Genomic DNA, 121,986 nt, shown 5'->3' with positions numbered 1-121,986 from the left:
GTCTCTATTTCTCTAGTGGCCCCGCTCTATCGTTTTTGGAGGACTGAAATGCTCTCAAACTGGGTTGTGGTGAAGGGTATACTGAATAAATTTGCTAGAAATTGTCAAATTAAAACTTCAGCAATAACACTAATCAGAGCTGACATGTTTGACATGCCTTGAACTGGTCGGGGAAAACTGTAGGAGGAAAATTGAAGTAAAAGACAAGCAAGTGAATCCCCCTTTCCCCCACGCAGGTGAAGACTGACAAACAGGTGCTGCACAGTCCTTTGAAGATCCCAAACGAGCCTGAACTGAGAGTTCAGTGTAACCAATATTTTCCAAATGTATTGACCCACGAAGAACTCCCTCCCAGGACATGAAGACTCTGAGGCTTTAGGTTTGAACCAAGGCAAGCCCACACAGGAGAGAGCCCCTCTGCACTTCCTAAGAAGGCACCAACAGTAACATTCCAGCCAAGTACAGTCAAGCAGCAGGCTTGACCCAGACTGTCCCTGGAATGGGGACTGCTGGGAGGAGGGGAACAAGGCAAGTCCAAGTTAATGCAGGGTGTGTGTGTGTGTGTGTGTGTGTGATGTGTGTGTGTGTATGTGAGCATGCTCGTGTGTCAGAAAAATCTCCCACTCCAAGGCACCTTTAAAGCAGGAAAAACTATTAAATCAGACAGATGTGAATCAGAACAAAAGATGCTATTCTACAGCAAACATACTCAAGAATACAGTAATTGTGGCAAAGCCTCCCCTGTTAATTCACACCAAGGGAGAGCCCAGTAAGATTATACATTTTAGCACAGTTTTATAGATATGTAAAATGCATTCATCTAAAGTGATGATTTTGGTGAATTCCACCAAATATAATCATGCCACAATGAAGACATGGACCTCCCCTCCCCCCAAGAAAAGAAATCCCCCTGTTCCTGGCAAAGAAAACCCCTCCTGAATTCCAGTTCCAGGCAGCCACAGATTGGCTGTTGGTATGAAAGTGTCACGTAAATAGTGAAATGTACTTTTTGCTGTGCCGTTTCCTTTGCTCACCACTGTTCTCTGGGGACCCGCTGCTGCAGGCCAGTCATTTTCCTCTTTGGCAGAGCTCTGGGCCTGGAACTCTGCACAGGCCTTCGGCCCTGTCCTCCGTGTCTTTGATGCCATGCTTTGCTTGCATTCCCAGTCTCACGTTTGTTGTTTGTCTTATTTGCATTTTTACTCCTGTTCCTTTACCTTTCCTCTTCACGCTTGTTTTCTCTTGTGCAGAATGAGGGTTAGGTATAAGTGAAAAAGTTGTGCAGGATAAATGTAATGCACCGATCCTCCAGAACTGTACTGTCTTTGACGACTATAGCCCTGACTAGAAACCCCTTCCCCATCCTCCAAGAAATCTCTTGCTCTCAAGACCTCACTGAGATCGCTGAAGCCCTTTGTTGCTTAGCTGTCAAGGGCACACTTGTTCAACCTGTTCTGCCTAGACTCTCTGCACTTGCCCTTGGCTGGAGGAGGCAGGGGAGAGTTTTTTCTTGCTTCTGGCTTCATTCAGAAGCTCCAAGCCCTTTAGGAGACCACACCTTCTGACGTTTCCTAGTCTGGGCCCCAACTATCAGGTCCGACTTCTCCAGCTCTGGCTCTCTAGGGTTCTGGGACAGCCACCAGTCTGAGAGATTGTGGACAACCTACTCTCCCTTTGTCCTTCCAGGCACCACCCCGGCCACTTCCTTCCTATACTCGGCAGCCACCTCTCCCCAGACAGCTCTGAGTCCTTGGCTGAAACAGACTCTTCCACCTTTCCTTGGAGTGAACCAGGGGTCCCAGGTTTCTAGGGACTTGGGCTGCCTTTGTTCCTCCCCTCTGGGGCAGAGACTGGGTGGAGGCAGGATGGGGGGAGGAGGAGGGAGGGAGGGTACCTGTAGGACATGCCCGGTGAGAGGAGGGGGGACCCGAACAGTGAAGCCAAGTCACAGCTGAGCAATTTCACTTTCTGTTTCCTTGGGTTTGGAGGCCCTCAAGGAGTTCTTGCTGAGCTTCCCCTGCTCAGAGGTGGGTGCACTCTGCTCTGAGCCAAGTTGAAGGGCACCCTCGGTGCTGTGTAGGGGATGACAGGAGAGACCGATGAATCTAGAAGCAAGTAAGTCCTTTCTCCTCTCCTCTTCCTGTGCCCCTGCTAAGATCAATGTTTATATGTGCTACCAGGGTCGCCCAAGCCGGGTTCACAGTCCACAGGTATGCAAGACAATGAGATCACAGGGAATTAAGAACCTGGAAAAGCAGTTTTCACTGTCGTAGGCTAACTGTTGCAGTCCTATGGTCACCCCAACTCACCCCACTTCGTTTCCTTGCTCCTGTCACATAGCTGGGCTTCCTGGGAGCTCCTGTAGGAGTGACTGGTTCATGGGATTCTGACCTCTCATCTCTCCTTAATTATCATTTTAAAACACAACTCTGTCCAAAAATCATCATTTAGAAAAAGTTCAAACCTGATTGTGTCTGTCATCAACCTTTTCTCAGTCTGCAGTTGGGAACAGTTGAGCTGTGAGCCCACCTGTGTGGCTTAGGTCAGCTCAGGAGTTTGATCACTCCAAGGAAGGAAGGGAGAGGCAAATGAAGACCAATGACTAATGGAAGCAGGCGGCCAGTGGGTGCTGCCTTTGACCTTCCTCCTTCCTCCCTCCCTCCCTTCCTCCCTCCCTTCCTTCCTTCCTCCCTTCCTTCCTTCCTCCTTCCTTCCTTCCTTCCTCCCTTCCTCCCTTCCTTCCTTCCTCCCTCCCTTCCTCCCTTCCTTCCTTCTTCCCTCCCTTCCTCCCTTCCTTCCTTCCATCCTTCCTTCCTCCTCCCTCCCTCCCTTCCTTCCTTCCTCCTCCCTCCCTTCCTTCCTCCCTCCCTTCCTTCCTTCCTCCTTCTTTCCTTCCTTCCTTCCTCCCTCCCTCCCTCCCTTCCTTCCTCCCTTCCTCCCTTCCTTCCTCCTCCCTCCCTTCCTTCCTCCCTTCCTTCCTTCCTCCTCCCTCCCTTCCTTCCTCCCTCCCTTCCTTCCTTCCTTCCTTCCTTCCTTCCTTCCTTCCTTCCTCCTCCCTTCCTTCCTTTTCCCTCCCTTCCTCCCTTCCTTCCTTCCTCCTCCCTCCCTTCCTTCCTCCCTCCCTTCCTTCCTTCCTCCTTCTTTCCTTCCTTCCTCCCTTCCTTCTTTTCTTTCTTTATCTGTGCTGGTTACATAGCTGATTAGAAATGGTTTGAAATTTTCTTACACACACACACACTCAGCGGGAGGGACTGGAGAGATGGCCCAATGGTTAAGAGTTCACAATACTCTACTAGTGAGCTTGGGTTGGGTCCCCAGCACCCATCGTGGGGCTACCAACTCTAGGAGATCAGACATCCCCTGATCTCCTCAGTCAAGGCTACTTCTGGTCCAGCAGAAGTCCTAAGAAAGCATCATTTCTCTGGTGAAATTCGGTCAAATCCGCTAGAGATACCAACAACCTGCTGTCTCTTTTGGGAGTGGGGTGGCATTAATTAGAAGCTCAATTTTTTTAATACAAGTCTGTTCAGTTAATCTGTCTCTCAGAGCGTGAGTTTTGGTAGCTTCTGTTTTTTTTTTTAAAACATTTGGTCATTTTTGTTACTGTTATCAAATCTGCAGATCTAGGGATGGCTGCTCTATTTGGTCTTTGCTGTCCTTTCAATGTTGGAGGAATTCATAGCTCATGTTTTTTTTGTTTATTTTTCCTTGTTAGCCTGACTAGAGGTATAATAATAAAAAAGATAAAGATAGTAACTTTATTGCTCTTTCCAAAAGAGTAGTTTTTGGTATGAGATATAATCACACCTCTTTGGTCTAAGTATAATGCCAACTTAATTTTATGGATTTCTACTTAAATTTTTATTGCATCATTTGTTTTCATTGGAATAAAATTGCTTTTCTTATTTTTCCTGATTCCAGAAGATTTTCATATAGACCTCTCTCAGCTTCTTATATATATATATATATATATATATATATATATATATATATATATATATTAACGCTATTAGCGCTATACATTTCCCCCTAACCACTGCCTTTGTTGTATCTCAGCTTTATATACATATATATTAACTTCAGGGCTTTATAGTGCAGGAGAAAGGGCCACATTTTTACCTGTCTTTACCCATAGTTATTTTTTTATTTTTAAAATTACGTTTATTTATTGTATGTGTGCGAGTGCCACAGTGAGTATGTTGAGGTCAGAGAAGAACTTTTCTGGAGTTGGTTCTCTCCTTCCACTATGTAGGTCTTGGGGACCAAACATAGATCCTCCGTCAGACTTGTTTGCATGGCCACTATAATATTTTCTAAAATAAAAATAAAGGAGAGGATGTAATCTTGCTTTATCTTCTTGCAAATGCCTTTACTCTGCTGCTTAGGCAAAGTCACCAGACTCCCCTGTTTACCTCTCTGCTGTGATGCCACAGCCCAGGGAACCTCTGAGAATCCTATTGAACACTTTTGGGAGGAGGAAAGAGATAAAGGGCAAACGGCATCTCAGCATTAGCCTGAAAATAGTTTGTCCTCAGTGACAACTGGAAAAGTCTTGAACAGTGCCAGGGTTCCTCAGACTACATCCTGAGAGCCACCATTGTCAATCATTTAGCATTTAGGTGACATTTTAAGTGCCTAAAAAAAAAGTGGCAGTAACAGTTGATGTGCTGGTGTGGATGGGGGAGATCTCTTAAGCCCCACCCCTAGATGAAGAGCTATAGGCAATTAGTGGCTGTTGAGAAGGGGAGACTCAGCCAGTATTCTAATTCTGTTAGGTTATCCAGTCCCTAGTGGTCAGCCCTAAACATGTATGCATAGGAGCAACTCTAAATGAACTCAGCAGATTCTATCTATCTATCTATCTATCTATCTATCTATCTATCTATCTATCATCTACATCATCATCTATCTCTATATATGTAGAGAGATATATGTATATATTACATAAATATATATGTAATAATAATTAAAGAAGCTATTTGAGGGGGGATGGGAAAAGAAAGCATGGGGGAACTTTAGGGGAAAAGTGAGGAGTGGAAATGATGTAAATACAGTATTCATGTATGAAATTTTCAAAAACACAAAATTCTAAAGTAAGCAATAGGTAAAAAGAAAAATGTGCCCCATTCTAAGTTTTTTTTAGTTTTATTTTTAACTAATTATTTAGGTTAGCGTACAAAATAATGTGTCTCAAGTCATCTTCATACATACGTATCCTATTTTTGCTTGTCCGCTCCCGCACTTGCGGGAGTTGGTTCTCTGCTTCTACCCGGTGGGTCCCAGGATTGAACTCAGGTCATTAAACCAGAGGGCAAGCACTTTTATGCACTGAACCATCTCACCAGCCCTACTGCCATTTACTTTGTAGTAGAAATTTGCTGGTACTGATTTCTTGTTTTTCAATTATTTGAGACAGGGGCTTGCTATATAGCTCAGGCCAGCCTTGAAGTCACTAGGTAAGGGCTAACAAAATGCCTCAGTGGGTAAAGGTGCTTCCTGGGCAAGCCAGGCAACCTGAGTTTGATGCCTAGAACTCAGCGAAGGGTGGAAGGAGAGAACCAACTCCACAAAGTTGTCCTCTCACCTCTACGTGTGCTAATACTCTAACAGTACGAATACTAAGTAAAATTAAAAAGAAAGTAAATCACTATGTAAGCCACGATGGCCCTTCTGCTTCAGCTTCCAGGATGCCATGACTCCAGACAGTTGTGCTATGCCCAGCTTTCTTGCTTCTGTCATTGTGCTATATATCATAATTTGTTTCTATTTGTCTGCCAGAATGGAGTCAGTAACATGAACAAACAACTCCCATGTCTCTTTGGGGTTCTGAGCCTTTCTTCCGTAAAGGATGCTCTTCCTGGACTCTGTCTCTGGGTAGAGAGCAGTGGCTACCTGAGATGTCAGGCCTGGCAGCGGAGGACAGCATGGTTAGAAAGTGCTGGTTCTGAGCTGCTAAAGAGACCCATCCCTGTAAGGAGGTGGGGATCGGGAGAGAAGAAAGTATGGGGAGCAATGGAGGAAGAGATGTGCAGTGTGTGTGTGTGTGTGTGTGTGTGTGTGTGTGTGTGTGTGTGTGTGTGTGCAGGTGTGTAGGTGTGTAGAATGTTTTCTGAGTCCTGAATCAAGTACTTACCAATTTTGCCTTCACACATGAATTGGAAGAAGAGGGTGGTTTTTTGTTTGTTTGTTTGTTATTGTTGTTTTGTTATTCCGTTTACCCAATAGTCTATAGATTGTGTTCCAGTTTCATTCCTTTTGCTGTGATAACACACTGTGACATAAAGTGACGGGAGAGAAAGAACTTGTTAGATCACGGGTCCAGGTTACAGTCACCAAAGGGAAGTCTAGCAGGAACTTGAGCAGCTGGTCATATCCAGTCAAGAGCAGGGAGACGTGAACGCAAGAGTGCCTGTCAGTGCTCAACTTGTTCCCTGCACTTAATGCTGCCCAGGATCCCCTACCTAGGAACTGGTGCTGCCCACAGTAGGCTGGATATCACCATATCAATTAGCATAATGAAGACACCCGTAGACAGATGTACCCATAGACCACCTTAATCTAGACAGTCCTATAAGACTCACACAATCCCAGATGATTTTAGAGTACACCAGGTTAACAATTAAAACTGATCATCACGTTGGTCATGGTAGAGCATGATTTGAATCCCAGCACTCAAGAGAGGCAGGTGAATCTCTGAGGTTAGCCTGATCTACATAGCAAGCTCTAGACAAGCCAGACTTACAGGCTGTCTCAAACAAACAAAACCCAAAGCATCACAACTTGCACCACTATTTTAGATGTTTAAAGTTTCAATTTTACTTTAAAAATCTCCTTTTAGTGGACCATCCTTCATGCCAGCAATTACCCAGCCATTGGTAGCCTCTTGTAAGCTGGTTTATGCTTCTACATGGAATCTATCCCTTAGTTCAACCACTGAGGACAGTGTGTGTGAAGAGGAGTTGGCAGACTATCGGCTCATGTTCAAGTGCTTCAAAGAAAATAAGGTAGAAATCGCAAGCGCCATCACAAAGTCCTTTCCTTTCCTTATGAGTCTCCGAGACCTCGACTTCATCTCTGAGCAGAAGTTCCAGGTGAGTGAGGAGAATGAACTCAGCCCTGGCAGTAAGCCTGGCCCATGCCATATTACGCTGAACCTCTGGATGCAGCCAACAGGCTGAAGGGCCTCCAGGGAGGAGGGACCTTCCCTTCTTGGAAGTCAGAGGTGACAGGAGAAGCGGGGATCACAGGGAACATTCGTATCCATCTCTGCTGTAACCGAGGCTGAGGTACATGGTGACAGAGGATGGATAGGGAGTGGGAAAGATCAAAGGGCAGAGCAGCCCAGGTTAACTTGTGCAGTAAACATCAGAAGCTAGAATGTGAGTGGACACGTCCAAGCAGGGCTTCCTTACAAAGCCTACTTATTCCAAATCCTGGAGCCTGAGGAAGCCGGGCCGTGGTGGAGCAGGCCTTCAATCCCAGCACTAAGGGAGACAGAGGCAGGTGGATCTCTGTGAGTTCAAGACCAGACTGGTTTACAGAGTGAATTCCAGGACAGCCAGGGCTATGCAGAGAAACTCTGTCTGAAAAAAAAAACAAAAACAAAAACAAAAAGGAAGGAAGGGAGGAAGGGAGGGAAGGAGAGAGGGAGGGAGGGAGGGAGGGAGGGAGGGAGGGAAGGAGGAAGGGAAGGAGGAAGGAGAAAAGAAAGCCACAGGCAGTTGGGTCACGTGAGGCTGGAACCGGAAGTCGTGCTTGCTTCTCTCCTAATCGTTCCTTGTTTCTTGGGCACAGCTGTGGCCCTAGAATGTAGTGCAGGTCGGTGATGGGGTCCCCTGGGAATGATGGAGACAAATCTCCTCTTCTCTGTGCATTTTCTCTGCCCTGTGGCCAGGATGCTCACTTGGTTGCCTTGAGCCCTGCTGACCTGGTCAGTCTCTGGGGAGTTACTGTCTGGTCCCCAGACAGCATCTCATGGCCTGTCAGGGCCACCGTGGAGCATCTTGGCTTAGAGACACATCATTTGATCATTCTTTAGAATACTCTTTCCTGTCAACTGTGTGTCAGCATCAGAGATGCTCTCGGACAAGCATGGGTCTGTCATTATAGAGAGGACATGTGAGATGTCACCTGATATGTGCAAAACTCAGACACTTCACAAGCAATCATATGGTGCTTGAACTGCTCTAAGCCTCTCTTAAAACCCATAAATCCATTGTGACATAATTCTTCACTCAATATTTTTAAGGAATCTCAAGGAAGTTGTGGGAGCCTGATCCCAGTGGACAGAGTGGTGTATGACATCCTCTGTGACCTGCAGAAAAACTTTAGCCTGTGGCTTCTAGAACTGATCTTCAGCCCAAGGCATCTAAAGGCCTACCCAGACTTAAAGGAGATTCTAAGTATCTTCCTAGATGGTAACTATAGCTCTGACCTGCTTCCGGGAATTCAAGACTATTTCATTCATCCATTTAATCACTCACTCTCTTTTACAGTGATACCTGGCATATAATTTATTGAGGGACTGTGACATGCTAAGCATAGGGGTAATGTAGGAAATTGGGAGCTCAGGAAATTGGGAGCTCACATGTAGGCCAAGTAACACAGAAGTAAGTAAGTGTTTAGCCCAGACCCGAGTCTCATGCTATGAATCACACTGCGAATGGTGAGTTTTCTTAAGAGGAGCAGGCTCTCTGATACTTGCAGACATGGCCAACAATCAAAATATGTTCCTTGTATCAGAAAATGCATCATTCAGTAGAGTCCTACATCAACTTTCTTCTCTGAGAACAGAGAAATCACAAGGGAAGCCCAGCATGGACCCAGGCACCAGAGAGGGCAGCATGTGTCAACTTATCGTATGAAAAGAGGGTGGGCTGTTACAACCAAGGGCTGGCATGCAGCAGGAACGTGAAGTCAGCAGGTCCTGGGTAGAGAACAATCTCTGCAGCTCCTGCTGGTCCCCTGTGGCCTCGTCCTTGCAGCTCCACTACCTCTAAAGCCTTTCCCTTCCAGAAGGTGCACCCTCCTCAGACTTCTTGTGAAGAACGTGTCTACATTTCTGGGGTGTCTCTTCCTTTTCCCTCAGGTCCTCTGGATCTTGTCTCTCCATTTGTATCACTTTATCACTTGGTCACCTTGATGTGCAGCTCTGAAGGTCAGAGTCAGTGTTTCACGCCTCTCTTGCCACCTGAGGGTCCTTGGTAGCCACTTCCTGGATTGCCTTTCAGAAGGCAGTTTTCCATTTAACCCCACCCATCCTGCCTGGGGGAGCACTGCTTCCTCTTCAGGACTGTATTTCTCTGTAACCAGAAAGTCCTCCATTCCCTCCCTCCCTCTTGTGTCTCTCCAAAACTTTCTCCTACAGAAGTCCCTTGTGTAGGCTTCAAAGGACGCTGTAACGATAATCGGCACTTACTGGAAGTAAAACTAAGTATTTATTGTAGAAATTACTCACAAGATACCAAACAAGTAACCCAGATGAGACAAGCAGTTTTCCGCTCGAACCGGAAGCCAAACTCCGGGAAAAGAGACCGAGACTTCCTGTGTGCTGTCTTTTATACCTTCCCCCCCCCCCCCCCCCGTATCGCCCCCTAGCCATGCCCGAAAGTCCAGCTGTATACGTCTTAAGTCCTGCCTAAAGTGGGTGTGGTTAGCGGTGTGGTAAACTGCCCTTTTATTACCTCATCTGTATGCGCCTCTAATAAGTCACATGTTTAATGGCGGCATCAGACTTCCTCCTACACCCTTGACTTTCCTGTCAGAGCCGTGCTGCTTATAAACGTTTTCTACCTTTGCTTTAATCGACCTTGGCTTTCACCGTCCTCTGACAGTTTTGAGGAGCTACCCCCCCCCCCAACTGCCTGTCTGTCTCTAACTTTCCAGGGTACCAGAAGCGATAGAAGGTTGCACAGAAACACCATGTGCACCTGGATGTGTAATTGTGAGACACAGTTTAGTTCACAGTTGACATCCCTAATTGCTTTTTTCCCTTTCTCACTGGTTCATGTCTACTTCTATTACGGGCTCTGCAAGGAAACAGCAGCCCAGCTGAGGTTCAGCACCCTCTCAAGCCTGTTGAGCAGGCGAGTTACAGCTTGCCAAACCTTGTTTTCCCATTGAGTGGTTACTCAAGTAGTTTCTGCAAATTGATTCATTTATCTCCACAAGCTTGCAAATTGAGAGGGACAAATTCTGCTTCATTCCATTTTATATGTTAAGGAAGTGCATAGACATGTGTGACTTCGTCAGGCCAAAGTCAAGCAGGAGCAAAAGCTGGCCTTCCTCAGGACACACTGTGGTGATGTTATCTGAGGCTGGCAGAAGGCCAGGGTGACCAGGAGCACTGAACAGGTTCTCACGAGAGCCCTCAGGGGCACGAGGAGTGTGGTGAGCCTGATACAAAGGAAAACAAGAGAGAGGTAATAGAATTGGAGCCTGTTCCATGGAGGTAAGAGCTCTAGAGTCAAAGGAAACTCAGAGACACAAGTAGGATGAGCTAAAGAGCATTGAGATCAACAAGGAACACAAGGACTAAGGCATGTGAGATGCTTTCTGTTGCAGAAGAACAACATTGGGGATCAAAAGATGAGAAGAAAATGATAGGGGTGAGCAGAGAGAAAAGGGACAGAGCTCAGCTCTGGGTGAATGGGAATGAGTACCTCAGATGAGGTGAAGTGATTCACCTGTGTGCTGAGGACCAGAACTCGTTAAAAGTGCTTGGAGGTCTCTGCCTCTCATCACTGTCTGATTCGGTCGTTGTCATGTTTCTTTTCAGTTTCCAACAATCACAGACTCTTCAGAGGATAAATGGAAGATATACTGAAGAGAGGCCCATATTGCCAACAGTTGTTAGGGAAGGTGATTATGTTCTTAGATTACAAATTACCTCACTGATACTGTTTTCCTCTCTTTACCCTTCTCTCCTCATCATTCACACACACACACACACACACACACACACACACACTTTTGTTCAGCTTGTGGATGCTGTCCCCAGTGGGAGAGAGAAAAAGGTACCGAGTCACTAGCCAAAACCAACTTCTGGCTTAAGGTGAATGCATTAACTGTGAGTTTTCAGATTGGGACGTCCCAACTTTTAAAGTGATTTTGGAAACATGCAAGGGTGATCAGTCTCTCCCAGGCATTCTTATCTGCTCCAGTCTGTGAGTTAATGATACCCAAACATGAACCCTCAGACTTGCCTGTCAGCCTCCTCAACTGCAGGCCTGAATGTCTTCATGTAGCTGTCTCAGAGACTCCTATCCAGAGGTTTTTCAAGAACTTCAGTGTGAGATGCTTGCAAAGTTGCATGTGATATCTGTCTGGACAGCAGACCTGCCTCCTCTGCTGGTGTCTCTGTCTCAGCATGGGCCACTATTTCTCCATTCTCAAGCAGGGTTGTTACTGACTGCCCCTTCCTGGTGTAAATCACCCCTGTCCGTTTTCTCATTTTCCAGCAGAAACACCAAATCAGATCTCTTGTTCCTCTTGTTCTTATTTTATGTGTATGAGTGCTTTACCGGCATCTATGTATCTATCTATCTATCTATCTATCTATCTATCTATCTATCTATCTATCTATGTATCTATCTATGTATCTATCTATATCATCTACCTACCTATCTGTCTACCTACGTATCTATATGTACCACATATTTGATTTATGTCCAAATAGGTCAGAAGAAGGTGTCAAATCCCTTGAACTTGAAATTGCAGACAGTCGTGAGCTTCTGTGTGGCACTGGGAATCGATCCTGAGTCTCCCGGAAGAGCAGCAGGCCCTCTTAACCACTGAACCATCTTTCCAGACACTCCCCACCACCACCACATCAGATCTCTTGTTTCACCTTACCACTACAGAAACAGCCGTTAATCTCAGCTGCCATTGCTCATTCAGTTCCATCAAATTCATTCTCTCCAACTCAATGAGACAACCAGACATGCATTGGACACACCTTGCTCTCCCTTTTAGTTCAACAGCGTCCTGCCATCATAAGGACTGAGTCCATTTTCCTCCCTAGAGTTTCCAACTTCCTGACTGCCTTTATTGCTCTCTTCAAGAGAATAGTTTGTATATAACTTTCTTAATTATTTTGATTCCCTGGTTCTTCTTGGATCCTTTGTCTTTTGTGTGAGACAGGGAGAAGTACTTGTGACTCCAGTTTGGAATAACCTGATTCTTATGGGTAGAATATGTGGATTCTTTATTTTTTATTTTTAAATTATTTTTTATTTAAATTGAAAACAGTCTTATTTTACATACCAATCACAGTTCCCTCTCCCTCCTGTCCTCACATTCCCCCCATCCCCCATCCCACCCCCTTCCACTCCTCAGGGTGTGTATGTGGATTCTTTATTCATATTGAAGCAGTAATTAGTGGGGAAAGACAGTGTCTTGCTCTTCTCGCTATCTGTGTTACACGGTCCATGTTGTCATTTTTATCCCTTGCACTCATTTTCTTACATTCCCCGAGCTTCCTGATTCTGCCTGAGCAAACTGAATCCCCTCTGCATGGTTTGTTGCATCTTTGTTTCTCTTCAGCATCCTGTCGTCCCAGAGATTCTCCAATGAATGGTGAACTGGCAGAGGAGGTGCCTAGCCTACCACTTGCAATGGAGGAGGTGGGTAAGCCTTCATTTGCCAGTCAGCTAGTGAATCTGCAAGAGAGGACGTCCTCCCACTTAACCTGTTCTCTATATTCTCCGAGAGAAGAAATCATAGAGGCAGCAACAAGGATCAGAAATAAAGGGGACTAAGATGGGCAGAGAGGGAACAGATGGGTGGCCAATGTTCTGACTCTGGTGACAGAGAAGGAGTGATGTCAGCCTCCCCTTCAGAGTCCCAGAACAGAAACACTCATTCCAGGAGACACTCAGACACTTCCTGAGGCCACTGGGTCCATTGTTCTTTTCTACAGAGGGAAGTGGTTCTCATGAACAAATGTCTGATGGACAAGAGCCCCAGGATGACTTATCCTCATCACCACTGAGATGCGAAACAGGTGAGTGAGGGGAGTGCTGTGGGGTCTGCAGGGTTCCGGGGGCTGAGTTCTGAACCTGTCGTGCTTGCCCCGCGCACGTGATGATGTTCACGCCCTGGCTACTGTTCTTCATATTCTCTCATGGTATTCTGGGGAAATTCAGGGAGGGAAAAGTCTTGAGAAACATCATGAAGGAATATTACTTGCAGTTAACTGCTCAAAGCCACTTAAGCCATCATATGTTGAACCCAGAGGACAATTTCTTGCTCTCATTTCTCAGTCTCCATGGAAATCAGGAAGCTTATAATTTACATGCAGGTTGATTGTTTTTGTTGTGTTTTTCACAAACTTGCTAAAATGCTCAAAGAGGGCTGGAGAGATGGCTCAGCTGTTAAGGGCTAGGCTCACTAAAAAATATAAAGTACTCAATGAGGAAGTATTGTATCATCTGACTGATGTAATTTGATGAAACCCAAAGCTATATGATCAATATATTTCATGTTATTTGGACTATACACTCTTCCTACATTCTTTGATACATGTGTTACTCCTTTATTCTTAAAACTCTTAAGACTTACCAAGGGGGAATAGTTACAGTTTTAATTCTTTAGAAACACACAAGTGAATAAGTTGCTGGTAGGTTTCAGGACTTGACAAGGACAAGGATATCAGAGGTCAAGTTTCTGGATGGTTCCACCTGGGCTCTAGGTTCAGTGAGGCTGGTGGTTAGGTACCCAAGATCTGAATCCAAAGTGTAAGTTCAAGGTTCTTTGGCTACTCAGGTGAACCTGCAGGGGTCAAGTGGAAAGACGTTCTATTTGGTGAACAGGTACGCTTAGGGAGAGCGGAAGGAAAACCACAGCAGAGGATTAGAAAGTGTGTGAATGTGTTACATGAGATAGGGGAGCCCCAGACGAATCAAGCTAGAAAATATGAACACACAGGCAATGCAAATGCAGTGCATACCGCAGAGATGAAGGCAGATGATGAAGAGTACAGTAAAGGACAGGGAGAGAAAGCCCAGAGCGCTAGTAAGAGGCACAGAGATTTTCCCAAGCAGCACTGAAAGTGGAGCTGTTAGGAGAAGTAGCTAGCACCTGATATCAACCAAGTTCTTTAACCAAGGAACAGCTATGCTTGTGAGTCCTATTCTCTCAGAGTGAACACTTGTATTGTAGAGCATATGTGCAAGCATTGAACTTAGCAACTGATAAATGTTCATAAGTGGCTGGTGGGGGACTAATTTATTTCTAGTGGGCGAGTAGAGTGTGGCTGTATAGACTGATGCCTGCCAGGAGCATGGCAATAGGACTGGTTGGTTGGCTTGTACAAGCCCATTTGCTGGATTCACAATTAGGATTATTCTGGTTGCCTCCTTTTTAAATGGTCAAAGAATAATGCATCTCCCTAGGAGTATAGGAACCTTTAAAAAGTTCTTCTCCTTTTAAAAAATTACATGTGTGCATGTGTGTCTAAGTGTGCTTTTGTGCGTGTGCATGTGAGGAACTCCCAGAGACCAGAAGAGCGTGTCATACCCAGAGCTAGAGCTACAGGTGGTTGTAATCCACCTGCTATTGGTCCTGGGAACCAAACTACTGTCCTCAGGAAAAGCACCATGAGCTCTTCACTGCTGAGCTATCACTCTAGCTCCGGTACAGGAACTTTCAATTCCTAGTTTCTCCCTTATCAAGTCCATCATTTGAAGCTTGCAAGAGAGTATGTATTGTCCATATTGAAAATATCTTCTCTGTAAGCAGACAATGAGTACAAGATCCTGAGTCCACTTCACTGAGTAAGAGTTGTAGATCAGTGGTTTGAAAGAATTGTGTCTGTGGATGGAGATAGAAAGGAGAAGTTAAGTTTTTTAGCTGGATGTTGGTGGCACACGCCTTTAATCCCAGCACTTGGGAAGCAGAGACAGGCAGATCTCTGTGAGTTTGAGGCCAACCTGGTCTACAGTGTGAGTTCCAGGACAGCCTCGAAAACAATACAGAGAAACCTTGTCTTAAAACCCTCCCCAAAAAGATTTTTTAAAATTTATTGCCTTAAAATACTTTTTTCATAAAGTATCTTTTGATATTATTCTTTCCTCTTTCCCAACCCATCCTAAATCTTCTCTATATCCTACACTTCGTGTTCTTTCCTCCTCCCTCCCTCCCTCCCTTCCTCCCTCCTTCCTCTCTTCTCTGTGTATGTATATGTGTGCATGCCTTGTTTAAAAAACAAACAAACAAGACAAAAAAATCCCAAAGGAAACAAAAGAAGCACACACACAAACCGTGAAGTTTCTGTTAGTCAACTATTACTGAGCATGGGGCCTGGCCTGGATTATGGTTGGTTTATCCAGTGGTGCTGTGTTGGAGAAAACAACATTGCTGCTGTGTATGCCATACTTTATGACTTGATGGGTCTAATAGCATATAGCTCATGATGGGCAGTTCAGGTCTCATGGTTACTTGGTGGCCTATTGTCAAATGTTCAGTTTCCATGAAGGTCCAATAGCAGGCCAAGAGCTATCTCTCAAAAGGAGAATAGTTGTCTGCAAATAATGGTAGAGCCTTACTCCACAATCCCAAAGGTCTCTTCTGTGATCTATCTGTAGAGGCTGCCAAAGACCCCAAATGGCATCCCTATCTGCCACTGACACATCAAGTACCATAAAATCTGCTCCATCATAGAACCCAAGTGGTAGAGCACCCTGCACAGCAGCTAGGACCTGTTGAAGACCCTTCTCCTGTTTCTGGCCCCACACAAAGCTAGTGTCATTCCAAGTCACTGGGCCTGTGAGAGAGAGTAACACACCTAAGTGAGGAATGTGCTGTCTCAAGAATCCAAATAGACTCATTAAACATTGGGCTTCTCTCTTGGTGGTGGGAGGGACCAGGTGCAATAACTTACACTTCACCTTAGAAGGAGTATCTCTGCATTGCCCACACCTCTAGCTTCCTAAGGATTTCACTGAGAGAGAATGTCCTTGAAATTCGGCTGGATTTATTTCCCATCCTCTGACACTCATATGATACCAGTGAGTTCAAAGTAGTTGCTACCTCCTCCTCACTTGGTCCAGTCACCATATGTTGTTAACATCACTCCTTACAGGGAACCAATGTGATAACTCTGCCAACTTCTATCCCAATTATACATCTGGAACCTGAGAACTAACCACAGCATATGTTCGGGGACCTACTGTGAGTCAGACACCAGCCAAAACTCCATTAATCACCTGGCCTCCTTAAGCCCCTACTTTAACTTTAACAATGTTTCTTGTGGTCTCCCAGAATTAGTATCAATTCAGAACCAGTATCCAATGGACCCAGGAAAGTCTGATTGTCCTTCCCCCTCAGCGTACAGTTGCCCTTGTAAAAGGCCATAGGTCCCTCTGAGGAAGAACAGGACAAAGGTTAACTGTAAACTTTTAGGTGTCTTATCAGGATTCTTCCTCGAGGGAACCTGGCTACTCTTTCATTCAAGGGATTCTGGGAGTACAAACTGGATCATCTGGAGACTGATTCACTAGCCAGGATTACCTTTTGACATGATCCAATGTAGCCTCTCTTTTATTTGTTTGAGAATTTTTCCACTTAAAGAGGTCAAAGAGAAAAGCAGTAGGTTTCTTATCTACTTCATATCTGGAAATACCATGATTGATTAGCCAAAGGCCCATAGGAATCATGTCACTATAACATTCATGTTGTCTGTGCTGACCATTACAGGTTATGCCATTACAAATATTGTTTGGTCTACACTTCCCGTTAAGATAGCCATGGTCACCTGGTGATAGTCTCCGTTGAGTCAATGCTGTGAACTGGTCCAATTAAACCCATTGCATTTATTTCCTCCAATTAAGCAGCAGCGTCTCCAACCCTAAGATCTGGCACAAGCTAAAGGGCAACAACAAAACTCTTCAAATGTGCTGGAGCCCCTCTCATGAATTTGCATGTTATAGGACTCATGAGAGGCATGCCTTCTGGGCCTTCGCATTGTGGAGGATCACGTTTTTCACAGAGCACTCACTCTAGTTTACAGTCTTCCTGAGCCTTCTTTTAATAAACGCTTCAGCCAATCATTCAAACAAACTTTTCACACCATTTTTTTAAACTGTGTGAGCTTCCATATTAAACCTAGAATCTCCACTCAGAGAACTCATATCAGTAAAACTCAGTCAGATCTACCTTTATGTTCCTTCCACCATCATCCCACACCCTTATTTCCATTCCCACATGTATTCCCGGGACCTCTGCTTGAATGAATTAGCAAACTCATTAAGCTCCTTTGTAGTGTAGTGACTTCCTCATGGACTACACTCTCTACCTTCCCTCTAGGAGCCCGATTTGCCTTGAGTCTGATTCTGGGTCTAGAGGGAACCATTGGTGGGCCTTGAGGGACGTCAGCATTGTCTTGTCTGGCATTTCCTTCAGAGAAAGTCACTGCTGGTTTACCAGACACTGAAGGATTCGTTTCTGCAGGGAAAGGTGAAAGGGCATGTGGAAGGGGTGGGGCTGAGGGCTCTACTTCCTCAGGTGAGACAAACCCTTGAGAATCTAGGGCTCAAAGTTCTCAGCCTCAATAGGGTCCCACACACCCCCACCCCATGTTATAAGATCCCATTCTGTAGCAATTAACACCCTTACTTTACCTGCTGACGGCCTGAGGCTGAGACTTGAACTTTCCCTGTAATGTAGGCTACTTTATAATGAGGTCTTCAGTTTGATCGTCCACAACTCTGTGGCTGAAGAGAAAAGACTCTCTTCCAGGGCACACTTAGAAACCTTCACACTGTTTATTCACAGCTGGAGCCGGTCCGTTTTAAGTTCAGTGTTGTCCTTCCCCGTATTGTGAAGTTGGTTAATTTTACCACGCAGCTCCTTCCTATCCTTGGATTAGTTTAGCGAGTGATAAGAGCAATCACCCAGCAGCCTGCTTTTCCTTATCTTCCCTCAAACTGTCAAAAGTTTCATACATAGGGTCACCAAGTCCTTTGCTATTCACAGTTGATTAATAAAGATAATCGAAGGCATTTATATTTTTAAGTCTGTAATAGAGTTCACACCATGGACTTTCAGTGCTCTCTGACCTCCCAGGAAACAGAGTGCCTGGAGAGGCTTCAGTACCTGAAGGTGCTGGTGAATTTAAAAGTCTATTCCAGATACTTAAAAGCTTCATCCTTATACTTCTGTTTCTCTAGAACCATGCTGGGATCAAAATCTGTATGAGTCAGGGTTCTCCAGAGTCACAGAACTTATTGAAGAAATCTATTTATCTATCTTCTACAAATCATCTACCTACCTATCTATCTATCTACCTACCTATCTATCTTCTACAAATCATCTCTACAAATCATCTATCTATCTTCTACAAATCATCTATCTATCTATGTATCTTCTACAAATCATCTCTACAAATTATCTATCTATGTATCTATCATCTACCTACACAAAAAAAGATTTTATTGGAATGACTTACAGACTGCAGTCTAACTAATCCAACAAGGGCTAGCTGTGAATGGAAAGTCCACGAGTCTAGTTGTTTCTCAGTTCCATGAGATTGGGTGTCTCATCTTGTCTTCTGTATATAGTAGAATCCAGAGCCAGCGAAGGAATAGATGTGCTGGCAAGGCAAGAGCCAGCAGGCAAAGAAGAAAGAACGAACCCTTCCTTCTTCCATTGCCGTCTTATAGGGTTCCAGAAGAAGGTGTGGCCCAGATGAAAGATGTGTCTTCCTGCCTCAAGATCTGGATTAAAGGCCTGTGTCACTCCGGATCAAAATCCTGATCAAAGGCATGATGTCTTCCTGCCTCAAGATCAGAATCATTCATTTGCTTCTTTTCCAGAGTGTGGAAAGTCTACAATGCCGAGAAAGGCTTTAGCCTGCCAGTTGATTTGAAATACTTCCCCTGTGCAGGGCTGTGTACATCCTGCCGAGCTGCATTATATTCTGTACTATGTACAATAAAGAAGTTTTCTTTCCTTAAAAAAATAAAAATAAAAAAGGTCCAGATCACAGAAGTGCCCTCCAATTTTGGGGTGTAGCTCATCCCAGACAGTTGAGTTAACAACCAATAACAGCCACATCAGCATCCTAATGCTTCCTGTCCTGTCAACGTTCTGTGCTCACCAGCATCCTTGTATTTTGTAGACCTTGCTAAACAAAGCAAAATTTTAAATAAACTTAAAATTAGTGTTCAAAGGACGAGGCATTGAATGTATTTGGGAAGTGAGAGAGAACATAGAAGCAGGATGGACTCCTAGGTTAGGGGTGCATGGAGCCCGTTATATAAAAGGGGAGAGCAAAGGAAAGCAGGGTGCAGCAGGACTACGGCTACGGTCAACAGCACGAGTTTGGGGTGTGTCTAGGGGGCCCTAGAGGAGACATTGCTGAGCATTGGGATGTGTAGGGGTGCAGAGAAGTGACAAGACACCCTGAGCTGAGGACATACCCTATATGGGTATAGGGTCATCACAGCTGCATGTCATTGAGTGTTGAAAATTGAATTTGGGTCCTCTGCAAGAGCAGTATATGCTCTTAATAACCAAACAATTTCTCTAGATCCTAGTTGTCTTAGGTAAGGTTTGTATTCCTGAAAATAGACGCCATGAGCACAGCATTTTTTGATATATTCTTTTTTATTTAAATTGGAAACAAGCTTACTTCACATGTCAACCGCAGCTCCCTCTCCCTCCCCAACTGACCGTACCAACCCCCAGGTCCCCATGTGCCCCCCTCACACCCAGTCCCCATTCTGTTCCTCAAGGGGGTGAGACCCTCCATAGGAGATCTCCAGAGTCTGTCATTTCATTCAGGGCAGAGCCTAGACCCCCGCCCCCAAGAGTCCAGGCTGAGAGCACATCCCTCATTGTGTGATGGGTACCCAAAGTCCATTTGTGTGCCAGGGATAAATACTGATCTACTACCCAAGGCCCCATAGATTGCCTAGGAGTCCTCACTGACTCCCATATTCAGGGTGTCTGGATCAGTCCCATGCTGGCCTCGCAGCTATCAATCTGGGGTCCAAGAGCTCCCCCTTGTTCAGGGCAGCTGTTTCTGCGGGTGAAACCAGCCCAGTCTTGATCTCCCTCAGAATGGATATATTCTTAAGGAGGGAGCACAGCAATTTTTATAAATGAAAACTTTTATTAGGGGCTAGCTTACAGTTACAGAGATTTAGTCCACCAACATCATGGTGTACAATGTGAAGGCAGGCATGGTGTTAGAGAAGGAGCTGAGAGTTTTGCATGTTAATCCACAGGCAGCAGAAGGGATCCTTGTCTACACTTGGTATAGCTTTAGCATAAGAGACCTCAAAGCCCAACCCCACAGTGACACACTTCCTCCAACAAGGCCACCTTATGTCAACCATTTTTTCAAAACCACCACAGTAGTTTAAATCTCCCTCCCTCCCTCCCTCCCTCCCTCCCTCCCTCCCTCTCTCTCTCTCTCTCTCTCTCTCTCTCTCTCTCTCTCTCTCTCTCTCTCTCTCTCTCTCTCTCTCTCTCTCTCTCCCCCCCTCTCTCTCTGTATGATATGTATGTATACATGAGTGTGTATATGTTCATGTGCGAATGCAGATGCCTGTGTGTCATAGTATACACCAGGATTAAGTTAGAGGACAGCCTTGGGTAGTGTTCTTCATACTTCATTTTGTTTGACACAAGGCAGCCTGTTGACCACCACTGTCAAGTGCTGGCATTATAGATGTGTCCTGCAACATGCAGCTTTCCTAGGTTTGGGGATCTAAAATCAGGTCCCCACACTTGTGTGACAAACATTGACCCACTGAGTCATATCCCCATTCAGGGAGTTTTCTGTTTCTTACATTTTCCTAGGCACAATTCTCAGAAATAGCAAAGTCTAAGTTTCCTTACACATGGTTGGACCATGAAGTTGACAGATACTGCCAGGGGTTAGAAGTGCCAAGAAGGAGGAGATGTTTCTCTCACTGAAAATGAGCCCTATCATTCTTGTCTTTGTTATTGTTTCCTAGGAACCCATGTTTGGCCAAATGGGACTTAGACTGGAATCTGAGTTTGAGAAGAATTTCAAGGAAGTGTTCTGTTCAGGACACAAATGGAAACCATTAACTGATGTCACAGATGTTGCTGGTGTCCTGACACCATTCCTTTTCTGGCCATATCTTCCCACTTGAAGGAGCAGTGAGAGTCTTCTACTGACTCCATCTTCCCCAGAGAATTGCTCTGGGTCACATGGACACAGTTGCAACTGGGAGTCACACCTCCTGGTCTTGTGGTCCATCCCCCTGCCTCCAGCTACAACCAAGGGTCTATGCTGGAGCCTGTCTCCATCTGGCTTAGTCCCCCTTCCCTTGAGACATATATGTTGCTGCCCTTGTCCCTCCTCCTGAGAGCACTTCATAATTAACCATAATTCCAAGACTTCAATTTCTGTGGTGACACACTCCTGTATTTCCAGCCCTTGGAAGGCTGAGGCAGGAGGATACCTGCAAGTGTGATGCCATCCAGGGCTGCATTGTGAGTTTCAGTTACTCTGGGTTATAAAGTAAGATCCTGGTTCCAGCAAACAGTTCACCACATAAGACAAAAAGGCCTCAACTCTGGGTCTTTCTCTAGGAGCCTCATTCTAAGACGACAGTTCTAGAAGCAAAGCCTCAGGGTGGAATTCTAGAGTTGGGTCACTGTGAACAGGCCCTCATGTGTTTAGCCAGCACAGGGACCAAATGTTAGCCTGAAGAAAGGCACTAATGATTGTATGAGCCTCAAGCATATTGGATAGTGGGTGGAGATGATGGCATTTGGTGGCTCTGGGCACTTGGTGCTAATCGATTGACAGCGGTTATTGACGGGATTGGATGCAGAATCCTAAATTTATGGAAAGAGACACCCAGTCCTGCAGCTGTGTTTTCAGACAGCAGCAAAGGCTTGCTCCAGGCTGTTACACTCAGAAAGACAGAACTCCAGGGAAGACTGGATTCTAAGCTAGGAAGTCTCTTGTGCCAAAGTCAGGGTCCTGAAACTCAGACTGGGGAACTGAAATAGTTATTTGGGGAGAACTGTGAACCAGTTTCCCCTGAACCTACTTGCCTATGAAAGAATTCCTTCACTCTTTTTTGGAAGAAAGAGCCACCTTGTTACAAGAATTATTATAGACACAGAGGCCGATATTGGGGTTCAAACTGATCATCAGAAAAGCATAGCAGCTGCCCCAGTAGCTTCTAACCTCTACCTCATGCTCAATGGGCTGATCCATGAGCTCTTCACCAAGCCTCTCACTGTAACCTCTCCTCAGCTTGACTGGAGAATGAATGCCTCCTACTGAATACTAAAGACCCTGCTTCTATCTTTTATACCCCCCTAGTGCTGAAATTAAAGATGTGTAAACTCTTTTAGACTGATTCAATCTCGAGTATCCGTGGGTTGCCTTGAACTCAGTGAGATCCATCTACCTGTTAATCCTGAGACCTAGGATCAAATGTGTGTACCACCACCTCCTAGCTTCTGGCTGCTGGGATTAAAGGTGTGTGCCTGCCTTCTGTGACTTCTGGATGACTTTGCGTTCTGAATCCTCAGGCAGGCTTTAATAAGTTACAAATAATAGCCACTTCACCTCTGTCCCCGTCTTGCTTGAATGAAGACTGTGTGACCTTCCAGCAAGGCTCAAGTGGACAAACCCTGGATGGGCCTGGAAGCTGTGTGAGAGAGAGGCTACACACCAAAGGAATAGCAATCTCAGCAGACAGGAGGGGCAAGGATGCTTTGTTTTGGGGGTGGACAATGAGTAAAGAAAGCTGAAATACTAAACTAGCTAATGGAGTTATCATATCAATACTGATGTGTCCTTTTTTAAATTAAATGCTTTCTTCATTTTATATACCAACCACAATTCCCTCTCCCTCCCGTCCTCCTGCTCCCTTGCCAACTTCCCACCTCATCCCACCCCTATCCACTCCTCAGTAAGGGTAGTGTCTCCCATGGAGAGTCAACAAAGCCTGGCACATTCAAGTTGAGGCAGGACCAAGCCTGAGCAAGGCATCACACCATAGGGAATGGGTTCCAAAAAGCCAGTTCATGGACCAGGGATAGGTCCCTGTCCCACTGCTAGAGGTCTCTCAAATAGATCAAGCTACACAAGTGTCACCCACATGCAGAGGACCTAGCTTCCATGCAGGCTCCCCTGCTGCTAATATGTTCTGTGCCATAGAATCATATCCATCTGGTATTGGCCGAGGGTAATGATGTTCCCTGGTGGCTGCTGCAGGTTCAGCATAGCTTCAGGACATATTCATGAAATGGAAGGAGAGTTGCTGGATAGATGATAGCAGAGTAAGGGGACAGACAGAATTGAAACGGTGAGATGGCTCACTCTGTAGTACTGGAAATGACTGTCATACTCAGGGCCACTCAGAGGCATGGCCTTGATGAGGGGACAAGGAACACACTGCTGAGGCCATGAGCATCCTGGAGCAGCTCAGTGGCTGCTGTCTGTAGGATGGAATAATGGTAGGACTGTTTCACAGTCCTGACCTCCACAGTAGCGGTGGAAGCCTGAGGTTCCAGAATAACAGAGACCAGGTGGAAGCACACAGCTGCTGGAGCCAGATAAAGTGATTTCCTTAGAGAGACAGCTGGGGACCTTGTCTGTAGGAGTCTGCGGATAACAGCTAATGGGATAAATGTTCCTACAGTCAGGCCAGTCGGAAAGCCTGTAGGCTACTGTTCAGATATCATCCAAAGAGTTTTGGAAACAGATGGGCCAAGCACTTATTCAATTATTTTTTATCAATTAAAAACTCAGGAGCCAGGCCGGGCGTTGGTGGCGCACGCCTTTAATCCCAGCACTCGGGAGGCAGAGGCAGGCGGATCTCTGTGAGTTCGAGACCAGCCTGGACTACCAAGCGAGTTCCAGGACAACCTCCAAAGCCACAGAGAAACCCTGTCTCAAAAACAAAAAAAAAAAACAAAACAAAACAAAACAAAAAAAACCTCAGGAGCCAGATATCGGCGTAGGAACCTGAATGATCAGAGAAGCAGCCGAGAAGCAACTAGTGTCCTGTCTCTCATTCCTCTATCCAAAAAGGGCGGAGCCTTTCTCTCAGTCTCTCCCTACTTCTTCCTGTGTCTCTCTATATATCCTCGGTCCTCCAAAAACTCTATTGCTAATTTTGGTCAGCTAGTAGCTAGCTAGCTAGCTAAGCCCCCTGTGTTTCAATGTAAACTTAGTGTCAGTCTTCGGAGTGTCAGAGTGTGACCAAAATATTCCACAACAGATGGTGGAAGTCAGCTATCCCAATAAAAAGTTCAGATCCTTCTCATTATTTCCAATTTGAGCCAGTTGTAAATGGAACTCAGAACCCATCAAAGGAATGAGGCTCATTTCTCAGTAGAAAAAACCTTGTAAATGTATATACAGTGCTTCCCAGTTCTTCTCCCAAAGGGATCTCAGAACATCTATTCACATTGTCTCCTGTCAGGGAAAGGATTGTATGGCTTTTTCAGGGGATGCTGGGCACAGCATCTGAGCTGATGCTGAATTTTGGAAACCCAAGGTTCCTTCATTGTCTTCTGAGAGAGGAAGCTGTGAGGAAGTAAGTTAGTGTCCCTGTCACAATAGTCTACTGGATCTCCAGAGATACCCAGCCACCATTTGCCCTGTTCTTAGATGTATAATCGGGGTAGATCCAGCAGTTAGTTGAGATGTCATCTGTGAAATGACAAAGACTGTCTCAGAAAGACCAAGAAGAGGGCATGGTGGACACTGAAATTTCCCATGGGACAAATAGTGGAAAGCAGTATCCCAGCACAGTCCAGGGAATGACAGGATGCAAGGTTTGTTATCCCCATTGCACCTCCATTCAGTTCATTTCATTCCATCCATTCTTGATTCTGTTTAATCTTCTTAAGTGTTTCAAATCACAATCCAGTAAAAACTACATGTGATTGAGGAGACTCCAGGTCACCCCACGAGACTTCAGGGTGAGGGACGCAATGATTTGACTTCCAGTGAGATAGGATCTCCTTGGTGCTCACAAGCAGAGTGTAGGTCTTCAGGAAGAAAAATGGGCTTTTCCAGGAGGTGTAGATGAGCCAGATTCACAGTACCTACCTGACAATTTGAACCATGCATCTCCGTATAGGCCAAGAGCTCGTTTATGCTCATGGATTTTTATATATTAAGATTATATCATAACCCAGACTTCTCCTGGCAGTCCGAAGTGTTTCACAGTTCTTGAAAAGGATTTTTGGTTCCCATAAAAGGCAGTAAAATCCAGGTCTAAGGTCTACTACTTTCAAAAGCCACTTGGGGAGGGATGTTGTATTTGTTGTGCCCAAGTTGCAAAATCCCCAGAGACCACCAGGAAGACCCACCAAATTGCAAAAGCAAGGTTTTAATGATTGTTCATTCAACCATGACAGGGACCCTGTCTAGCTAGCTGTTGCCGCATCCTCCAGAGTGTGTGAAGTTCCCTGTCTACTGCTAGGTTTTATAGACATAAGTTACAGGATTACATCAGTAGGTATGGGTTGGTTTCTGATTGGTTGACATTTGGGAACAATTAAGAGAATTTCTCAAAGTTATATTTTGGCAAGAAATACTTGTGTATCAATTATTTTCATTGGTCAGTGCTGAGAGGGAACATTCTGTGGTTTCTATGGCATTGTCTTGTTACTTGCAGGTGACCTGTTGTTCATAGATTCCAATAGTTTTCAGAACTATATCCTGGAGACTACAGGGGAGATTTTGGTCTCCCCTGGAGTTTCTTTTGTGACCAAACAGTTCCCAGGAACCAAGTGTTTAGGAGGTTGGGGGCGGGGATCTGGAGTTTCTTTGTGTACAGTTTTGGTCCTAGGCTCTGGGAGGCCAGAGGATCTGGAGTTTCTTTGTGTCAGAGGCCTATGTGCCTTTTCTGTAGCCTGTCATGGCTGCTAAAGCAGGGGCTGAGTGAGTGTCTGGTCCCTTTATTTCTACATTGTTAGAAGTCTTTGAGTTTAGTTTACCCCTTTCAGTATTTTTAGCTAGAGCCCACTCTGGTCAGAAAGCTGTTACTGCTCTCTGACAGTAAGAGCACTGGGCACTCTATCAGAGGACTCAGGGTCCATTCCCAGCACTGGTTTACAACTGTCTGCAAGCCCAGTTCCAGGGCATCTGATACCTTCATAAAGACATAAATGCAGGCAAAACACCAATGCACAGAAAAGACAAAGAAAAAAATCACTGTTTAAAATGGAAAAGAAAAGCTGGGCAGTGGTGGCTCATGCATTTACTCCCAGCAGCCTTTAATCCCAGCACTTGGGAGACAGAGGCTCCATGAGTTCCAGGACAGCTAGGAGTACCCAGAGCAATCCTGTCTCGAAAAACAAAAACAAAAACAAAAAAGAAAGGAAAAAGAAAATAAGAGAATCTCTCAGTCAGGGTTTCTATTGCTGCAATAAAACTCCATGCCTTCTTATAGAACCCATGACCAACAGCCCAGGGATGGGATCAACCACAATGTTCTGGGCCCTCCTGAATTAATCACTAATTAAGAAAGTCTTGAGCTGGGCGTTGGTGGCGCACGCCTTTAATCCCAGCACTCGGGAGGCAGAGGCAGGTGGATCTCTGTGAGTTCGAGGCCAGCCTGGTCTACAGATCGAGTTCCAGGACAGCCTCCAAAGCTACAGAGAAACCCTGTCTCGAAAAACCAAAAAAAGAAAAAAAAAAAAAAAGAAAATCCTGAATCTCATGGAGGCATTTTCTCAATTGGAATTCCTCCTTTCTGATGACTCCTTTATGTTTCAAGTTGACATGAAACCAGCCAGCACAGACTGGGTGGTGGTGGTACATGCCTTTAATCCCATCACTTAGGTGGGAGAGGCTGGTATACCTATGAGTTCAAGGCCAGCCTGAACGCAGTGAGTTCAAGGACAGTCAGAACTACACAGAGAAACCCTGTTTTGTAAAACAAACAAGCCAATAGACTAGCAAACGTGGAAAGGTAAGTCAACAGTTCTTTCCTTGCTGTGTGGTGTCCACATGGCCATCTCAGTGGTGGGAGACTGTGGAGGAAAGGCATGTGTGACGTCAACGAGCCGCAGACTCTCAGGATCTCCCACCTAGACCCAGGACACAGGGACTCTCTGTCCTTGTCCACTTGACGACACAAAAGCTAAACTGAAGGGCTATGGCGATGCTGCAGACTAGAGGAAGGGACTCCCCGGACATGAGGCCCTGGACCAGCATCCTGCCTTCTCTGGGCTTCTTCAAAGGTGTTTCTCAGGGATAGTCCTCAGATTTCAGGAGATGGCCAGGTGGACCTCCTGTGTGCCCTTATCCATGACCTCTTCCTTGTCTGCCTTGGAATCTCTTCTGGTTCACACTCCCAGTAGAAACATTCACGTTCCCTCCTCCATCTCCCCAGCATCTCACAAACTTCCTGTGACATCCAATCTCCACAAACCCTTAGCTTACTCATGAGGGTCTAGGCAGGGATCTGATTGTTAGAGGTGTTTAATGATCATTCCTGGTGTCAACATCTTGAACTAAAACTTCTGAAAGGAGGGCATTTCTGTGAAGGATCCCTTGTTTGGTTTGATTTGGGTGGGCCGGATTCTCTTCTAGACTTTTAAGATAGGAAGACACAGGCCTTTGTTAGGGATCTTGAGCTGGAAAGACACACCTTTAATCTGGGCTACGCCCTTTGCTGGAAGCACCCGGAAGAGGGAAGCTTTTGGTTTTCACCTGCTTGCTGGTCACGCTAGCACATCCATTTCTTTATTGGCATTACAACATGCTTCTTCTGCATTCCAGTGTATACTAAAGACCAGCAGAGACATCCTGCCTTGTGGACTGAACAACTACTGGATTCTTGGACTTTCCATTCTTGGCCGGTCATTGTTGCATTAGTGGACTGCAGCCTGTAAGTCATTCTAGTAAAGCCCTTTGTATATAGAGTGACTAATCTGTAAGCTCTGTTACTCTAGGGAACCCTAACTAATATGGGGGTGTTAGCCTCAGTCTCAGCACAGTCTCTAAGAGTACAAATGTTGCTACCCAAACTCCACCAGGCCTGGGGGTAATTGCACCATGATCATGGAATTGCAAGGGCTTCCTGCCTCTGCACTCACCTGGTTCACAGGTAGAAGGAACATGAAAAAAAGACAGGTTTAGGCTTAAACAGGGTTAGGGACTCAGAGCCCCAACTCAATCAAGCCTTGGTTCTAAACCATCTGACAGACAGGAGAAATGAAGAGACGGGATGGGGATCCAAATACCATCTGGGGCTAGGGATGGCTCAGCAGTTGAGTGCATTCTGCTCTTACAGAGGACCTGGGTCTGCTTCCCAGCACCCACATCTGGCAACTCACAACTGCCTCCAACTCCAGCTCCAGGGATCCCGCACTGTCTTCTGGTATCATCAGCCACTGCACTCATGTGCACATACCCATACAGAAACATACACATCCTTTAAAACATAAAATCATGTCAGAATGCTCTATTCCTGGTAGAAGTAGAATTGGCTAAGACGTGAGTCTATGAAAGGCGCCCTGAACTCTAAACCCTGGCCTGGCCTCAGGCTCTGCTGCCAGCCATGCCCACTCCAGCCCCACGCCAGCCTGTCCCTGTGCATTTAAGCCAATCGATGAGAATAGAGCCATGGTCTGTGCAGGCAAGAAGCCCGCTGGGAGACCTGACAGGGTGCAGCCTCACCCCAGTCCTCCAAGCTCCTGAGAGAAAGTCTTCCCAGAAGGAGGAGAGAGAGGGAGCTCATGTGTCCTCATGACCCTGGGGGCTTCCTAGAAGGACTCCCTGCAGGTGTCTGCCCATCTCTCTCAGGCCCACATCTCAGGAGGTGGATAAGTTCTTCCTCCCTGGTGGCCACTGTGGCAGCTTCCTCCACCCTCAGAGGAGTTCTAGGCTGGGATGGGAACTCCTCAGAGACAATGCTCTCCCCAGGTGTCTTTCAAGCTGGGGCGTCTCCCTCACAACTGCACTTCTCTTCAGGTCTGAGGGAAAGCTTCTCTTGGTCAGGGTCCAGCTCTGGGTTCTCCTGCTAGCCTGAGAGATAACCTGGAATTGTTTGCCCCTCCCTCCCCATCTATATCACAGGGAAACCACTTCAACAGGGACGAGACAACAAATTGGGATTACTGCTAACCCCAGGCAAACTCCTCCTCTAGACATGGGAGTAGTTGAAAACAGTTTGGGTTTGAGTTTTGTTTTTGTTTTTTGTTTTTTTGTCTTTGCCTAAATAAGGCACTCCCAGGAACTGGCTCTTCTTGTTACTAGTGTGCCCTTAGCAAACCACTAAGTCCCCTTTCTCTGCCTTTTTTGCAAGCACATTTGGGGTGTGTGGGGGGAGGGGAGGACAGTATCTCACAATAGCACATTTGAGATTAGAGAAATACTTTCGTTTTTTCTTTTCCCTGTCAGGGCGGAGCCCTCCCTGCTGAGTTGGACAGAGTCCTCCCTTGAGTCAGTGCTCAGGCTGACTTCCTGCTCTCAGCTGTGGGCCACAATACACAGTCTGGAAGCCTGTGAGGAGACCCAGGATCAGAGCTCTCCCTCCCAGGCCCCTGGCAGGAGTTGCAAGATGAAAAATAGCAGCTACAGGTTATCACCAGGTGGGTCTCTCTCCCTCTGTAACTTTGCCCTCTGACAACATGGGTGATTTCATGTCTTGAGTTCAGTGGCTGCAGCTTCAGTCAGGCAAACCCCTGGACATGAGGGAGCTCTGAACTGTAGTTAGAGAGGACAGACAAGAGAGAGGGAAGAGAGAGAGAGAGAGAGAGAGAGAGAGAGAGAGAGAGACAGAGACAGAGACAGAGACAGAGACAGAGACAGAGACAGAGACAGACAGAGAGAGAGACAGAGAGAGAGACAGAGAGAGACAGAGAGAGAGACAGAGAGAGAGAGACAGAGAGAGACAGAGAAAGACAGAGAGAGAGAGAGTCAAAGAGTGACAGAGAGAGACAGAGACAGACACACAGAGAGAGACAGAGAGGCAGAGAACACAGACAGACAGACAGAGAACATCTGTCATTTTTAAATCTCAGTAAGATACCTGCGGGCAAGGCCAGCTTGCCATTATACACACAGTCACAACTTCCTTGCTTGTCACCACTGTCAGCTGTCAGAAGGAGACTCTGGTCACAGCTGTCAGGGATTCCTGGGGACCTCTTTGATTTGGTTCTGTTGTTTCCTCATGAACCCTGGGTATTGTCAGCCCCTCTGCTCTCTCTGCTTTCACTAAGTCACCTCAGGGAAGAAGATCAAACAGCAGAGGCTCAGGGTAAACAGCTGCCCCTGCCCGATCATGGTCTCCTACCTGTCAGGCAGGACTTGTCACCTAGGAAGCTGTGCCCAGGCTCACTCCTGCTCTGAGCTCCCACTCTCATTTCCTGATCCGAGGGAGGAATGGCCCTTGGTAGCAAAGGTCAGGGCAAGCTGCAGGATTTTATTTTCACTTTAGTGTCCTGTTCTAGGCCCATGTCAGCTCTGACAAGGAGATAGTAGTGTCTCTGCAAAGGAAGTCAGATGTTATTTCCCAGGACTGCAGTTGAACCCAGGGCCTTGAATATGCTTGACTATATATCTCTATGTATTTTAAAATCAAGGTTTGCTAAGTGTCTCAGACTGACCTTGAACTTGTGATCCTGTTTTGGTCTTCTGAGTGACTGGGTTATAGTCCTGCACAACAGAATGTGGTTTAGAAGTTTTAAACCTTGTGGATAGAGAAAGGATGGAACCACTTTAACTGTCTGCCATGCACATTCTCCACAGCTCCTGGTCTTGAGTTCAAGCTTCCTTCCTTTTTTCCCCAGTTTTTCAAGACAGGGTTTCTCAGTAGCTTTGGAGGCTGTCCTGGAACTTACCCTGTAGACCAGGCTGGCCTTGAACTCACAGAGATCCTCCTGTCTCTGCCTCCTGAGTGCTGGGATTAAATGCGTGTGCCACCAATGCCCGGCCTCTCTCTCTCTCTCTCTCTCTCTCTCTCTCTCTCTCTCTCTCTCTCTCTCTCTCTCTCTCTCTCTCTCTCTCTCCTTCCTTCCTTCCTTCCTTCCTTCCTTCCTTCTTTCTTTCTTTCTTTCTTTCTTTCTTTCTTTCTTTCTTTCTTTCTTTCTTTCTTTCTTTTAATACAGGCTCTCTTGGTCTTTATTATATAGTCTAGGCTGTTCTGAAACTTGTTATATAGATCAGGCTGACTGGGACTCACAACAGAGTTCTACCTGCTTCTGCCTCCCCAGTACTGGATTAAAGATATGCACCACCATGCCTGGATCGTCTTCATCTTCCAAAACATATTAATCTGTGTGTGTGTGTGTGTGTGTGTGTGTGTGTGTGTGTGTGTTTGTGTGTGTGAGAGAGAGAGGGATTGAGGGGGGAGGGAGGGAGGGAGGGAGGAAGGAGGGAGGGAGGAAGGGAGGGAGGGAGGAGGGGTGTCAGAGAGACTGAGCAGGAGAGAAAAGGAAGGTGCCTTTGGAGGCCAAAAGAGGGTGTCAGATCCCCTGTAGTTGAGTTACAGATGGTTCTAAGCTGCCAGACAATTGAACTACTGTCATTTTGATTTGGATGAGCAGCCAGTACTCTTTAACTGCTGACCCATCTCTCCAGCCTCTTTATCTTTTCTGACGTTTTTCTGTGCATAACTTGTTTTCATAAATACATAGCGTGTATTTCCATCTTTTAATATTGTTCCGTGTTTTGAGCAGCAGACTGACTATTTTAAAGTAGAAGCCTTCTTTAGTGAAGTCCTCACCATAATACCTGTACATTTATATTATTCTTTTTAATAGTTACCCTCTATTCAGAGGACTGTTATATGAACCGAGAGATTGATCAAACTAGCTCTTGTAGACCAGGCTGGTCTCAAACTCACAGAGATCTGCCTGTCTCTGCCTCTCGAGTGCTGGGATTAAAGGTGTGTGCCACCACCGCCTGGGCGAGATTGGCGATTTTTTATATTTTATTCCTGTGTGTGTCAGCTGTGTGTACCATGGATTTAGGTACAATGTAGAGGGTTGGTTCTTCCCTTCTACCTTGTGGTTTCTGGGGTTGCTGGATCCTTTAACAGCTGTGCCACCTTGCCAGTCCTTACCATAGGCTTTAAACCAGTCTCTTCTGATGGACTTTTACTGTCACCAACATGCTGTAAGAACAGTGACCGTGTAATTCATTTTGTTTAATTTCACTATGCTTCATTAGTCTTGTGCCTGAAACAAATGAAATGGAGTGACTGAGTCAAAGGGAATTAGTAATCATTTGCTCATAGATGTTGCTAAATGGCCTGCGAGGAGGCAGATCAAGGCACTTCTCAACAGCAAATGAGATAGGAGTCTTCCCTCTCTCAGTCAAAGAATGCAGAGGCCACAGAGATGTGTGTTCATTTGCTTTCTCCCTCTTCAGTGGGGAATGGGCTGCTTTTCCTGTGCACTGGCTGGTAAATTCTCTCTCCTACCACTGGTTTAGTCTTCACTAACCTTAATCAGGTGTTATCCCTTCTTCCGCGCATTTGCTAAATATCCCGGGGAACTGTGGGATATGCTGCTTCCTGTGTGGATACATTGCACTGTGTGTTTGCTGAATTTTGTCCTCCACAAAGCTAAAATTAGAATTTTAGTATTGATCTTGTAAGAAAGAAACATCTGCAAATAAAGCGGTATCAGAAGGCACTGACTGACTGAAGCCACAGTCTATTTGCATGGCAACTTTGGGGCTTGTGTTTCTTCTTCTCAGTACCTAGTACCTGTTATGAGTGAGAAATGGAACAGAGAGGACAAAAAGAGGAAGTAGAGATGATCCCACTCAACTCGGTTAGGTTGCCCATCATCTCCTCTCCCTATTTGCCCAAATGCTCAAAGCGGGAGACAAGAGGACCATCTCTGGCTGACATCTTTAGTAAAATAGAGCAGATAGACAGGTCCTGTTCCATGGTCATGTAGCACACAGTGGTGGTCACTAGAGTGAGAATCAGCACTGTTTTATCAAAGCCAAACTTATCTGCCAAAGCCTTCTGGTTTTGCTTTGTTTTTTATAAATTAGAGGTAAAATATTTGTCATTATGTACCCAACATTCCACCTGCAAGAAAGACTTAAAATCTGAGGAGTAAAATGTCCCTAGTGTTAAAGGAATGACCCCCAGAGAGAGGAGGGGGCATGCGTACCTGCAAAGGGAGACAGAAGTAATCCTCTTTTTCAGTTCCGAGAAATTGCAGAGAGCACGATGCAGATTTCAGTGCTGCCTTGCTTCCTGTGACATGTGGTGACGCGAAGGGAATGCTGCACAAGGATAAATTCAAACAAGGTGGGTTTCATGCTTTTTAATTTGCAACTGCTAAATAAAAAAAATCACAAGCAATAATGGGTTACTTAAGGAATTGGAGGTGTGTGCCTTGAAGACAGGAAGGGATCCTAATATGCTATTTCCAAACCTGGAGAAACCATACCTAATAGAAGCTCACAACATGAATGCAGCCATGAGATGCCCAGGGGACCAGAGAGAAGCCCATGAACTTCCATCCAGAGATGGAAACGACTGCATGTTTTCCGTCCTGTCAGCCTCTGTCTTGTCTTCATATCCCTGGGTCATTAGCACCCTGGGAGGGCACTTGTAGCGGTGAAACCATCACAGGATTGAGAATCAGAGAACCCGAGTCCCAGACTCAGCTTTGCCAAGCCAGGTGTCTCATTCTGGTGGGGGAAGGGCTTTCTGAGCATGAAATTTCTCATTTTTAAGTAGAGGACAAGAAGACAGAGCCTGACCCATGGCATATCCATGAGGATTAATTTATACTGTTGAGAGGACAGAGTCTGCAATGATATGCCAAAACAACTGTGATATGATGGACTTCATCTCAGATCTCTCTCATTATGAACCTGTGATTGACAGTTGACAGAAATACATTGTCACTATTTGTAACAGCTTTACTGAATTATAATTCATATACCATATAATTTAACATGTAGTCTACGATCAACGAAGTTTTCTTCTTTGATGCATCATAAAAAATTACCATGAGAACATATTTGTCTATTGCCCTACTGAGCATTCACCCACCTCATTCCTGATCTATAAATCTGCCTACTTTGCACATTTCATACATATGATGTCGTATGATATGTGCCATTTATGACTGCTTGCTTTCACTCAACATGATGATTTCATACCTGTCTGTGTAGTTTATACAATATTATTTTTAATTGCCAAATAAAATGATATTTCATTTTATGGCCCTATCACATTTTCTTTATTAATTCATCTTGGTTTTTTTTGTTTTTTGTTTTTTTTTTTGTTTTTTGAGACAGGATTTCTCTGTGTAACAGCTCTGGCTGTCCTGGAAATCATTCTGTAGACCAGGCTATCCTTGAACTCACAGAGATCTACCTGTCTCTGCCTCCCGAGTGCTGGGATTAAAGTCATGTGCTACCACCAACTATCCAGTTTGTATTGTTTCTACGTTTGGCTATAATGAATAATGCTGCTTTGAGAATTCGAGGACAACATGTGTAGCAATATCAACACTCAGTTTGCAGCACAACCACAGTAGTGGATTGCTAGGTCATGGTGGTTATGTGTTGAACTCTGTAAAGAATCGCTCAAATGGTATTGATAGTGGCTACACTGTTTTACATTCGCATCAGCAATGCAGGAGACCTCCAACTTTCCTATATCAATGGCTGTTATTCCTTGTTGTTTTATTATTATGGTCATCCTGGTGGGATATGAAAGGGTATTGTTGTGATTTTGTTTGTATTTTCGTAATAATGAAGATGCCAAACATAGGACTAGGTTTGTTTGTTTGTTTGTTTTAAAAAACATAATCTAGCTGGGTAGTGGTGGTGTATGCCTTTAATCCCAACACTTGGGAGGCAGAGGCAGGTGGATCTCTATGAGTTCAAGGCCAGACTCCAATGTCACTGAGAAACGCTGTCTCAAACTCCCCATCCAACCTCCCCCCAAAAATCCCATAATCTGAATTTCTGCTGAGTAATATGTCATTTCTGTTTAAATGGTAGGGATGGGCAAGCTTCTGTTCAACAGTCTCATTCACTTGGGTAGACAATGACATCACAGGACTCCCCAGCTGCAGACACCAGCTGTAGCCTCAGGTCTAAGCTCAGGACCCCATCTCCACCTTGCCTGGGGCCTCCTGACACTCTGGTTGTTCTCCAGCCCGAGAGTCAACATCTGGTTGAAATCCACTCACTCTGTGCAGTCACTACTAGCTGGCCCTTTTCTAGGTGACCCTGAAGTAGTTTTGAAACGTTTCTGTGGGTGGTGATTGCCATGTTCTTCATGCATGAAGATCAAATAGACATGCATGGCATCAGCAAAGCGCTTTAGGGAACTCCGGGGCTGAACTGGGGCTCCTGAAGCCAGAAAGGAGACCCGACTCTTCTGCTGTTGACTCTGAGCACTGTTTGGGTGTCTCCAGCTCCAGTGTGGAGAGAGGTCATGAATCTGAGCTCTAGGGACAAAGCAGGCTTACAAGCAGCCTACTGTGGTCTTACAGGGACATATGTGGTCTTACAGGGATATCTGTGAAGTCTATACAGAGTGAAGATGGGAACTGGTTCTCACCCCCTGAATTTGAAATCCTGGGAGGCCTCGGAAGATCAAAGAGATGGAAATCAAGTCTGCGTTGCTACAATTGCCCCCTGAAATTACTCATCCAGGTATTGTAGTGTTGGGGAGGGGGGTGTTAGTGCTTCTTGCACTGTTTACAAATCAAATAGGTAGCCGGGCCTTGGTGGCACACGCCTTTAATCCCAGCACTCGGGAGGCAGAGGCAGGCGGATCTCTGTGAGTTTGAGGCCAGCCTGGTCTACAAGAGCTAGTTCCAGGACAGCCTCCAAAGCCACAGAGAAACCCTGTCTCGAAAAAACAAAAAAAAAAACAAAAAACAAAAACAAAAACAAAAAAAACAAAAAAAAAAAAACAAATCAAATAGGTATGGAATTTGGGAAAGCCCTGATGCCAAATGACATTTTCCTGTCACTTAGGAGAGAAGCAGCCCACATTCATAATCTCATTGCTGGGAGGTGGTGGTATTGGCAAATGATAGATAGTGAATCTCTGAGGAGGGAATGCCATTCAGGATTGGTGTTCTTGCAGAGAAATTTCTGCATTGAGCCGAAGGAAGAGTTGACTGTCAGACAAGTGGAAGAGAATCTAGGGAAAGCACATGCAAGCAGCTGCTGCAAAGGCAGTTGTGTGCATATGGGGGATGAGTTGTGTGTATGGCATAAACCATCAATTTATGTTGTTCATGCAGGAATTTAATGCCACCAAAATCACCTCAAATTCATAATGTGAACAAGGACTCAGTGATGTCCTTGAGGGTAGAAACGGCAGTTGAAATACATAGTCATCATCATTGTCATCATTATTTGGTGTGCAATGTTTGAACCCAGCGTTTCTAAGCTAAAGAAGACATCAACCCTATACTAACTCCACCCTATGGTTATACTGTGATTGCTGTGTTACTGTGGTAAATACTATGATCAAAAGCAACTTGGTGAAGGAAAGGGTTTATTTGGCTTACAGGCTGCACTGCATTATGGAGGGAAGCCAAGACAAAAAACACAAGTCACAAACTTGGAGGCAGGGACTGAAGCAGAAACCACAGAAGATCAGTGCCCGCTGGCTTGCACCTTGGCTCATGTTAAACTGCCTTTCTTACTCAGCTTAGGCCAACCTTAACTGGGATGGTACTACCCACAGTGGGCTTGGACTTTCTATATCAATCCACAATCAATAAAATGCCCCCATATACATGCCTATAGATTATCTGAGACAGACATTTCTTCAACTGACATTCACTCTTCTTTGGTATGTCAAGCTGACAACCAAACTAACCAGGACACATCTGTAATGTTATTAGAAACAGACTGTCCTAGACCTGATTTCATCATCTCCCGATCCAGAAAGCCAGCCTTTCTCCTATTAGTCTTAGCTCAGGTATCTCACCCCTTCCTGACCCTTCTTAAACTGTTTGAGATTGGTTCGCTGTGCTTGCTGGTGGTGGTGGTGCATACCTTTAATCCAAGCAATCCTGAAGCAGAGGCAGGTGTGTCTCTGAGTTCAAGGCCAGCCTGCTCTACACTGCAAGTAGGATAGTCAGGGTTACACAGAGGAAACCCTGTTTTGAGAGAGAGAGAGAGAGAGAGAGAGAGAGAGAGAGAGAGAGAGAGAGAGAGAGGGAGGGAGGGAGGGAGGGAGGGAGGGAGGGAGGGAGATGCTTTCCCCATGAGCTTTCTCCTCTATCCCCCCACAGTCGGGTTTTCTGTCTTTGTGTTCTCCAAATTCATCAGAGTATGTGACACCCTAGATGCATGCAGCAAGTGTGTGTTGACTAGCTAGACCTGGTATGGAAAGTCGAGCTGAACTGTGTCAGGTGCCAACAGAGAACATGTGGTGGTTGAATCAGTGACAGTGAGAGAAATTTCTCAGGACTTAAGGAAGAGGGATATAAGGAGGTCTTTCCGGCTTCCACGCTCCGGAGTCTCTAAGTTGTGGGTGCTGAGAGGGAATTGTAGTCACACGACGTGGATCTAGGCAGAACTTCTGGGAGGAGCTGGGCAATGCCAGACTCACACCACTGAAGTACAGATAACTACATACTTGGGTCCTTCTATCTTGCAGAGAAAGTTTCTACCCAATTCTCCAAGAATATATGGCAAGAGAAAAAAGGTAAGTTCTCAACATGTGATTTTACACACCAAGCCTCTTATTTCATGGTGTCTCGTTTGGGCTGTCAACTTCAGCCTTCCTCCACTTCCCATTGCTTCCTCCACTTTTTTGTTTTCTTGTTTCATCGTATGTCCTCATTCATGCTACTGCATTGTGTGTAAGGCTAGGTCTTTCTTCAGCTTTGACTCCTTTGAGTTGAAGATGATAGAGAACCACCAATACAGACTTCATAGACTAAAAGATATGTCAGAAGCTGTGTTTGTGGGGCTGTGATTGAAGCCAGCCGAGCAACCCCGTATTCATGCTTGAGAGGGGGTGTGTGGATGAGGAAAGCCTAGTTAAAACGGGTTAAGAACAGAGACCGGACAGCTCTCAGGAGGGCAGATTCAATCCATACTGAATGTGCCCTAGTTTATCCTTTCCTGATCTTACTTATACAACCTACAGTGAGGACAAAATGGTAGAAGACTTCTGTTATCATGTATAAGGGGCAAAGGTTTATTTCCCTTAATCCTCCAGGTATTTTGTAGCCACACCTGCCATCTGGCCTTCAGGGTTGACAGTAAATGCACCTGGGCCCAGGTCTATTGTTATTTAGATAAGAGACATCTACTGCCATGACCAAGACATCCTATAACCACCAAGCTACAGACTTAAGGACATTTTTAAACTCTCTGACCATTAGTCAAAATGTAATGGACTCCTTTTCATGGGTCTTAACTAAGTTATCACTCCAAACTAGGGTTTATAGTTCACTGAGAATTTGAACTTCAGGCTTACATATTATTTGTCATTTGCATTATTGTCTGGCTGATTTGAACTCTAAACCACTTGGATGTTTCATCCACTCAGTTTTCTAGAAGGAAACTACCTCATAACCTGTTCAATGAATACTTAAAGCTCATTGCCTCTACCTTCCCCTAAATGCTAAGAGTATCTTGTACTGGATCACTCAAATGAGGTAGAAATGTCCAACCCACACAACCATCCTTATTCTGGGGTGCAGTGCTTCATAGCACAAGGGACTCTTCTTGCCTCTTATTTTGAGTCTCTGTTTCTAAGAACAGAATTCCCAGAAAAACAGAAGCCAAGTTCCATTTCCACTTTCATAAGTCTCTCAGGGCCTCTTCATCTGCTCAGAGCCATGGATTCTGGGAACTTCCATGTCACTGTCAGCATCACACGACAACTTCCCAGCTCATGCAGGACCATGATGGTGATGACTGATGTGTGTCAGACAGTCTGGTATGGTCACCAGAACCATCATTTCTGTATGCTGACATCTGCATTGAGATACCTGGATTCTCTTTCCAATCGAAGTAATATTTACTCATCTGTGTAATGCACAATTAACAAGTGCACACTGAACATCCAAGGACTGTAGAGAAGCTAGAAACAGTAGCCCCGAGGGACATCAAGGACTGTGTCAAAGTCATTGTCCCATTAAAGGAAAACAAATAGTGTGAAGTGGATTCCAGGACAGTGGACAGTGGCAGAACCCTCTCTTAGGTGATTGTACCCCAGGTCATCCTTTTTTTGTTGTTTTGGTTTTTGTTTTCGAAACAGGGTTTCTCTGTATTGTTTTGAAGGCTGTCCTGAAACTCGCTCTGTAGACCAGGCTGGCCTCGAACTCACAGAGATCCGCCTGCCTCTGCCTCTGCCTCCTGATAAAGGCATGCGCCACCAACACCCGGCTCCCAGATCATTCTTGCTCTAGCACATGTCCCTGGACTGGAGTTAAGAGCTGAGACTACCTGGGTCACAGAAAGGAAGGGTGACAAGTCATTCCAGTGCATGTGTTAAAGGCAATGTGATTTTCAGTGTTGATCTTAACATTGCACTCTGTTTGGCATCTCTTTGAGTTTTGAAGAGAGAGGAGAGATTCGTCAAGAGGAAGAGCTGCAGCCCTGGGTTCGTAGTTGTGTTCATTTGATTTTCAGGGGGAGCTTCAGAAGGTCATGAATTTCCTCTCTGGGATCACTTGGACTCCAGGACTCTGAGCCTTATAGGTTCCAGAATAGGATTGTCTTGTCTAATGGCAGCTCCTCTGCAGCAGGGGTACTGGTGGTCACAGCTGATACATCGTGGGTGGCCAAATTTAAAGAAAATGGCTGAGAGCCTTAAATGTTCTAGGACTGGTAGTCTTTAGAAAATAGATCGCGCCTCCTTGTATGAGTCCACCAGGGTTCTTTGGGTGAGCAGGTCCAGTAAGGAGAACTTGCTTTGGTACAAAAAAACAAAACAAACAAACAAACAAACAAAAAACACCTCTTTTTCTCCTAGTAGATGCATAGGTCCATAAAAATAGGTTGGTGGGGGCGGGGTGGGGGGCAGGTATTCTAAGAGAAACACTTTAGACAGAATGACCTAAACCAATATTTTCAATCAAAGTATGCAAGAGTAAGAGTCCTCTGTCAGCAAATTCTGGGTTCACAAGGCTGAATTGAAAATGAGACTGAGAAGCACATTTAATTGATCAGGATGCAAAGTCCTTAGTGAGAGACTACACCTAAAATGTCTCCTTTAATTTTGCCTTGCATTAGCCTCTAACTTGTTTGGGTGTGAATGTCAAGCACTTGAGCTGTTCCTACCCACAAGCCTCTAAATAATTAAATTTTATCTAGGCAAGATGGCACATGACTGGAATCCCAGTATATAGAATGTGGAAGCATAAGGATAGGGAGTTCAAGTCAAGCCTTGGCTATATAGTCATTCCAAGGCCAGCCTGGGCTAAAGCAAGACATACCTCAAAAATAAGATTACTGCTGGTGATGATGAAAACCAATTTAAACAACTATCATTTGACTCCTTGAATGAATAACAAATTCAAATTTGATATTTAACATTGTTACTCAAATTTCCTCTTTCAGCAAAGAACACAAAATATATACAGTTCCCCAGCTGACCCTCGTATAAGTACCAACTACTAACTACAACTCCAGAAAAGCCTGGTCCTTATCCTTGCCAGTGTCATAGTTCCCTGTCCCCTGAAGGGGCTCAATGCCAGTGGGTATTACCAGAACTGTCAATAACCCTGGCAGGGGGGGCCAGACGGAGTGTTAGGGCCAGAAGCATCCTACCAAGTGTTTCTCCATGTGTTCTCATGCCCTCATTTACCTAAAGGTGAGGGTGGGAGACAAAGCTCTAGATCTCTGGGGTCCCCGGGACAGAGGCCAGAGTGGCAGTGGGAATGGCTGTCTGTGGATGAAGGGTGAGGAGCAAATACGGGGAGGGGGACAGTTTTGTTCCTGCAGTTTACATTCCATGCTGTTTCTAAATATCCCAGGAATAGGCATCCATGCCCTTGCAGACTCATGCAAAGGCCACGCCTTGAGGATTGCCACAGTGGTGGCTCTGTGAGGTCTCTTCTCCCAGTGATGTAAATCTTCTACTCTACATGCAGAACTCAGATGAATGTGAGGTGTGCCGGAATGGGGGAACACTCTTCTGCTGTGATACTTGCTCCAGAGCCTTCCATGAGGAGTGTCACATCCCAATGGTGGAGGCTGAGATGTGAGTGAGATGTCCCTGCTCTGTCTCTTCCTTTCCTTGTCAGACACGTTACCCTTGGAGATTGTTGGCTGGTTCAAGATGTTGTCAGCAAGAGGTTGATGTTCTGTGTTAGGGGAAGCTTCTCTTCTGATACAAAGTCTGGGCCCTTTCCCTATACTCTACTGCTGTCTTTTCCTCAAAGTTGTTCACCGGAGCCTCTTGTCCAAAGCATTGAGAGTGGCATATGCCAAGTTCTTCTCTTATGTACTTCTTCATGAAAGAAGGAAACATGAGTGCTTTGTGCAGTTCACCAGGTTATAGTGGACCAATTGAGGTCCAAGGTTCCCAGAATTTGTGGAAGACCATTTTCTGTGTACAGACCTGATACCCTGGTCTCTCTGTGCTACGAGAAATCTCTGTTGGGAAATGTGGATCCCACCGCTCACCATAAATCCTTTTTCCAAGGACTGGCTCTTGTCATGACCCTGATGGGAGTACCAGTAGCTTCAGATCCTACATGGGCTCCCTCAGAGCCTGGGGACCTCTTCCCCAGATGAGACTGTCAGCCATTCCTTAAAGCACAGAGGCAGGCACAAAACTGTGGCTGTTTTCAACTCTTGGCCCTGCTCATCCCATGTCCAACCTTTCAGAACACCGTGGAGTTGCATCTTCTGTAGGATACAGTCCTTAGGAAGCCAACAGAGTCTTCAAGAATCTGAGATACTGCAGAGGCAGATGGTGCCCCAGGAACAGTTGGTGAGTTCCTATGAACCCCAATCTTTCTCCTTTCCCCTGGATGAGCATAAACAGTTTTGGAGCCTGAAGAAAGTGCCCAAAGGGAGCCTGCTCCTCCAAGTGACACTCCATCATGCTGCTGTCACAGCATAACCCATTGACACAAAAACTAAAGTCTGTAACCAAGAGACACTCAAGTTGGTGAAACTTCCAGATGGGTTTGAGTGGTTCCTTTCTCCTGGGCATGCGTATGGACTCTGCCTTTCTAAGTCACCTTGACTAAGTCTCCTTCTTCTTGCAGAAGTGTGAGTTTGTCCTGTTGAGCGTCTATTGCTGTTCTGAGAGCTCCTTTTTTTCCAAGATTCCTTATTACTATTATGTGAGTATTGGCTGCCATGATGTCATGTGACTATGAGAGGCACTTGTGGGATTGTGATCAAATCCCCCAGGGCCACAGGCTCTGTTTTTTTCTGCTGGACTTTCTCAGGTCTTGGGGAAGGTAAATGCTGAATCTTACCAGTCACTGTCTCAGAATTGCTATTTCTGTTACTAGTTTAGAGAGACATCTATGATTGTAAAGAAACCTATGTGGTTGGACTTGATCAAGAAAAAGCTGAGAGAGAGAGGCTACTCCCTTGTGGAAGAGTTTGTGCAAGACATGAGACTCATCTTCCACAATCACAGGACCACATTCAAGGTCAGCATCCCTCCCTGCCTGCATCTCATCCTCTTTCCACTGGGTCACTCTTCCCTCAATTTCTGATGCCTGGAAAGTCTAGTTTCGCACATCTTCCTGTAATAATGTTTCATAAGCAAGAAGACTGAGATGCCAGATACAGTGGTGTATGCCTGTGATCACAGCCTTCAAAGGGCAGAGGTAGGAGGATTGTCTTGTGTTCAAAGCCTGCCTTGTTTACAGTATAAGACCCTATCTCAAACAAACAAGCAAACCCAACAATGCAGGAACCTGTAAAGTGAGGTGTTTTGTCTTGTGTTTCAGTTTATGATCTACCAGGTGCCTTGACACAATAGAGTTCCCCACCATGAAACGGCTCATAGCTCATGTGTTCCCCTGTCTACCGGCTCTAGGAGCATGCAGAGTTAAGGCATCCTTCCCTCATATACATGAGAATGTATTTCTATTAATTAAATTTTAGAAATATGTATATGTTTCATCTGGGTGTGGTAGCACATTATTTTACTCCTAGCATATGGGAGGCAGAGTCAGGCAGATCTCTGATTCTGAGGCCGTCCTGGTCTACTGAACAAGTTCTAGGACAGCCAGTGCTATACGGAGAAATCCTATGTAGAATAAAGTGTGTGTGTGTGTGTGTGTGTGTGTGTGTGTGTGTGTGTGTGATATGTATGTATACATGAGTGTGTGTGTGTGTATGAAGTCATAGTGCATGTACCTGCGACTATAGGGACTGTATGGGCCTGTGTGTGTGTGTAAGAGAGATATGTATGTATACATGAGTGTGTATATGTTCATGTGCGAATGCAGATGCCTGTGTGTCATAGTATACACCAGGATCAAGTTAGAGAACATTCTTGGGTAGTGTTCTTCATACTTCATTTTGTTTGACACAAGGCAGCCTGTTGACCACCACTGTGGAGGGCAGGGATTACAGATGTGTCCTGCCACATGCAGCTTTCCATAAATTTGGGGATCTGAACTCCGGTACCCACACTTGTGTGACAAACATTGACCCACCGAGTCATCTCCCCAGTCTGAGAGTTTTCTGTTTCTTACATTCTCCTAGGCACAATTCTCAGAAAGAGCAAAGTGTACATTTCCTTACACATGGTTGGACCATGAAGTTGACAATTCCCTCAGAGGATAGAATGCCGAGAAGGAGGAAATGTTTCTTTCACAGATAACGAGCTCTATCATTCTTTGTTATTTTTTTCTAGGACCCCAAGTTTGGCCAAATGGGACTTAGACTGGAGTCTGAGTTTGAGAAGAATTTCAAGGAAGTGTTTGCTGTTCAGGACACAAATGAAAACAGTTAACTGATTTCACAGATGCTGCTGGTGTCCTGGTACCATGCCCTTTTCTGACTAGGTTTTTGCACCTGAAGGAAGACCTCACTAGACTGACTCCATCATCCCCAGAGGATTACTCTGGGTCACATGGACACAGTTGCAACTGGGAGTCACACCTCCTGGCCTTGTGGTCCATCCCCCTGCCTCCAGCTACAACCAAGGGTCTATGCTGGAGCCTGTCTCCATCTGGCTTAGTCCCCCTTCCCTTGAGACATATATGTTGCTGCCCTTGTCCCTCCTTCTGAGAGCACTTCATAATTAACCATAAGCTCCCAAGACTTCAATTTCTGTGGTGACACACTCCTGTATTTCCAGCCCTTGGAAGGCTGAGGCAGGAGGATACCTGGAAGTGTGATGCCATCCAGGGCTGCATTGTGAGTTTCAGTTACTCTGGGTTATAAAGTAAGATCCTGGTTCCAGCAAACAATTCACCACATAAGACAAAAAGGCCTCAACTCTGGGTCTTTCTCTAGGAGCCTCATTCTAAGATGACAGTTCTAGAAGCAAAGCCTCAGGGTGGGATTCTAGAGTTGGGTCACTGTGAATAGGCCCTCAGGTTGTTAAGCTAGCACAGGGACCAAATGTTAGCCTGAAGAAAGGTACTAATGATTGTATGAGCCTCAAGCATATTCGATAGTGCCATATTCCATAGTGGGTCGAGAAAAGTAATTCTAAGAATGATGGGATTCAGTGGCTGTGGGGAATTGGTACTAATAGATTTATAACAGTTATTGACAGGCTTAGATGTAGAATTCCAAGTTCATGATTCTGCAGCTGTGTTTTCAGACAGCAGCAAAGGCTTGCTCCAGGCTGTTACACTCAGAAAGACAGAACTCCAGGGAAGACTGGATTCTAAGCTAGGAAGTCTCTTGTGCCAAAGTCAGAGTCCTGAAACTCAGGCTGGAGAACTGAAATAGTTATTCGGGAGAACTGTGAACTTGTTTCCCATGAACTTACTTACCTATGAAGGAATCCCTTCACTCTTTCTTGGAAGAAAGATCCACCTTGCTGCACGAATTATAAGAGACACAGATGCTGATATTGGGGTTCAAACTTCAAGCTGAATATCAGAAAAAGCAAAGCAGCTGACCCAGTAGCTTCTTTCCTCTACCTCAGGCTCAATGGGCTGATCCACGAGCTCTTCACCAAGCCTCTGACAGTAACCTCTCCTCAGCTTGGCTGGAGAATGAATGCCTCCTACTGACTAGGTCCTGTGATCTGTTAACCTTTTAGATTGATTCAATGTTGTGTATCCCTGGGTGACTTTGGACTCGGAGAGATCTGTCTACCTCTTAATCCTGAATCCTAGGATTAAAGGTGTGTACCACCACTTCCTACCTTCTGGCTACTGGGATTAAATGTGCGTGCCTATATTCCATGGCTTGTGGCTGACTTTGCTTTCTGAATCATCAGGCAGGCTTTAATAAATCATAAATAATATAATACCACATCACCTCTGTCCCCTGTCTTGCTTGAATGAAGACTGTGTGACCTTCCAGCAAGGCTCAAGTGGACAAGCCCTGGATGGGACTGGAAGGTGTGAGAGAGAGAGGCTACACACCAAAGGAATATCAATCTCAGCAGACAGGAGGGGCAAGGATGCTTTGTTTTGGGGAGAACACTGAGTAAAGAAAGCTTAAATACTAAACTAGCTAACAGAGTTATCAATACTTAAAAACATTCTTCTGTGCCATAGAATCATATCCATCTGGTATTGGCCGAGGGTAATGATGTTCCCTGGTGGCTGCTGCAGGTTCAGCATAGCTTCAGGACGTATTCATGAAATAGAAGGAGAGTTGCTGGATAGATGATAGCAGAGTAAGGGGACAGACAGAATTGAAACGGTGAGATGGCTCACTCTGTAGTACTGGAAATGACTGTCATACTCAGGGCCACTCAGAGGCATGGCCTTGATGAGGGGACAAGGAACACACTGCTGAGGCCATGAGCATCCTGGAGCAGCTCAGTGGCTGCTGTCTGTAGGATGGAATAATGGTAGGACCGTTTCACAGTCCTGACCTCCACAGTAGCGGTGGAAGCCTGAGGTTCCAGAATAACAGAGACCAGGTGGAAGCACACAGCTGCTGGAGCCAGATAAAATGATTTCCTTAGAGAGACAGCTGGGGACCTTGTCTGTAGGAGTCTGCGGATAACAGCTAATGGGATAAATGTTCCTACAGTCAGGCCAGTCGGAAAGCCTGTAGGCTACTGTTCAGATATCATCAAAAGAGTGGAGTTAGATGGGTTCATGGTGGAAGTCAGCTCTCCCAATAAAAATCTAGATCCTTATTATTTCCAACTTGAGCCAGTTGTAAATGGGAATCAGAACCCATCAAAGGACTGAGGCTCGTTTCTCAGTAGAAGAAACTTTGCAAATGTATATACAGTGGTTCACAGTTCTTCCCCCAGAAGGGATCTCAGAACATCTATTCACATTGTCTTCTGCCAGGAAAAGGAATGTATGACTCTTTCAGGGTATGTTGGGCACAGCATCTGAGCTGATGCTGATATTTGGAAAACCAAGGCTTTATCACTGTCTCCTGAGAAAGGACGCTATGAAGAGGTAATGTAATGTCCCTGTCACAATGAGTTCACTGGATCTCCAGAGATACCAAGGAATATCATTTCCCCTGTTCCTAGATGTATAAGCAGGCTAGATCCAGCAGTTAGTTTAGATGGCACGTATAAAATGACAATGACTGTCTCAGAAAGACCAAGCAGAAGGCATGGTGGACACTGAAATTTTCCATGGGACAAATAGTGGAAAGCAGTATCCCAGCACAGTCCAGGGAATGACAGGACTGCAGGGATGCAAGGTTTGTTATCCCCATTGCTCATCAATCTCTTCATCTGTCCACAGTCTGCAAAAGCTACATAAGGTGAAGCCTCAACTGTAGTAGTGTCAGATGTAGTGTTTATTTGCTGTGTGTGTGTATGTGTTGCCTTCATATATGCCTGTGCCTGGTGCCCAAGGAAAACAGATGAGGGTGGTGGATTCTAGTACTGGAGTTAGAGATGGTTTTGAGCTGCCTAGTCGGTGCTGAGACTCAAACTTGGTCCCTTGAGAGCAGTCAGTGCTCTCAACCTTTAAATCATCTCTCCCACCTGGTGTCTTTATTATAGCCCCTTGGAAGGGATGTGCAGCTATTAATATGGAAAATCTAGCAGAAGTCATAGGTTAAAGAGAATTGACCGCTACATGGATTAGAGAACAGTATACATGTGCAGTACACTGTTATATGTATAGTACACTGTTGTATGTATAGTGCACCTTAGCGGAAAGTAACATCTCCTGATTTCTGTTCAGACATAGCCTGTCTCCTAGGACTGCTGGTGCATGCCTTTCTTTCTAGCACCCAGGAGGAAGAGACAGGCAAGTTCAAAGCCAGATTGGTCTTCATAGCAATTCTGGCATATTCAGAGCTACATAATAGGGCAAGCCTGTCTCACACACACACACACACACACACACACACACACACACACACACACACACACACACACAGAGTCTGCCTGTATTCTGCCAGACATTATTGCAATCCTCTATATTGGTAACTATATGTTCTTTCAGTCTGATGAGCAAAACTCTTGTGTATTTTGAGTACCTGGATAAGTCACAGGCAGTTCAGGTGTTAAGAGATAAACCTTGGCCGGGCAGTGGTGGCACATGCCTTTAATCCCAGCACTCGGGAGGCAGAGGCAGGCGGATCTCTGTGAGTTCGAGACCAGGCTGGACCGACAGCCTCCAAAACAATACAGAGAAACCCTGTCTCGTAAAAACCAAAAAAAAAAAAAAAAAAAAAAAAAGAGATAAACCTTACAAAGAGTCAGTGTATGGTATATAGGTGAGCATCCAGGGGTGCAGGCCTTGGGAGCTCTCAGGATCTCCCCTTCTCCCCTGTACAGTTCCCAGCCCTTTTGCTGTGCATCTCCTACGACTAAGAAGCGCAAGCTTTAGAAGACAGCTCCTGCCCAGCAGAGGGAAAGGGCAGCTCCAGCCAGTCAGAAGGTCAAGTGCCGGGAGCTCAGCTCCTTGAGTCTGCTGGAGGAGAAGGGAAAACGACTATGGTTGGCAATCTGGTGATAACCATTCAGGCGCTGTGAGCCATGTGTGTTTGGGTGGGAGTGGGGGTAAAAGACACCCTGTCTTAAGAAAATGTTTTCTACCTAGTAATGGTCAATGGATACAATCAGCAGTAAACAGAGCAACATTATGAATGTCTGGACATTTGCCTTTTATTGTCTTGTTTACAGTTGGATCTTTTCAGTTATTTTTGGAGATGTGAGCAAGAGTTGCTTATACTGACAGGCCAAGACTTAAGCAAAGACTCTGAAGTCTGCCCATGTAGATGGAAACAGAGGTTCTCCAGGGCTGGCTGTGTGTCCTTGGGTAAGTTTCTCGCCCTTGTTTCATCTGTATCATGAAGATGCTAGATGTATGTAGGTCATGAGATGGTTGGCTTTATATTAATCATGCATTTATAAAGTGATTGGCCCTGTATGTAATCTACAAAAATAATCAACACAAATTTGTAAAATGTGCACAAACATCCTTTGATGAGCAAAGATTCATTACCACCCAGAGAGACTTCATTTTTATAGATTAGACAAAGGGGACATCACTGTTGTAATTCATGGTGGTGCAGAAAATGGGCAGGAAGCCTGAGATGCTGAGATGGCAAACAGCCCAGGAACCAGGAATGACTGGGCATTGACACCAGAAACACCTGGGATTTCGTGTTAAAGGGCCTGATGGTCAGCTACATGCTGAAAAAAAAAGACAACAAAACAAAGAAACAACAACAACAACAAGCCCTCTCCATAATTCTTCCCTGCAGTATCTAGGAACTACCCCCTCCCCAACACACAAACACAACACAGTAGAATTAGCTGGGATTACAGAAATGTGTCAGTCAATGATCCCTCTACACATATACCAAAGGGAGGAGAGGTTGTTCACCCAAAGGTACCACTAGAATATGGGTACATAGGGGGCTGGATAGCTGAGGAAAACAAGGCTGAGGGATAGAATCAATCTGAGGAACATCCAGGGTGGACCAATGCTGCCCAGTGGGGGATGGGGCAACTTCAAGCCAGTCTGAAGGATGAAGAGCCAGCAGCTAAGCTCTGAGTCTGCTGGAACAGAAATCACTGTTTCATTGCTTGTGCTGTGGAGGCAGAGGCTAAATTGGTCATTGTTCTAAAATGGAAGATGTCTGCTCCACCCTACTGGACAGTCAACAGCAATGAAGGAGACTAAAGCTGTCAGTCATCCTTCCTTTATTCAGGGGTTCAAGTGTGTACTACAAGGTTGCAGAGCCCAGCTTACACTTACTCTGCTGATTGTGAGCTCCTTGGAGCTACTGGAGGACCTGCTTGTTTTAAGCTGAGAGGTCAAAGACCCTTGGGAATGACCCTTAGCCTGAATTTCCCACTCCTTAGTTTCAGCTGTACTGGGGATAAGCACTTTACATCAGAAGCAGAGGAGAGGGGATGCTGTAATTCAATGGTTCTCAACCTGTGGGTCATGACTCCTTTGTATGTGTGTGTTGGGGGGTGTCAAGTGATCCTTTCACAAGGGGCACATAGCAGATATCCTGCACATCAGATATTTTACATTATAATTTCATATCAGTAGCAAAATTACATCTATGAAGCAATAATGAAATAATTTTATGAAGTGTGTCACCACAACATGAGGAACTGTATTACAGGGTCACAGCATTAGGAAGGTTGAGAACCACTCCTCTAGTTGTTCCCATGGAATACAGCTGTGGGGATGGCCCTGTGAGGCTTCCCAATGCCCTGGCACCCAAAAACTATTAATTCAAACTCTCTAGTCTGCTTGGTAGGCTATGATTTTTATCTAGCTATGTGCTCAGGGATAGACAGCAGGAGACATAGAGTGAAGGCTATGTTGGGTTTGGGAATCATCAAATATTGAGAATGAGGGCAATGATACATGAGCAAAGGCACCTTTATTCCATAGACACAGGGCACCAGAACTTCTAACTTAGGGACATGGGTAGATGGGGCTCATGGGTAAGTCGGGTTCAAACACTGTGACTCTGAACATAGGGAGTAGTGTCCTTTTTAAGGAAAACAGTTCCAAGTACAGGGGTCAAGTGTGAAACAAGAAGGGACTTTCACAATTAGAGGTTAAGCCTTGGGTGATGGTACATTCCAGGAACTTACAACTCAGTGATAACATTTTACAATTAGTAATACAACTTGTCATAACAAGGTATTTGTACAAGCTTAAAGGGGAGTTTTCTGGTTATCTCAACATAACTCTTGACACAGCTAGGGTCTTGTCTTAGTTTTTAATCAACTGAACCAGCAGAGAATATGGGAGAAGGTCCAAGCAATAGAAGAGTCTGGGTAGATAGGCTAATGTTCAGACTTACTCTGGGCCTTTCAGCTGTGGCCTGAATCCCCTGGAAAGTGAAGACTAAGTAGTGTCTGAAACATGGACCAGATCTGATGCCGTCACTCCACATCCTTCAGCAAAGAACTCTCAGTTTTCACAGAACATCTACATCAGTTCTGTCAGGACAGCCTGTACTACCTCCAACTGAAAGTCTACAACAACCCATGACTTTTCCACAGGCGTGTTATTTACGTTGCTGAACCTGGTTCATTCCTGGGAGCATGTAAGCACAGGGCCTGTGATTCTTAGCTGTGCCTCTCCTCTCAAAGGCAGGCTTCCCGTCTGATGCTGCTTGGCAGGGGCACATCTGTCCCCTGAGTGGGTAAAGAAGCTCAGAGGACTTTGTCTGAATCTTCTCATGCTCCCAGATCCAGGCTGGGTACAGAAATGGCCAGGATTCCCATGCTGCTGTTTGGTGAGGAATGAGGGAGCTTGGCTTAGAGACACTGAAAAGACACTCGATGACTAGGCTGTTACTCAGATATCGATTCTGGATTCTATGCAAAAACTCAAACAGCCTGAGGCTTCTGCAGAGGGATTTGGAGAGAGGTCAGAACTTGTGAGGCAGCTGGCCCAGAATCAACTTCCTGCTTCCTATTGCCTGACCTTTAGATCAGCCACAATCTTGTTCAGGGCAGACTGAACTTTGGTAGGAGGCTTTCTGGTGGGCAGAGTTATGGGGAAAAAAGCAAAGCAAGCAAACAAATACACGGACAAACAAAACCCAGAACAACCAGGGTTCCTTGGGAGTGAAGGGGAAATTTCAGAAAAGGGAAAGCCAAGGACCTGGTGATGTCCAGGTAGACAGAGCTCCATCTGAACTGAGAGCTAAGCCTTGTCCTTTGTAAGCACATTGCTTGTAATCAGAGCCATTGTATTATAACTGTATGCTCCCTCTGTGGTAACAAAGTCTCCCAGTTCTGGCTTAAGTAGGAGTTGGTAGGTAACTGCCAACCCAACCAGTCTTGACCCAGAATAGGTCCCCAGACTGCAGAACCCTTTTACCCACACAGTGCCTGCCAGATCTTTCCATGGAGTGTCTGTTCAGACTTCCTGATGTGCAGTCTATTATCTGACATGCACCCTCTTCCAGGACTGCCTTAAACTGGAGTTTCCTCTCCTGAAATCTTCATCCCAGCTTCTCTCTAAGCCCAACTGTGTGTTGAAGAAGTATTGGCTGGTTTGGGCAAGTATGACAGCCAAAATTATGTTTTCAGCTTTAATTAATGTGCCAAAGAGATCCAAGAAACTCAAATGTCTCTAACCCTTGCCCAAGGCCAGACATTTCCTGAAATACAAGAGGCTATTTTTTATGGAACATAACAAGCCACAAGTTTTAATCCCCTAAACCAATTTGTTTGCCCCAACTGCACCAGATGTGCTTGATCTCATGTGGACTGGCGTATGTAGGCATGAAATATGTCAGAATGTATGTTTGCCCCTGATTGGATGTGATGGGAAATATGGTGATTTATGGAGTTGCCTTTTAAAACCTCTGCAAAATAAGATTCACTGCCATTTTCTGGGAACACAAAAATGGACCTGGACAGAACACATCATTCTGGCCCATATTAAATTAAAGCTTGCTTCAAACTGGGTTCAAAATTATGGTAGTGGTCTTATTCTCCCCTGGGTGGATTAACACAAGGCCAGAGTATTCTAGATTCCTGTGTCAACAATCCTGTTGATAGTGTAGACACATACTAGAGTGTGAGATGTTCAGGGAAGATGCTGACTATTGTAAAAAGGTGAGGAGTTAGAAAGGGGTAGCAGGTGAGATGGGGATGAGGACTCTGTTTTATTGAAACTGCTTCCTGCTGGCCTAGAGACATTGCAATCTTTGGGGGACCAGAGAAAGCTGGGGTTCTGGCCAAGTCCAAGAATACCCGGCCATTTCACTTTGCTTTCCAGGCTCTGTGGGCTGTCCCATGCCTCTCGGACCTGGCAAGATGTTGTTTGAGGTGGACCCAAATCATGTCCCTGGAGCTTACAATAATTCTTTGAAATTATGAAAAGATAAGTTTTAGACACATTAGCATTCCTACTGTTTATAATCTGTACAGAAATCCTCATTACAGAAAAGGTAGTATACTACCTAGTGGCAGTGCTCTTCTAGATTAATAGCTTACCAGAATTCCAGCAATTAATGTTAAGCCTACGAACTTTTTGAGTCTCTTCTTAAAATTAATTTTAATTAAATTAGAAACAATCTTATTTTGCCGGGGATTCCCAATCCAGTAGAGTTGAGTGCAGCTGTGTGCTGAACCCTCATTCTTCTGGAGTTGGGGACAAAGCAGTTGATCTCCGTGCTCTCTGAAGGTCAAGGGAACAGGGTCCTATTCGAGGTGAAGGTCCTGTGACATTTTAACATGGGTGTTTTTTAAGCCGCATTTAGTTATAGATATCTTTCCTGAGGACTGTCCCCATCTTTGACTCTCACATTGTAGTAAACCTAGACAGAACATTCAGAAAGGGAACAGCAGACAGACGCAAGCAGGTTTTAGAGCAATGAAAAAGAAAGTGAAGAAATCTCTCTTGGTTTCCTGACAGTCTGGTCCAAGAAATACTGAGGCCAGATTTGACTTAAATGGTGTGGTTACTGGTTACTGGGTCTCCAAAGACGTCCCAATCTGACATAGTTCCGAAGGTTGAGGCAGAGGAAGAAAATCCAAAGCCTGGATGTTCTCTAGTCCCAGGGATTCAGGGAGGATAGGATTGAGTGGGCACAAGCTGTTCAGTAAGTTTTCACTCAAGAACAGGGGCCAAGTGCTCTGAGCTGAAGAGAGACACAGTCACCTGGTACCAGGGCTTTGAGAGAAGCCAGAAGGTGAGGAAATGACTCTAGAAAGAGGCTGCACATTCAGGGGAATGGCCAGAGGCAGGCAGCCCCGCCAGACACCCAATTGCCAGTATTGGATGGAAGGCTTCATAGTAAAGGATAAGCAGGCTTCAGATGTAACTTCCCACTTAAGGTGTGTAAAGGTGGTGTTCTAAGTATAGACTTAAAGGTATGTTTCATTGGGCCCTAGGAAAAATGTTTTAACCCAAAGACAATAGCTTTGCTGTGATACCAAGGTATAAATCTGTTCCAGCTGTTTTACAGGTCCTCCAGGTTCCTGGAGAAAGAGTTCTGCTACTGTATCAAGAAATCTGGTCTGGTGAAAACTAATATCAGTCTCTAGAGCCCCTCTTTGACCCACCCCACCCATCTGCCAGCCTGTATTTTACAGGTCCGCTCTTCCTGTCATACCTGTGCTGAGGCCAGCCCGAGGTGGGGGAGGGGAGGGTAGTGGGGCTCCAGACATGCCTATCCCTGCACCACCTCCGAGGACAGCAACTGGGCAGGTACTGTCAGGTTGTCTTCACCCACGTGTCCACTCACAAAAAGCTCTGTTATCTCTTAACTCCTCCCGACACCTTTACAGGATGGGTGGAGAGACCCCCACCTCCAGGAACAGCAGACATGATGACTCAGGTACTCCTGGATCACAGCATCCCCTGACTTGACACGCCATTCCCCAAGCTCCTGGGACATCAATATGGTACCTACCACCTCCCCAGGCTCAGGCGGGCACCCATGCAGGATAGATGTCTGTGCAGCAACTGGGACCCTCCACCCTCTGGTTTTCCAAACTGTCCCGATGAAGGGCCTATCTGCTCTTCTGCGTTGCTCATTCGTCTTTGTCCGTACAACCCGGGCACATCTCCACTCTCTCATGCTTGTCCTGTTCCTAGGGCTGGTGACAGCAACCATTTTCTTCTCCTAGCAACGTGCCTTCTCCACTTCCTCAAGAAACAGATGCCTGAGGCCTTCAGGATGGCAGTTAGCTGAATGCTTCTCTCCTCCCCCACCGAGCATTAGCCCACTCATTACCGACTCCCCATGCCCACATCATCCTATGCCAGCAGGAAGCAGCCATACTTTAACCAGCACACATACAACCCAAGAAGGATGGAGTGTTCCCTTGAAAGTCCCATCTCAGCCCCCTCATCCCTCTTCAAACTCTGCCCCTCAGAAAGCCTGCCAAGCAATGGCTCCTCCCCCAGAGCCGCTCAAGACATGGAATACAGTGTTTGTAAGCTCCAGTCCATAGACCTGTCATGTCTGCTCCTCCCTCCCCCGCCTCACTTCTGGGGGCTCGAGAGTCACCTGAGAGTGCTTTGCTCATCAGACCTGGACTTTTAATTCGGCTTCATCTGGCTTTTTGTGTCGGGGGAGAAACCTACTTCCAGGGACACAGAAATGTTTATCTAGCTACAATGTCACGTATTGACTGTTGCTGATGACATATCCTGCCAGGTCCCCGAGAGCAGGCCAGTGTCAATGCCTGAATGCTAACACTGACAGCACCTGGAGTGCTCAGCTCCTGATATTCTCACCTGTAAACCACAGTTTTAGACACAGAAGACATTTGCTCCGTATTCTAGCAGTCTGAGCAGAGGCCAGGTGTCTGCAGGGTGAATTGTCACTCCATCCGTTGTGTGACCTTCCTCCCTCTTCCTGGTTTTATAGGACTCACTAATTTAAAAGAGAAATAGCATCTTGTAGAGAGTGTTGGCCCACTAGATTATGTTCTGCACAGTCCTGAGAATCAGCAATGATTGTCATGCTTTCAGTTTTGAATGAGTGAGTTTATTAAGTATGTAGCAAGCCAAAGCAAAAGAGTAAATGTAAAAACAACAAAATATCATTAATAGTGTGCTTGAAATATCCAGGGGGAACTGACGGGGAAGTCATGTAGAGGTGGAGGGAGGGGGTGGCAGAGCTCCCATTGGAATCCAGGGCAGAGCAGAGTTAGTGTCTGGTGAGGCTTCCAGGTTGAGGAGTAAACAGCAAGAGAGAGGTAACATCATCAAATTGGATGCTCACAGCAGCCAGCAGAAGCTGTCTGTGGAAGCTGAGCAGTCAGGGTAAACAGGTGTAATGTCTGTTAGAAATGGTTCAACTTCTAGCTGTTCACAAGACAGTGTTTCCACTCTTGGCCTGTTTTGCTGGTTTCTCTGTCCAGCCACTGAGTTAGAGAGGCCAGGCCATCTTTAGAAAAGATGCTTTGGAGGACATTTGGAGACAAACATACTAGGGTTTAAAATGGGGGAGTAGTATGATCTTGCTTCCAGAGTCATCATGTCCTCAGTGGGCTCCCTCAGCACCTGACAGTTCACTACTGTGATGTACATTGCAAGTGTTAAGTTTTATTTAGGAGTCTAACTGAACAGGAAGGACAATATAGAAAGTCAAAAACAGAAGCGTGGCAGGGTGTATGCATGGAAGGCAGAGTGGACAGTGGACTCTCTGAGCACTGTGCTGTTGACTGCTGGAGGGATGGGTAGTGGAGAGAATAGAAAGGGCTAAGTTAACAAAACAATGTGGTTGTTACTCGATTGAGGTTCCCCTGTGTTGTTGATTGATAAAGTTCTTTCAAAAGTCTTCTCAAACTGGCTTCCTACAGTGACTCCAAGATTGTCAAACTTCTGGCTCTGTAAGGGAAGTAGAAAATCAGTAATCAATGATAGCTATCCCTTGTTAGGTTTGGACAGTCAGTCCTTGCTTAGACTATTCAAAGAGGGGAGGTTTAGTCCAGTTAAGAGAAGGTTGGGGGTGGGAGGGTACAAATTGACTCAGTGGGTAAAGGCACCTGCTCCTAAGCAGACTGAGTTCAATCCCTGGGACCCACATGGTGGAGTGAGAACTGACTCCAGCAGGCTATCCCCTGGCCTCCATGCACACACCTGCACCACGGCATGCACTGATAAGTTGTCTCCCCACAAAGTATGGCAGGCTGAGTATCCCTTGCTCTAGATGCCTGAGATCAACAGTGGTTTGGGTTTTAGATATTGGGATATTTGCTTATACTTAATGAGATACCACAGGAATGGGATCAAAGTCAAAATCGAAAAATTCATTTGGTTTATATAAATATTTCACAGATAACTTTATATAGCATATTTCATATATTTTTCATGAAACAAACCTTTCTTGGTATGAGAGTTTCCACTTCTACCATGTTAGTGCTAGGTGAGGTATAATACCCTGTTTATCATATATATAGGAGAGCTATTGATGTTTTCAGTTAATCTGGTATTCATCCATACTACTGGAGGCACTTATCAGTTGTTGGAGTTCCCTGGTAGAATTATTGGAGTCATTTATGTATACTATCATATCATCAGTAAATAGCTAAAGTTTGACTTCTTCGTTTCCGATTTGTATCCCCTTGATCTCCTTTTGTTGTCTGTCTTATTGGTCTAGCTAGAACTTCAAGTATTTTTATGATTGTCAATTTCTATGGGGGATATAGGTCTACTTAATTTGTTTATCTGGTCTCGATTTAATTTTTGTCTGTGGTACTTATCCATAAAATTGTCTATTTTCTTTAAATTTTCCGGTTTTGGGGAGTAAAGGTTTTTGAAGTATGACCTGATGATTCTTTGGATTTCTTCAGTGTCTGTTGTTATATCTTTTCATTTCTGATTTTGTTAATTTGGAAATTCTCTCACTGTCTTTAGTTTGTTTGGATAAAGGTTTGTCTATTTTGTTGATATTCTTGAAAGCCAACTCTTTTTCTTTCATTGATTCTTTATATTCTTTTCTTTGTTTCTATTTTATAGATTTCAGCTCTCAGTTTTATTATTTCAAGTCAACTAGTTCTCCTGGGTAAGTTTGCTTCTTTTTGTGCTGGATCTTTCACTTTGTCTGCTAATTTGCTAGTGTGGCATTTCTCCAGCTTCTTTATGTAGGCATTTAGTGCTATGAACCTCTCTCTTAACAATGCTTTCATTGTGTCCCACAAGATTGGGTATGTTGTGTGGTCATTTTCATTGAATTTTAGGAAGTCTTTAATTTCTTTTTTTAAATTTTTTTCCTTGACCTAGTGGTGATTCAGTTGAGCATTGTTCAATTTCCATGAGTTTCTAGGCTTTCTCCAATTAGTGTTGTTGAATTCTAATTTTAAGCCACAGTGATCTGATAAAATACAGTGGGTTATTCCATTTGTGTGTGTGTCTATTAAGCTTTACTTTGTTGCTGAGTATATGGCCAATTTTAGAGAAGGTTCCATAGGGAGCTGAGAAGAAGATATATTTTGTGTTTGTGTGAAATGTTATATAGATGTCTACTAGGGTCATTTGAATCATAATATTTGCTAGTTATTTTACTTTTCTGTTACGTTTCTGTCTGGTAGACCTGTCCAGTGGTGAGAGTGGGATGTTGAAGTCACCCACTATTAGTGTGTGGGGCTTGATGTACAATTTAAGCTTTAGTTATGTTCCTTTTACAAATGTGGTTGACCTTGTATTTGGGGCATAGATGTTCAGAATCTGATAGATTTTTTCCTGTGATGAATATGAAATGTCCTTCTTAATTTCTTTTGATTACTTTTAGTTTGAAGGTTTTTTTGTTAGATATTAGGAAACCTACACCAGCTTGTTTCTTAGGACCATTTTATTGGAAAATCATTTTTCAACCCTTTACTCTGAGGTAATGCCTGTCTTTGAAAATGAGGTGTGTTTCTTGCATGCAGTAGCAGGATGGATTCTGTCTTCATATTCATTCTGTTAGCCTGTGTCTTTTTATAGAAGAATTGTGTCCATTGATATTAAGGGATACTAATGACCAGTGATTGTTAGATCTTGTTATTTTTTTGTTGGTGGTGGTTGTGGTATTGTATGTGCATTTCCCTTCTTTGGGATTTGCTGGTGTGGGATTTTCTATTGCCTGTGATTTTTTGGGTACAGCTAACTTCCTTAAATTGGAGTTTTCTTTCTAGTAGTTTCTGTAGGACTGTATTTGTGGATTGGTACTGTTTAAATATGGTTTTGTCATGAACTGTCTTGTTTTTTCCATCTATGGTGTTAAATGCTCTGATGGGTATAGTTGTCTGGGCTGGCATCTGTGGTCTCTTAGTGTCTGCATAATGCCTGTCTGTGACCTTCTGGCTTTCATTGTTTACATTGAGAAGTTAGGTGTAATTCTGATAGGTCTGCCTTTATATGTCACTTGTTCTTTTTCCTTTGCATCTCTTAATATTCTTTCTATATGCTGTATGTTTAGTGTTTTGACTCTTATGTGGCAAAGGGATTTTTTTTGGGGGGGGGCCCAGTCTATTTGGTGTTCTGTAAGCTTTTTATACAGTCAGAGGAATGTCCTTTTTCAGGTTGGGAAATTTCTCTTCTATGATTTTGTTGGATATATTTTCTATGCCTTTGAACCAGACTTACTCTTCTTCTTCTATTTCCATTATTCTTAGGTTTGGGCTTTTCATTGTTTCCCAGATTTCCTGGATAGTTTGTGTTAAGAATTTGTTGGACTTAACATTTTCTTTGACCAAGAATTTCTAGTATGTCGGGTGGTGATGGGCATGCCTTTAATCCCAGAACTCAGAAGGTAGAGGCAGGTGGATCTCTGCATTCATGGTCTACAGAACAAGTTCCAGGACAACCAGGGCTAAAAAGAGGAACTCTTTCTTGAAAAAAAATCTACTAATGTTCAGACCAAAGGTGGGATCCACTGAACTTGAGACTGATCCCAACTGCACTGTTCCTCAGACTCTGGGTTTCCTTCTGAAGGACAAAAGAGATCACTCATGTGATGACTCCCAAGGTTTGTTCCTATCTCTGTCTCAAACATTTTGATGCTCAAAGCTGCCTTGGCCTTTTACGCTGTTTAAAATAACAACTACATGAGCAACAAAAAATAAATTCAAATTTGGTCAAATCCAAATTGGTTAATTTTGAAATGTAGAAGGGCACAGAGATGGAAAACAAACAATTTGTAGACAAAAACTTCAGATATCATGGCAGGAGATCTTGGGATAATTACCTTTCTTCTTTTCCCAGGTAGGTCTGGTAGATGTCCATCCTGAAAGACAGAGAGTTAGTGATGGAGAGGTCTCTGTTTTCAGTTTGTGAGTTAGGTATTTCTAACTTCCTTCTAGATATTTCTGTCTGAATGTATCATTGTTACTTGTAAGGTGTCTTCATGGAAATTACTCTCCATGTGCACCCCCCTCCCCCACAATGAGTCAAGGAAATATCTAGATCCCTGTGGTGATATCTTTATTGCACAAATAAAGCCTGTCTGGGGGTCAGAGAATGGAACTTGCCACAAGCTAAGCTAACCATAGATGTCTGGGGGTCTATACAGACAGACAGGAAGTAATATAGCTGGGCAGAAACAGGATGTGAGCAGGAAGAAACAGGAGATGGTTAGGAGGTAAGGTATGCTGTGGTTTATTCCTTCTCTCTAATCTTTCAGCATTTCCCTCTTTATCTGACTTCAGTTTTTATTACCTAGACCAGTTAATAACTCTATTTACAGACCCAGTTTTTCTGACCCAGTGATTTTCACAGTGAGCTCGATGCCACTCGATGGGCTTCCTGCCACACTAACAGCTGGTTTCTCATGCTCTCTTTCCCCATGCAGAAAGTCCCTCTCTACACTTTGTCAGAAATGTCCTCTGTGACCCCCAGCTCAGTGAAGATTGTCCCATGACATGGTTTTTAATCTGAAACCCAGAAATAGCCATCCCGCCCCTCAGCTACAGCATTGTTTCCTGCAGACACCTCTCCTCACAGAAGTGACTAGAGGTACGGTATGAAGGGGCAGCCTTGCCCTGGCCAGGGGCTCACACGTATATTCCCCATGACTTTGGATGCAGCGCAGTCGATATTGGATGAGCAAACATTTTTGCTAGTTTTGTGAGAATGACACAGGGAAAGGCCATCTGAGATGTGTGACAGAAAGATCAGTGTACCCTAAGTCAAAAGAAATGTTTCAGCTCCCAAGGAAACCAACTTATTTTCCCAGTTCAGGGGGTTAATATAAATGAAGAAAAAAGAACTTATTTCAAAAGTATTTTGCTTTTACTTAACTCCTATTTTTTGGGTAGATGGAGTTGAGGAAAATCTCAGTCTATAACTGAAGCTGTTCTGGAATTCACTACAGAGTCTGGACCAGCCTCGAGCTCTGAGCAATCTCCCTGTCGCAGTCTCACAAGTGCTGGGATTAGAGGTTTGGCCCACCACACTCAGCTACTCAAGAGCAAGTGTGAGGCGACTACAGGAAGAAGTCCTGCTGCAACATTCCATAACTCGGGCATCCACATGGGTGGTTATTTTCAGATATGGAATCATGTAACATTTTCATCACTGGTACTCTAAGTTTAAATTATAGTTAAATTTAATTTAAATTATATCCATGCTACCAAATTTTATGCAGCATGTCAATGGTAAAGGTCACAGTCTTTTCTCCTCTACCCAAAGGTTGTAAGTTAGCATGTTTTAGAGGACTGAGCTGTAATACAAACCAGCCAAGATAATACCTGAGTGGCATGCTGGCAGCCACCCGTGCCATAGAAGAACCATGGAGGTATTGTGGACACAGACCTTCTGCAAACAGCTGGTACCAGTGAGTTATGACAGTTGAAGCTACATGTCACACTGAAAGAGCTTCTAATCTGTTGTCTTACCCCAGAATAATTGAAGCTGCCTCTCATAGAGAAGCTTTTAATCCACCATCTTACCCAGGAACCATGGAAGCTATCTGCCTCCAGAATACCTCTATCAGTTCTTTCAGGGGCCATCCATAGCAACGTATGCTTTGCTTCCACTTTTTGGAATTTCCACGGTTTCCTTTGATTTCAAACTCCCTGAGAGTTAGCCATTCTCCAGTCTCACTCAGTATACTCTTTTCACCAGTGCCTGTAAGACCAAGACAAACTGAAGAACCTGCTCTTGAGCCATCCTCATCTGGGATCTGGGGCTCAGGTTTAGTCTCAGGAGGGTGTGCATTTCCCTCTCAGTCATCAGGGGTCTCACATGCATCCTCACAGGCAAGGGCAGAGAGGGACGCCCTCTGACATTACCCTCAGACTTTCTAAAAGGAATTCATTTATTTTCTGTGTAATGGCACTTTTTCTGCAAGTGTGTGTGTTCACAACATCTGTTCTTACTGCCCACAGAAGCCAGAAAAGGGTATTTGGTCTCCTGGAACTGTAGTTATAGATGGTTGTGGGCCACTGTGTAGGTGCTGCCAATTGAACCTGGATCTTCTGGAAAAGCAGCCAGTGTACTATACAGCAAACCCATCTCTCCAGCCTTTGACGTCACCATTAAGGGAATTCTACTGTCACGCTAAAAGACAAAATGGGGGGGGTGTCTCTAGAACATGATCAGGATTGTCTTCCTTTTACTTCCAGTATAGGGCTGGCTTGCATTTCAGAAAGGTGTGTGAGGGCAGAAAACTCCCTGCTGGGCTCCTGTGAATCCAGCCATGAGGAAGCTGTCACCATAGCTACTTCTATGACATTTCCTCTTCCCACTCATGACAGGTGGTTATTTCTCATACTCTAGACTCATGCTATTTGATGTTAAAAATGATGTTGGAAATGTTATTTACAGGGAGTAGCCTCTTTAGGTGTAGGCAGTAGAACCATAGGGGAAACATTTGTTGATAACAAAAGAACTATATTGGTTCTATGGAGATGATTGCTGCTTTTGCAGAAGACCCAGGTTCAGTTCTCAGAGACCCCATGGAGGCTCACAGTCATCTGTAACTCCAGCTCTGATGTCCTCTTCTGGTCTCCATGGCCGCCAGGCTCACTCAGAGCATAGACACATATGCAGCCAAACACTCACAGTCAGAAAATAAAAATGAATCTTAAAGAACTGTGCTGTGGAAAGGAGGGACACTCATGATAGATGATCAGTGGTCCTGTACTGTAACAATTGTCATTTTTACAATACTTAATGTCTATTATCTTTTTACTAATAGCAACATGGTAAGAGAGGTTTTACTCTCATTTCATAAGAGGACATTCAGCATTAGAGAGACTGCTGTGCATGACAGAGAAACTGACTTGTGGTTGAGCTATGCTTTGAGTGCCTCGCCTCCAGGGTTTGTATACTGAAAACCTTGGCCTTGACATGGTGGCATATGAGGTATCATTACAACATTGAGGGTGCTGCCTTGGGGGATTAAGATAGTTCTCATGGGACCCCAATCACTGTCTAGCTTCCTGTCTTATGATGTGATCTCTCCTCCTCCATGTTGTGCCCCTGCCATGATGCCACCTGTCGTCAGTCTCTCACCAAAGGCCAACATATGAGGCAGCCTGATCTTAGCCTTTTAGCCTCTAAATCTACAAGCTTATGGAGTAGCCTGACTTGAATGTTCAATAGAGCAAAGAACACTGGACCAATACAACAAGAAAGCTGAAGTTTGAGTGTATTCAAATTCCAATTCAAAATCCTGTTTTTTCTTACTCAGCCTAAAGTTTGCCAGAGGTTACAGCTAATGGACACACAAGGCTTAATGCTGACTTTCTCAGGCATATCATTTCCCTTCCAGGGGTGTTGGTGCTTACTCCGGTACGAGATGCTAAGTGGGCATCTTATCAGCCTTTTTCACAACGGGAAGGGGTGGCTGCATATGGATGTACGATACTTAAACACACACAACTGCAGCTTTGTGTACAGCTCAGTGATAGAGTGTTTGCCTCACATGCACAAGGCCATGGGCTTAATCCAAGGGCTTAAAGAAAGAGTAAGAGAAAGAAAAATATGGAAAATACCCTCATTCCTGCTGTCTCTCTGGGGTTTGATGCAGAAAAGTATGAATACAGCAGACCCGAGACTTTCCCGAAAAATATCATCTGGCACAGCCGGCCTTTGGCTGGGGTCTGCCAATGTGCCTTTAGATCGAGTTTTTCTTTTTAATTTTATTTATTTATTTATTATGTATACAGTATTTTACCTGCATGTATGCTTGCATACCAGAAGAAGGTACCAGATCTCTTTTTAGGTGGTTGTGAGCCACCATGTGGTTGCTGGGAACTGAACTCAGGACCTCTGGAAGAGCAGCCAGTGCTCTTAACCTCTGAGCCATCTCTCCAGCCCTAGGGAGAGCTTCTGTCACTCCCAGAAACACAAGAGTAACTTATCCATGCCAAAATTTATTTACAAACAGTTCATGTCACACACAAAAACCACTCTCCTGGTGGGTATCAGGATTTGGTATGTGCTCTGTACCTGCATAACTTATTGCTGATAGAAGCCCAGGTCCTAGGCTGGTGCAACCCCTTGGAAGAAAACCTTTCACTCTTTTGTTGCTGGTGTAATTAGTTGCACTCTGTGTGTCCCCACTAGGAGTGTAAGACCAAGGGTTTCTGGGTCCTCTGAACCTGTCCTCATGCCCCCTTGTCATCGTTAACCTGGACTCACAACCTGTCACTTAAGTAACGGGCATAACATTCCCTGTATCCTGAGTCCTGAAAACTAGATCTGGGATGAGGCACCCCAACACAGGTGCCCGCTCCCCATGTGGTGCCATTGTCCACGTGAAGAGCACAGAAGATCTGGAAACTCACCTTGCTCAAATTTCTCCTTATACAGAGTCCCCTTAGCAGTACCACAGGTCACCGGAAGCTCAGGACAGACAAAATTCACATTGAATTGTCTGCGAATTCTTGGACCTGCAGAGACACATTTCACTTTATTCTAGAACAGTGTACCGCCTTTCCTCCACCCCTTTAGTCTCTTGTTTCTGCAACTAAAAATGCATTGGGTTTTCCCATGGATCAGTTACACTTGAAGGTCTTTCCTTTATGAATGATTGGATGCTTAGAGATAATAACACGCTCTGCTCCCAACTTCTGAACTCCTGCTTAGCAACTGGAGCCTTGTGGGGCAGAATCCCAGCTCTCAAACTTGTTGGCCACAGCAGCCACTGTTTAGTGACTTTCCTAGGAATATTTTGAAGAGATAGTTCTCATTATATAATGGCTTTGGAATTTTGTAGATGGGAAAAATAACTCAAATTTTGTTCTGTTGTTGGATGCATCTATGGTAGACAAGGATGGACGGGGACACCCAATGAGGTGTCATTGTTCACCTTTCACCTGATTTGCTGTCTTTCTCCTATCCTGAGCTTGCCTGAGGGCTCACCCAGTAGCTCTTGAAGATCCTGCAGATGCTACAGCCCTGCATACCACTTGAGGGGTGTTTGAGTCAGAAACAGAAAGCCATGAGGGCGTTCATATTTAAACATCATGGTGCTAACACGGATATCTGATATAAGTCAGATAAAGCATAGATGGCACTGGACATGGTGGGAAGCAGGGGTTGATAGGGGTGACAATGAGTTAGCACAGAATGCCTGACACCAGGTATCTGGAGACCCCAAGGTAAATAGTGATGTTATCTCTTAGATAATGAGTTCCGGCCACTTTTGTGTGGTTCTGTATCAATATGGCCTTGAGGTCTCCTTTACCAGCTTGCCTGCCTGTGTTTGTCTATCTTCAGGCCTGTACACCTTCCTCCACTCATCCTGCCTGGGTGCCAGCTCATTCCTGGGTGTCTGCTCGTGACTGCCTGTCTAGCAGCCTGGGTGCTGGTGCATAGAGTGTGTCTCATTTGCCTGTAGCGTGTCAAAACCTCTCCAGCCTCCCAGCCTTCCAAGACTATCCTCATCTCCTGGCATCAGAGCACAACTCTCAGAATATGTGGATCCAATTCCATTGAACCAGATGCGAAAAGTCTTAAAATGAACTTCCAAAGTAGTGGCTCTGCCTTTCCAGTCAGTTAAGGGATCTATAAAAGACACAGGGGCTGGGATGTGGTATGTGGAGCATCCTACAGTTGCTTCAGAGCAGTCTATCAAAGCAATATTGTCCATGGCTGGCCACTCAGCTTATCTCACCTGAAACCCTTTGTCACATTTTTTATGTGTATTGGCATTTTGCCTACATGTATTTCTGCGTGAGGGTATCAGATATTGGACTTACAGGAAGTAATGGACTGCCATGTAAATGCTGGGAATTGAACCTGGCTCCTCTGGAAGAGCAGTCAGTGCTCTTAATTGCTGAGCCCTCTCTCTATCCCCTCCTATGTCACATCTCTACAGATAGATAAATTGAGTTACAAAAGGACAAATGACAGGAGAAAGACACACAGGACTTTAGGAATTAGAACACAGGTTTTGTATTGCTGTCAAGATCTTTGTGTTTCTGTGGCTTTCCATGTGGGCAAGAAAAGGCATGCTAAACATCATGTGGGTCACACACTTTATTTCCTTCCTCAAGAATGGTTATCACATGAAGACACTTGCAGTCTGGGCCCCTCGCAAATCAACTAATTAACCAGTGGAATGGGAGTTATTAGTAATCTGTTGTGCTGGGAAAACTGACCAATACTGACAATGATCTTAAGATTTGGTACTAATTTCAACATCAGAGAATTTAACAGCTGATATAGGAACAGCTAAATGTTCAACATATTAAGGAATCAACCAGCCCTTGGAATTCTTCCTGTATTTGTTATTAAAATAAATCTGGAAAAGGAGAACTCGGACAGATTTTAGTGCCATAAATAAAGTAATTCAGGCAATGGGTTCTTTACAACCTGGAATTCTCTTGCCCTCTCTGTTACCTAAAGGATGTGCTATTTAATTATTGATGTAAAAGACTATTTCTTCACTATACCTCTACAAGAAAAGGATAGGGAAAAATTTGCTTTCTAAATCCCTTTTAATAATTCTCAGACTGCTAAGGGATATCAATAGAAAGCTCTCCCACAAGGGATGTTAAATATCCCCACCATGTGCCAATATTTTGTACAGCAGCTATTGGAAAAATCCATGCACACTTTCCTTAGTCTATTATATGTATGATATTTTATTAGCTGATTCAAACATAGATACTTTAGAAAAAAATGTGTCAAGTAAAGAAAGTTTTGCCTTGCTGGGGATTACAAATTGCTCATGAAAAAAATACAGAGGAGATTCTATTAATTACTTAGGACATGAGATAAGTCTAAAAGAATTCAACCTCAAAAGGTACAAACAAGGAGAGATCAATTTTGGACTCTTAATGACTTTTAAGAATTTCTGGGAGACATTACCCATCTATGGCCATTGGAGTAACAACTGAAGAACTCAGTAGTTTGTTTCAAACTTTAGAAGATGACAAAGACTTAAATAGTCCCAGAGAAGTATAAGGTGAAGCTGAGCGAGAATTGGCTTTTGTTGGAGAAGAAATTACAGGATGCACATGTGGGTTGTCTGGTTTCAGATCTTGATTTCATTCTGGTTATTTTACACTCTACACATTCCCCTACAGAGATTTTAATGCAGAGGAAAGATATTATCTCATCCTGGATGTTTTACATCACAAGCAAGTAAAAAATTAAAGACATACGTGGAAAAGGTTTCTGAGTTGATTCTAAAAGGAAAATTAAGACTTTGTCAACTAAGTAGGAATGGACCCAATAGAGACTGTAGCACCTTTTACTGATGCTGTAATCTCTTCTTTATGGGCCAAAATGAGCACTGGCAAGGAGCTTGCAGTATTTTTTGGGGAGGGGGGATTAACAATAGATATCCCCAAAGCAAGAGACTTCAATTAATAAAAAGAACCAATTGGGCCCTCCCTTACATTGTATGCGGAACACACTATCTGGCTCCCCTTCATTCTATACTGATGCAAATAAAACAGGAAAGACAGGTTACAAATCAGGAAACTCAAGTCAAGTGGCTCAAAGCCCTTATGATTTTGTCCAAAAGTCAGAATTATATTGTATTCTCATGATGTTAATATAGTTACTGACTCTCAATAAGCAGAAAGAGTTGTTTTACACATTGAAATCATTGAACATATTCCTGATGAATCAGAACTAACTTTGTTGTTTATATGATTATAGGAAATAGTCAGGAATAGGAATCATCTCACATTTATAACAAGTATCAGATCCCAGCCAGGTCTACCTGGCCCTCTAGCACAAAGTAATGATGAAATTGATCAGTTATTAGTAGGAAATGTGCTGGAGGCCTCAAAATTTCATGAAAACACCAAATCAAGTAAGGGGTTGAAAAAGGATTTTTCCATCACTTAGCAACAAGCCAAGGAAATTATAAGAAAATGTCCTACTTGTTCCTTGTATAATCAAACTCCACTACCTGCAAGAAGTAACCATAAGGGTACTCACAGAAATGAGATTTGGCAAATGTGTGTGTTTCATTTTGCAGATTTTGAAAAATGAAAATATGTATACTATTCCATAGATATATACTAAGGATTTCAATGAGCGGCTACTTTGAATTCTGAAAAGGCTGATTCTGTAATTACACACCTATTAAGTCATGACCATCATGGGAATACCTGTAAAAATTAAAACTGACAATGCTCCAGCATATGTCTCTAGTAAAATAAAACAGTTTTGGCATATTACAATATAAAGCATATAACAGGTATACCACACTATCCAACAGGACAAGCATTTACAGAAAGATCTAACCTCACTTTAAAAGAAATGCTAAATAATCAGAAAGAGGTACTAAAGAACCCCAGAGATAGACTGCATTATGCCTTATTTACTTTAAAATTTTAAAATGCTAATGAGAAATAAATGACAGCTACAGAGAGACATTAGATACATTAGATAATAAAAATACTACTAAATTAAATCAGCCTGTATACTTTAGAGATGTGTTAACCTCAGAAGGAAGCCAGGATATGCGTTAAGTTGGTGAAGGGGTTTGCTTTTGTTACCACAAGAGAAGCAAAGCTATGGGATGCCATCAAAATTAATAAACTTGATTCAAACGTGAGAGACCTTTTGATTAGGAGAAGTGATTATTCATCAACTGATGTGGAGACTCAACATGTGGGAAGAAAAAAGTCACCAAATTAGGGTTGGGACAGGGTTCTGTTTTTGCCTTTACAAATGAATAACACTATTCATCTTAAGTACTTCAAGGATCTTTGGACAGATATACAACTAAAGAAGAAGGGAGAACTGTCCTTAAAACGTTACCAAGACAGAAGAAACAATGTGCATGATGGAATGACTACTTCTCCAGGGTAAAATCGCTTTGCCCCTTGAAATATTTGTTGTCCTGACCCAATCAAAAACTAAAGCTGGCTTTGGAGTTGGAGTGTGACTCTCTCCTTCTCTAAACCCAAGCATGTTGTTAAAAGAAAATTCAGAGTCTCTGTCTCATATCAGAAGGGCTATCTGGTATGGGACAGAAGAAAACCAAAATCTAGGGACTAGTGTCACAAATCTCTTTCCCCTCAATTTTTTTTTGACTCTTTAAAACTTTTCTTCACGTATAATACTATCTTAAAATGTAAATATTAATAATGTCTAAATTTTCCACAGTGAACAACAAATTTTCCTAACAGCGAACTCTGAAAAGAAAGTCTCCAAAAAGATGATTGGGTCGCACAACAACGATTCTACCTGAATTGTATTAATGCCATTGAGGGAAAAAACATTACCCAAAGATAGGGTTTTAGACTACAAACTGTTTAAGACAGTTCCAAGGTGGAAAGTTAAGATGACCCATCTCCTTGTACCTCTCCAGCCAGAACTTCAGATAAGCTTTACCCCTTACTCAGAGACTGGCTACAAATGTTACCGCTTGCCCTCCTAAGACTTAGCTAATGTGTTAGTTTTTACTGTGTTCCCTAGAGATACCTTTGCCACCCAGACAGCAGGAAGTAATTCTAAGAACATGATGCCCAGTTTCCCAAAAGGTGGGGTAGATGGTATTTGGTTTTTCTCAGAGTTATGAATAATTGTGATCTGTAGGGGCTGATAATAAGTTGATATAAGGCTGGGGGCAGAACATTAGCGATTACCTCAGGGATATCCTTGTTTGGAATAGAAAAAAGACGACTAGATATGATAGGATTAAAAGATAGATGATCAGTTTTAAGTAGTTTACACTGGTACTGGTTCTTGTATATTGATACAAATTCAAAGTTATTTTCTTTTAGACAGTTATTACTGTCTAAAATATTTTTGCATATTGATACAAATGTAAAATTATTTTGTTATATTGTATATATATTCCTACTTCTGCTTAAGATATTTTTGTATATTGATACAAGCATAAAATTATTTTTGCTAGTCTGCACTTCCACTGACAGAGAGGCTGAGAAACAGGAAAGAACCTAAGAGAGATATGCATGGTACCCCAGAGAAGAGGAATGAGGCAAGATCTTCTGAACAGATTGGGAACATGGCAAGCGGGGGGGGGGGAGTGGGAGCTGGGAAGAAGAGAGGGGGAGAAGAGGAAAAGAGAGTCGGTCATGGGGGAAGTGGAAGATTGAGTGGGGGGGTAAAATAGGGGAAAAGGGAGTCATAGGTTAGAAGACAGATCAGGCACCAGTGTGACCTCTAGTGCTCTGAAGGGATGACACCAACTGTCAAGCTAAGCAATAGTGGAGAGACCACCTCGAATGCCCATTCCTGATAATGAACTTGATGTCTGTAGCCATCCTAGAACCTTCATCCAGTGACTGATGGAAGCAGAGGCAAACACCCACAGTTAGACACTGAACCCTTGGAACCCAGTGACAGAGAGAGAGGAGCGATGAGCAAATTGTCAAAGAATGGGCTGGCAAAACCAGCAGAGACAGCTGATCTGAACAGGGGAGAGCTCTTGGACCCCAGACCAACAGCTGGGAGGCCAGCATGAGACTGATCCAGACTCCCTGAGTGTGAGAGTCAGTGAGGAGGCCTGGGCAACCTATGGGACTCTGGGCAGTGGATCAGTGTTTATCCCTGGCATATAAATGGACTTCGTGTGTCTATGGCACAAGGAGGGATGCTCTCTCAGCCTGGAATCCTGCGGGAGTGCCTGGACCCTGCCCTGAGTGAAATGACAGACTCTAGATATCCCCTGTATGGAGGGAAGTGGGGATGGGGTGGGAGGCTGGGGGGAATTGTGGGGGGTGCAGGAGGAGGGGAGGGAGAGGGAACTGGGATTGACATGTGGAGCGAGCTATTTAAAATTAAATTACTAAAATAAAAAATAGTTTTGCTATACTGTATATATGTTTCTACTTCTGTTTAGGATATTTTTGCATGTTGATGCAAATTAAAGTTTTTTGTCATATTCCACTCTTAGGCATATACCCAAAAGATGCACATTCATACAACAAGGATGTCTGTTCCACTACACTCAAAACAGCATTATTTGTAATAGCCAGAACCTGGAAGCAACCTAAATGCCCCTCAACTGAAGAGTGGATAGAGAAAATGTGGTACATTTACACAATGGAGTACTACTCAGCAGAAAAAAATTTAAAAAATTGGATTTTTGAAATTCACAGGCAAATGGATGGCACTAGAAGAAATCATCCTGAGTGAGGTAACCCAGTCACAAAAAGAAAAACATGGTATGTACTCACTCATATATGGATTTTAGACATGGAGCAGGGGAGTGCCAGACTACAATCCACACCATCAGAGAGGCTGGTTATCAGTGAAGACCCTAAGAGAGACATACATGGTTTCCCTGAGGATGGGAAGGGGACAGGATCTCCTGAGCGGACTGGCAGCGTGGGGAGAGGAGAGGGAGAGAAGAGGAGGAAATGGGAGAGCAGGAAGTTTGAGTCAGGGGAAGAATAGAGGAGAGCAAGATGAGAGATACCATAATATAGGGAGCTGTTATAGGTTTGAGGAGAGATCTGGCACTAGTGAGATTTCCAGAGATCTATAAGAATGACACCAACCAACAATCTAAGCAGTAGAGGAGAGGCTACCTTAAATGTCCTTTCCTTATAATAGATTGATAACTACCTTACATACCATCCTAGAGCCTGAAGGAAATAGAGGCAGGCACCCACAGCTAAACACTGAACTGAACTCCTGGAACTCAGTTGCAGATCTGGAGTAGTGATGGGGAAGGGGTCAAGACCAGGCTGGTGGAGCCTACAGAAGCAGCTGACCTGAACAAGGGGGAGCTCATGGACCCCAGATGGATGGCTGAGAGGCCAGCACGAGACTGATCCAGATCCCTGGAATGTGGATGTTAGTGAGAAGGCCTTAGCAATCTATGGGGCCTCTGGTAGTGGATCCTTATTTATTCTTGGCATACAATGGATTTTGGGAGTCCATTCCATGTGGAGGGATATGCTCTCAGCCTGGACACATAGGGGAGGGCCTGGGCCTTGCCCTGGATGATATGACAGACTTTGGGGACCCCCATGGAGTGGAGGGAGGATGGGATGGAGGGCTGGTGGAGGACAGGGAAGGAGGGGAGGGAAAGGGAGTTGGGATTGACATATGAAACAGGCTTGTTTCTAAGTTAAATAAAAAATAATAAAAGAAAATGAAAGAAAACAGGCTATGAATTTGAGTGGCAGCAGAAGGGACAAAGTATTTGTTAGAGTAGGGAGAGGAAGGGCAGGAAGTAATATAAATACAGTACTCATTCATGAAATTCTCCATCAAAGGTAGCTCCTGTGTGACTAGAATAAAAGGTGGGAAATTAGAGAAAGTACCATAAAAGAATGGAAGGGGGAGTTCAGTTTAATAGGAAATAGCAGGTAAGTGTAGACAAAGAAACACAGTGTGGAACAGGTGAGTCCCAATGAAATACTCACAAAGACATTATATGGAAATGGATGATATAGAACACTAATTAAAATACAAAGATATGCCTTTTCAAAATATCTCTTGTGCAGACAAAGATAAACCACCATCGTTCTGCAAACCAGAAGAACATCATACAGAGAGAAGTGAGTGCCAAGGCCGATGGTCAGAGGTCCAGTAGCAGACCATGCCCAAATCATAACAAAGTGGCACAGCACATCCTTATATTTTTGCAAATGTTTATATTTTCAGGGATTCATGTTTGAATTAAAAGCCGTGCCCTAGGGTGGTTTGATGTCTTTAGAAGGATGCTATGTAGTATAGAGTAGAATTAGATTGCTGTATTCAGCATAGCATATATGAACTAACTGGTCAGATAAAAATGGCCAAATTTAAAAGAAAAATAGTAAATTATAAGGAGTAGATAAGTATATATTTAATCAAGCAAATAAAGAGAAATGTGCAATATGGGGATGTAAATGGACTTGGTTTTCAGAAGCTGGTCCTGTCCAGATTCATGCATTGTAGATTTTAGAATCTCTAGGAAAAGGAATATAGTGAAGTAAATATATTTCTCTTGAGAGAATTTTGACATTCATGGGAACCTAGTTTCTCTGGACTTCATATTGCAAAGTGCCAATCAATGTGGTGGGAAAGTAATTAGCTCACTGAATTTTTACATTTTATTATAATTACATAATTACCCCTTCCTCATCCTTCTGCCAAACTTTCAACATACTGATCCTTGCTTCCATTCAAATTCATGGCCTCATTAAATCATTAATTCTTGTTACATGACTGTGTGTGTGTTTTAAGGTACTTGTAATCATTAAATTTATCACACTGGAAAGGGGAAAATATCTATTACAATTGCATGGTTCATTATACAGGGAATTGTTTTGACAATTCCTAAATAAATGCCAATAAAACAATACAATATGTAAATAGCATGAATTATTCTCTGTGGACTTTCTTTTTTATTATTATTATTTTTTTATTTTCCATTTTAAATTTAGATAAGAAACAAGGTTGCTTCACAAGTCAGTTCGAGATACCTCTCCCTTTCCCTCCCCTCCTCCCGTGTCCTCCCCCCATCCCCCCCCTCTCTGTGGACTTTCTAAGCTAATGATGAATAACAGTTTTATCAATGGAGACTTTCTAAGCTAATGATGAATAACAGTTTTATCAATGGAGACTTTCTAAGCTAATGATGAATAACAGTTTTATCAATGGAGACTTTCTAAGCTAATGATGGGTAACAGTTTTATCAATGGACTGAGGAATCCTATCCTTGTATTCTCTGTAAACTATAAAGCCAAGGAAGAAACTAAATGTACTGTTTAAACTCTTTAGTATTAATAGATACAATGTCATGGAATAAAAATAGTTTCATTTTACTCGTATATTTTTTGCTATATTTAATCTTATCTCTCAGTTGGGTTTGTCCAGATAAACCATTCTGTGGTGACTTTTGATTTTTCAGGCCAGAGTTAAGTACAAAAAAATGGTACCCTAGAGGTGCTGAATCAAGGTTTGTAGAGAATGCTGGGATTACAGTTCAAGACTTTACAGTTCAATTTGGACATTCCATAGTCCAGAAGGTGCAATTCTAACCATTTTAACTGGTAACCCAGTGTCTTGAGCACGTGGCTGCTAAGACTCCCTTTCCTCCATTTGATTCTAACATGCCAAGGATATTGATCACTGTACAAAATAGTAGGGTTCTTTGGAATCCCCTGGTTGTGAGCAGGAAACTAACTCAGCAGGAAATTTCCTTATAAGAAAATTTAGAAATACCCTGAAACCTCTTAAAAACCTGGGCCCCCATCCAGATCACATGGGTCCACCTTTCTAAATTACCAAAACAGTAGGTTAGTAAAACTCCAGTGTGATTCTCTTGGCAGATGCAATTCACCAGAAAGGGGCTGTCTGACATCACCTGGCTTTTTTTTTTCTGAGACAGGGTTTCTCTGTGTAGCTTTGGAGCTTATCCTGTCACTTGCTCTGTAGACCAGGCTAGCCTTGAACTCACAGAGATCCTCTTGCCTCTGCTTCCTGAATGCTGGGATTAAAGGCTTTTTTCTTCCTAAAAGTTGACGTCTTGCACCTCCCACTCATCTTTCTGAACTCCCATTACGTTTGCCTTTCTGTTTCTTTCAGGGAAACCTTGACATCCTTCTGTTGAAGAGCCTGAGGAGACAGTTCAGTTGCTACAGCTCCTGAGACAAAAGCATGAGGACCCGGGTTGGATCTCTACAACCCATGGCTCACACCTGCAATACCAGAGCTAGAGAGAGGGGGCATCAATGAGACTCACTGGTCAGACAGTGCAGCCTAATGGATGAGATCTAGCCTCCCCCCAACACACACACACACACACACACACACACACACACACACACACACACACACACACACAGAGAGAGCTTGAAAATCTTGTGTTGAACATTTGCTATTGATCTGATACTTTTCACATTTCTATGAAAAGTAATATTTTCCTTTTAGTCACAGACATATCTGAGAACTTAGTGAGGTAAGGCTGTTTGCTCACACAGAGTTCGTTCATAGTCTAAAACCTGAAACACGTTACTACTCCTTTTAAAGGATGCACGAGCAACTAGAACGAAGGCATTGCTTCAAAGTTTGCTTCTTGTAACTTTAAGACCAATAAGCATTTTCAGTTGATCTCAGGTCTTGTCCTAATGTATTTTTTCTGAGGAAACACTTTCCTAAAATCTCCTTAATCTAGGAAAGGAATTAACAAGGGGCACCCTGTAGAATCTTAAATCTTCCAAGAAACTAGATAGGGCATTCTTTTTCTTCTCTCTCTCTCTCTCTCTCTCTCTCTCTCTCTCTCTCTCTCTCTCTCTCTCTCTCTCTCTCTCTCTCTCTCTCTCTCTCTCTCTGTGTGTGTCTGTGTGTATGTATGTGTTTCTGTTTGTTTTGATAGAGAGGCATGTGCAGCCAAGTATGACATTCAGCTCCTGAACCACCTGGCTCCATCCCCTGACTGCTGGGATTACAGGCTCATGACATCACACTCAGAAATCTTCCTATCTCACAATCTATGAAAAGAACGACACAGAATCCAGGATGCCAGTCTAATACTCCATTAGACTTTGGAGAAGACATAGACACATGTTGTCCTTGATTTTTTTTATTTTCAATTAGGTAAAAGGATGTTGATGTCTGTTATATTTGTTCTTTAAGGATGGTGTAAATAAAGAAGTGCACATTATTGTAAAGTCTTTCAAATAATTGCTCCACAAACCATGACTCCATGAAGAACTTTGTTAGAAAAGTACTTTGGGTTTTGGGATGCTCTATCATAAGCCTCTATTTCTTACTACATAACACAGCAGGACAAGTTGTCCTTGGACTCTAGCCTAGGTTTCTGCTTAGATGACATTATGATCTCCAAATATAGGAGTGGAAAGTTTTCTGCTCTCTATAGAAATAATTGGATGAGTATAACAGTAATAAACACAATAATTAATTTCAAAAATAAACTCATTAAGACTGGCTGGATGACTCAGTAGTTAAAAGTGCTTTTTGTGCAAGTAAAAAGACCTGATTCCAGAGCCCGAGAACCCAGGTTGTAAAGACAGACACTGCAGAATGGGTCTGTAATCCCAGGGTTCATACTACAGGACAGGAGGCGGAGACAGAATCCCTGGAAGCCTGCAGTCCAGCTAGCCAGGCATAGGCATCAGTGAACAAGAGGCTAGGTCTCAAACAAAGTGGAAGGTAAGAACCAGCACCTGGGATTGCCTTCTGACCTCCATGAACATGCACACCAGTATTTGTACACATTAACACATGCCTGGGTACACTTTACACACACACATACACACACACACACCCCTCCCTGTTTCTTTCTTTCTTTTTTTCTTTTTTGGTTTTTTGAGACAGGGTTTCTCTGTATTGTTTTGGAGGCTGTCCTGGAACTCACTCTGTAGACCAGTCTGGCCTCGAGCTCACAGAAATCCACCTGCCTCTGCCTCCCAAGTGCTGGGATTAAAGGTGTGCACCACCAATGCCTGGCACCCCTCCCTGTTTCTATCATGTTAACAATGGATGACTATATCTACTAATAGAATCCATTGGTTGACAAGCCTAATCCCCAAACTGTATACAACAATTTCCCAAAAGATCAAGTAAAATTGAATGCACAGGACAGGGCCCAGGGATCTTTCACACAGAACAGACATAGAACAAAACTAATCCTAAAGCAGTGGCTTGAGATTCAGATGCCCACAGCCTGTCTTGCTCTGGGCTTCCTTACTTGACTGGCAGATGTCAGAGGTGGATTCTTCTAAGTAGTTGATTCCATCATCAGAATCCTCAATGCTGAGGTCTACACAAAGGAAAGAAAGTTCTTAAGTGCCTTAGTGTACTCAGACTTTCTTTGAACCACCAGCTCCCAAAAAATGACATAGAGTCTTATTATTAATTATGAACATTTGGTCTTAGCATAGCTCTGAAAATTTAAATTAACATGTTTATGTTTATGTTTATCTGCATTCTGTTATGTGACGGTTTACCTCTCCTCAGTACAGTACACCCAACTTCCTCCGCATCTGACTGGTGAATCCCTACCACTCAGATTCTTCCCAGAGTGCCTAGCAGTGCCAGGAAGTCCCACCTATCCTCTCCTAACTAGCTATTGGCCATTCAGCTCTTTATTAAACCAATCAGAAGCTGCCTTCCATAGGTGAAGTAAAACAGTGACACATTTTCTCACAGTGTGATCAAACATTCCACAGCATCTTAGGGGTGATAGCAGTGACACCCTGCAGGGAACACCTGAGTGTGAACACTAGGAACAGTTAACTCAAGGCTGTACATCGTTCCTTGCAAGGCTGTGAGCCAACAACCTACACAACTCCATGGAGGTGGTCCCTCAGCCACTGACGGGCACCTTGTCTGCACCCTCACTCTGGTTCTCACTTCCCCACACCCTCACCTGTCCCTGTCCTTCACTCCTATCTTACCCCTGAGCTCTCTTCTCGTCTCTGCCCATCACTCCTCTTCCTCATCTGTATCTGGTGATGGACCTCTTGCTCCTTGGAATGCTTCCCTGTCAATCTCTTCTCATACATAACTTTGGTTCCCTGATTTTTTTTCACTCTTCTTAACTCTTACTGCCCCCCTCTCCTCTGCCATCCTGCCACATTCAACTGTTTTCTCTTACTTTAAAAAAAAAACAAACCTGGCCTCAACATTTATCAACCTCCATTTCTCATTTCTGTCTCAATTTTCCCAGTTTCTTCTGCTAAGCTGGAGGTTGGCTTTGGTGGGCCTCTTTCCCTTCCTGACTCCCCCTGGCTATCCAGCTGCCCTGAATGTTGGGAAAAGGGGCCAGCCAAAGAAACATACTCTGAGCAGAGCCAAAGAAACACACTTTGTTCCTGGAATCAGAGCCAGTGAAAGAAATACACCTGCCGGGCAGTGGTGGCGAATCCCTTTAATCCCAGCACTCAGGAGGCAGAGGCAGGCAGATCGCTGTGAGTTCGAGGCCGGGCTAGACCGACAGCCTCCAAAACAATACAGAGGAAACCCTGTCTCGTAAAACCAAAAAAAAAAAAAAAAAAAAAAAAAAAGAAATACACCCTGGCCCTAAAATTAGAGCCAAAAGGCTAAAAAGGACCAGAGAAAGAAACATACTTTGGCCCTGAAACCAGAGCCAAATCTGACCCTAACCTTGTGCAGAAAACTAACCAATCCTCAAGCAGAGCTCTAGCCAATCTGAGCTCAACATTGAAATCTCACCAATCCCCACCTTGAAAGCCCTATATAAACCCTGTGTCTGTTCACCTTGTGTCTGTTCATGCTACCGGCTGTTCTCTGCCAAAATGGAAGAGGGCAGCCACTCTCCTGGATTCTTCCTTCCCAATAAATCCCTTCGATGAGCTTTGGGTGAACATCTTCTTTTGCAACAGAACAGAGACAACCCTGTGCATAGCAGAGCAAGCAGGGCTGTAACACTTTTGCTGGGGGAACCTTCTCCTGGCAGAGGGGAGTTGTTACACTCAGCTCTCCACTCCCAGGAGCAGAGCTGAACTGCAGCAACTTCGCCCCGGAAACCTTCTGCCGAAGCAAAACTGCTACACTGGGCAAATATCCCAACTGGAAGACCCTGTCCTGCTGGAGTAGAGCTGATACACTGGGGAAGCCTTTCCCTGAGGCAGGGCTGTAAGCTGCTATGCTTACTGTGGCCTGTGGTAGTCCTTGGCTCCCGAGCTCCAGGATACCTTTCCATCTGAGCTGTGTAACACTCAGTATTCTGTGACTCCCGAGTGCCAGAATACCTGTTCCACCTGATCCTCCCAAAATGGCCTACACCAAAGGAACCTGATGACATGTCTAAGCCCCTTGCCTGGGAACCTGGAATGATGCTTTCAGTCATCCTTACCTATGGTCTCAGATGCCTGATCGTAGCTGGTCCTTGATTCGGTCTCTTCACCGTCCGAGACAAATGATGAATTTTCCTGCATTATGTCTACCAGATGCATAGAACAGGGATTAATTTGTGTTCCCTGGCTGAGAGTCTCTGATCCATGCCCAAATTACAATGAATGAATTATTTCCAGGAACTGAAGAGACTGTTCAGGCTATAAAGTTTTTACTGTGCAAGCATGAGGACGTGAGTTTGATTACTAGGATCTATGTCAAAAAGACAGACAAGGTGGCATTCATTTGCAAGCACTCAGGAGACAGAGACAGGTGGATCTCAGGGCATTTCTGGCCAGATACCCTGTGTAGACTAGTCACCGAGGTCCAAGATAATTGCAAAGCACAAGACAACCAGAAGCTGACCTCTGGCCCCTGCACACATGTACATGCAGTCCAGTACACATGTGTATACACACACACATACAGAATTCTCATTTAACTCTCTAGAAGATCTGTTTGAATGCCATGATTGGCCCCCTCCCTCAATTTCACTCCCACCCTGTTCTTCCCTTCCTTCCACCCACAGAATCCTTGGAGAGATTGTTGGTTTTGATATTTCAAAGACCCAAAGTGACCAGGCAAGGCAGGACACACCTGCACTTGGAAGGCTGAGATAGGAGGAATGTTAAGCTCAAGGGTAGCCTAGGCTACATAACATGACCCTGTTTCCAAAATAATCAATGAAGAAAAAAATTAAAATTTACCTGCAGTATAACACTCATATATGAAAGTAGGGTTTAAATGGTTGCAAAGACAAACTATCATTTGCTTCACAGAAAACAGATGACCAACACACCAGAGGCCTCTGGGTGACACATTCTACTGTCAAGGACATTCTCAAACTCAACCTGCATCTCCAGTTTCAGGATCTAGATTAATTTTTCTACTACATAATCAATATAAAAGAAATTCTGACCATGTTATCTTTTCTCTCTTTCCAACTATGCCAAACACTCTCACATTTATATACATACATATGTGTGTATATACCTAACATGTACATATTATTATGTTTGTGAGACAATTCTGTATTATTATTTTTGTTGTTATAGAAATATGCTCACTAAGCCAGGCATTACGGGTCCATGCCTTCAATCCCAGTGCTTGGTTCTCTGAGTTCAAAGTCATCCTGGCCTACAGAGCAAGTTCCAGGACAGCCAAGGATACACAGAGAAACCCTTTCTCAAAAAACCAAAAGGGGGGGGTATGCTGAATTGCTCTGTTTCAATTCATTTTTAAAAGAAAAACAGAGCTAGAATCATTCTTTCTTATGTGTGCTTTGAATCATTAGTTTTGAGACAGGGTTGAGTGTAGCCCAGACTGCCTCAGTATGTAGCTGAGGATGACCTACAATTCCTTTATCCCACTTCCTCATCCTGAGTGCTGGGACTGAGGCCTGGGTATTTTGCCCTGCCTTTCCTATGTCTTTTGATTAACGCACATTTCTCCTCTTCTCTGCTGAGGAATGTAATTGTTGAGCTCTGAGATAAGTATGTTTTCAAACTTAAGAGATTATATCCAGCTGCTTCCTCAAATCACATGTTTTCTAGAACCAGCAGAAAAGAGGCAGAGCATAGCAAAAGCAAGAACCTAAAGACAGAAGGTGTGGTGGGATGTGCTGTCAGGATAAAGACAAGGGATGGGGACAGGAGCAGGGCCACCAACCTTCGGTGTCACAGTGACAGTGCAGACAAGTGCCCAGGGCTCCAGAAGGCATTGGGACTAAAAGCCAGACAAAATGGTTTGCACATACTTTTACTTTATGTAGGTGATTGATTTCCCTGCGTGGTAGTTTGTGTATGCAGCATCCAAGGAGGTCAAAAAGGGTGTCAGATTCCCTGGGTCTGGGTTAGAGATGGCTGTGGGTGGTAGGAACCAATCCTGGTTCCTCTGCTAGAGCAGCTAGATTTCATAGTCACCGAGTCACCTCTCCAGTCTAATTCTTTTTTTGGAATTTGGTTTTTTTTGGGGGGGGGCAGAAGACAAGAGATTTGAAGGGAAAACATGGGAGGGCAAAGCCAAACAAAAACCTTTCTGGTTTAAGGGAGGGGGACTTGGTCCTACATGGGTGGCTGGGCACAGAGGGCAGGCTCAACACAGGGCAGGCTGGAGATGGTGAAACTTGTAATTAAAGCAAATAAGGGGAGCGAAGCTGTGAAGCACTAAGCTGGTGGGTGTGTGTTACATTACTGAGCAGAAGATGCCAAAACAGCTTAGGTCTCTGGACCTTGGAAAAATGAGCCAAGAGGACAGGCCTGGGCCGGAGATGTGTGCTTAGGAAGCTGCAGATGTTATTCAGCTTTCAATGCCTCTTGTAATCTGAGGGCATTACAATGTCATTATGCTCAGGGGACATCTTATCCTTATCAATGGAAGTGACATGTTAGTTTCTCCCCTTTTCCACAACCCATTTGGCTAATTTTCCACTCTCAGTCACTTTATGCCTGGCCCATTTTACTCTATTTCTTTATATTTGTTTACTTCTCTATATTTCTCTGCTTATACTATTTCTCTGTCAATGTTTTTTTACACTGGTTAATGGATTGATTGATTATGTTTCCTTATAAGGCATGTGTGCACGTACCACAGCAAGTATATGAAGTCACAAAACAAAAGTGGGGGTGGTTTCTCTCCTTTCACCAAGTAGACTTAGAGGTCAAATTCAGGCCATCATCACTGGCTAATACCTCTCCAGGTCCCCCAGTATTTTCAAAATCATTTTATTCAAGAGCCTGGACTCTGGTGAGGCAGAGGCAGTGCTTTGAGCATATGACTAATGAGGTGAAGAATAGAGAGAGAGAGAGAGAGTGAAAGAGATATGCAGCCAAAAATGACCTCGAGCTCCTGAACCTCCTGGCTCCATTCCCTGACTGCTTGGATTAGAGACTTATGACATCACACTCAGAAATCTTCCTGTCTCACCATTTATGAAAGGAATGACTAAGAACCCAGGATGCTAGTCTAATACCTCATTAGACTTTGGAGAAGACTTAGACACATGTTGTCTGCGATTGGGTTTCTTCAATTAAGAAAAAGGATGTTGATGTCTGTTCTACTTGTTCGTTAAGTGTGATGTAAAGAAAGAAGTGCATGTTATTTGTAAGGTCTTTCAAATAATCACTCATTGAACCATAACTCCATGAAGAACTTTGTTAGAAAAGTACTTTGGGATTCAGGATGTTCTATCTCAAGAATTTATTTCTGCCTATATAAGGTAGCTGGATGAGTTGTACTTGGAATCTAGGCTAAGTTTCTGCTCAGAGGACATTATGATCTCCCAATACAGGAGTGGAAACCTTTCTGCACTCCATAGAAATCATTGGATGAGTCTAACAATAATAAACTCAATAACTAGTTTAAAAAAGAAACTCATTAAGACTGGCTGGCTGGCTCACTAGTTAAAGTGCTTTTTGTGCAAGCAAAAGGACCTGATTGCAAAGCCCCAGAACACAGGATATAAAGTCAGACACTGAAGAATGGGTCTGTAACCCTGGGGTTCATACTGCAGGACAGGAGGCTGAGACAGAATCCCTGGAAGCCTGCAGTCCAGCTAGCCTGGCATAGGCATCAGTGAACAAGAGGCTAGGTCTCAAACAAAGTGGAAGGTAAGGACCAGCACCTGGGATTGTCTTCTGACCTCCATGAACATGGACACTGGTACTTGTACACGTTAACACATGCCTGGGTACACTTTACGCACACACACACACACACACACACACACACACACACACACACACACACACCTCCCTGTTTCTATCATGTTAACAATGGATGACTATATCTACTAATAGAATCCATTGATTGACAAGCTTAATCCCCAAACTGTCTGCAACAATTTCCCTGCATTTCCCAAAAGATCAAGTAAAATTGAATGCACAGGACAGGCCCCAGGGATCTTTCACACAGAACAGACACAGAACAAAACTAATCCTAAAACAGTGGCTTGAGATTCAGATGCCCACAGCCTATCTTGCTCTGGGTTTCCTTACCTGACTGGCAGGTGCCAGAGGTGGATTCTTCTAAGTAGTTGATTCCATCATCAGAATCCTCAATGCTGAGGTCTACACAAAGGAAAGTAAGTTCTTAAGTGTCTTAGTGTAGTCAGACTTTCTTTGAACCACCAGCTCCCAAACAATGACATAGATACTTATTAATTATGAAAGCTTGGCCTTAGCTTAGGCTTATCTCCAACTAGCTCTGAAAACTTAAATTAACCTGTTTATGTTAATCTGCATTTTGCCCTGTGGCTCATTATCTGTCCTCAGTACAGTACACCCAACTTCCTCTGCATCTGACTGGTGAATCCCCACCACTCAGATTCTTCCCAGAGTGCCTAGCAGTGCCAGGAAGTCCCACCTATCCTCTCCTAACTAGCTATTGGCCAGTCAGCTCTTTATTAAACCAATCAGAAGCTGCCTTCCATAGGTGAAGTAAAACAGTGACACATTTTCACACAATATGATCAAACATTCCACAGCATCTTAGGGGTGATAGCAGTGACACCTGGCAGGGAACACCTGAGTGTGAACACTAGGAACAGTTAACTCAAGGCTGTACATCGTTCCTTGCAAGGCTGTGAGCCAACAACCTACACAACTCCATGGAGGTGGTCCCTCAGCCACTGACGGGCACCTTGTCTGCACCCTCACTCTGGTTCTCACTTCCCCACACCCTCACCTGTCCCTGTCCTTCACTCCTATCTGACCCCTGAGCTCTCTTCTCGTCTCTGCCCATCACTCCTCTTCCTCATCTGTATCTGGTGATGGATCTCTTGCTCCTTGGAATGTTTCCCTGTCAATCTCTTCTCATACATAACTTTGGTTCCCTGATTTTTTTCACTCTTCTTAACTCTTACTGCCCCCCTCTCCTCTGCCATCCTGCCACATTCAACTGTTTTCTCTTTCTTTAAAAAAAAAAACAAACCTGGCCTCAACATTTATCAACCTCCATTTCTCATTTCTGTCTCAATTTTCCCAGTTTCTTCTGCTAAGCTGGAGGTTGGCTTTGGTGGGCCTCTTTCCCTTCCTGACTCCCCCTGGCTATCCAGTTGCTCTGAAGGACCATGAGGACACATCTAAGCCCCTTGCCTGGGAACCTGGGATGATGCTTTCAGTCATCCTTACCTATGATCTCAGATGCCTGATCGTAGCTGGTCCTTGATTCGGTCTCTTCACCGTCCGGGGCAAATGATGAATTTCCCTGCATTATATCTACCAGACGCACAGAACAGGGTGTAATTTGGGTTCCGTGGCTGAGTACCCCTGCTTCAGGGCCAAATTACAATGAATGAATTATTTTCAGGGACTGAGGAGACGGTTCAGGCTGCAAAGTGTTTGCTGTGCAACCCTGAGGACCTGAGTTGATTCCCAGGATCCATGTCAAAATGTCACATAAGGTGGCATCTATTTGCTGTCCCTACACTCAGGAGCTCAGGAGACAGAGACAGGTGGATCCCAGGGTATCACTGGCCAGATAGCCGGTCTAGACTAGTCATCGAGGTTCAGGCCAAAAAAACAAGCAAGTGAAAGATAACTGCAAAGCAACACAGCCTTTGGTTGACCTCTGTCCTCTGCACACATGTACATGCAGACCAGCACACACAGGTACACACACACACACACACACACACACACACACACACACACACACAGAATTCTCATTTAACTCTCTAGAAGATCATGACTCCATGAAGAATTTTGTTAGAAACAGCACTTTGGGATTCGGGATGTTCTATCTTAAGAATCTATTTCTGCCTACATAATGTAGTTGGATGAGTTGTACTTGGATGCTAGGCTAAGTTTCTTCTCAGAGGACATTATGATCTCCTAATACAGGAATGGAAACCTTTCTGCTCTCCATAGAAATCATTGGATGAATCTAACACTTAATAAACACAATAATTAGTTTAAAAGACAAACTCACTGAGGCTGGATAGATGGCTCAGTAGTTAAAGTGCTTGTTGTACAAGCATAAAGGCCTGATTCCAGAGCCCCAGAACCCAGTATGTAAAGTCAGACACTGCAGAATGGGTCCTAGAGTTCATACTGCAGGACAGAAGGCTGAGGCAGAATCCCTGGAAGCCTGTGGTACAGCTAGTCTGGCATAAGCATAAGTGAACAAGAGGCTAAGTCTCAAACAAAGTGGAAGGTAAGGACCAGCACCTGTGATTATCTTCTGACCTCCATTGATGTGCATACCAGTATTTGTACACATTAACACATGCCTGGGTACACTTTACACACACACACACACACACACACACACACACACACACCTCCCTGTTTCTATCATGTTAACAATGGATGACTATATCTACTAAGAGAATCCATTGATTGACAAGCTTAATCCCCAAACTGTCTGCAACAATTTCCCTGCATTTCCCAAAAGATCAAGTAAAATTGAATGCACAGAACAGGGCCCAGAGATCCTTCACACAGAACAGACACAGAACAAAACTAATCCTAAAACAGTGGCTTGAGATTCAGATGCCCACAGCCTGTCTTGCTCTGGGCTTCCTTACCTGACTGGCAGATGCCAGAGGTGGATTCTTCCGAGCAGTTGATTCCACCATCAGAATCCTCAATGCTGAGGTCTACACAAAGGAAAGAAAGTCCTTAAGTGTCTTAGTGTACTCAGACTTTCTTTGAACCACCAGCTCCCAAAAAATGACACAGACTTCTTATTAATTATAAAAAGTTTGGCCTTACTTTGGCATGTTTCCAACCAGCTCTTAAGACTTAAATTATCCCATTTATATTAATCTATGTTCTACCATAAGGTTCATTACCTCTCCTTAGTACAGTAACCCAACTTCCTCTGCATCTGGCTGGTGAATCTCCACCTCTCAGATTCTTCCCAGAGTGCCTAGCAGTGCCAGGAAGTCCTGCCTATCCTCTCCTGCTTAGCTATTGGCCATTCAACTCTTTATTAAACCAATCAGAAGTTGCCTTCCATAGGTGAAGTAAAACAGTGACACATTTTCACACAGTATGATCAAATATTCCACAGCATCTTGGGGGTGATAGCAGTGACACCCGGCAGGGAACACCTGAGTGTGAACACTAGGAACAGTTAACTCAAGGCTGTACATCGTTCCTTGCAAGGCTGTGAGCCAACAACCTACACAACTGGCCGTCTTCGTCATCTGTACCTGGTGATGGACCTCTTGGCCTTTGGTTTATGTCCCTACTCATCTCTTCTCATACTTAACTTTGGTTCCCTGGTTTTTTTTTCTGTTCTTAACTTTTACTCCACCTCCCCCACATTCATCTGTCTTCTCTTTCTCTACAAAAACAAACCCAGCCTCAACCTTTATTACCCTCCCCTTCTACTTCTCATTTCTGTCTTCAATTTTCCCAACTCCTTCTGCTAAGCTGGAGGTTGGATTTCCTTGAGCCTCTTTCCCTTCCTGACTCCCCCAGCTATCTGGCTGCCTCGAAGGACCCCAAGGAGATGCTTGCTGGAACCTGGAACAATACTTTTTTTTTTTTGGTTTTTAGAGACAGGGTTTCTCTGCATTGTTTTGTAGGTTGTGCTGGAACTCGCTCTGTAGACCAGGCTGGCCTCAAACTCACAGAGATCTGCCTGCCTCTGCCTCCAGAGTACTGGGATTAGAGGTGTGCACCAACGCCCGGCTCAAACAATACTTTTAATTATCCTTACCCATGGCCTCAGATGCCTGATTATGGCTGCTACTTGCTTGGGTCTCCTCACCATTCAAGACAAATGATGAATTTTCCTGCTTTATGTCTCCCAAGTTCATGGAGCCTGGATAAACTTGGGTTCCCTGGGTTCGTAGCTGTGGCCCTAGATAAAATTACATTGAATGAATTATTTTCAGGGACTGAGGAGACAGTTCAGGCTGTAACGGGTTTGTTGTGCAAGCATGAGGACATGAGTTTGATTCCCAAGATCCACATCAAAAAGACATATAAGGTGGCATCTATCTGTAGTCCCAGCACTGCAAATAGAGACAGGTGGTTCCCAGGGCACCACTGGCCAGACAGCCTGTCTAGACTAGTCATTGAGGTATGGGTGAAACAAACAAACAAACAAAAAACTGGAGATAACTGCAAAGCACAAGACAACCAGAGGACCTCTGGCCCCTGCACACATGTACATGCAGTCCAGTACACATGTATATACACACACACATACAGAATTCTCATTTAACTCTCTAGAAGATCAATTTGAATGCCATGATTGACCCCCTGCATCAATTTCACTCCCACCCTGTTCTTCCCTCCCTTCCACCCACTGAATCCTTGGAGAGATTGTTGGTTTTGATATTTCAAAGACCCAAAGTGACCAGGCAAGGCAGGGCACACCTGCAACCCCAGCATTTTAAAGACCCTGTTTCCAAAAAATAAATGAATAAAAATTTTAAATTTAAGTGTGTTATAGCATTCATATATAAAAGTGTGGTTTCAATGGTTTCAAAGAGCAGCTATCACTTGCTTCACAAAAAGCAGATGACCAACACCCCAGAGGCCTCTGGGTGACACATTCTACTGTCAAGGACATTCTCAAACTCAACCTGCATCTCCAGTTTCAGGACCTAGATTAATTTTTCTACTTATGTAACCAATATAAAAGAACCCTAACCATGTTGTCTTTTCTCTATTTTCAAATATGCCAAACACTCCCACAATCATATGTGTACATATGTGTATATATACAACTAACATGTACATGTTAATGTGTTTCTGAGACTCTTCTGTATTATTGTTTTGTTGTTACACAAATATGCTCACTAAGCTAGGCAATACAGTTCCATGCCTTTAATCCCAGTGCTTGGTTCTCTGAGTTCAAAGTCAGCCTGGCTTACAGAGCAAGTTCCAGGACAGCCAAGGATACACAGAGAAACCCTATCTCAAAAAAAAAAAAAAGGAGAAAGAAACATACTGAATTGCTCTGTTTCAATTTAGTTTTTAAGAAAAACAGAGCTAGAAGCATTCTTTCTTATGTGTGCTTTGAATCATTAGTTTTGAGACAGGCTTGAGTGTAGCCCAGGCTTGCCTCAGTATGTAGCTGAGGATGGCCTACAACTCTGATTTTCTATCCCTCTTCCTCCTCCTGAGCGCTGGGACTGAGGTGTGTGTATAACGCCCATGTGTCTGGGTGGGGGTGGGTGAAAGGAAACAAAAAGAAAACGTTTGCTATTCTAGAAAAGCAGAGAATAATTTTTAAAACGTGGCAGGACAGAGAAAGTTGGCTTGAAAGCAATCCAGTAGTTATCCCCCAACCCAACCCTCCCCAACATTAGACTGGGCATCTGTATGCCTTCCTAATACCTAAGGGAACCAAGCTAGCGACCATAGCACCTAGATGAGACAAGAAAATAAGAAAAGGTATATTGGGGTTGTCAGAGGGCAACTTTAACAGTCCCTAACCCTAAGGAGTACAGGCTTGAGAGAGACACCTTCCAGCTGAGAACAGGACAGAAAGCCAAGAACCTGGTTTTGCCTTGGACCTCAATGCTATTGCGGTGTCAGGGAACTGAATACTAAGCAGGTCCCTATGAAGTCCAAGCCACTACCTGTGAGATGAGTCTCCAAGCCTATAGTCCTAGGCTCTTGACCAAGGGCTCACCTCAAAATCTAGGCCTAGTTCCTTTATAAAGGAGCAGGGGGGAAATAACTTAAATATACAACAGAAAACTTTCCAAATTTATGCAAGATGTTCATAGCCAGGAAGAAGTCAGAGGTCTCTGCTCTGACTTAAGACAGTCACAACAAATGAGGCTGAGTTCATAATTTGAAATCACCTGTTTAAGAAAAGGGGCCAGGAAGAGATGCCTTCCTATCTGAACGTTAGAATTTATATTGCAATTATAACTCAAAGTGATGGACAGGAACTCACAGCAAACATCAGTACGCAGCAGAGTAGTTTTCCCTTTACAGAAGGTACCCAACCTCAGTGCTTCTACTCAATAGGACCACAGGGAAGCACAAGAAACTCCAATGGGATTCTGCCTCACACCGGTTAGAATGGCTGTCCTCAAAAAGATGAGCGAGAGTCAGTGTTGGTGTTGGTGTTGTTGAGACTCTCTATTTCCTGAGTGGGATGTAAGTGCCTACAGCCATTAGGAAACAACAGTATGGAGTTTCCTCAAAAACCCTGGAAATGGAAGAATCACCTGATTGATTGGACATTCCCCTCTACTGCGCGTGTCTCAGAGCATTACAGCCAGCTTGTTAAAGAGGTGCTGCGTGTGTTACAGCGTGGCAGTCTCTACCTATGGAGTCAGCCTAGACAGCTGCCAACAGCTGGTGAGAATGCAACGTTCGCACAGGAGAGACTCCAGTCAGCCTCAACATGAGGCACTTCAGGTGGCATGTGAGAGGGTCTGACTCAGAGAGAGTAACGCAGGAGTGAGGATGGGGGCGGAGTCCACAGTGGACACAAAATTCCAGTCAGAAAGAGTAAGTTCTAGAAGTCCATTAGTCAACATGGCAAGACTAACTGAGTGCTGAAGAAATCTTTGAGGTTGTGCATTTTAAGTATTCTTACCACAATGTGAGGAAATACACATATTCCCAGTGAATATTTACAACATCATCCCATCTCTCAGATTAAATGTGTGCCTGTGTGTGGGCCTGCATGTGTGTGTGTGTGTGTGTGTGTGTGTGTGTGTGTGTGTGTGTGTGTGTGGCTAGGATTGACCCAAGGACATCACACATGATAGACAAGCATTTCACCACTGACCTACACTCCCAACTCCAAGGACACATAATACTTTTTTCAAAAAGTCAATTTTGAAGATGGTTAAGATTTTTTTTAACGAAGAAAGCTCTACCACACACATACAGAGCATCTGAAAACCAGAGCCAGGAAGGTGCACAATAGTTACTTTCTTCATCCCAGGGCTGTGGGCTGTGAGGCTCCATGGGTGCATCGCTGTTACTCTGGTGGACTTCTAGTTCACAGGACTCTGAAGATGGAAAGGCCACAGGTGAGGTCCCACAGAGCCTTGCTCTTTCCCAGTTTCTGTCTTTATTCCTCACCAGCTGCTCATCTCTTGTTCCTACTTCCAGCCCCATCTGCACACATGGCCATCCCACCCTGAAAGGCATTTGTGCTTCATGATTCCCTACCCAACTCTCCGATTCTTAGCTTCTCTTTTCCCCAGTAAGCTTTTCCCACTCTTCCCCATTTGGGGTTTCTTTTCCTGCTACCCCCTCCAGGTCTCAAAAATGCACCAATTTCATCTTTGTCTCTTTGTGCCTAAGTAGTTTTTTGTTTGTTTGTTTGTTTGTTTCCTTTGTTGTATCAGACCCCAGCCCATTCCTTCGCCCCCACTCAGATCCCTTCATGCTCATACTCAGTTCGTCTTACCCTCTGGCTCAGAGTCTGGGCCTTGACGCATGGCTGCTTGGTCCCTTTCCAGTCCATCAGTGTTGTCACCAGTGGTGTCTCTTCTCCCTTGGTCAGTCTGTTCTTTTCCATAGAGGTCTTCTGAGAACTCATTTTCAGGTAAACTCAGAACTAAAACAGATTTTGTTTCATAAAGATTTTATTTGCCCATTGCATCAGGATCCAATAAGAAAAGAGAAATCCGCCGGGCGGTGGTGGCGCACGCCTTTAATCCCAGCACTCGGGAGGCAGAGGCAGGCGGATCTCTGTGAGTTTCGAGGCCAGGCTGGACCGACAGCCTCCAAAACAATACAGAGAAACCCTGTCTCGTAAAACCAAAAAATAAATAAATAAATAAATAAATAATTAAAAGAAAGAAAAGAAAAGAAAAGAGAAATCCTTCTAAACCCTGAAGACAGAAAGACAGGGACACAGAGAGACACAGAGGATTGAGAACTTGGGGAGGGACAGAAGGAGCCTAGCAGCTAATGACAGGGAGACTGGGTACTCAGAATCTGGAGCAGGGTTGGCCTGCAGAAGGAACTTGGAGCCACTGAGGGGTGGTGGTGCATCTACTGCACACTGAGCCCCAACATAGGACTGGAAGAATCCTGGACTCTGCTTTTCCACTCTCTATGAGCTTTTGCAAATGGCTCTCTTGTCAGGAACACTATAGGAAGCTGGCCTGAAAAAGAAGTTGTCAAGGAAGACAGCAGGGGCTGGAGGTCAGAGGTAAGGGTCAGAGGCAAGCATGGGCCATGTAGGGAAGGAGTCCCAGGGGAAACAGATTCAGGATTGATGCCCTGTCTTCCATTACAGGGAACCTTACTGACCCATGGGGGATTGTGTCTACCCATCCCACTCTACTCCACTAACCTCAATGGTATGTGAATGAATAATACAATTTGCAGTAAAGTTTCATGTTTTTTCATTTAATATTTTCTGCACAAAGTTAAGTTACAGCGAAAATTAACTGAAAAGTTAATTATAGATGTGATATTTTGTTAATGATCTAACAAACAAAACTTGCCTGAAGATTAGATTGCAAAGATAGTCACACTAGTTAGCCATAGAAGCCAGGTAATGGTGTTACACCTTTAATCCTAGCAGCCACACTAGCTAGGCATAGAAGCCAGGCAGTGGACAGAGGCAGACGAATTCTGATAATTCAAGTTCACCCTGAGTTAGAGGAAATTGATCCAGTTTAGAATAGAAACAGAGCTCACACAAAGGTGACCTCAGCAATCGGGATCCCGGGCCTTTATTCCCAACACGAGAGAGGGATATGAGTATAAAGTGTGGGGGATGGGGGCACAGGAACTGAAGAGTCTGAGGAGCAGTGTAGGGAGACCAATCAGAGGTTCGGTGGATCACCCCTTTGGTCTATGCATTGGTAGAGGTGAGAACTGTCAAGTGACTGACTCTTTTGCTTCTCTGATCCTCAGTTTTAACTCTGTTAATCTGTCTCTGAGTTTTTATTATTTGTGTTACAAGCCTTAATATGGAATGTGGGCCTGGGTTATAACCCATGTCTTTTGGGGTCACAGGCATGATTATAGTCCTAACCCCACGTGTGTTCAACACAACCAGTGTCTCTGCTGGGTCAGACTATTGGATATGTATATTAGTGTCTAATTTCCCCCTGTGTCTTATCTAGTTGGTGGGTTGATATTTCTCTGACATCATTAAGATGCCATTTCCTGCTAGGTTTGCTCCAGACTACACAGGCTCACCAACAATTCACCCATTTCTCCTGCATCCCTCCTCCCCACTGCTTCCTGTCCCTCTGCTCATCACTAACCACAATCCCACCCATTCATTGCTTCTTATTCCCACCCTCTGCCCCTGCAAAGGAACAATTAACAATGCAGAATCTTGTATATTGCTATATTTTCAAATGTTAAAAAATTTTAATGCAATATTTTAAGATGTATAACAACTGTTTTAAAAGTCACTCTGAAAAAAATATATATTTTGCTCTGTGTGTGTGTGTGTGTGTGTGCTCGTTTGAACCTGTAAACACTCTATACATCATCTCTCTCAATTTTAGCTTCCTTACCTATAAACTGGGTACCTAAATGATACCGATCCTTGATACCAGCTTGGATAGACCGTAACCAAGAGTAGATGCTAGCCAACGACAAAGACTAGCAGCACAGCTCTCTCTGCTGTTGTCCTTTATTCTTTCTGCTCTCTTTCATTCCTTCCATCTTCCTTTCTCTGCCTCTCAAAGAATCCATGTGCTCGTCCCACATCTCTGCCATTTTCTTGCTGTGTGTCTTCCTCCACATATCTTTCTTCTGCAAAAATGTTGCTCTCAAACAACATTGCTCATGTTTGAATCCTTCTCTTCTGGCCTCGAGTGTCACACTGTGACATACTAAGAAATGGTAGTTTGGGGGCTTCGTCCCCTGTTCCTGGCCAGAGCTCCTCAAATCCTAGTTGAGTTCCCTAGTGATTAATGTGAAAAGTGTCACTCTCCCCATGCCCATAGCCAACCTTCCTCAGTAACACCCCAGGGTACATTGAAGAGGTAAAGTTTGGTAAGGCCTTGGGTATGAAGGGCTGGTTGCCAGGGCAACAAACATGACATCAGCATTGGAATGCTGACCTCCAAGGTGAGAAGAACTAGAAGCTGACTTGATCAGATGGCTTATGATTCCATCAATCAGAAGCTTCATGGTGGAGCTTCTATTTAAAAATCCTAAGGGACTATGTTTAGAGAGGTTTGGGGTTGAAAACTCTGTAGTTCTGTAAGGGTGATGTGCCCAGGGACAGCAAGACAGTGTTATGTTCCCTCCCCATTATTCCTCAGGGTGTTCCTCTCCCATATGGTTATTGTTTGGATGCATATATGTGTGGAGAACAGAGGACAACCATGGATGACCTCTTTGTTTTTTGTTTTTGTTGTTGTTTGTTTTTTAAGAGATGGGGTTTCTCACTGGCCGAGACTTCATCATTTTGCCTGGCCAGTGATTTCAAGGGATCTGTCTGTCTCTGCCTCCCTGTCACTAGGATAATAGCACCTTCCCTATGTCTGAGCTGTTTTTGTACATGAGTTTAGGGGATCAAACTCAAGCCCATGTGCTTGTATGGGCTTTGCCAACTGAGTCACCTTCCTACCTCCCCTCAACCAAGCTGGCTGTTTTTTGAGTTATAACTTTTCTAATAAATTATAAGCTTTTTCCTTGAGTTTCATGAGCTATGCTAACAAGTTCTGCTGCCTGAGGGAGCATGGCAACCTCTGATTTATGTCCAATTAATAAGAAGCACAGATCACACCATGGAACTTGTAATCAACATTTGAAGTGGGAGACTGTCTATGTCACTGAGCCTTTTATCTGAAGTTAATTACATCATAAGAATCCTTGCTTATGTCTGGTGAGTTGGTTTGTGTGAGAAAACCCTACTCACCATAAATCTATTGTCAGAGACCAGTGCATGTAAGGGCACAAAACAGGAACGTCTCTCTTACAGAGCGTTTCCTCTTTGATGTCACCATGGACCATACTGCTTTGCCTTTCACAGTTCCATGCTGGCCACCTCCTTCAGGGGCTTTTCTAAATTACAATTATTCCCAAGTAGTCAGTCTCTTTCAATGTGGCTTACTGACACTGTGCTCAGGTTCATTCATTATGGGTATCAGGCTGACTGTATGTTGTCATAGTTACTCTGCCAGGGTCCTATATCCCATTAGAGGTTGGTCAGTGTGGATCTCAAGTACCCTCCCCCTCCAAGACTCATGTATTGGGAGTCCACAACTAACAATGGCATTCATGGGCCTTGGTGGCACCTTTAACAGGCAGAGCCCAGTGGAAGGAAGTTAGATCACTGGAGCTGTAACTTGAAGGTCACAGGTGCATCCCCTCTTTCCTTGCTTTCAGGTCACCGTGAAGCAAACAGCCTTGCTTCCCCCAGTCCCTTGCTTTGAGGTTATGACCCACGGCAGGCCTTAAGTAGTAAGGTCAAATCACCTGGGCTGAAGTTCCTAACATCATGAACCAGAATACATTGACTTCCGTTTTACTATGTGAAATTGGCTGGCCTCAAACTCACAATCCTCCTGCCTCAGAGTTTTGAGTGTCCATCTTCTCCTGGATAATTTGTGCCAGTGCACGAAAGCTAACATCAGGCTCACACCAACTCCCTCCCCTGCCTTGTCCATTCTTCCTCAGCTTGTATTTCCCATTTTCTGTGGTGATAAGAAACTTTCTCCAGGTGTCGTTACCTTGGTCAAGACTTAACTGGGAGTTCGGGTCTCCTCTGTCACTTCCTTGGGAACACAGTTTGTTCTGTAAGACTAACGTGGGAGGGAGAGGGAAGAAAAGGAGGAAACCATTAGAGATCTCTAACAGGGACAAGGGGCAGCATTTCCAAATTACACATAAAGGAATTTCAGTTTGACTTCAGTTACTCCAAGTTCAGTGGGTCCCACATGACAAAGTCTACCCATCATGTCCTGGGACAGAGAAGACTCTCACAAGGGAGACTTTATGTTTCCCATACAGAGAGGAGACACTCAAGGTCAGGAATAAAAACTTAGAATACACACTATGAGCTGTGTAGCTCTTCCAGGGTTCAAAGGGCAGAGAAGGTATTTGTCAAAACAGAGAAACATGGAAGCAAAACACGGCTTCCAGGCTGTCACAGTGTAAGGAGAAAGAGGGACTTTCCTGGATAGAAGGCTGGGATCTGGCACACACTAAAGGGAAGCTTCAGGATGGGCAAGCTCTACAGATGGGCGGGATGGGGTTGAAGAACTGGCCTGGCTCACACACTGTTGATGTCTATGAGCATGTGGTGCTGAACTAAGATGGATCCTGCAACCCACAGCTGAGATGTCACTCAAGGTGGGTGGTGGTCAACCCGATGGGCTGTTCTGTATATCATTATAAGGGCTCCACTGAAGAGACACAGCAGTGCCACCCTACTGGGGCTCAGTGCTCCCCGTCCTCTGCAACATAGCCTGATGCTGGTGGGAGTCTCATTGTCTTGTCAGTCTAAATCCCCAAACTGGCAGACCTCTGGAGGGTGTCGACATAGCTATCAGACATAAGTTTTGTGATGATGCGTAACATGTTAGTTTTTCTTTAAATACTATATCCCCAATTGCACTGTGCAATATCTACCACATGACAGATGCTTACTATACGGTTGTTGAGGGGGAAGAAAAAGAGGACTGTGATCTCAAAGGGTGATACTAAACTAATTACCACTTTGAAAGCTTTGGAGAATGTGTTCCAAATCAGGGTACGCTTTCACATTTTCTTCACTGAACAGTACCCCCAGGACCACCAGGTCAAGTCTCTTCTCCAGTTCCTCAAGGGCTCTGTAGACCACTTGTTCTACAGGGACCAGGTTTGTACAGGAATCTTGAAAATCCTTAAAAATATTAATCAGGGGAAATGTAAGCATTTGCTTCCAAGTCACTGCAGAGCCCTAGAAAACAATTATAGTTAGTGTACCTCGTCCCCTACATACATATCTTTTAATGAAAAGTTTTTTATTTGCGTGGCTACTTCGTGACATGAGTGAATATTTTTCTTTGAAAATGCTCACTAGTGACTTTGAGCTCCCTCCCTCAACTATATGACATGTATAGTTGTAAGAAGGCCACTTTTTGTAAGAAAGGAAAACTAGGGTTTGAGTTAACAACAGAGCTGTTGAGATGGCTCAGTGGGTTATGCACTTGCCACCAATCCTGATGATCTGAGTCCAGTCACTGGGATTCAGATGGTGAAAGGGGAGAACCAACTCGTCACAAATTGTCTCCTGACTTCCACATGTGCACAACAGGAGGCTCATCCACATATGCCCTCACACACTATATTCATCAGTAAATAACTAATAAATGCAATGTTTTTAAGTGTGGAGGGGCTGGAGTGATAGTTCCTGGTCAAGAGCACTTGCTGCTCTTTCAGAGAACCCTAGCTGGGTTCCCAGAACCCACTAACAACTCACAAACACCTGTAACTCCACTTCCAAGGGATTTTCTGGCTAATATGGGCACCAGGCACACAAGTGGTATGTACACATACATGCAGGCAAAATAGTTGCACACATAAAAATAAAAAGATGCATTCTTGAAAAACAAACAAAAAATGGCTAAGTAACTTGCCAGGTTGCCAAAGCTGTTCTGCTAAGTGGACAATTCCTGTCCTCCCACTAGTATTGATTTGGCTTGTAGGAAATGAGGTGTCAATTCCTTCTGACTGTAAACTCTACTGGAAGGCAACATATTCATAAGTCAAAAAAAAATACTAAAGAGCCTGGGATGATGATTCAGTGGTTAATAGTACTTGCTGCTCTTGCAGAGGTCCCAAGTTCAATTCCCAGCACCTCATGTTGGTTCACACCCATCTGTAACTCCAGTCCCAGGGATTTGCTGCTCTCTCTTCTGACCTCCAAAGGCACCAGGAACACCAGTAGTGCATATAGATACATTTAGACAAAATATTCATGCACATAAAATAAAAATAAAGATGTTTAAAAATTGTTCTAGCCAGACATTGGTGGTGCACTCCTTTAATCCCAGCACTTGGGAGGCAGAGGCAGGCAGATCTCTATGAGTTCAAGGCCAGCCTGGTCTACAGAATGAGTTCCAGGAAAGGTTGCAAAGCAATACAGAGAAACCCTGTCTCAAGAACAAACAAAACAAAAACAAAAATTGTTCTAATAAGACACTCTGTAGGTATTAATGTTCTCAAATCTAGGGTTTCAAAGTGGATGTTTATTAAAATAAAATGTGCCCACTGAAATTTCACTAAGTTAGTTCAATAAAATAATTCAATAGTAAATCAAAATTACTTTTGATTTTTGTTTTTTTTAATTCATTTTAGATCAAATTGCATGAACTACATGGTGTAAAGTGCATAAGATATTAAACATCTATGGAGAACCCTTGTTCTGACCTGGCTTATCTTCAACAACCCTGACTCCACAAGGGACCATGGAACTCTTTTCCATCACATAGAAGCAGGACCATCTCCTAAGGCCTCTGCTTCTTCTCTCCCTTAAAACCTGGAGAAATATTTATTTACATGATAGGTATCTCTCACAGGAAGCCCAGATTTTAAACCTGAGTCCAGAATTCTAATACATAATTGATAAAATTATTATTATAACCAATATCTCTACAAAATGCTATGAATACTTTGTTAATAATTCTTTGTCAAAAATTAGGTCCAGGGGCTGGAGTGATGTGTAAGTGACTGAGAGCATGTGTTAACTCTTGTAGAGGGCCTAGTTAGATTCCCAGTACCCATATCAGATAGTTCAAACTACCTATTAACTCCTGTTCCAGGTAACCTGGAACTCTTCTGATCCTGGTGGGCACCAGCAACAATGTGAACACACACACACACACACACACACACACACACACACACACACACGAAATGACAACTTTCTTTTAAAATTAAATCCAACCTTACAAACCTGACAGTCATGCAGTTTTATTCCAAGACATCAAAGTGTAACTTAATTGAGCACATGTTTACCAGATTAGGATGTAATAAACTTCACTTACCTGATACATTTTATCGGAGATGAGTTCATTGTCACGGAGGAATGCAAGAAATGGAAATGGCTTTTTTATTGCTTGTGAAATTGCCACTTTATATCGTTTGAAGTGGGGAAATAGAGTTTCAAAGGGAATCCCCTCTGTGTTCTCCTGTTCTGTGGACATCCTGGAGGGGACAGAAAAACCATGGGAAAATAGTCATCAGGACTACAGGACTACATGCTTGTAGAAATCAAAGAAAGAACATAAGTTACGTGGTCTTGAGTTAACCCAATAAATAAAATGAGTTAACGCCAATAAATTGGCAAGTTCTGGGATCAAGTTCATTATATCAGATGAAGAGTGATGGAAGAAGACTCCCAGCATCAACCTCTGACCTGCACACACACATGCACACACAAGCCATCACACATGTGAACGTTTGTGCATACATGCATGTATACTGCAATCCACACACATACAAAAATAAACATAATGTTAATTATGATTTTAAAAATCCACTACTAGGCATTCTCATACAGGTGAAAAGGAATAGTCTCACCAACTTACATAAAAATATTTCTGGTGGCATTATTGATAGCCTAAAAATTAGGAAGAGTAGAAATGGCCTTTAGTTGGAGGGTAGAAAAATAAAACTATACAATCCATACAATGAATTATTGTTTCTCAATAAAAAGGAACAAAATGCTCATACATTCTACAACAAGAATCTCAAAAATATTTTTCTTAATAAAAGAAGCCATACACAGAATTATACATAATGTATAATTCCGTTTCTATGAAATGCCCAGAAATAAAATCTATAGCAAGAGATGTATCAGCGGTTGCATGGACTAAGGGGACCAAGAATGACCTTTACACAGATGTGAGGGGTTCTTCTGGAGATGGGTAAACCTAAGTTCCAAACATGGACTGTGGTACTAATTGCATGGCTCTGTAAAAAGTCATTGGATTGTATATTCAAATGGGTAAATTTCTTTTGCAAATAAATTATACTTAAAAGCTGTCAAAATGAAAGAGGATATCCAAAAAAGAGCAGATTGATGAAGGTGACAGGTTGCATCCCCCCCCGGAGTACAGGGAAAGGTGAATATTGTAAATAATAAATGCACATTGTGTCCTAGTTGGTTTGGGTTTTTAAATTTTGTTTGTTTTGTTTTGTTTTTGTCATCTTGGCACAAGCTAAATTTATTTGATAAGAGGAACCTTAATGGACAAACAGAATGCCCTCATCTGTACGGCCTGTGGGCCAGTCTGTGGGGCATTTTCTTGACTGGTGATTGATGTGGGAGGGACCAGCCCACTGTGAGCACTGCACCTGCTGGTCCTGAGGTATATAAGAAAGCAAACTGATCCAAACAGTGAGCAGTAGTACTTTATAGTTTCTGCTTCAATTCCGGCCTCCAGGTTCCGGCCTTGACTTCTTTCATGATGGACTGTGATGTGAACGTGTAAGCCAAAAAAACCCTTTCCACCCCAAGTTGGTTTTGGTCATGGTGTTTATCACTGCAGTAGAACCCCTAACTAAAACGCTGTGTGACTGGATGTTTCCATGGTCTGAATAGGAATGTCAGGAGGTGACAGGCAGCACTGAGGTTAAAAAAGACATCTTGTTGATATCAATGACTTTAATCCCCATGCACAAATGACCAACCAGCAATTCCCCGCCACACTCACACACATGACAGCTGGAGGATGAGGCTGAACCTTCCCATGGCCACAAAACCCACATCAGAAGGGCCAGAGAAGGGGCATCGCTTTGACTTCATTGCCCCTTCATCAGGCTGGAACAGCCTTACCAAGATACTGACCCTGAACCTAAAGTTTCTCAACGGAGGGAAACAGAACCAAATGAGAGCATACAGCTCCCGTTCTGAGGTGCCTGAGGGAGGCCTCCCTCTGTTTTGCTCAATGAAGAACACTGACTGACTCTGCAGCAGACCACTGGAAAACAAAGAATGGGGCAGGGATGACAAGCTAGGGGTGGAGCTGTGTCTCCGCAGTAGTGGCACCCTGTGGGAGAGCCCAGTCAGCTGCTCTGAACTGCAAACCCAGGCCCATGTCTCCATCTGTGCAGGGGCCACTATGACTAGCCCTGCCAAGTAAGTAGTCCAGTCTGTCCCCAGAGCCAGCCTACTCCCCAGGACAATATGTTGGCCCTACCTCACAGCAGAGTATAGCATCGGCTCCATCCAATCAAGCAGCCCATTAGCAAGCCACCCCATCTGGCTTGGAGCCTAGCCTATGACCTCACCTAGGCCAATAGCCTAACTTCAGATTATGGCTTCTAGGTGTGAGAGACCAAGGATCCCAAACACTGATCCTGTCCAGGCTCAGAGAAAGCTAGCCTTTGTCACAGACACAATGGTAACCAAACTGACACTTTCCTACCTGAAGAGATTAGCTTTTCACACTTGTGGCTCAGGAGCATAAACTGTCAACTTGCCTGGTCTCTGAGCCTAGTTTATAAAATTGATGGATAGGAACCCAACCCAACCCTTCCACAAATGTCAGGCACTTCCTGTCATCCCACTTGGATGAAGCGAACAAGAATGATTCAACAGTGGCAAATGGGTAAGTTGGCTATATCATATGAATTGAAGGTAAAATGTAAAGCATATCACACCAACAGATGCAGAAGAGACATTGGGCAAACTCAACATGCTTTCTTGATAAAAATAAACCTTTCAAAATTCAGCCTAGAAGGACTGTACCCCAGGATAATAAAGATCAAATATGGAGAAGCCATAATATTATTCTCAGAGCAAAAATCTTAGAGCTTTGCCCTTTGAGGTCAGGGAGAAGGAAAGGGTGTTCACTCACAGCATTCTCTCTTTATACTGTACTAGATGAAAGGAAAGAAGGAAGAGAGGGAAGGAGGAAGGGAGGAAATTAGTAAAACTGTTGGAAAATAACATTATTTTTATATATATAGGAAATCCCAAAGAGTATACACACACATTGGTACTAATTAATAAATTCAATAAAGTTACAGGATATAAAAATCAACATATAAAATGATACATCTATAAAAGAAATTAAAAGGGTTACTTTAATTTTAAAAAGAAAAGTGTTTGTGTGAGAGAGACAGAGACAGAGAGACTGACTTGCTGTGAAATAATCCTTTTGTACACTGTGAAGATTTCTCACTCAAATTAGTTTAATAAGAAGCTGATTGGCCTGTAGTCAGGCAGGAATGACAGGTGGACAACCAACTAGAATAATAATGGAAAGAAGAAGGGTGGAGTCAGAAGAGATGCTGGTCAGCCACTGAGGAAGCAAGGCATGTAGAAAATGAGGTCATAAGTCATGAACACATAGCAAAACATAGATATGAAATATGGGTTGATTTAAATGTGTTAGCTAGTAACAAGTCAGAGCTGTTCACTGGGCATTTGTAGTTAATATTAAGTCTCTGAGTGACAGCAGGACAGGAAAAGTCCACCAACAAATGGCACCCAACACGAGGCATAGATCCACACAAAACCTAAAAAGGCGTTAAAAATGTTCTAAACACACACACAAAAAACAGAGCCAGACGCAGCTTTCTGATCTCATACCAGCCACAATGCAGAGACGCGACTCCTGATCACTGTCTGTGAGATGGAGCCAGTCGCCAACAGCCATGAGCTAAGCAGCGGTGGGTTCTCAAAGTTTCTGACATGGTTTGCCGTACAGAGATGCTTCTCCCAGCCACTGCCTTCAGGCTTGAGCTGTGAGCACCAGCCCGCTGCATGCATGGTGGGCTTAGGCAGTTTGCTCATACAGACAGAAAAGGCTACAGATAAACAGTAAAAACAGATTCAGAAAGAAAAAACAAACCTCTAAACCACTGCGGTGTGTTTAAAAATATATGTAGGCTGGGGAGAGAAAAGAAAAAGGGTAGAAAAAGTTCTTAAACGAGGAATAGAGTAATAAAGAATAATCAGTCACATAAAAATGGGAAATACACAGAGAGTCTGGACACTATACATTATTGTGCTTTCTTTGAATTTTTTGACTGCTAACAAACACTGGATTATAAAAACTGATATATTCAACCAACCTATATATTTTAAGAGGTAATGCTTTTATCTCCACAGGAAATGAGAGGTTGTGATTCATTTCAGGTTAAAGAAAATCAGGTTTGATTGAAGAAGACCTCCTGAAAATCCTGGCTACAAACACAAAAAAATAAACTTACAGGAACTACAAGACAGGTGATGTATATTTTACCTGCTCAAATACATAACAAAAATTAATCTTTAACTTCCTTGTGCACAATGCAAAATCTATACTTGTACTAATACAGATATGTATGTCACCTTTAAAAGTTTATGTTATTTCCAGAGCTAGGGGACCAGACACTAATCAAAATGATGGTGATTTAGCATCCAGAAAAGCCTCTAGGCTACTGAATGACATGATCCAGCCTCGAAGAATACTACAGCCAAGACTTAACAAATATCCTAAATTTTGTCAGCACCCCCAATCAATAGGAAGTAGTCTAGAAAACTGCTCCTAAATTCCCAAAATTGAGTTGTGGGTATTTATTATCATTTAAAGGGGGTTGGTTACAAGTTGTTATGTAGTGGTCAGAGAAAAAGCTGAACAAATGAGATTAGATTCAAGGATCTCTTTCTGAAAAGAAAAAGGGGGATATAGAAAAGACAGGATAAAAGCATAAATTATTGAATCTACTTTAAAACCAAAGAACCAACTACTATTTTCAAGTTTTTTTACATTGGTTTGGACTTTTGTGTATTGTTACAGATTTAAAGTTAATTTTTATACTACATGTATGTTTCTAATCTTGTTTGGGTTATTGTGCTTATGCAATTCATTTAAAATATAATGTATAGTTAAAAATACATTGATGATTAATAGTCATCTAATATAGTCAAACTTATATTCATGTCAGATAGATTTGATAGTCATAAACAGGTATATTAAGATAGATGGTCTTCAAGAACTTCAAAGAAATACAGAACATGGCATTTAATACGTTTAATAACCTAAGGTTTTTCATGACAGTGAGACACATCTGCTACTGGCAGCACCAATCCACTGCAGAGATGATGATGGGTGTTGAAAAAGTCCATATGGAGTTTGGTTTCTTTATGGCAAAAGTTAGCCATATGGGCAAAGAAACTGACCCTTGCCTCAATTGCTGACAGTTACTGTCCAAACTGGACCAGCAGAATGTAAGTAAGGTGCTTGCCAAGACAAGGTAGGACAGTCCTTCAAAATTCCCTGCTTCACAGGAAAGTCTATCAGATGTGCTACAGTTGGATGCTCCAACTTTACAGAGGAACTTTGAGTGACACTTCAGATGGCCTGATGTCCCTGTAATTAGGTAACATTTCATCCTATTGGGGGCTTTGATGGAGCTGAAGACTATATAGTTAGAATTATAGGGGTTTTTTAGTGATGAAAAGAAGATAAATTAGATATAAGATCTTATACTCACCCAGGTAAGATAGATATTTGAGTATTTTCGCCAAACACAAATGGATTGGGTATTTTTTACTTCAATTCTTACTTAATAACTGCTTTTGTTATATGTAATTTTACTAAGCTAAAATTAAAACGTTCTTTTTAATTAGACAAAAAGGGGAGAATGCTGGGAAATAACCCTTTTGTACATTGTGAAGAATTGTCACTCTTATCAGCTTAGTAAAAAGAGGATTGGCTGGTGGCCAGTCAGGGATTGCAGGTGGGACAACCAAACTAGGAGAATGATGGGAAGAATGACAGAGTTAGGAGAGAAGCCAACCAGCCACTGAGGAAGCAGGACCTGTAGAAAATGAGGTAACAAGCCATGAGCCACGTGACAAAGCATGCATAAGAAATACGGGGTAACTTAAATGTAAGAGCTAGGCAGTAACAAGTCTGAGCTATCAACCAAGCATTTTCAATTCATAATAAATCTCTGAGTCAAATAAAAACAAACCAAGCAAAAACTCATGCCAGGCCTGATGGAGCAGGCTTATTGGCCCAGCTACTCAGAAAGTTATGGCAGGAGAATTACAGTTTCAAGGTCATCCTAGGCAGCTGATTGAGACTATGTCTCAAAATTAACAAGTAAAAGGGGTGGGGCTTGGATGGAATTCAGTGGTAGAGAACTTGCCTGCTAAGTGGAAAGCTCTAGGCTAAAAACCAGGCACTGAAAGCAAAAATACAAACCCCCAAAGGGCTTTGGCTATGTCAGTGGCTTCTGGCTTTGATTTATCTGTGGCTGCATCTTTCATACACGATCAATACTAAAATTCAAATTTGAGCTTTTGTGGAAGACAAAACTCAGCAAACACACAGTGCAATATATCCACACAGGAAGCAGCATACCCACAGTTCCCGGGGATATTTAGGAAATGTGCGGAAGAAGGGATAACATCTGATTAAGGTTAGTGAAGACTAAACCAGTGGTAGGAGAGAGAATTTACCAGCCAGTGCACAGGAAAAGCAGCCCATTCCCCACTGAAGAGGGAGAAAGCAAATGAACACACATCTCTGTGGCCTCTGCATTCTTTGGCTGAGAGAGGGAAGACTCCTATCTCATTAGCTATTGGCAGGGAAGTGCATTGACCTGCCTCCTCACAGGCCATTTGGCAGCATCTATGAGCAAGTGTCCTCTAGTGCCCTTTGACTCATTTACTCCTTTTTGTTTGTTTATATACAAGGTGAACGAAATTAAGCAAAATGAATTATATGGCCACTGTTCTTACGGCTTGTTGGTGACAGTGAATAGTGGCAGTGACCAAAAAGTCATCAAAAGCAGACTGCCTTAAAACTCACGGTGAGGACTGGCAAGATGTCTCATAATAAAGAGGCCAGCAACCAAGGCAGATGGCTTGGGTTGGACCCCCAGAAACCAAAACGTAGAGGCAAAGAACCAACTCCTCTATGTTGTCTCCTGACTCCACGACATATTCATAGAAGTACACACTTAAGCAAAGCTAATAAGAAGTCTGAATCACGGGGTTCATATAGCAGTCCTCTGAACAGCGGGTAGCTAGTAAAAAGAATAGAGCAAATGCACATACATTATGGTGAGGACTTCACTAAGGTTCCTGCTTTTTAAGTAATCTAAGGCTGAAAACACAGAATAATAATACAAAATGGAACTACACACTACATATTTATGAAAACAAGTTATGCACGGACAAGCATAGGAAAAGACAAAGAGACTAAAGAGATAGGTCAGCGATTAAGAGCACTGGCATTCATTCAAAGGATAGGAGTTCAGTTCCCAGCACCCATGTCTGGCAGCTGTCATACAAGTGTCATAAGTATCTGTAATACCAACTACAGGAGATTGGGCACCCTCTTCTGGCCTCTGAAGGCACCTGCCCTGGTGGCTGTCTCTCTGTGTGTCTCTGTCTCGGTGTGCCTCTCTGAAACTCTCTCTTTTTTTTTTTTTTTTTTTTTTTGGTTTTTTCGAGACAGGGTTTCTCTGTGGCTTTGGAGGCTGTCCTGGAGCTAGCTCTTGTAGACCAGGCTGGCCTCGAACTCACAGAGATCCGCCTGCCTCTGCCTCCCAAGTGCTGGGATTAAAGGCGTGCGCCACCAACGCCCGGCCTCTCTGAAACTCTCTTAATGTCTGTCTCTGTCTCCTCTCTCTCTCTCTCTCTCTCTCTCTCTCTCTCTCTCTCTCTCTCTCTCTCTCTCTCTCTCTCTCTCTCTCTCTCTCTCTCTCTCTCTCTGTCTCTCTGTCTCTCTCTCTCTCTCTTTCTCTCTCTCTCTCTCTGTCTCCTCTCTCTCTCTTTCTCTCTTTCTCTCTCTCTCTCTCTCTCTCTCTCTCTCTCTCTCTCTCTCTCTGTCTTTCTCTCTCTATGTCACACACTAAATTACATATGTTTAGGGAGATAAGGAAGATCCAGTTATGGTGGTGCACACCTTTAATCTACTACTGGGGAGGCAGAAGCAGGTGGATCTCTGTTGTGAGTCCCAGGCTAGCCTGCTCTACATAACGAGTTTCAGGACAGCCTAGACTACATAATAAAAAGAATAAAAGAGCCTGTCTAGTATATGTATATGAAGACTGAACCCAAGACTAGGAGCTGTGGGAGTGTGTATGGGGGACAGTCAAAGAGGTTTTACCCTTTCTGTATTTCCACAAGCTTATAAACTACATTCTAATATGAAACCAGCTTGGTGGTGCAGGCCAGTGATTCAGAAGATCAAAGCAACAGGATCACAAGTTCAAGGTCAGCATGAGACACTTAGCAAACCTTGATTTTAAAATACATAGAGATATATAGTCAAGCATAATCAAGGCCCTGGGTTCAACTACAGTACTGGATAATAATGTCTGACTTCCTTTGCAGTGAAGGACACACTGACTTTATTATTTCTGGGTAGCACATCTGAATCACTACGGCTGGAGCAACAGAGGTCTACCATCTCCTTGTCAGAGCTGACATGGACCTAGAACATGTGAAAATAAAATCCTTCAGCTTGCCCTGACCTTTGCTACCAAGGGCCATTCCTCCCTCAGATCAGGAAATGAGAGTGGGAGCTCAGAGCAGGAGTGAGCCTGGGCACAGCTTCCTAGGTGACAAGTCCTGCCTGACAGGTAGGAGACCATGATCGGCAGGGGCAGCTGTTTACCCTGAGCCTCTGCTGTTTGATCTTCTTCCCTGAGGTGACTTAGTGAAAGCAGAGAGAGCAGAGGGGCTGACAATACTCAGGGTTCATGAGGAAACAACAGAACCAAGTCACAGAGGTCCCCAGGAGTCCCTGACAGCTGTGACCAGAGTCTCCTTCTGACAGCTGACAGTGGTGACAAGCAAGAAAGTTGTGACTGTGTGTATAATGGCAAGCTGGCCTTGCCCGCAGGTATCTTACTGAGATTTAAAAAATGACAGATGTTCTCTGTCTGTCTGTCTGTGTTCTCTGCCTCTCTGTCTCTCTCTGTGTTTCTGTCTCTGTCTCTCTCTGTCACTCTTTGACTCTCTCTCTCTCTCTCTCTCTCTCTCTCTCTCTCTCTCATCTCTCCTCTCTAACTACAGTTCAGAGCTTCCTCATATCCAAGGGTTTGCCTGACTGAAGCTGCAGTCACTGAACTCAAGACATGAAATCACCCATGTTGTCAGAGGGCAAAGTTACAGAGGGAGAGAGACCCACCTGGTGCTGAAGCTGCTATTTTCCCTCTTCCAACTCTTGCCAGGGCCTGGGAGGGAGAGCTCTGATCCTGGGTCTCCTCACAGGATTCCAGACTGAGTGCTCTGGCCCACAGCTGAGAGCAGGAAGTCAGCCTGAGCACCAACTCAGCAGGGAGGGCTCCGCCCTGATGGGGAAAAGAAAAACGAAAGTATTTCTTTAATTTCAAGTGTACTGCTATGAGATACTGTCCTTCCTTTCCTTCTTTCCCGAAATGTGTTGGCAAGGAGGAGAAAAGGAGACCTAGTGGATTGCAAAGGGGCACACCAATGACAAGCATGGCCACTTCCTGGGAGTGCCTTACTTTTGCAAATACACAAAAGAAAACCCCAAAGCAACAGCAACAAAAATCCCTCCCCTTAAACCCAAACTATTCTCAGGTACCTCTGTGTGTAGGGGAGCAGAGTACACCCAGGGTTGCCTCAATCCTTTTTTTTTTTTTTTGTCTTGTCCCTGGCTGAGGTGGTTTGGGTGGAGGAGAGACAGGGAGGAAGGAGCAAAATCTTTGAAGCTATCTCTCAGGCTAGCAGGAGAACCCAGAGCTGGACCCTGACCAAGAGAAGCTTTCCCTCAGACCTGAAGAGAAGTGCAGTTGTGAGGGAGATGCCCCAGCTTGAAAGACACCTGGGGAGAGCAATGTCTCTGAGGAGTTCCCATCCCAGCCTAGAACTCCTCTGAGGGTGGAGGAAGCTGCCACAGTGGCCACCAGGGAGGAAGAACTTGTCCACCTCCTGAGATGTGGGCCTGAGAGAGATGGGCAGACACCTGCAGGGAGTCCTTCTAGGAAGCCCCCAGGGTCATGAGGACACATGAGCTCCCTCTCTCTTCCTCCTTCTGGGAAGACTTTCTCTCAGGAGCTTGGAGGACTGGGGTGAGGCTGCACCCTGTCAGGTCTCCCAGCGGGCTTCTTGCCTGCACAGACCATGGCTCTACTCTCATCGCTTGGCTCAAATGCACAGGGACAGGCTGGCGTGGGGCTGGAGTGGGCATGGCTGGCAGCAGAGCCTGAGGCCAGGCCTGGGGTTAGAGTTCAGGGCGCCTTTCATAGACTCACGTCTTAGCCAATTCTACTTCTACCAGGAATAGAGCATTCTGACATGATTTTATGTTTTAAAGGATGTGTATGTTTCTGTATGGGTATGTGCACATGAGTGCAGTGGCTGATGATACCAGAAGACAGTGCGGGATCCCTGGAGCTGGGTACCCATGGGAGCTTCTAAGCCAAGCTATAGTGACAACAGTAGTATCTTTGAACCTTGCCTGCAAGAATCAAGTATCAGAAGTTTGGTCCTTACCAGTTGAGTTAATTTGTCAGATATAACCTGAATTTACCATGTATCACTCCAATAATACTGTAGAGTAAGAGCCTAGGGACAATTTTTAATTTCCCCAATAAATCAACCAGCCGTCTCAATACAAGACTCTAGGCAATGCAAGACTTTCAACGGCTTCTCTGAGCCAATGTGTGTTGGGATCCAATGCATATATGTCACTGGTTCTCTCCCATTCTTGGAGACCCAGAGGAGTGGCACCAGGAAGAGCCAGAAGCCACCACTGTATCGTCTTGTGACTATGACTGGCACTACTGGATCCTCAAGGAGGTTTTCTGCATCCATCCCTCCTAGTCTGTCAGGTGTAACTCCTGGGAGGTGAGGAGCACAGGAAAGAGCGTATGGCCCCACCTACCTACCCACGGCAGCTCTGGAAGGATGCCACGCAAGGGTCATTGTCAGTATTCTGACATCTGTATTGGTCGACCCTTAGGGTCCCAGGATACATCCTCATCTGCAGCCCCTAAGAGCACCCCCTGTGCACGTTCACTATACTCTTATAAAGGCCCACCTTTCTCCTGGCCCCCCTCTTTCTCTTCTGCCGCTCTTGTCCCCAGGAATGAGTCTCTGACCCCTCTCTGCCCCTCTCTCTGCCCCCTTCTCCTCCATTCTCTGCCCCTTCTCTCACCTCTTCCAATAAACTTCCCATGTGAGTCCTGTTGTATGGCATGACTCCTTCCTCTTTGTTTGCTTTTTATTATTATTAGCATGCACTGTCTTCCAGGACCGCCTTAAACTGGAGAGTCCTCTCTTGAAATCTTCATCTCAGCTTCTCTCTAAGTCCAGTTGTGTGTTGAAGAAGTGCTTGCTGGTTTGGGCAATAGCAAAAAGTATGTTTTCAGTTTTAATGAGAGATCCAAGGAACTCTAATGCCTCTAACCCTTGCCCAAGGACAGATACTTCCTGAAATACAAGAGGCTATTGCTTATGGGACATAACAAGCCACAAGATTTCAGTCCCCTAAGCAAGTTTGTTTGATCCACTGCACCAGATGTGCTTGGTCACCTGTGGGCTGGAGGTATGTAGGCAAAGAATATGTCAGGACCTATGCTTGCCCCTGATTGGGTGTAATGGGAAATATGGTGATTTATGGAGTTGCTTTTTTAAGACTCTGTAAAATGTGACTCATTACCATTTTCTGGGAACCCAGAAATGGACCCAGTCAGAGCCCATGATCCTGGCTCTTATTAAATTAAAGCTTGCTTCAAATGTGGCTCAAAATTATGGTAGTGGTCTTATTCTTGCCCTGATGGATTAACACAAAACCAGAATATTTTATTCTCCTATATCAACAATTCTGCCAGTACTGTAAAGGGAAACTTGGGTGTGAGATGTTCAGGGAAGGGGGAGACCTTTAATGGCATGCTTCCAGAGCTGCCATGGGATAAGTAGGTAGGCCACAGGTAGAAGGAAATGAGGAAAGAGACAGGTTTAGGCTTAGGGCTTTATAGACCAAATTTTTATCATTTTCCCTACCGTTGGTTCTAAACTGTTGGGGAAGTCCTGTGTATATGTCAATAAATTACTGCTGGCCAATAGGAATCTAGATAGGTGGGGCTAGGAGTCCAGGAGGATTCTGGGAAGGAGAAACACAGGAGAGTTCGAGATGTAACGCCATGGGGTAGGAGCCCGGAACTATTCTCCGGTAAGAGACATACTTAGATTAACAATTATGGGGTAATTACTTAAGTCAGAGCTAGCCAGTAAGAAACAAGCAAGGCCAACAGCTTCATAATTAATACAGCGTCTTGTGTGTTTATTTGGGGACTACAAAACGGCAGAGCCCAGGCAGCTGGCGGGTGATAAACCAAAGCGGCTAGCAAAGAAAAAGCTTCTCTTTACATAAACCATCTGACAGATAGGAAAAATGAAGAGACAGAATGGGGATCAAAACACTGTTGGGACTAGGGAAGTTTCCACAGTTAAGAGTGTGTTTTGGCCTTCCAGGCCCCAAACTCCGGCAATCCCAGCTAGGTGAGCTTGGGTCTCCAGGGGGACTCTCCCCATCCTCCGCCTGACCCCCATCCCCTGGATTTTCGATCTTCCAGGGCTGTTCCTGGCATCCAGAAGACCCGCCCACACAGGAAAGACATCAGCCCTTCCAGGCCCCAAACTCTGGCGATCCCAGTCGGCTTCAGGAAGGAAGGAGACCAGAGGAGACAGAAAGACCCCACCAGCACCCACTGGAAGAAGAAATGGGAAGAAGACAGAATAAGAGCTCACTCAGCAGTCAAAAGACCAACATGATTCCACCAGAATCTAGGGAACCAATGCCAACAAGACCTGAAAAGCACTACATAGATGAAGCAGAGGAGACAGACCTTAAAAATCATTTTATGAAGATGATAGAGACCCTCAAAGAAGAAACGAGGAAATCCCTTAAAGAAATAGAGGAAAAAACAAATAAAAAAACATGAAATGGGGGAAAATTCAAGAAATAAACAAATCTCTCAAAGAATCTAAAGAGTACCAAGAAAAAACAACCAAACAAATGAAGGAAACAACTCAAACAGTTGAAGGATTGAAAGCTGAAATAGAAACAATAAAGAAAACACAGAACAAGGGGATGCTGGAAATGGAAAAGCTGGGTAAATGATCAGGAACTACAGATGCAAGTATCACCAAGAGAATACAAGAGATAGAAGAGAGAAACTCAGGTGTTGAAAACTCATTAGAGGATATACAGTCATCAACCAAAGAAAACCTCAAAACCAATAAATCCCTAACACAAATATCCAGGAAATATGGGACACCGTGAAGAAGCCAAACCTGAGAATAATAGGTATAGAAGAAGGCGAAGAGATACAGCTCAAAGGCACAGAAAACATATTCAAGAACATCATAGAAGAAAACTTCCCTAACCTAAAGAAGGATATGCCTATGAAAATACAAGAATCTTTTTTTTTTTTTTTTTGGTTTTACGAGACAAGGTTTCTCTGTTTTGGAGGCTGTCGGTCCAGCCTGGCCTCGAACTCACAGAGATCTGCCTGCCTCTGCCTCCCGAGTGCTGGGATTAAAGGCGTATGCTACCAATGCCCGGCTGAAAATACAAGAATTTTACAGAACACCAAATAGGCTGGACCAGAAAAAGAAGTCACCTTGCCATATAATAATCAAAACATCAAACCTACAGAATAAAGAGAAAATATTAAGAGCAGCTAAAGAAAAAGGCCAAGTAACATATAAAGGCAGACCTATCCGAATTACACCTGACTTCTCAATGGAAACGATGAAAGCCAGAAGATCCTGGACAGATGTCCTACAAATGCTAAGGGAACAAGGATGCCAGCCCAGACTACTATATCCAGCAAAGCTTTCAATTACCATAGATGGAGAAAACAAAATATACCATGACAAAGCCAGATTTAAACAATATGTGTCCATGAATCCAGCACTACAGAAAGTGCTAGAAGGAAAACTTAGATCCAAGGAAGATGACTACACTCAAAAAGACACAGGCAATATATAATCCCACTTTACAAAACACCAAAAGGAAAAGGGAGGAGAAACTATACAAAATAACTTCACTACCAGTAAATCAAGCACAAACAAGAATCATCAATCAATGGTCATTGATATCCCTCAATGTCAATGGCCTCAACTTGCCTATAAAAAGACATAGACTAGCAGAATGTATACAAAGACAGAACCCATCCTTCTGCTGCATACAAGAAACACATCTCAACATCAAAGACAGACGGTATCTCAGGGTAAAGGGTTGGGAAAAGATTCTCCAATCAAACGGACCCAAGAAACAAGCAGGTGTAGCAATCCTAATATCTAACAAACTAGACTTCAAATTAAAATCAATCAAAAGAGATGAAGAAGGACATTTCATATTCATCAAAGGAAAAGTCCATCAAGATGAAATCTCAGTTTTAAACATCTGTGCCCCAAATACAAAGGCACCTACATTTGTGAAAGAAACATTACTAAAGCTCAAATTGCACATAAAATCGCACACACTAATAGTGGGAGACTTCAACACTCCGCTCTCACCGCTAGACAGGACCCCCAGACAGAAACTTAACAAAGAAACAAAGGAACTAATAGAAGTTATGACCCAACTGTGTTTAACAGACATCTATAGAACATTCCACCCAAACACAAAGGGATATACTTTCTTCTCGGTGCCACATGGAACCTTCTCTAAAATTGACCACATAATAGGAAACGTAGCAAATCTCCACAGATACAAAAAAATTGGAATAACCCCCTGTATCCTCTCAGACCACCAGGCATTAAAATTAGAATTCAACAATAACACAATTCGCAGAAACCCCACAAACTCATGGAAATTGGACAATGCCCAATTGCACCATCCCTGGGTAGAGGAAGAAATAAAAAAAAGAAATTGAAGACTTCCTTGAATTCAATGAGAATGAAGACACAACATATGCAAACTTATGGGACACTTTGAAGTTTATAGTACTAAGTGCCCACATGAAAAAACTGGAGAACAGTCATACTAGAGAATTAATAGCACAGCTGAATGTTCTAGAACAAAAAGAAGCAAACTCCCCCAGGAGGAGCAGATGCCAGGAAATAATCAAATTGAGGGCTGAAATCAACCAAGTAGAAACCAGGAAAACACTGAGAAAAATCAATGAAACAAAGAGTTGGTTCTTTGAGAAAATCAACAAAATACACAAACCTCTGTCCAAACTAACCAAAAGACAGAGAGAGAGCATGCTAATTAACAAAATCAGGGATGAAAAAGGGGACATAACAACGGACTCTGAGGAAATCAAGAGAATCATCAGTGCATACTTTGAAAATCTGTACTCCACAAAATTTGAAAATTTAAAGGAAATGGACAATTTCCTGGATAGATATCACTTGCCAAAACTAAATCAAGAGCAGATAAACAATCTAAACAGACCTATAACCCTTAATGAAATAGAAGCAGTCATCAAAAGTCTCCCAAATAAAAAAGCCCAGGCCCAGATGGCTTCAGTGTAGAATTCTACCAGAAATTCAAAGAAGAATTAACTCCAATACTCAAAGTATTCCACACAATAGAAGCAGAAGGCTCACTGCCAAACTCTTTTTACGAGGCTACAATTACCTTGATACCGAAGCCACACAAAGACACAACTAAGAAAGAAAACTCTAGACCAATTTCCCTCATGAACATCGATGCAAAAATGCTCAATAAAATACTAGCAAACTGGATTCAAGAACACATCAGAAAAATCATCCACCATGATCAAGTAGGCTTCATCCCAGGAATGCAGGGATGGTTCAACATTAGAATCTATCAATGTAATCCACCACATAAACAAACTGCGAAAGAAAAACCACATGATCATCTCACTAGATGCTGAAAAAGCCTTTGACAAAATCCAGCACCCTTTCATGATAAAGGTCCTAGAGAGATCAGGGATAACAGGAACATACCTGAGTATAATAAAAGCAATATACAGTAAACCAACAGCTAACATCAAACTAAATGGAGAGAAACTCAAAGCAATTCCTCTAAAATCAGGAACAAGACAAGGCTGTCCACTCTCTCCATATCTCTTAAATATTGTACTTGAAGTCCCAGCTACAGCAATAAGACAACAAAAGGAGATAGAGGGGATACAAATAGGAAAAGAAGAAGTCAAGCTTTCACTATTTGCAGACGATATGATAGTTTACATAAGTGACCCGAAAAACTCTGCAAGGGAACTCCTAGAGCTGACAAACACCTCCAGCAAAGTGGCAGGATATAAGGTAAACTCAAAAAAATCGGTGGCCCTATTATATACAGACGATGAAGTGACTGAGAAAGAAATCAGAGAAACCTCACCCTTTACAATAGCATCAAATATCTGGGGATAATGTTAACCAAGGAAGTGAAAGACCTGTCTATCAAGAACTTTGAGTCTTTAAAGAAAGAAATCAAAGAGGATACCAGAAAATGAAAAGATCTCCCATGCTCTTGGATTGGTAGGATCAACATAATAAAAATGTCAATCTTGCCCAAAGCAGTCTACAAATTCAATGCAATCCCTATCAAAATTCCGGCACAATTCTTCACAGAACATTAATCAACTTTATATGGAAAAACAAAAGGCCCAGGATAGCCAAAACAACCCTATACAATAAAGGAACTTCAGGAGGCATCACCATACCTGATTTCAAGCTCTATTATAGAGCTATAGTCCTGAAAACAGCTTGGTATTGGCACAAAAATAGGCAGGTAGACCAATGGAACCAAATTGAAAACGCTGATTTTAGCCCACACACCTATGAACACTTGATTTTTGACAAAGTAGCTAAAACTATACAATGGAAAAAAGAAAGCATCTTCAACAAATGGTGCTGGCATAACTGGATACTGGTATGCAGAAGACTACAGATAGACCCATGTTTATCGCCTTGTACAAAACTTAAGTCCAAATGGATCAAAGATCTCAACATAAATCCAGCCACACTGAAACTTTTAGAAGAGAAAGTGGGAGATACTCTTCAACGAGTTGGTACAGGAGACCACTTCCTGAACATAACACCAGTGGCACAAACACTGAGATCGACAATTAACAAATGGGACCTCATGAAACTAAAAAGCTTCTGTAAGGCAAAGGACACAGTCAACAAGACAGAAAGGCAGTCCACAGAATGGGAAAAGATATTCACTGACCCCACATCTGACAGAGGGCTAATCTCCAAAATTTACAAAAAACTCAAGAAGCAAGTCTCCAAAACACCAAAGGATCCTATCAAAAGTTGGGGTACAGAACTAAACAGAGAATTCTCAATAGAGGAAGCTAAAATGGCCAAGAGACACTTAAGAAAGTGCTCAACATCCTTAGCCATCAGGGAAATGAAAATCAAAACAACTCTGAGATACCATCTTACTCCTGTCAGAATGGCTAAAATCAAAAACACCGAAGACAATTTATGCTGGAGAGGATGTGGAGAGAGGAGAACACTCCTCCACTGCTAGTGGGAGTGCCAACTCATACAGCCACTTTGGAAAGCAGTATGGAGAATCCTCAGGAAAATGGGAATCAATCTACCACAAGACCCAGCAATTCCACTCTTAGGCATATATCCAAATGAGGCAAATTTCATACAACAAGGGCATTTGCTCCACTATGTTCATAGCAGCATTATTTGTAATAGCCAGAACCTGGAAGCAACCTAGATGCCCCTCAACTGAAGAGTGGATAGAGAAAATGTGGTACATTTACACAATGGAGTACTACTCAGCAGAAAAAAACAATGGAATCTTGAAATTCGCAGGTAAATGGATGGCACTGGAAGAAACCATCCTGAGCAAGGTAACCCAGTCGCAAAAAGACAAACATGGTATGTACTTATTCATATATGGATTTTAAACATGGATCAGGAGAGTGCCAGTCTGCACTTCCACTGACAGAGAGTCTGAGAAACAGGAAAGAACCTAAAAGATATACATGGTACCCAAGAGAAGAGAAATGAGGCAAGATCCTCTGAACAGATGGGGAACATGGCGATGGGTGGGGGGAGGTGGAACTGGGAAATAGAGAGGGGGAGAAGAGGAAGAGAGAGTAGGACATGGAGGAACAGGAAGGTCGACTGGGGGGGGGCTAGGATAGGGGGAAGAGGGAATCATAGGTTAGAAGACAGATCAGGCACCATTGTGACCTCTAGTGATCTAAACGGATGACACCAATTGGCAAGCTAAGCAATAGTGTAGAGACCACCTCGAATGCCTATTCCTGATAGTGAACTTGATGTCTATAACCATCCTGGAGCCTTCATCCAGTGACTGATGGAAGCAGAGGCAAACACCCATAGTTAAATACTGAACAGAACCCAAGGAACCCAGCGGCAGAGAGAGAGGAGCGAAAAGCAAATTGGCAAAGAATGGGCTGGCAAAACCAGCAGAGACAGCTGATCCGAACAGGGGAGAGCTCTTGGACCCCAGACTGACAGCTGGGAGGCCAGCATGGGACTGATCCAGACCCCCTGAATGTGAGAGTCAATGAGGAGGCCTGGGCTACCTATGGGGTCCTGAGCAGTAGATCAGTGTTTGTCCCTCGAATACTAACAGACATCGTGTGTCTATGACACGGAGAGGGTTGCTCTCTCTGCCTGGACTCTTAGGGAAGTGCCTGGACCCTACCCTGAATGAAATGATGGACTCTAGATATCCCCTGTGCTGAAGGAATTGGCAATAGGGTGGGAGGATGGAGGGATGGTAGGGGGTTGCAGGAGGAGGGGAGGGAGAGGGAACTGGGATTGACATGTAAAACAAGCTATTTAAATTTTTTTTTTAAAAAGAGTGTGTTTTGCTCTTACAGAGGACATGGGCCTGGTTCCCAGAGTTTGCTGGAACCTCTATCTCACTCCTGGTTGATCCAGAAAGCCCTACTTCTCTCGGCTCAAACCTTGTCCTCACAGAAAATCTCCAACAAAGAAAAGGGGCCAAAAGCCCATCTCTCCATTCTTGGCAGCTGAGGCAGCTCCTCCCTTGAAGTTGCCAGCCACCCAAGTCTCCACCTAAAGAGGGCCATACTTAAGCCCAAACCCAGCTTATGGAGGATAGGGTATTTAAGCTCCCTGCATTAGTTTGGGCACATGACTTCTGCTTCTTCTCCTGCCTCGATCTCTGGAGGCTGGAGAACTCACCCAGGAGTTGCATTGATCAAAATAAATCCGTTCTTTTACCTTTTCACTTCAGCTTGAGCTGCCTTACTGAATCTGTGGAGAAACCTACTATCAAGGTATAAAAACCCATTACCCAGCGCCCACATCTAGTGACTCTTGACTACCTCTAACCCCAACTCCAGGGATCCCACCCTGTCCTCTTGTATCATCAACCTGCCAGCAAAACACCTGAGAAGCCTCCTTATTTGCCCATATGGTTAATTATAACTAGTTGCTTGGGTATGAATGTATGTAGGTTCTTTTGCTAATTTGTTTTTCACCTGTAATACATAAAATGTTTAATCATGTAAGGGAGATGAAAAACATGTTTTTACTGTATTCATTGTAATCATTCATTTGAATAACAAAATGTAACCACATTGTAATTTATATATTGCCTGAAAGATTTTGCTGGGGTATATAATCTGTAAGGGAAAGAATAAGGGAGAGTTAAAAAGAGTTAAAATGTGCTAGAAGGAAAACATCAAAAATTTGACAAAAGGAAAACATCAGGAATAAGAGAGTTAGAAGGAGCTAGAAGGGAAACACCAAGAATAAAGATACAGTCAGAAGGAAGCCATCAAGGATGAGAGAAGGAAATCACCAGGAAAATAAACAATAGAGACTGAAAAAGAAGAATAAAGAGCGTGAATCAAGAGAGTGTGTGAGTGTCTTTTCCCCTTAACCCTCTCAAATAGAAAAGTCATAGTTTCACTCCCCATCCCCTGGGAAGGTCTAAGACTGGGGCCTCCTGAGGCCCTAACCGGGCCCTCCTTGAGTAGGGAGGTGAGTTCCCAGAGAGCAGGGCTCCATGCCTGGGCAGACCAGGCAGGAGAGGCCCGGAGTGGGCAGATGCCTCTCTCGCTGGAGCTTGGAACAGACTCACGGACAGAAAGTTGTAGTTTGCACAGATGCCACGGATTCTCGTCCAGCCCTGGGCTGTCTGGAGGTTGGTTCTCCCTTCCTCATCTGATTGATGGTCTCTTCTTGATGACGCAATAAACATGACTTTCTCATCCCACATGCCCTCGTTAGCTTTCTATTTCTGTGACGAAACCCCATGACCAAAAGCAATTTGGGAGAGAAAGGTTTAGTTTATCTTACAGCTTATAGTCCACCATGAAGCAGGAACTGGATCAGAGGCCATGGAGGAACTCTGCTTGCTTGATTGCTCTTCATAGCTAGCCCAACCTGCTTTCTTATATATCCAATGACCACTTAGACAGTGCTGACATTGCCCACAGAGGGCTGGGCCCTCCCATGTCTATCATCAATCCAGAAAATGCTCCCATAGACTTTCCTGCAGGCCAACCAGAGGGAGGGATTTTTATTAATTGAGTCCTTCTTCCTAGATGATCTTATCTTGTTTTGTTGATAACAAAAACAAACAGAAACAAAGCCCAACTAACACACACTGCACACATGTGGGGTGCTCTTTCCTTGTGTTTCTAATGCCCCAACATTATTTGCATTTGTAGTTTCTCCAAGTTCATGGTTTAAATATTAGGGTCTTGGTCCTCAGGGTTGCCTAAAAAGGATTTGTCTTCTGCATATCTTGCCCATATTCCTGAATTCACAGTTGTTTGCCTCTGCCTCGCTTGACTGCCTACATGCTCTGATCTTACGTCCAGAGGTGGGTAGAGAAGTATAATGACCATGTTCCTTCTGTGGGGCAAAATTAATTTTCGCCTTTGGGTTCAGGTCCTAAGATCATGACACAACTGGACCTCTCACATGACAACTCCATTTGCCATCACTGGGGTAACAGGTTGGGAGTCCTTCTCTATATAAGATCACTGAAGAAAACCTGTTCAATGTTTTATTTATTTGATTTTCCAAGACAGGGTTTCTCTGTGTATCCCTGGCTGTCCTGGAATTTGCTCTGTAGACCAGGCTGGCCTTGAACTCAGAGATCCACCTGCCTCTGCCTCCTGAGTGCTGGGATTAAAGGTGTGCACTACCATGGGCTGGTTCCCTTTCCTGTTTGGATTAAACCCTTAATTTTCCTTAATTAAATAAATATTTAAACTATTACTTATTTAGAATATTCTAAATCCAAGGCATTGGTTATAATTTTCTAATATATAAATACAGATATTCTCGCACTTCTCAATAACTTTAAAATTATGATATATCATCCCATTTTTCAGAAGATGCAAAGGTCAATTCAGAAGATCTAATCTTTCACCCAACTAAATGTTTGGATTTACTGTTGTTAGTTTTCAGGCATCTATACTTGTCTGCTCTTGGGGTTCTGACAGGATTCGCCCTCAACTATAGCCACAAAGAGCACACCTGTGCATATTCACTTATTCACTATGTTCCCTTTTAAAAGGGCCCCGCCCACCTCCCCCCCCCTCTCTTTCTCTCTCTCTCTTTGTTCCATACACACACACACCATCTCTCCCCCTCTTTCCTCTCTCCTCTCTTCTGCTGCTCCTGTCTCCGGAGGACAGTCTCCCCCCCTCCCCTTTCCCCTTTTTATGATCCCTTTCCCTAAAAATTATTCCTCTGCTTGAACCCTGTCTCGTGGCATCTTTCTCTCATGTACTGCTTTTCTTAAATTGCAACATTTGTTGCAATTAGCAATGTCTGGCAGATTAGCAATGTCTGGGTTGAAATTCTGCCTCTGTGATCCTAGACAGGTTATCTAGCCTCTCTGGGCCCTGCTGTCATCCCCTATGAAAGGATGTGACAGTGGCACATGCTCCAATGGACATCAAGTGACATCATGAAAAGCATCCATACTCGTGTTTGGTACTTCATCTCCATTGTATGCATTTCTTGTTGTTACTGATCCAATTATCAGTGTCATTTGAGTCAGAATCTCAGCTTCTCACATTGTACTAGGGGATTTTCTTCTCTCTGGATATCTATCATGGATACTCACAATGAAATCAATTATTCCTCAGGCTGGAGAATTAATGATAGAAGAGAAATCAAACTGAGAATCTTCAAGCCTCCAGCCTCCAGATTTCACAATGGCATATTCAATAGGATTTATTTCTTTATTCCATGACTTGTCTTTGGAAACACATCTCTGGCACTTTGGAAGGGTTACTGTGTAGCTTTCAGGTGGGATATGTCATTTAAGAAGAAATTTCTTAAAGTTAACACTTTAAAATGCTTTCAAAGATTTACTTGTTTTTGTTCTGTGTGTGTGTATGTGTGTGTGTGTGTGTATCTGTTTGTGTTTTCTGTATTTATGTATTTGTACCATGTGTGTCCCTGGTGCCCTTAGAGGCCAGAAGAAGGTATCAGATGCCCTGAAACTGGAGTTATAAACAGTTGTAAGCCACCATATGGGTTCCAGAAACCATACCCAGGTTTCTACATGAGCAGCAAGTGCTCTTAACCACTGTGACATGACATCTCTCCAGCCACCAACAAGCCACAAACACACACTCAGAAAAAAAATCTTTTCAGAGTGACTTTTGAAATAATTGTTATACATCTTAAAATATTTCATTCATAATTTGTAACATGAAAATATATCAATATACAAGAGTCTGTATTGCTAGTTGTTCCTCTGCAGCTTCAGATGGTGGGAATAAGAAGCAATGAATGGGAGGGATTGTTATTAGTGATGAGCAGAGGGACCAGGATGCAGTGGGGAGGAGGGATGCAGGAGAAACAAGTGAATTCTTCACGAGTCTGTGTGGTTTGAAGCAAACCTACCTGGAAATGACATCCTAATGAAGCTAGCGACAGGGATGGATCAATATACAGAAATATCAACCCACAACCTAGACTGGCCATAGGGTGAACAAATACACACCAATGTACACATGCAATAATCTGACCCAGCAGAAACACTGGGTATGATGAACACAAATGGAGCTTGGACTGCAATCATGCTCATGACCCCAAAAGATATTGAGTCTAACCCAGGTCCACATTTCGTGTTAAAGATTCTATAATTATTTTTCTTTGTAACTTAACTTTGTATAGGCAATATTAAATTAAAAACATGAAATTGTACTGCAAATTGTATTATTTGTTCACATACCATTAAGGTTAGTAGAGCAGAGTGGGTTGGATAGACAGAATCCCCCATGGGTCAGGGAGGTTCCATGTAGCAGAAGACAGGGCATCAATCCTGAATTTGTGGCTCTGGGACTCCTTCCCTACACAGTCCATGCTTGCCTCTGACCCTTACTTCTGACCTCCAGCCCCTGCTATCTTCCTTGACAACTTCCCTTTCTAGACAGCTTCCTTCAGTATTCCTGACAAGAGAGCCATTTGCAAAAGCTCATAGAGAATGGAGATAGCAAAGCCTAGGATTCTTCCAGACCTATTTCGGGCTCAGTGTGCAGTGGATGCACCACCACCCTTCAGTGGCTCCAAGTCCCTCCTGCAGGCCAACCCTGCTCCAGATTCTGAGTACCCAGTCTCCCTGTAATTACCTGCTAGGCTCCTTCAGTTCCCTTCCCCCCCCCCCCCCGTTCTCAATCCTCTGTGTCTCTCTGTCTCCCTGTCTCTCTGTCTGTCTCTCTGTCTTCAGGGCTTAGAGGGATTTATCTTTTCATAGTGGATCCTGATGCAATGGGTAAATAAAATTCTCATAAAACAAAATGTGTTTTGGTTAGGAGTTTACGTGAAAATGGACTCTCAGAAGACCTCTATGAAAAAGTACAGATTAACCAAGTGAAAAGAGACATCAGGAAATCCCAAAGAAGGAAACCGTACACACTCTACCACCAGCAACAACAAAGCAAAAACAGTAATTAGCAGCTACTGATCATTAATGTCTCCTAATATCAATGAATTCAATTCTCCTATAAATAGACACAAGCTAACAGAATGGATACAAAAACAGGATTCCCTCCTTCTGCTGCATACAAGAAACACAGCTCAACTTCCAAGACAGACATTACCTCAGAGTAAAGAGTTGGTAAAAAAAAATTCCAATAAAATGGACCTAAAAAACAAGCTGGTGTAGCTAGCCTAATATCTAGCAAATTAGACTTCATACTAAATTAATCAAAAGAGATGAAGAAGAACATTTCATATTCATCACAGGAAAAATCCATCAAAATAAAGTCTCAATTCTGAAGATTTATGCCCCAAATACAAGGGCACCCACACTAATATGCTTAAATCATACATTAGACCCCACACACTAATAGTAGGAGACTTCAACACCCCACTCTTACTAATGGGCAGGTTTGCTAGACAGAAATTTAACAGAGAAATAAGGGAACTAACAGATTTTGTAACTCCATTGGACTTAACAGACATCTATAGAGCATACCACCCCAAAACAAAGAAATACTTTCTTCTCAGCAACTCATGGAACCTTCTCTAAAATTGGCCATAGACTCAGTCACAAAGCAAATCTTAACAGGTACCAAAAAATTGGAATAACCCTTTGTATCTTATTGGCTCATCACAGAAAAATTTTAAAAATTGACACAAATTATAGAAAGCCTACAAACTCATGGAGACTGAACAATGCTCAAATGAATCACCACTGGGTCAAAGAAAAAATAAAGAAAGAAATTAAAGACTTCCTAGAATTCAATGAAAATGAATGTACAATATACCAAAACTAGTGGGACACTACAAAAGCAGTGCTAAGAGGAAAGTTCATAGCACTAAGTGCCTACTTAGAGAATGTGGAGAAATTTCACACTAGTGAATTGACAAAACACCTGAAAGCTCTAGAACAAAAAGAAGCAAACTCACCCAGGAGGAGTAGATGAGAGGAAATAATCAAACTAGGGGCTGAAGTCATCAAAGTAGAAATAAAGAGAAAAACACAAAAAAATCATTAAAACAAAAAGTATGTTCTTTGAGAAAATCAACAAGATAGACAAACCCTTACCCAAACTAACCTGAAGGCAGGGAGAA

At 43.8% G+C, this 121,986-nt stretch overlaps 2 protein-coding genes across 11 annotated transcripts; one reads left to right on the top strand and one right to left on the bottom strand.

Annotated features, from left to right (window-relative positions):
* Positions 1 to 1,462: 1,462 nt before the first annotated feature.
* LOC101840043 (nuclear body protein SP140-like protein) lies at positions 1,463 to 45,268 on the top strand. Of its 3 annotated transcripts, XM_040753160.1 has the most exons (17): positions 1,463 to 1,594; positions 1,687 to 1,802; positions 1,989 to 2,115; positions 6,839 to 7,091; positions 10,778 to 10,860; positions 12,544 to 12,623; positions 12,920 to 13,003; positions 27,740 to 27,848; positions 29,363 to 29,553; positions 33,129 to 33,233; positions 35,463 to 35,605; positions 37,575 to 37,622; positions 41,026 to 41,135; positions 41,765 to 41,870; positions 42,151 to 42,228; positions 42,403 to 42,546; positions 43,764 to 45,268. In XM_040753160.1, exons 7-17 carry the CDS (start codon positions 12,943 to 12,945, stop codon positions 43,860 to 43,862), a joined length of 1,194 nt encoding a protein of 397 aa, XP_040609094.1. In that variant the 5' UTR covers positions 1,463 to 1,594; positions 1,687 to 1,802; positions 1,989 to 2,115; positions 6,839 to 7,091; positions 10,778 to 10,860; positions 12,544 to 12,623; positions 12,920 to 12,942; the 3' UTR covers positions 43,863 to 45,268. The 3 variants fall into 3 exon arrangements, with proteins under 3 accessions (XP_040609094.1, XP_040609097.1, XP_040609095.1); XM_040753163.1 differs by lacking the exons at positions 1,463 to 1,594; positions 1,687 to 1,802 and having other exon boundaries at positions 1,939 to 2,115; positions 6,926 to 7,091; XM_040753161.1 differs by lacking the exons at positions 1,463 to 1,594; positions 1,687 to 1,802 and having other exon boundaries at positions 1,939 to 2,115.
* A 9,668-nt stretch (positions 45,269 to 54,936) lies between these two features.
* On the bottom strand, positions 54,937 to 106,301 carry LOC101840310 (nuclear autoantigen Sp-100-like). Of its 8 annotated transcripts, none has more exons than XM_040753155.1 (16): positions 106,145 to 106,301; positions 97,046 to 97,205; positions 94,731 to 94,899; positions 93,746 to 93,817; positions 89,500 to 89,649; positions 89,015 to 89,095; positions 85,825 to 85,968; positions 84,683 to 84,754; positions 83,286 to 83,426; positions 82,152 to 82,223; positions 78,119 to 78,205; positions 75,989 to 76,060; positions 63,690 to 63,794; positions 60,846 to 61,023; positions 59,144 to 59,182; positions 54,937 to 55,803 (listed from the first exon to the last, which is right to left on the bottom strand). In XM_040753155.1, exons 2-16 carry the CDS (start codon positions 97,202 to 97,204, stop codon positions 55,770 to 55,772), a joined length of 1,575 nt encoding a protein of 524 aa, XP_040609089.1. In that variant the 5' UTR covers position 97,205; positions 106,145 to 106,301; the 3' UTR covers positions 54,937 to 55,769. The 8 variants fall into 8 exon arrangements, with proteins under 8 accessions (XP_040609089.1, XP_040609085.1, XP_040609087.1 ...); XM_040753151.1 differs by having other exon boundaries at positions 60,881 to 61,023; XM_040753153.1 differs by having other exon boundaries at positions 60,881 to 61,023; positions 83,286 to 83,423.
* Positions 106,302 to 121,986: the final 15,685 nt, after the last annotated feature.

The sequence above is a fragment of the Mesocricetus auratus genome, unplaced genomic scaffold (assembly GCF_017639785.1).
Source record: "Mesocricetus auratus isolate SY011 unplaced genomic scaffold, BCM_Maur_2.0 Super-Scaffold_100010, whole genome shotgun sequence".
Classification (NCBI taxonomy): Eukaryota; Metazoa; Chordata; class Mammalia; order Rodentia; family Cricetidae; genus Mesocricetus; species Mesocricetus auratus.
Note: the sequence above shows the minus strand (reverse complement) of the source record. Positions and strands in the feature narration are given on the sequence as shown.

Excerpts from the sequence above, each read along its gene's own strand:
- LOC101840043 (XM_040753160.1), top strand. The coding sequence starts at position 12,943 with ATGTCTGATGGACAAGAGCCCCAGGATGACTTATCCTCATCACCACTG. Across the intron at positions 41,136-41,764 it reads CCAATGGTGGAGGCTGAGAT|AACACCGTGGAGTTGCATCT; the intron begins GTGAGTGAGATG and ends CCAACCTTTCAG. Across the intron at positions 42,229-42,402 it reads AGATTCCTTATTACTATTAT|TTTAGAGAGACATCTATGAT; the intron begins GTGAGTATTGGC and ends TTCTGTTACTAG.
- LOC101840310 (XM_040753151.1), bottom strand. The coding sequence starts at position 97,204 with ATGTCCACAGAACAGGAGAACACAGAGGGGATTCCCTTTGAAACTCTA. Across the intron at positions 94,900-97,045 it reads TCTCCGATAAAATGTATCAG|GATTTTCAAGATTCCTGTAC; the intron begins GTAAGTGAAGTT and ends AATATTTTTAAG. Across the intron at positions 59,183-60,880 it reads CCCTGAAAGAACTGATAGAG|GATGGACATCTACCAGACCT; the intron begins GTATTCTGGAGG and ends TCTGTCTTTCAG.